This window comes from Achroia grisella, unplaced genomic scaffold (assembly GCF_030625045.1).
Source record: "Achroia grisella isolate CSIRO2021 unplaced genomic scaffold, CSIRO_AGI_Agris_v1 utg1179, whole genome shotgun sequence".
NCBI lineage: Eukaryota > Metazoa > Arthropoda > Insecta > Lepidoptera > Pyralidae > Achroia > Achroia grisella.
Genome location: NW_026712591.1, coordinates 360715 through 462090, shown reverse-complemented (window position 1 = coordinate 462090; position 101376 = coordinate 360715). Strand labels below are relative to the sequence as shown.

General features: G+C 31.4%; 8 protein-coding genes across 16 annotated transcripts; 3 read left to right on the top strand and 5 right to left on the bottom strand.

Moving 5' to 3' along the window:
• Nucleotides 1-13696: 13696 nt before the first annotated feature.
• LOC131852464 (PR domain zinc finger protein 1) lies at nucleotides 13697-36953 on the top strand. Its single transcript, XM_059203131.1, has 9 exons — nucleotides 13697-13968; nucleotides 30425-30498; nucleotides 31233-31487; nucleotides 31766-31882; nucleotides 32244-32285; nucleotides 33164-33312; nucleotides 33423-33523; nucleotides 33611-35797; nucleotides 36130-36953. The coding sequence occupies exons 2-9, from the start codon at nucleotides 30490-30492 to the stop codon at nucleotides 36453-36455; spliced, it is 3186 nt and encodes a 1061-aa protein (XP_059059114.1). The 5' UTR covers nucleotides 13697-13968; nucleotides 30425-30489; the 3' UTR covers nucleotides 36456-36953.
• A 2813-nt stretch (nucleotides 36954-39766) lies between these two features.
• Nucleotides 39767-53303, bottom strand: LOC131852551 (zinc finger protein 157-like). 3 transcript variants are annotated; one of them, XM_059203240.1, is made up of 9 exons: nucleotides 53283-53303; nucleotides 47582-47670; nucleotides 45099-45209; nucleotides 43836-44993; nucleotides 43630-43758; nucleotides 42910-43136; nucleotides 42072-42157; nucleotides 41338-41505; nucleotides 39767-40495 (listed from the first exon to the last, which is right to left on the bottom strand). In XM_059203240.1, the coding sequence occupies exons 3-9, from the start codon at nucleotides 45207-45209 to the stop codon at nucleotides 40296-40298; spliced, it is 2079 nt and encodes a 692-aa protein (XP_059059223.1). In that variant the 5' UTR covers nucleotides 47582-47670; nucleotides 53283-53303; the 3' UTR covers nucleotides 39767-40295. The 3 variants fall into 3 exon arrangements, with proteins under 3 accessions (XP_059059223.1, XP_059059224.1, XP_059059217.1); XM_059203241.1 differs by lacking the exon at nucleotides 53283-53303 and having other exon boundaries at nucleotides 47582-47754; XM_059203234.1 differs by lacking the exons at nucleotides 47582-47670; nucleotides 53283-53303 and adding an exon at nucleotides 45432-45540.
• Nucleotides 51241-51702, bottom strand: LOC131852659 (uncharacterized). Its single transcript, XM_059203366.1, has one exon. The coding sequence runs from the start codon at nucleotides 51700-51702 to the stop codon at nucleotides 51241-51243; it is 462 nt and encodes a 153-aa protein (XP_059059349.1).
• Nucleotides 53304-56654: 3351 nt separating the features above from the next.
• On the bottom strand, nucleotides 56655-58364 carry LOC131853002 (tRNA-dihydrouridine(20a/20b) synthase [NAD(P)+]-like). 3 transcript variants are annotated; one of them, XM_059203790.1, is made up of 2 exons: nucleotides 58162-58364; nucleotides 56655-57780 (listed from the first exon to the last, which is right to left on the bottom strand). In XM_059203790.1, exons 1-2 carry the CDS (start codon nucleotides 58281-58283, stop codon nucleotides 56730-56732), a joined length of 1173 nt encoding a protein of 390 aa, XP_059059773.1. In that variant the 5' UTR covers nucleotides 58284-58364; the 3' UTR covers nucleotides 56655-56729. The 3 variants fall into 3 exon arrangements, with proteins under 3 accessions (XP_059059773.1, XP_059059790.1, XP_059059781.1); XM_059203807.1 differs by having other exon boundaries at nucleotides 56656-57780; nucleotides 58271-58356; XM_059203798.1 differs by having other exon boundaries at nucleotides 56656-57780; nucleotides 58203-58294.
• Nucleotides 58365-58833: 469 nt separating this feature from the next.
• Nucleotides 58834-60954, top strand: LOC131852827 (programmed cell death protein 2). Its single transcript, XM_059203565.1, has 6 exons — nucleotides 58834-59034; nucleotides 59127-59306; nucleotides 59438-59593; nucleotides 59784-59873; nucleotides 60434-60727; nucleotides 60802-60954. The coding sequence occupies exons 1-6, from the start codon at nucleotides 58855-58857 to the stop codon at nucleotides 60952-60954; spliced, it is 1053 nt and encodes a 350-aa protein (XP_059059548.1). The 5' UTR covers nucleotides 58834-58854.
• A 43-nt stretch (nucleotides 60955-60997) lies between these two features.
• On the bottom strand, nucleotides 60998-62481 carry LOC131852837 (transmembrane protein 242). Its single transcript, XM_059203573.1, has 4 exons — nucleotides 62408-62481; nucleotides 62078-62179; nucleotides 61456-61592; nucleotides 60998-61150 (listed from the first exon to the last, which is right to left on the bottom strand). The coding sequence occupies exons 1-4, from the start codon at nucleotides 62439-62441 to the stop codon at nucleotides 60998-61000; spliced, it is 426 nt and encodes a 141-aa protein (XP_059059556.1). The 5' UTR covers nucleotides 62442-62481.
• A 1554-nt stretch (nucleotides 62482-64035) lies between these two features.
• Nucleotides 64036-88185, bottom strand: LOC131852888 (uncharacterized). Of its 4 annotated transcripts, none has more exons than XM_059203632.1 (29): nucleotides 88064-88185; nucleotides 86974-87130; nucleotides 86060-86290; nucleotides 84512-84622; nucleotides 81759-81869; nucleotides 81090-81287; nucleotides 79305-79487; nucleotides 78475-78759; nucleotides 77498-77605; nucleotides 76306-76931; nucleotides 75631-75725; nucleotides 75227-75375; nucleotides 74530-74652; nucleotides 73988-74090; nucleotides 73340-73460; nucleotides 72805-72906; nucleotides 72346-72412; nucleotides 72078-72203; nucleotides 71515-71602; nucleotides 68835-68941; nucleotides 68221-68422; nucleotides 67901-68138; nucleotides 67344-67813; nucleotides 66806-66924; nucleotides 66325-66437; nucleotides 66145-66241; nucleotides 65131-65253; nucleotides 64840-65011; nucleotides 64036-64759 (listed from the first exon to the last, which is right to left on the bottom strand). In XM_059203632.1, the coding sequence occupies exons 2-29, from the start codon at nucleotides 87109-87111 to the stop codon at nucleotides 64221-64223; spliced, it is 5145 nt and encodes a 1714-aa protein (XP_059059615.1). In that variant the 5' UTR covers nucleotides 87112-87130; nucleotides 88064-88185; the 3' UTR covers nucleotides 64036-64220. The 4 variants fall into 4 exon arrangements, with proteins under 4 accessions (XP_059059615.1, XP_059059623.1, XP_059059632.1 ...); XM_059203640.1 differs by having other exon boundaries at nucleotides 81090-81284; XM_059203649.1 differs by having other exon boundaries at nucleotides 86980-87130.
• Nucleotides 88186-89324: 1139 nt separating this feature from the next.
• LOC131852283 (coiled-coil domain-containing protein 6-like) lies at nucleotides 89325-96579 on the top strand. 2 transcript variants are annotated; one of them, XM_059202957.1, is made up of 10 exons: nucleotides 89325-89591; nucleotides 89663-89792; nucleotides 90370-90460; nucleotides 91542-91691; nucleotides 92149-92292; nucleotides 93167-93306; nucleotides 93840-93908; nucleotides 93989-94196; nucleotides 95597-95719; nucleotides 96017-96579. In XM_059202957.1, exons 1-10 carry the CDS (start codon nucleotides 89567-89569, stop codon nucleotides 96254-96256), a joined length of 1320 nt encoding a protein of 439 aa, XP_059058940.1. In that variant the 5' UTR covers nucleotides 89325-89566; the 3' UTR covers nucleotides 96257-96579. The 2 variants fall into 2 exon arrangements, with proteins under 2 accessions (XP_059058940.1, XP_059058932.1); XM_059202949.1 differs by having other exon boundaries at nucleotides 93831-93908.
• The last annotated feature ends 4797 nt before the right edge of the window (nucleotides 96580-101376 follow it).

Sequence of the window (101376 nt, the reverse complement as noted above, 5' to 3'; positions counted from 1 at the left end):
CTAACGGTCCTTTTATATTGTTAATTAGGATGCAAATACTATCAGAGTCCTCAATTTGCTATAAAATTATTTCTGGACAGCCCACCCTTATCACATATATAAAAAAAAGTCTACAAATAAACAAAGGTCTATCCGATTGAAAACTCCATACAAAAACGTCCAGTTTATGGAGAGTTAAAAAAGAGTAGATTCTCATCGGGATTGATTGCTTTCTTTTTCAATATTCAAACTTACGCTTACTTAATTTAATTTACTTATGAAACTATCCTTTATTTTTTATTATTTATTAATAATTAAACTTTTAGTTACAAACCATACAAATATTACTAAAACCTTTATGCATTTTGTTTCGATCTACGTGATTTTTTGCTATTAAATGATTAGAACTTAACCAAACTAATAATGCTGCGATGTAACCTTTACATATAAAATGAAAATTTGATTGTTCTATGAATTATATATTTATTGAGATATTTATTTTCTAGGTCTGTGCTACATAGGACCAATGAGGCTAGACGAGTTGAACTTGTCATGAGTGATTGCATAGAGAAGGGAAGAGGGGATTGGAGTGCATTGACACACTTACCTACTGCTCAATGCAGCGGCGAAATTGCATCGGCGGCGGTTTGTTGACGCTGGCTTCTGCGGATATACACCCGCCAACATCATCTGGACCACCGCACTCCCCTCAGGTACGTTCAATCTGTTAATAAATAGAGAATAGTCAGTGATTTGTGAAGGTCAAGTTATAGTGGTCACGTTACAAACCACTGACGCCTCGGAAAAGTGGAATGACGTCCGCGCGGCGATGTGGTTTTCACTCACCGACACGAACTTAGAGAGAAAAAGAAAAACTTGTTGATTTTATTTTTACATTTTAAAGGTTTATAATAGTAGGTATATATGTATGTAAATATAAACTAATAAAATCTATATCATCACTATATAGAATTTTATTATAATAATAATATTTAGTCTATCTGTTATCAAGTTCAGCAGAGTTTGTGTTATGGGTACTGATACAAATATCTACATAGATATTTTTTTCTAAAATACATACATAATATACACACATACAGCACCAAACACCCAGAATTGATATCAACAATTATACTCATGAGTGCGAGGAATTGAACCGACATAAGGCGGTGTGCTAAACCGCTAGATCGAGGCCGTCAATATTAAATCAATAATATGTATTAGTAATCATATTAGGTATATTTAGTATAATTTGCATTGTGGGCACTTTAAATATATTATATAAGTATGTTGCTCTAAACAAACTATACCATAACAATATTAATCATTTAAAAGAAAAATATATGTATACATGTAGCAGTTTTTATATATTACATAACTAAAAAAATGCACAATATTCTACTTTGCTAAGATATACTTCTTATAAATATAAAATATTAATAATTTACCATTAAAGTAATGAAATAAAGTTATAGTTTTCCATACAGATAATAATCAAATCTTTAAAGATATTTATGAGATTTATCATAATTCTTTAAATATCTACTAAAAGATGAATGACTTCTTGAAGAACTGAGAAACGGAAACAACGCTGTAACAACCGAGCCATGCAACAACTCACAACAATGACTAGGTACATAGAGTTCATTACCACGGTTATAATAGCTGTTGTTTTTAATGAATTTGTTCTAAACATGTCTAATAATTATTAATATGAATAGTGGAAATATAATAATCACTACTATACTACTACTATTTACTGAAAAATACCGATAAAAAAAGACACAAATTAAAATAATTAATGCAATACTAATTGACGGCTTCGGTGGTCTCGCGGTTTAGTACACCGCCTTCCGATACTCGCGGGTTCGATTCCTCGCAGGGCACAAATATTTGAATTCATGTGTTTGATTGTTACATCGATCTGGGTGTTTTCTATGTATAATATATATGTACTTACGAAAAAAGTATATAACTATATATTTGTATAAGCTATGTAGAACTCATAACACAAGCTTTAGCTACCTTAACTTGGGTCTAGATGGCGCTGTGTGAATAGTTATGAGAATTATTGTTATATTAAATAAAAAATTTCTATGTTATAAAAGTCTGAGATCGATTTACGATTATGAGAATATAACGGGAGTGTAGTATACATATTGTATAATTGATCAAGTGTGCAATGCAATGTGAATGCGAGTTGCACTTGACACGGTCGCGGGGTCAATGGCAGCAAGGCTCGCAATCGTAGCGCTCGCTGCTATGTCGTAGCAACACTTCTGCTATTGTTGCCAACACTTTTACAATCCTATACCGTATCTGACCTCTTCTATAAGGAAGATTTTTCCAATGATAAAACTTCAGTTTAAAATTCTGATCGTCTTGCAACTCTTGCGGCGTCATTGGCTTAAGACAATCATACACAAATTTATATTTGGTTGTCTACAACTGCTTCCAGAAGTGTAATAATAAAAATAAAGTTAGGAGAAAAATATATCTACTCTGTATTGTGTCTTATCTGCATCATTCAGTATCCTAACTTCACATAATATCTTGTTTCTACGATTTCCAAAGTAAAAACGGATTTTTAATGCCTCTGTTATATGTATATAGAATACAAATAGGTAGATTTATCTGAGAAATCAAATCAAGGAAAAACGTCAAGTTGTTAATCAATATCCACATAACCGAAAAGCTTATATTGCAATAGCTACTCAGATTTAGGATAATTGAAAAAGAATAGAATTGTAGCCTGCAAGATTTATTACGATTATTTTACTTAGCCCTAAAAATATTATTAAAAAAATATGTTTTTAGAAAATTTATTTCGCACATAAAACTAGCCCATTAACGTATTTTAATGATAATTGGTAAAGCAAGTAGATAATATATTGGAGTAGCACAAGATCAATAATATAGGTGTCCTCATGAAAGTAGATAGACCTACTCTGTAATAAGCTTAAATTAGTACTTTTCCATTTGGAAATTTTGAATGCATTCATTCATTTCGTTTCGGAACATATGATATATCTGTTCTATAGAAAAAGTAGCCATATTAAAGCTACTCTTTAAAGTTTAAGTATGTTTTTTGTCTCCTAATAGGATGTATTATTATTTGTTTTATTTATTTATACAATATTAATGCTCAAAATACAAATGCACACATAGACTTGCACACTTACACAAACTTCAATAATTTTAGCAGTTTTGATGTAGCAAGATAAACTATATGTAGCATTATGGATACCCATAGCATAGCATACAGTTGTTTATATACTAAACAGTTACTATGACTTAGCCCGGAAAGTATAGGCATTTGTCTCATTCATTCATTCATAATTTAAGAGCTATGCTCATGTCGGTGGAGCTCTTGCCACTTTCCGCGATCTTCCATCATGCTCTTTAATTCTTGATACGACGCGACTCCCATTTTGTCCTCAATTTATTTGATGTAGCCTTGGTCTTTCCCTCCCCCTCTTTCCATTTATTTTCCCCTCAATAATAATTTTCATGAAATCATCGTATCGTATCGAGTGTCATGATATTTTTCCTCGTCTATTTTCTATAGTTCTTACTTTATCCTTCCAGCTAATTCTTTCCATCCTTTACTAGGATGGAAAGAATTAAGCATTTGTCTACCTAATAGAATATGATTACAATATTTTACTCTCATAACCGTAGGACTTAGATATTACCGCGAGCCAATAGAATAATAATAATTTTCTCCTTTCGGTATCATTTATCAATAAATCTTTAATATTTTTTCTTTTCAAGCCCAAATTCATTTTTTTGCTGAATAGGTCATAGATCTATTAATAAATATTATTGACATCGATATGACTGCTGTTGCTGGCTTGAGCAAACATTTGAAATCTATTTATTTTATAACATTCACTAAATCTCGATTCACTAACCGTAAATGATGAAAGGAAAATTGTAGAATACTGAAATCAGAATCATCTTATTCAGCTACATTCCATCCATTAAAGTGCTGTGTTGCGGTGCGGTGAAGCAGGGGTGTGCGTATTGCGAGGTGACAATGAAAGTACGCGTCGCATTTCTCGCTTGCGATAGTTCGCCAGAATAAGGCCAGCCGCGTTCAACGGCCCCGATCGCGCCGTTACAGCGCGGACTCAGCGCCTGCGCACCTCGATTAACACCTTACATACATAGTATTATATAAATAAGAATTAATACAACCACAGAATTAAATACAGACAATTGTATGAAGGAGTTATTTAAAGTTTCTACGTCTATTTGATTCGTTGCAAAATTGGAGATTTGGTTTTCTTACAGTGTCGGATATAAACTCGCTAAAAGTATGGCCGAAACTGAAAAAATACTATACTAACTGTCGCCAGGCAATATAATGACTTAGAACTATATACTGTGACACCATAAATTGTATGTACTTGCAAATAATAATAGAGTTCCAAATAACATTCTGGTAAAACATAACATTGCCTAAATATTATACAAAATGTCTTAATATTAAGTATAGAATTGGTAAATAACTCTCATTGGTAGAAAATAGAGTATTTATTCACTTACAGATAAATTACATTAAAGATAGTTATCGTGTAAAATTAATAAGTATATCTAAGTAGTATAAGAAGGAAATAAGTTGATTTTCTCAACTGTCGTAGCACCGTAGACAAAGTTAGAAGAACTTTAATTTCTTCACAGACCGCAATGTATGTTAATGTTTTTTGTAAAACCATATCCTTAAACTATGAATACCTAAGTATGTAGTCAACTAATGTGACTATAATGAATGTAAAGAACTTAAACTTATCATATATTAACAATATTGGTAACATACAACCTAAACTGATTTAGGAAAATATCTAATTTAAAAGTACAGTTGTTTTAACAGTACATAAAATTCTGTTTAGTAGTAGTAGTAGTAATAACAATAGGATATTGTCACCATTATTTTTCATACCCGGGTATAAAAGCCTTCTAGGAAAATTAAGTAAAATTACATAAGACCAATAAAAAAACACAGAAAAGAAAGTCTAAACATCCCGTGCTACCTAACAAGTATAGGAATTTAGGGCCTGTGGCTGCTAAGAAACGTGTGTCATCATTGTGATGGATATCAGTTGCATAAAATTTTAAATCAGTAACACTGTTATGTCAATAGTGTATCTGCAACAATATAAAAAAAATAAAAGTAACATCAAAGTCGAGCAAATTCGGATAAGTTCATGCCCTAGTAGAAAGTAATAACGGTGTAGGTAAATACGTGTCGTATGCGCAAGCGGCCGACGCCGCGGCAAAGCCCAGAGCATGATTCACAAAACTCGTAGCGCTGGACGCTCTGTGACATAATAAACTGAATTAATATAATTCCATGCGTGTGCCGCTAAAAACCCCTTTCTTTTCCTTCACTCTTACTCACGATGTTTACCGAACGACTCATAGCATTAACATAGAACTAAATGAGTAAACTTGATTTTACTTAAACTTATGTGCTAATATGTCATCACCGGATGACGCATTTCATTTATGAAGAATATTATTATTATATTGTTTACGATTTCTAGTAAATTCAACACCTTTTTGAATAATCAGTTTTGAAGAAGTAGATAAATAATAATTTATTGTTTTAATTGAATATAAGTCATTTCACTAATTTCTAAAGTATTTTGTTTATAGTACAATAAGCTTATAAAAGAATTAGCTCTTGGACAAGAAATCTATTTAGCTACAGGGATATCGCATGTTGCTCGTCACAATACCGCGTAAGTAAAAAAAACATTAATCAGTCTCAATACTGATACATTAGTGGAAATTTTATAAATTTGTATTTTTGTATATTTTTTTAATTCATCTTCCACATTGAAAAATGCCAATATCGGCATCCTTATTCTGTAATATAATACATAATAGATTCATATCGTCTGAGAGAGAGGTGGCGTCCGACTATTGACTATGTGGGTGATTGCAGCTGCTTTCCGGTAATGTAACAGTCGTGTATGCCTGTAAGAATTCTGCTGGAGGTTCGTTGAACTTTCGCGAGTGCAGAACGCATAGTGGGGAGCCACAGTAGGTCACACCAGGCCGTTGACATACTTACCTTGACTCAGCGTACTCCACCGCCACTCTGCCGCCGCAGCCGCTGCCGTAGCCATCGCTTCTCTGTTGTTGCACACAAAAGTAGACTAGATAGGAAAGCAACTATCTATATAGCTCATTAGATACTTAATCAGGCATTAAATTCTTCATTTATTTTCTATATATCTACAAATTTTCATATACTTTTATAAACTCTACCGAAAATTCCTGATATAGCTATTAGATAATTGAAAAAAAGCGATTTCATTATATACCTTTTACTATGTAATATTATATTATCTGTGCTTTTACTAACATGATCAACTTTAAACATTACAATATTATCCTTCTGTTATGTGACACATTGAATATAAAGTATCTTTTACGAGCTTTTGAGCAATTGACTTTATTTTTTTAATGATCTCGATGTTTTTATATTCCAGTTATATCAATTTGTCATTTGAAAAACATTATTGATTCTACTATTTATTCAAAATTAGCACTCATTACCAAACAACACTATGTCGCCAGTGTACTTTGTGGGTATCTACACGAAACACCTTGAAATTAAGTATAATTCGAAGCCCAACAAAAGACTAATTATTCTGTGAATTTCACACCTTAAGCAATAAAGAAAAGGACAGACATCTCGACTTGCTCTTAAATAATAATATTTTTATTTATAAACAAACCTGCATATGCGTATCGACTTTTTAAACTACGACCCGCCTAGTGTCTAGGACGCAACACTACAGTCAGTCATAGTAACTTGCTCGCACTGTAGTCTACGTACGATAAAGACGTTAGACTAAATCCATACTAATCCTGTAACAATTGAAAACGACAACATACAATCTTTCTTCGCGCAAGTTCCTTACGTCGGCTCGATCTCTGGTCTCATTCATACGGTGGTTAAAATGACAGCATCCTGCCGAGTTCGGAAGGTCAGGTAGTAGCTTGTATTCAACCACTTCTTTACTTCAAATGTCTTCTGCACTCGCACACATTTATGTTTGATGAAGCTATAAAATCCAGCTGCGGCCCATAGCATTACAATAGTAAAAAATATTGTAATTCGTACAATGTATATACTAAATACACGAATAGATGACTCAAACGCTATGTAAAACTTTGTATACAGTACTCTTGAGGCATCTATATTCATAAATCAATAACATGATTTTGAAATAGTATACAGTAATTCGGTAGTCAAATCTTCGTTGCTCATTACTTTATACATCTCGCTTAATCTAATCGAAATAAATAATTATTTAGCTGTTTAGGGAATATAAAACAAGTGTCGATTACAAGGAGTAGTAGTAATGGTAGAATGCGGCTGTAGACTAGCTAAATCAGACCACCCGTCTAATCATTTAAAATTTTATTTAAAAATATTCTAATATTCTTACATGGCAATAATTTAAAATAAAATTTAATACAAAATAAAATCTACAAGAAATAGATGCTAGACATATTAATTTGAATAGGATATCCTTAGCTTATATCAAACATGGCTATAAAATCAAACCGCATACATTAGTTGGTTTGAAGATTATTTTTATGCTCAAAAACTATTCTTCTTAGAATCGCTCGAAACAAAATGCTAAAGCTAAGTAGGTACTATGATTTGATAGAATTGATAAAATGTTCTAAAATATCCAAACAAACCCGATGAAATTGGCCATAAGATAAGGCAAATAATAATAAAGTTTCAGATTACTCAGATTATTTTTTAAAGTTTGTTTAAGAATTTAAACTAAAACAACTACTATCTTTATCAATGTTATTCATTCATCAGTCATCAATGTACTATCTTTACTATCTTTACCGGTATCATTAACAATGCAAGACAGCATCAAAATTTTACAAAATATGCAATATGTTTTAAATGTAATGAATTTGAAAAAAAATATAATACTAAATATTTACGGAACAATTTCGGCTTAAAGTATTATAGCGCTTAGGGGAGAGAAGACGCAGTCTCTAAATAGAAATAGAACAGTACAGAAGAATACCTACATCATTATTTAATTGCGGGAACACACTTCTAATACTGACTAATAGTTGGTCAGTATAGTCACTGACATAATATACAATACACACGAATGGAAATATGATTATGATTGGTACGCTCTGACCATAGAATATTCTACTCATTGTTTGGTCAATAATAACCCTATTTTTTTTTATCTTACATGAGTTATTTATTTATAATACTTTATTTTACCAAATTTCAAAGTAAATAGTAATTCAAAGGGTGGTCTTATCGCTTAAGCAAAGTCTTCCAACGACAAAAGACAACTTTAGGAAAGAGAGTATTACTAAAATGAAGTAGGCGGTACAAGAGTAAAGCAAAAAAGAAAACACATAAATGAATCAATAAAAAAATATACACTCATATAAATTACTCTAGTTACTACATTCCATGAATGTGAATGTGTGTCCAATGAACTAGCTTCATATTATTTTTCATTCTTTAAATCATATGTAACAATTTATATATAAAACAAATTACAATAAATTAATTAAACATGGACGTATTCACTAAGTACTTTATTATCTAGAACACTTCAGACAGGAGAGTAAGTTTCCGATAGTTCCACTAAAGTACTAGTTGCTGCAACAGCTTAATACAAAGCTCTACTCTAGCAGAGTAAACCTTTGTCTAAAGTTTGACTCTCAATACATGAACTTACAGAAGGTAATGTAATTGCCAGTATGTTGTGGTTATATGCTATATAACTACAATATACACAACATATTACTCGTACCGTCGTATAGTCAAGTAGGTATATTTAAGTTTCCAATAAATGTTTAAGTATAATTACTAAACATGCCCGTCTTCAACTGTAGATATAAATAAGCAGATCACATCATGAATCTTTATATGGTATAAAATATATGTTCAATTTCTGTTATGGTAATACATAAGTTTATATAAAAAGCCAGTAGAACATCGTTAGCCCGTCGTATAAATTGGCTAACAGCAGACATTGACTCTGCCGGTTGCTCAAAAGAGTTCAACGCTCGTCGAGTGGACGAACTAGTCGCACGATCTATACAATAGCTTTTTTGTGCAATCTTGCTTTTGGTTATGACATCATCCTGACTAGCAACTCGACGCTACCTATGTTCATTATCGACCCAACACTAAACTATCTTTGAAAACAGCACTCTATGTATATTGTTTAGTAATTGCGTAGACATTTTCCTGTAAATTATATTATAGAATTGATGTTACATTTCAGCTAATATGCTGTATATTATAGGAACTTCTGTAACATTTATGTAATGTAAATATTGTCTAAATAAGCACAGTACTGGTTTAAAAAAAAGGAAATGTAACAATAAAAAATATTAATAACGTTTAAATCAAAATTGTATCAGCTATTGTTATCAAAAACAACCTCTTTAGAAATGTTTTTCATATATATATATTATATTGCCCTTGTATTAGATTTTTGATGTCTTTTATTTTAGCATAGATTTTAACTTTGTAATCCCGATGTATATACATTATTACAATTTTTTAACGTATAATTTAACTTCACGATTTTTATACTGTCCTACTTTATAGCAGCACTAGCTATCAGCATTGTACACAGTCCAGCACTTAGCGTAATAAAACTTTTAAAGCTACAAAACCTAATATGAGTTACATTCCGCCCTATTGTTAATTAAATTGCGTAACACAAATCAGTATTTAAAAAAATCTGATGTACTGAATCTTTCCAAACATATAAATCTCTCGCTTTTTGTCATTTTTATCCGCCAGTTGATACAATAAAATGTAGATAATGCAATATCTTCTATCTTCTTGAAAATCATTATGTCAGTACTTTTCTGATTTGCGACTGTGTTGTGTACTATATAATATATAATGGAGCTTTACTTCACAGTTCATTAGACTGTTACATCTTCAATCGATGTTACTTAGCAACATAATCCACTGTTTTTTTCATCTCTAATTAAAACATATTTTGACTCCAGAAATGAGCCGACCTTTTTTGCAGTATTATACCTACTTGAGCCTGTGGATATTAGTTTTTATGAGTAAGTAGGTACACATAATTGGATTGGGCGCGCAAAAACTCCAATAGGAATATTTCGGTGGAGGCTTCATGCCCTCAGGCGTCGGTTACGTAAGTTCATCTAGTTTCAAGGTCGAGGACGTTGCTCCCAAATCGCTGATCGCGTCCTGCCAGCGTGGAGCGCAGTGGAGGGGCGTCTCCAAGTGGCCAGTTTTGGGCGTTCACTTCTTTTTTGTATACATACCTAATAATTATAAATATCCTCTATATACATATGAATACTAGATGCTTTTAATTATTTTAGGTATAGTGTATATTATTCTCAAAATTACAGGCCATAATAGAAAATGAATAGTTAGATACTTACATTTTATGAATATTTAAAGTACTGATACGTACTATAATACCACTTTTCAAAATCAATCAATAGCTTACATCATGAAAGATGGCTACCGTCGCCCGTATACATGAACCAAACACCAAGGTCGTTATAAAATATGCCGTCATGCTCATAGGACGTGGAAGAAGTCTAAGTATAAAACTGACTAGCTTTGATTTGTATTACACTTATTAGTTGGTTAGAGATTATGAATAAAATGTACTAGTGATATAAATCTAATATCTTCTAAAATAACATAATTATAAAAAATTAATAAACTACCCAAATAAGATAAGAGGATAATACATTATTGATAACAAAACCTTTTCTGAATGAACAGCTACCGAAATCGTAACACAAAAAGAAAGTCGAGCAACAATTGATTATAAATTGTCCACTCTAAGGGTGGTCACGTTACACGCCAAAGAAAACAATAACCATCCATGAAATACCCCTATCTTTATAGTTTCGGCTACTGAGTAATAAAACTTTCTTGTTGTGTCGTACAAGTAGCCTAGGCACGTATAATAGAACCATGCGGGCCATAACAAGACAAATTAGCATAGCTATTGTATATTTGTTTTATAAATTATTATTGTTCGAAGCTGATTTTTCTTAGGAATTTCAACTAACATGAGGTATAAGGAAAATAGAAAAAAAAACTCAAGTTATTTAAAAAATTCTTTCGCCTATAATGTAATCCATATTATCTGTGAGTATGACTATAGTTTTTTTTAATATACTTTTGAATAATAATAATTTTATTACTTTTGAAAAACTTAAACGTAAATATTTTAATAATATAAAAAATGTTTTAAAAAGTTTTTAATAAAAATATTATTATGTATTTAATGTATCTTTTGGCAACATGTTTACAGTTATGTAAATATAGTACGAATCTAGAATTAAATCTAATTTTAATCACTATCCGATATCTAATTGCACTGAAATTTCTTAAATGTAGTATATAGTTTCGTTTCGTATCTCAAGAAATCAAACTGTTAGTGAATAGATAATACTTCAATTATCGGTTTATTCTGTTACTATCTGCTATATTTTTCATATATATATATATATTTATAAAGCACTATAACATGAACAGAATTTTAAAAATTGGATTGCAATTGAAAATGCAATTGAAAATTATCAGTTTCAAGCAATATTATCTCATCTGTAGTTTCGAGTAATTTGACCGTAATTAATTATGCATTAAGTATAAAAAGCATACACTTCATTTTTATTGTATTATCAAAATTAAAAAACAAAATTAGAGATCCAAATGTGTACAAATAGATTAAAATAAGATGGGTATTATTTTATTATATTCATTTGTAAAATAATAAAAAATAAGCACATGTTTTTTTCTTGTTCAAAATGAGGCACATATTTTTATCACAGGAAACATAATAGTTTCTACGTTATTGTGTTTTTGTCATTGCAATGTGTATTTGGGTGGATGAGAGACCGTTAGATTTTTTACGAACATAATGGCCACCCTTTGAAGAAAAAAAAAGCTAACCTTAGCAGGTAGAGCAAATCTTTTCGTCGAGAACGGCGATTGTGGCTTCGATTGGTCTTATATAATACTGTATTGTTATTATTCGAATGTTCCACATTACTGTAATATGTATTCTTAACTGTAAATTTCCCTTATGTTAGCTCGACATTTGTTGTTACAAAGATCTTACGATAATATTATGAATCAGAAACTATATTCGTTATTGTAGTTTTTATGAAGAGAAATGTTCGATTCTATGTAAGAGCTTGAAACATCTGTCAGTTGTTAGTGATGTTTTTTATAATATTTTTAACAGATTTATTTATTTACGTGATTGTGAATAAATAATGTTAAGTAATTACTAATTACTGACTAAATTACAATTTCAGATGGAATGCTATTCCTGAATAATTTTAGTCTAATCTCAGTAAATAGTACAATATTAGAAATAATATTATTTCTAAATTTTTACACGTAACTTCATAATTCATTACAATTAAAAATAATACATTGTTAATATCTTTCATAGAATTGTTTAGGTTTATTTTCAAAAATAATATGTTTCAGTTAGTAGTTTGCCAGGGTCAAAAGTTGCTTGCCTCAATAAGTTGTTTGCACACAAATAAACTGCATTTCAGAGCCTTCTTCTTATTAGTTAATAGTATATATATATATATATATATATATATATATATATATATATGTATATATATATATATATATGTATATATATAGTTGTTATCACTCCTACAATAAAAATGTAATTCATCTCTGTGTGTATACGAAAGATAGGTGAGAAAAACTATTACTGCAGAATTTTATCAACATAAAACAATAACTTAGAATTTTTGAGTGAGTCTGGGCGATTATGCGCGTTAATAATCGGCTCTACCGATTTTGGTGCGAATTTCTCTAGTGCACTACATAACACACACAGCACACATTTTTTCAAATATTTTATGTTTATTATATTTCAATCGTTTAACAAACTAAAAGAGATATGGGTACGAAGTCGAGGGCTAAACGAAGGTTACATAAAGTAAGAATAATTAATTTAATTCATTTACACATTTTTTTTTCAAACTAAGACAAATTAGCGTTCGTACTGAAATTTCTTATATTATATCTTTATACATTACATATCATTAAAAGTTCATACATATATTTCATATACATACATAAAATTTCCAATAAACCTATTATATCTACATAGAAAGAAGTTTATTGGATATTTTAATATATTCATACAGTATTTTTAAAAATACCTATAATCCAAAATCTAAATTATTCATAAACTTATCTATTATTTCGCCAAATATTTCTGCAATATGTATATAGTGTAACTAAGTACATTACTAATAAATAATTCTCATAGTAAATAACATTGAAATGTCATAGGCACCTACACAGTGTACATCTGATTATTCCTTCTTAAAATTTTGTAGGCGATTTCATAACCTACCTACTTATTACTAAATTTTTTTTTTTCTCTTTTTAGTAATGTTGACGTTAAAGCTAGAACCAGCTCCGAAGGACCTAGTCTAGATCATCAGATAGAAATAGTAAAGATTTGATTAGCTTCGACCATGGCATTGCTGTGTGAGGGTGACAGAATCAGTGGTTATCTCTTTTCCGCGAACAGTTCATTCACCCGACGAGTACGGAAGAGCTCGGGCTGCGCGGGCGCAGGTACATGTGCGGACGCTGTGCTCGGGAGCCGCGCAGGAAGGACGTCTCCGACCATGAACCGAACGCTTTATCAGTTATCCGGAGGTGTCGGTACGCCGCGCCGTGTTCTACGCTCCGACATGACCCTCTAGTGACAAACGCTAATACGCTAACTAGACTGACTGCAACATAGATCTCAATATAAGACTTATTTTTACACTTTTCTATTCTTAAGTGACCAGTGACGTGTGGATTAATTTTAAGTGATAGATCTAGTGACAAACAATTTCCCGAGGATTTTCCAATTTGGATTTCATATATTTGGCAATTCTGGATTTCTCTTCAGGCTGATGGTTTGTATCAATTTCAATACATGTAATACTAACAGTAATTGATATTACTTATAATTCATCCTGATCCTGTTCTGGCTTTGTTTTCTTACAATCAAAAGACATCAACGCGTTTCTTACAGACAACCTAACCTTATGCAATTGTTTTGATATTTTGCCGGTTATAATAATCTTATTAACACGCAGTCTTATAATCAAATATTTAATAAAGTATATATTATATATGTTTATAGCTATTGAATATACCAATTATTACTTGTGAATATAATGGTAAAAATTAATTATAACATATATGTATAATCATGAAGAAAATTATGTTACTAATAATTTATATTAATTATAATTTTTATAACTGTAATGCATATATAGATAAGAATACGTTAGGTATTAAAATTAATTCGTTACAGTTATAAAACACTTTGGTACTATTTCTATAAATTGCATGTTCTTAAATTCATCTGTTATGCATTTTTACTATTATTTCGTTTATGCAAAAATATTATTGTAATAATATTTTATAACAACAATATTAGGATATAAGTTGAATATATTTTTGTTTTTAGTAGGTACTTTTTTATGTGTATGTATAATGTAATAATCTGTTTTGTTTCCTTTCACATATTTTTATTTCATTTTGCTATTATTAATTTAGTTATTACCCTGCACTTATATGTAGGTACTAACTGTAATTTATTTAGAAAATTAATTATTTTAGAAACATATTTATAAAAAGGTTTTAGACTTTAAACATTTAAAAATATACATTACTTCCAATGTATTAACATATCAATATTATAGACAATTACGAAAATATCAGTATATTGATATGTATACTATATAAATAATTAGTATATGAGGAACAAATAAGTTCATTTCCTAATAAAAATCATAATTAATTATAAATACAGGTTAAATAAAAATAGTCGAAAATACAGCAACCAGACTATTGTTGATAGGACATCGTCGTCATTTTGTGCAAAAAACCAAACCTTGAACTTTCCGAGTTCAAATTCAAGGCGAGTATTTATCACACACACATGTGATCTACCTACACTCTTACGTAAGACATGCCCGCCCCCCTCGCCCCTACACCCTCATCCATACATCTATCTATAATATGTGGAAATGCAATGGAGAATAAATTAAATAATCCAAACGCAAGTATTCGCAATGTGCTTTGTGATTATTCGTATAATTTATTCTATGAAAAATCATATATGTATAATATGATTTTTCATAGAATAAATTATACGAATAATCACAATATGTATAATCATAATTATCATAGCCAATAATCCTGGACGTTTGACAAAATCATTTTTTTTTAATTTTATACTACGATGGTAGCATACGGCCCATGTGATGGTAAATGGTTACCGTAGCCTATAGACGCCTGAAACACCGAAAGAAAAAGGGCAACAATTAACTATATTTGTTACCCTTTTATGTCATCATCATCATCTTAATTCTTCTAGATGTGTGTTGATGAATATGAAATAATGCATCGGCCTACGCGAATGTTTACATGTTGGTGGGGCAGCAGTAGAGGATGATAGGGTGGCCATAAAATCAGCTCAATTATGCCATCATGACAATTTCACCAGGAATTGAGTACAATGATTTCCAGGGGGAACCTTAACCCATATTGTATAAGACTTTTTTTTAATTAAGACGGCACTTTTTGATAGTTTTCTGCATTGAAAACACATCAATGTTAAATATGTACTTATAATTCTTTTTCTATAATTATTTTAGATTAATGTACAGAAAATATTATTATGCGTCAGAAACAAAAAATACAAGGACATAAATTATTATTTGCTTATATACATAATTCATTAAGTACATAACCACACACTCCACAGTGCGCAAATATTATAGGTACCATATAAAAAAAACAATCTGAACTAAAATGTACAAAGGAATATCGGCCCAGTGCTGTAAAGCAGATGATGCAATTTAGTATGAACGCAGCAGTTCGCAGTTTCGGCAATGACACTGACAACGACCGATGATATAACAACAGGCTGTCAAACCCGTGAAAACTCGGTCATTGAACCGCGGTGAGCTCGCCACTCAGCCCCACTTCGCACCGCTTTCGCTTACGCGATTTTGAAATGTACAATGCACCATATAAAGTCGAAATTGAAATAAAGCAATGTAATTAAATAAATTTTATACAGTTAAGATTTGACTCAAAATTGTAATCTCTGTATGTAAACTTGTTCTAATTGATTGGACAATCTACGCATACGCTATACTTAAATTTCTGGAAATAGTTTTGTTAAACAACCGAAGCATTCTCAAAAATGTCTCAAAAAGTCTTACGTTCCCACGGAACCTGATGATAATACTACTCGCGAAGGGAAGGACTGTTAAACAGATAGGTATATACAATGTTATATCATTATTTTTATATGCGGATTTAAAAACAACTGCATATAGTTTTTACAACTCACAGCGGACTCTTAACTGAACTTTTAATATTAATTTTCTAGTCTTTCGAAATAAATTTATCCGTTTAAAATAGGTAATTAATAATTTATTTAAAATAATAATAATATCTCAGGACCATTCACACAGCGCCATCTAATAAGAGCTAATAAGAGCTTCTATTATGGGTAATAGGTACCTGATATAAATATTAGATACATATTTTTTGTTAATACATACATAATAGAAAACACCCAGACTGCTACAAACAATCGTACTTATGAATATAAAAGTTCATTCAGTGCGAGGAATCGAACCTGCGACCATTGGAAGTAAGGCGGTGTGCTAAAACGCTAGACCACCGTGGCACACATTAAATTTAATTATTTACAATTATGTTATAAAGTCTTTTTTATTACCTATTTCTACATAAAAAACTCTACATATACTTTACTATAGCTAGATAAAGAAGAAGGATAAGTAATTACAGTTGTTGTAATTTAATGCTCTAGTATCTTCTAGAATCTACCACATACAACCAAATATACACTGGGTTCTCGTGACTGAGCCAGGAAGGTCCTTGATGGGTAGAAAGTAAATGTTCAAACGGCGCGCACGCGCAGTCCCAAAGGGGAATGGGGGGAGGTCAATGCGTGGAACCTGTTCGAACAACGGTACCTCGATATCGTGCCCCGAGCGGCGCTTACGAACCCATTATGTAATGCCCTTTTTCTTGCTTCACTGCTTTGTCGCATACGTCATAACAATATGTGAATCACTATACTGCTAGCGTATATAAACTTTTATCCCTTAATACAATAACGTATAAAACGTGAAATAAATGGAGACCTAAAATACTAATTATACTAATCCTAACCAGATTATAATAGTAGGTTATATGCCCGAAAGCCCATTTAATAAATCTTATAATTGTTTTCCTGGAGAAAAACACCACTGTGAAAACTTCAATACTTAATATTTGTATAGATTTTGTAATACGTTAAATAAATTCTAAGGGTTCAATAAACGCAATAGTAAATATAGTGATTACACAAAAATTAAAACTAAACTAGTAAACATACATAATCTTGTAATAATAATTAAAATTGCTGATAACTAAAAAATTTCAATCTGATATTGTCGTCAATCTGCTGATAAGACACTGTTCATTGAACCTATTTCTATAAATAAAGTGTGATAACATTCGTTGGCAAATAATATTTTCTGATCGATGGGCAGGTGGTTACCGTAGCATATGGATCCTTGCAAAGTAAAATACACGAGTACATGAATAATTTCACTAATTTCTTACTTAAGTTTCCAGAAACATCTTTAGAAATGTAAGTCAGAAATATGTTTCTGTAGTAGAGTAGAGTGACCCTCATTGGTATCAATGTACTATGACAGGACCTACACATGGTCCCTCCTGGAAACCATCCGAGCCAGGTGAAGTCGCCACGATATGGTAAAGTTGTTATTAGGTCTGCCACTGGTGCCCTGCCACAATACATTGTTAGCCAGGCCAGTGCACATACAAAGAACACTTTTAAAACATCATCATTTCAAATTTTATAAAAACTTTTAAAACAAAATAATTAAATAATTGTGTCACAAATTCCTTTCTTCTTTCTTCTTCTATTACCGCTAAAAAGATTTAATTTATCGTCTCTCCTCAGTTTCAAGACACTCTCCTTGATGTGAAGCCAAATCTCGAGGTCCTTGGCGTTGATATATACAGTGACGTTCAGTTTTGCGGTCATTTGGAGAACAAGGCTAAAATAGCCTCAAAAAAGCTTGGTGTGCTCAGTAGAGTGGGACGGTATTTCACGGCGGCCCATCGCTTGTAATTATACAAGGCAGATCCGGCCGCATATGGAATACTGTTCTCATCTCTGGGCGGGAGCACCACAATACCAGCTACTTCTATTTGACCGCATTCAGAACCGAGCAGCCAGAATAATTGGTAATCAACGACTATCTGACAGACTCGACCCATTGGCTTTGCAGCGAGATATTGCATCTCTGTGCATTTTCTACCGCATATGTCACGGGGAGTGTTCTGAGGAATTGTTCCGATTAATACCAGCTGCTGAGTTTCACCACCGTACCACCCGCCAGAAACTGAAATACCATCCTGATCATCTGGATGAATGGCGGTCTTCCACAGTACGGTTGTCTAGAAACTTTTTGCCTCGCACAACCACATTGTGGAATCACCTTCCAGCAATGGTATTTCCGAACCGATACGATATTGAAACCTTCAATAAAAGAGCTTATTCCTTTTTAAAAGGCCGACAACGTACTTGCAATTCCCCTGGTGTTGCGGGTGCTCATGGGCGGCGGTAATCACTTACCATCAGCTGAGCCGCATGCTCGTTTGTCCCCTGTGTTATAAAAAAAAATATATTTCCCTTCTTAAAAGAGTTCCTATAATTTAGGCGTGATACTGAAAAATACACCCATAAAATCTTGTAAAAGTCTCAATTACTCTAAAACCTCAGATTTTATTTTGTACACAAATTAAATAAATGCAAGAAACTCTAATTTTTTAAATATCTATGACACGATCCTATGCATATCATAATAATATGAGAGTGTAACATGTATGTCGTCAGCCTTCCGGTGGTCACACTATTGAACAGTTATCGCACCATAAACATTATGCACGGCCAACAATATACCTACATCCAATACCGTTCATTCATTGTCCTCGCCCCAGTACATAGTAAATACGCTTCCACTAGATGAGGAAACAAGGTAGAGTCACGCTAGTGTACAAATATTAAGTAATTTGTGGATTACATCATCTCATCAATGAGCGTAAAAAAATTAGTACAGATATTCATGAGTATTACCATTATCATCTTATAATGGTAATTCTCATAAGATTAATTAAATCGGATAATGGAAATTCTCACCAATATTCGAACAATTTTTAGCAAAGGCATAATTATGATATTTTTTTATAATATTAGTATTTTGTATTGAAATGGATATTAAAAAGGCTCATGAAGGTCATCGAAAATGATACATGGTATAGGTGCCCATGCGTTGCGGTATATACGCACCGTGCCCCGCTGGGCTCTGATTTCACCCTCCTATTTTTATTTTTTACCGACACAACCTAACGGAAGTAGGACCTATAAATACCGTAAGACGATTTTTTATACGTAACGTTATATTTTATTCAGATACCTGTCCATGGGAATTTTAATTTAACAGGAAGAATATAACAACTTACTTATAATGTAGTAACGTAAACTATATATGAGATAACTATCAAAACTCGGCTTTAGGTACATTCATGTTTATAAGACCTGAAATGTTAGTAGCAGTTTTCTAACTAACTACTCGATCAGAAAGAGTATCAAAAGTAAAAGTGATTACAAAATATATAGTTAAATTTTAAGTTACAGGCACAAGAATGTCAAATAAATATAATTGGTTATTATATAAACCAGCGTCAATTAAAAATCAAATCGAGGTAATATTGATGGAAATATGGTTTTATGTGCACTTAAAATGTGTCAAATTGTCTACTCTATCTTTTTTAAATTGGTTTTGAAATAAATATAAATAATTAATTACTTCCATTAATTTATCATTAGAATTTCTACTATAATTTTTACAGGTGCATAAAACTATTATTCATAATGGAAGGCATAATAGTCTATCATATTTCTTCCGCTGATGGTTGTCTCGTCGAATCTAACGGTATGTTCTTTTCAAAAGCAAGTTGTCCCAAGTTATAATACATTATACTACCTGCCTGCGGTTAAACCAAACACTTACTTCTTCCTTTTCATATTTTTTTACCGGTACCTAATCAGACCCTTATTGTAGTTATGGTGGTTTTTAAATTTTGGTACATAATCATAACAATAATAAATGGTTTAAGATTTCGTAAAATAATAAGAAATATAATGTCATTAGTAAAACACGATTGCCTTGATAAGTAATCATAGCATTCGTAAAGTGCTGTAGATGTTAATGGCTACCTACGGTTTTAATAAATTATAATTATTAGCATTAGCACCGTTAGCGTTCTCTCACAGTTTGATCACAATAGTCAAATCAGGTATAACAGATAGTGAATACTTGAAGTATATTTGTAGTGCGATAGAAGCCAAAACTAACAAAGGAAAGTAAACCGTCGATGTGGTTTGTTCGATCGATGAAAGTAAAGGCCGATGCAGACGGGCGGCCGGTCCCGTTATACGGCCGAAGCGGAGCGCGCCGCGCCGCCCGGGCTCACGGAATACTAAACGCTGACATACTGCGCGGCTTTTGACCCTTGCTACATTCTAGATTATTACTTCACACCTCTATTGCATTCTATTTTATGAATCCTAACACAAAAAATATTACCCACTGTTAATGGATTGATGAAAAATATATCGTCAGTCTTCAATTATTCTTTGACTATATTTTTAGAATTATCTATCAATATCATCTTTATCCCAAGTTATTCACAATATAGTAAATCGTACAGTTGAAATCATACCCTATTACTCTGTTGTATTACACTTAAAAAAGTTTATATATAGTAATTATTCATTATTCCTATGTTGCATATAATAACCATAAAAAATTAATTTCTACTAATGCATACAGCATTTAAAAGATTTAAAAGTCTATTTTACTCATGACATAATAAATTCAGAAATACCATAAATATATATTATCAAAAATGTTCCGTTTGGTTTTTGTAAAAAATTACAATAACCAAAGATAAACAACAGTAATTTTAGAACCTACCGCTAACCCTAACTGCCATAATAAGAATAATATAAAAAACTTTTGCTTATAATTCTGAAAGTCACTGACAAAACATTTTTTCCAGTAAACACATTACTATTGTGAACATTAGCTGTCCTTTAAAGTAAATAGAGGTAACTGTCTGCACTTTTTTAATCTGTCTCATTGTTATTGCCATTTAAAGTTAACTTAAAAAGTCCTCGCCTTTGCAAAGTAACAAATGCAATTTGCGCAAATGGCATTTTTTAGCGCATCTTATTATTCATTACATTTTAGAAACGAACCATAAAATCCGAAGGTCTTTTGTTTAGCAACAACTTTTTTGTAGCTCGATATCCTCAGAAGGGTGCTCATTATTCTAGCAATAGAAAATGTTTGTCTTAATTGCACTGAGAACCGTAAAAATAATTTGCAAAAGGCAAAAGGCGACTGCTAATTGGGAACGGAGAATGGCTAGGAAGTTAGATATAGAGATTTTGTTGGATTTACCAAGGCGATTGCATCTATGATAAGTTGATACAGATGTAGGAGAGGATATTGACCCTACGCAAAATTCGCTGCATTGGGCTAGGTGTAGTTCATGCGCGTATATAGCGGCATCAACACGGAAGCAAAGAGACAGAGATCGAACTATACGCCGTCAGACAGCCAGAGCAGGAAAAAGGCATGAATGAGTATTGAAGCCTACCCCAAGAAGGGGGGAAATCGAGTTTGCACTGCGGGTACCAACACTTACAGATATAGACAGAACCAGTGCTTTATACTAATAGGATCAATATCGTCTATTTCACCAAAAATCGGACATGGATTTAACTATACACTGTTGGATACATACTCATTATAGTATTAAGACATAAACCAATCCCTTAAGTTCTGAAAATAAATTTCTGAACATTTATTCAATTCAATAAAAGTGTGCCTATAATAAGAAGTAGTAAATAAAACCTACTACTGTCTATACTGCATTTTAATATCTACTTTAATAGAAGCCGATAAACAGAAAAAAATATACACAAGAGAAGAGCCTTTTGTGTATGTTAAGTAGAGACTTAACATCAAAATAAAGAATCACTTAACGTGAACTCAAAATTAGAAATACGTTATATTTTTTTATACAATGTATCTACCATATATTACCGACTAATCCTACAAATAGGTGTTCTTAGTCTTTATCAATTCAAAATTAATGTACATCTATATCGTTTTATACGTTGAAAGTGTCTATAGTTACATAAAAAACATCGTTGACAAGCTCAACTTAAAATTGCCTAAAGAAAATTTGTGTGCATGTCAACGACCCTGTACCCAATACTAGTACAGTAAACGCATTTCGCGCGCACACGAGCGCGTACGAGAGTGCGGCGTGCGATTTATTCGCGCGATGAGCGGCAGCGCGAGCGAGACGCAGAGCGAGCGCCGCCGGGTGGCGGGGGCTAGCGCAGTGGAACGAGGCACTCACGGTCGTTCACCCCGGAAGATTCAGTGTTTTGATACCGCTCAAGCCTCCGACGCTGGAAAACTGCATTTTCTTTGATGCGCTTCGCTTTTCACGCTCTAATTGATTGTCAATCGGATAATTTCATTTTTCAATTGTACTTGTTTTTCATAAATGAGGCTTAATGTTTTAATGCATATCACAGTAGTATTAACAAGAAATGAAAGAAATAAAATAATTTATTTTAATGTAAAATCAATAAGGGTTATTTTTTTACAACTAGCAGTTTTATAATTCATGAATTTTTATTATTCATGAATTTTCATTTACGAAAATTTAAAAAAATCCTAGTGAATTTTAAGAATACGCAATTGAAATAAAGACAAAAAATATTATATTTTGTGAGTATTAAGAAAAACATAATTTGATGCGTAATATTAACATTTTTACATTTTTATTATTGAATCTACATTTTATATAAAATATAACTAACGAAATAAAATGTAGATTCAATAATAAAAATGTAAAAATGTTAATATTACTACTAGTGATATTTACAACAGTAGTAAAACATAATTGACACGTATAAGAAGTCGACTCTATTCGGCGAATCGGCTATTTACTTTTCAATTGTTTATTATCTACAAATAAAATAAACTATAACAAAAATGGAAACCATCATATACATGCGTACCTAACTGTATTTCCAAAATCAATGGAGGCTATACGAAACGTTAATGCTACAGTTAAACACGGCCAGACGTTAGGGTAGGTCACAGACGTAGACATAGGGCACGCGCGCCCTGCTCGTCGTAGGGCAGGCACGCTCACCCTAACCTGATAAACTAGAGGGTAATACTGACCTCTTTCTTCACCGAGTATAAAATAAAACGAATAAAAGAACAATTTTTTTAATAATCTTAAAAAAAACTCAAAGTGGTCGATTAAGATGATAACAACATCTTAATTCCACAAAAAAATTCTTTAGGGGTTACATAATTTTACCGAATCTTGAATAAATTTCAGTGATTCTATATTGAAACGAGGTTATTTATTTTGGTACTGCTCGTACAAAGTCAAATTAAAAATAAAATATTCTTAACGATTTTTAGTGTTTTTTATGGAAAGCACTCTTAAATTATTAAATTAATTGTTATTAATAAAAAATATTTGGTAAGTTTACTTCATTCTGATATTATCTAAGTGCGCGGTAGAATAATTATAAGTTGTGCATTGATAATGTTAATGTAAATAATTGATCTAGTGTTCAACATAAGTAAGTAATTTTAACGGAAATATTTTAATTTTAGAACGCTGTTACATAAGAGAGTTGTATATATGTAGTAGGATATTTTAATATAGTAATTATTATATCTAATACTAAATAAAGTACCTATGAGGTATTATAAAATACAATAATCTATTAGAATAAACAACATCGAGCCCCGGTGAAACCAGTGCTAGCTACTTAATTCACAGCCCAAGCAGTTTGCAGCTGTTAAAACAGATTACAGGCTGTAAATAGTGAAATCAATATTGGATAATGTTAGGTGGCAGGGTGCGGCCGACGGAAGAGAGTGGGTGCATCGCCCGTACCATTGCACCAAGTTACTTTAGAAATTGCATAGTCTCGGTATCGAATTATCCCGTAAAGCGGTTGCAAGGCGAAAGAGGTAGAAGCGAGAACGAAGAATGGAGGTTGATATCGACTAACATTGGTAAGGGTGCATGTAGCCTGTGTCGTCGACCCGCGAGAGTGAAAGCGTGTTCCGGGGAGGCGCGCAGGCGAACGCCGCCGCCCGCCCTAGCATGGCTTTCGCTGCCGTTCTCACGCCACTCGCGCGTTGTTTTCAACTTGTTTTAATTATCGCTTTTATGACGCGTCAGTAGAATGCATTGTCATTGTGAACGAACCTTATGTTATTAGTTGTATATGCGAAGGTGACAAATCAAAAGCTGAAACGTTTTTTTTTTCTTCGTATTGGTTAAACTCAAAATAAACTTAACCAATTTTTAAAATTCTTCATCTATACATAGCTACTTAATCTAGGAATGGAATTTTACTTAAAAATAATATCCTGCTTGAAATCTATGTATCTTGCAATGGGTATTGTAATTCATAATATAATTCGTATAAGCAATAAAGAGCTTAGAATAGAATCATGTAGTAATAAAGAATATAACTGAGGCTCTTTTATCACATTTTTATTTTTTATTGTAAATTATTATATTTTAAATTATTGCTTAAAGTTGTCTAAATGAGTTTGTAAAATGTCATTTCCCGCCGCTATTCATAATCATAGTCAATAAAGAGCGAGCGCGGATCGGGAGCACGGTCAGGGCGCGCGGAGCACTCGTTCGCCACACTACGGAAGTAATGAACTTGAATGCAGCCCGTGGCCGCACTGCGCTGCGCCATCCCGCTCTGTTCTAATATAATAGAGCTAGGCGCGAACGTGACGTACTCACTGCATTTGCTGTCAAATTCGTCCGCATTCTCCGTCACAGGTCGCTTTCGTCGCCTATGCGTTTATCGGAACGAGACGCGAATATATGTGTCGATTGCATTCTAGGCGTCGTAAAAGTGCATCTAGGTCGGTGGGCATAGCGTCGCGGCGTAGGGTTAGTGCGACGCGCTCGGTGCCTAGACGTCGGGCAGGTCGGCAACACGGCTCGCGGCGCGTCGGCCTCCGCGTTGCATAATGCACATCGTGCTCGACCGGCGAGCACGGCGAAGTGTCCCCGGTATACGGCGCACGCTCGTTCGCTGACTGTGTCCGCTAGCCCCATTGTCCGTGCTGCGCCCGCTCCTCGGCCGTGGTGCCGAGATGAGAGCGGCTCGTCGGCTACGGCCTCTCGTTCCGCTGCTGGCGCTCCGTATACTCCTCGAGTACCTCAAGTCGCTTGACGTCGCTCTTCCATCGTAGACAATTGCAGTTCTTTTAGTTATTCAACATATTATTAAAGACAATATGCTCAAAAATAAATTTTATTTGAGCATCAAAATATAATGCCGGAAGAATTACATGAAAATTGAATATTTCTTGTGAGTATACTAAGTTACTTTTTAAATTATATCTTATACACTTTATATGGATTTTTTTATTTAGATATTTGAAAAAAAAAATACAATTGTTATGTAAGACACAATTAATTTAGTACTTGCTGAAGAGGCAAATAAAATATTTATCTATCTATCTCTATCTGCCATTTTAAAATTACATTCAGGTATTAACAACAATCATTTGTGATATTTGTCCGTTGATCAAACAATTTGCTTATTACAATTTAATATGCTAAAAAATATTTCCAATTTACATATACCAACGCTATTTAAACACGCAGTTTTCATTAATAATAAACATCAAATACAAATGAGGCTGTCAATAAATATTACTTAATGAAAATAACAGAACAATGCAGAGCCTAAATCGATAACTTTAAACAATTAAATTATACAAAGAATTAGTTCCTGAAACGAGCACTAAGAATATATTGCTCTAAGGAATATCAAAATGGCCAATGTGGCTGTAGACGCTATACTAGTAAAAATAACTCTCTCATAACAATAAATATATATTAAGAACAAATGTGTAACCCTTATTTAGCCAATATCCACGTCTACTTCTAGTGGAAACATGTACCTACCTAATTATTATTAGACGTCAAGGTTTCCCCGTCGTATTTGAGCATGGGCTTTAATTTTATATGTAACGTGTGCATACCTATATCATATCTACCCGGTAATTCCATATATATTGTATACGACAGATTTTGATATTCGGCCTTGCATTTCTTGGCTCACAAAACATATTATTTAGCGCTTAAAATTTAGTACAAACCGGAAATACATGTATGAACAGGTAACAATATATTATACTTTTACTAATAAAAATAGTCCATTCTATCTATCGGCGGATTTTTTTATTATTAGTCAAATATGAAATGGGGCAACAACCTGCGTAACAGTATCTATATGTTAACAGAGTACTACTGGAAGATGAACATAGAATGAAGTCAGGTCAGCCATGATAGTAAATTTTGACACGAATTAACCAAGATGGTTTCCATTTAATCTGATAACGTACTAGCCATGGCCATGGCCACTAATCCTTAGTAACAATCGCCTAGTCCAGCGGTGAAAAGGTTATTCATTTTGTATAAAGATATTACTATTTCTATTTCCTCCAACTATATATACTATATACTGTTTGAGGTGAATCATACAATTTAAAACATTGCAACTAAAGAACTACAACTAAAAGCATTCTAAACTTTTGCCATAAGATGAGACGCATAGTTATAAACAACTACTATGACATAAAAATATATATATTGTAACAAATATATTGGCTGATTTTAAAGAATAATTAATTATTGGAAAGTTACAACTAACAGAATACATATCATATAGGGTGATACATAAGATTGTTCTTTATAATTATATTTGTTACATATACAATACAACTATTATACGTGATTGTAAATGTATTCATTTATTTTATTCGTTAGTAGCATTTGGTTGTACCTTAATTAGCTGACGAGGGCAGGTCGACCAATTTCTGTATTATATTGTTCCATAAATATCCGCTGGAGATTGCTTGATTTCTCAGTAATATTAGTATTTTATAAAATTCTAGCTGTGCTCGCGACTTCGTTCGCGCAGCGCACGCAACGTACATAATATATATATATACAATAACTCAACATATTGAAATAAGTTTTATTAATCATTATTCAGTAGAAACACCAATTAACGTGACTGACTGAATGCTCTACACACATACATCCTAAAACTAGAAACTTGCAATTTTTATTTTTTATTATGTAAATATTGCGTTTGTGGTATTTATTTAAACAAAGTGATTCCAATTATAATGTATTTGGTAACTAGTAATAAATACTCTTACTTTAATTGCTTTAATAAAACTTTGTGACTAATATATAAATAATATTGTTATCAGATGTACTAACATATAGATATGTACACATAAGAAAACGTCAATAGCGAGCGACTGTTTATGCAACAGGGCAAGTTCAAGCGCAAACGCCAAGGTTGCTTCCTGATGCGCGCGGGCGCCGTTGCGATGTGCAGTCATATTATAAAACGTATGCGACGTGCTGCGTTCAAATACAAAGATATTTTACTTTTCGATGATAAACTTTACAAAAAGTCGTCTGCATAAATAACTCTATCCCACTCATTTTCAGTTGCGCTAAACTTTCTCTTTAAAAAAATCAAAACTTCAATCAATGAAAGCATTATGAAAAGGGCAGTGTATGTACAATAAAAGAAAAATGGAGTTATATATGTAATTATGTATCGAACTGCATACCGATAAAATTGAATAAATAGGTACAAGATACAATAATTAATATTTAAATTTCGTCATTTCATTGAGATAATTATAGAAATAGTATTTCATATTGATATAATTATTTATTCGGAAATGTATACATTTTATTTTGCATATATATGTAGGTACTAGACCGCAGCATCTGCCAAAAACATTTTGGATTATTTATTGGTTATGGATAAATAGGAAACGTCTATGGGATTATCCAATTAAGGAAGACCTCTAATTTTTACATAACTTAATATAATTACAGTATCTATGTGATAAAAACATAATGAAATCGCACATATATATATATATTTATATATTTATTTTAAAGTTGTAATTTTTTTCTATATTATGTTAAAAATATAGATTGTAATTTAAAAAATGACTAACGCGCATTTTGTTGTGAATTATTTGGCCCCTAACTACTTCTCTAATATAAAAATATAATTTAAGTATAATTTCATATACTCTCTTAACTTATAATTAAGTGAGAGGACGTCATCAGCAGTCGGCATAATAATATAGACCAAGTCGCGTGTATCAAGTGACATGCGCAGACGCATTGCGCAACAGTCTCGATCACGTGCGGAGCCCCTCGCCTTTCCCCGCGCTACTTGTAAACATGCCCCTTTATGCAATTTAGATTTATTAAGGGTGTGTTCACACGTCTAACTTCGAATTGTTGCACTTAGTCCACAACTTATCAATATATTGAATATGTCTAGACAGTTTTCGAATTTTGTAATTGTATTATTTATAGAACTATGAATATCACTGAATTTATAGTTGTAGTTGCCATTAAAAAATTAATTAGATTTAGAAAAATTTAATGGCCACTATCGAACAAACCGGCGAAGCAGTATTAACTAGCTATGGTCCAATTTAAATTCGAATACTGAAATCCAAAAGTTCACTGTTTAGTCAACTGGCAGATCCCCCTAGTAAAATTCAGAATGCTTACTCTTGTGATGGAAATAAAATTGCTAGTTGACGAGAATAATAGATAAGATAGTAAGAGATATACAGATAAATTATACTATACTATGACTTATGTAAATTACTAGAATTTGTTATATTTTTGTAAACTAAGTCGCTGTACTGCCATACAATTACATACGTCAAATGACCTTAAGTGCACAATTAACTGCAATATTACATAGTAATAGTGACTACTATAAATACAACGAACTTTTGTTGTTTATTATGTAAAAGTAAAAGTTACATACTCGTAAATCGAAAATAATTCTATTTACATACAGGAGTACATAAGTTTTTGGTTACTTTTGTTTGGAATTATAATTTTTATTAATTATACTGTAATAAATATAATTAGAGTTAAATAATTAACACAGAATTATTATGTACTTTGGTCTACCAATACAATGCGATGTTTCCATATTAAATTAGATATTTTTAGTATATATTTTAACGTATTTGCCTAAGGTAAGGTGTATAAATACCAACTATATTATGTACTACTTAGTTAAATCATGATATATTGTTACCTCCTAATTGTACAATATAATATGCTGTCTGTTATTAGCTTATATGTTACCATGGATACAAAATTCAAAAGAAGTTGACACGATTACGAATGCAACGTATGGTGTTTACAATAAAACACGCGTCTAAGACTGCGCGCGCGGCGCTTGCGCAAGTATTTGAATGTCAAATATGGTGCCGGTTTGGAAAATATTTTTTTATTCCCATGAAGCGGAGTCGTCGGCCGCTACTCCATGACTTCCGCAATTATGCAATGAAATGTTTAACATAACTATTGCCTCATGTAGAAGTATTTCATTCTTTGTCAAACAAACAAAGATCTATTACTCCTCGTTTGTATTTTAATGCCTTTCGTTTTCAAAATGATTAGATAATTTATAATAATTTATAAATATGGTAGGTATAGTTCTAGTTTATACTATGATAGTCTTGATAAAATTATTCTACTAAATATATCAATCTTGACATATAAAATATAATTATTAATTAAGAATATATACTTATCACGTGTTGTGAACGCGAGAACACACAAAGTAGTCAGCATGTCATTCGAGGCGACTAGAAAACTTAAGTACGAATGCACGGCCGCGCCGCCACTAGAAAAATGCGCAATACAAAGCCAATACAAAGCCTAGCCAGCGAATAATATTTTTAGAGAAGAGATTACCCACCAAAACAAACCAATTAATCGATTGTTATCATGTAATGTAATAATTTTACAAATTGTATCCATTTTCTACCTCTTATACTAAAGGATTCCGTGTTCAATGTGTAAGTTGCCAAATTGGCAAATACTCAATGCATCATCGACAGCAAAATGAGCATTAATGTTTGATTTGCTCTTTTAGGTACGTTTATAATTAGACGTTGATATTTGTTATACTTACATATTTCTTTTTGATTTATATTTTTTCTTAGAACACGTACACATACGCACGATCTTTTTTAATTATATAACTACCATGTAAATATTATTTTGTTACAGGTACAAATACAACAATTAATAAATAGATGTATCTTTCCTTCTGAAACTTAAAACAATACTTCAAGATGAGACTAGTAAGTACATATTTACTATACTGCAAGCATTGTTATTATTAATAATAACTTGTTTCTTAGATTTTGGTGGTTTTCAGTATTTTATCATCATATAGTATAAACAAACAAAATCTAAACCATCTTCTATACCTACTTTAATATTTAAGGATATATGAAGTCTTGAGAAAATATAAATAGATAAAAGGGGAAGTGTCGTTGCGCAGTGGAAAGTGCGCACTCATCACAAAACTGGGTCAGTAGTAGCACCGCCCCTTTTATTGAACGCCACTTTTCGCCGTCTACATATCCAAAATAAACTCTTTTCGGCAGAACTTAGAACAGTATACCACTTGTTCATAGGTACATACCTACACAGGCACAATTGAAAAGAAGATTTTATGACAATTTCATTTGTATATTTTATGATATAAAAATATGATTTAGGGCAAATTGGGTGAAAACTGTTTCGGTCCAGAATTACCTAAAATGTGTATCATGTACACGAAAATACAGTTGAATAAACTCTTCCTTTTTGAACCTAGTTAAAATATATACCTTAAAAAATATTATACATTTGTACTTTTTTAAGTAACTGGAGTGGGAAACAAGCTAACGGCCCACCTGATGGTAAGTGGCAACCGTCGCCTATAAACTCACTCATGTATTAATAATCTGAAGGACTATGGTACCAAAAGTTGTTATCTATAATAAAAAAAAAACATCGCATTATATTAATATTTTTTATTTTCCAACAGTCGAACGAGGAAGTTCAAAGTACAACAGTGGGGGGGCGCACTAACAGCCCCAATGGCACGGGGACAATAAGCACTGTAGCCAATGCAGGCACGTATGATGTGACTCGCATGAGAGAAGAGGAATTCGAAAGACTAACAGTGTATATAGTGCCTGATGTCCCTTGTGAAAGAGGCACCCCGAACAGGGCAGAAAGAACACTCCCTCGCAGTCTAACTCTCAGACCATCTGCTGTGTTATCTACACCTAATACTCCGGTTTGTTGTACTCTTTTATATTCTTAATACATTCTTTTTAATGAATAATAATCAAATGGGGCACCTACCTACGCTGCTAACGGTATATGTGGGCGGAGCATCAGTGGAGGATAATAAGTATATATTACTGTATATAGATAATCTATTTACAAATACAAACACAGCAGTGTAACAAACTATTCTTAGACGTATTCCTGAATTGTGCATAAAATAAACAATTATATATTTATTACTTTCAAAAAAGATTTTTATTCATTTCAATATTTTTTTCTTTCTAGACGGAAGGAGTTTGGAGCATTGGAGTCATTCCACGCGGTACACGTTTTGGACCCTTTGAAGGCTCCCGTACACCCAATAAACCCAATGACAAAGTATCCTGGAGATATTACTGGAGGGTGAGTTTAGACGCTTTATTTAAATGTAGTTGATGTATTGTGATAATTTAGTCTATCTAGGTGAAACAGTTTCGCAATACACCTTGCTATGTAAGCTTGTTCCATTAGTTTTCAATCACAGTGAAAAAAAGCAAAATTTAAAAAGGATTCCCTTCTGATTACAAAACTTAAATTCTGCTTTCTTTGTGCTTTTGTAGACGCTTATAAATACTACCAGAAAAACACAACTTACACATACTTTCAAATTGAAAGAATACAATGTAAATAAAATTCCTAGAATATTGAATTAACATTATATGCTTTTGAAACTTAAGCACTATTCTTTTTTCTAACTAACCTATTCTTCTCTATTTTGGGCCAGGTACAGGAAACTGTCAGACACCATACTTTCGGAAATATAAAGGTGAGACTAGGCTTTCAATTCTTAATATGTAGGTGGTAGTCAAAATATCAGCAAAAAATAATTCAATGTTTTTTTTAACCTACTGACATCTATTAATTTATATCATTTTACTTGCTATGTATAATTTAACACTAGATACATATTATAACAAAAATACCAAAATAACATCTTTAAATTTGAATTCAAAATTGAATTTTGAATATTTGGCTATGAGTACTACCATACATTTTAACATTAACTACTAATATACTATTAACAAGACTCGCCAATCTTTCTAGAACTATGGCATTAATCAAAGAATGTTATCTTCATATACACATATGCTAACAGTGACATTGCATTTGTCCTTGACTCTCGCGCTGAAGCACTCGCCTATCAGTTGCACGCGCATTGTAAATATCCTGCACATGCCACGTGTTCCGTTCCTCCATACGTATAAATGTATTACAATACTAATATTTAATGTTATTGTAGTAGATATAATTAGTAAAATATTAGATAAATGTATTATTATTTTATGTAAAAAGCAACGGAAATATCTCTTCTTATATGTGATTAGATGCATTTGCATGATTTTGATGATCTTCTTTTTAAATGTTTCATTCAAAATTCTATAACTATTGTATTATATTATACGTTACGATGATAAGGTACTTTATAATAATACTAAATTTATTTGTGTTATTAAAGCATCATAAATTAACACAAAATATAAGTTATTAGGATACAATATCTATATTTTCAATTACTTGTATTTTGTATAAATATTAGTTATATATGAAAATGAAAATAAAATAAAATAATTGAAATTAAAAAAAAACTGAGCGTATCTAATATCTACAAATAGGTAAGTTCATATAATTTTTACTTAATTTCAGATATTTAAAGATAGCGACTACTATTACCTGGATGGATCCGATACAAGCATCGCAAATTGGATGCGCTACGTTGCGTCCGCCTACTCCTTGTCCGTGATGAATTTGGTTGCCTGCCAGCACCAGGAACATATTTACTTTTACACGATCAGGTAACACTTTACACTTTCTTTTTTCACTTTCAATAATTGACCTCAATTTTAAAGCTAAATGACGGTACACTCAAACATTTACTTATATTAAATCTAATCGTTTATTCCAGGGATATAATGCCTAATGAAGAGCTAATGGTCTGGTACTGTAAGGACTTCGCGACAAGGCTGGGATATGATATAGATCCTGAACGCGCTACATATTCAATATGTAAGCATACAATTTGTATTTGAAATTCATTTAACTGACTTTTTGTTTACCTTTTGGTGTTTATTTTATTTTCATATATTTTTACAGGCAAAGAAGAAACTATAAAGAAAGCATATGGCTTACCACCAGCACCAGTGCACCCCGAAATTGCATTTAACCATATGAAATACGTTCTAGGGCTTACAAACGCCAAGGAACTTTTAGAAGCTGAAATTCCAAGTCGTCGGAGAAAACGCGAATTGAACGATAATCCGCCTTTATTACTACGAGAAGACCCAAGAAACAAAAATGACAGACTTGTAGTTATTAAAAATGAGATGTCTCCCAGTATAATACATAACAAAACTGAAAATCACAGCATAAATGAACAAACAGCACTATCACCAATGGGTTTAATGCAACCACCATCCCCGCTAAAAAATCATCATAGAGATCAAACTTTAGTTCTTCATCAGCAAAAGGAGAGTACATCACATGTAGTAATACATCAACTAGAAAATACAAGAGTTCATGGTAATAGATCACCAAACCAAAATCAGCATCTAAGAGACAATCGTGGTCCGTCTCCCATGGGACAAAATCAACAAGATAAAATTGAACGCAAATCTCCAAGTCTCACTCATTGTGGTGCACCGCATTATGAACATCAACTAACACCTAATGACGAAGGGTATCATAGCAACGGATACCACGATGATTTTACTCCGCCTGAAGACTCTAGTGACTCCGATGTTGAGAATTATGTTTTGGATTGCTCAAATAAAACAAACGAGCCTAAAGAGACGGTAATAGTCCAAAAAATTGACCAAGAAATGCATCGTAACGAATACAGAAAGGTAAAAATTAAGATGCCAAGAGCCTATCAATATCAAAACCATAAAGATATGGACTGTGAAAACGAAAAAGAATTAATTATAGCTGATGAAGCTTGTAACATTACACCACAGAATTTATCGCCACCTCGGCGAGACCCAGCTACTTCTACCGTTATTGTTCTTGAATCATCTCAAAATACAATACTACCATTGAACAAACCGTATTACGAAGATGGTACTATTTCACCAAGTCCTCAGCCTGCATTCATGAGATATTCCCCTCCAGATACACGTATTCTTGAAACTATATTAACTGGAAATAGAATAGATACGAACAACAATGATCCAAACCGACGTCAACCCAATGCCACTCCACCACCATCGTCGCCTACTGAAATGGCATATTCTTACAAAAAGAGTCAAAGATACGGTAATGCCTGTAGTCCGGATTCTAGTTCAAATCTTGCACCTTTACCTTCCTTATTACCTCTTCCACAACAATTACCCACGCCAAATACTGGATCGATTTATTCATCCTCACCACCTCACACTATTCCCCATACTACTGAAATTAGAGAAATAAGAGAAATTCGAGAGATAAGGGAAACCAGATATGAAAGCCATTACCCAAATTATTCCTATAATATTTATTCACCACCGAATTCTACCATAATTACGCAGTTAGGGTCCCCTCCCAACACTTATTCACCTACAGTAACTTCATCGCATCAATATGAAAGATCTCAAAATGGTCAAAGTAATCATCACTATCCTTCTTCGACGAGCGTAATTACATTAAAAAATTGTTCACAATTAAGCTTGATACAAAATTCGAATGTAAATGGTCAACTGGTGCCACATCATGGTAGTATGAGCCCAGATGACTCTTGTGGTTTAATGGTTGCTCCAATGAGTCCGAATTCGCAAGCATCACGCGGTTACAGGAGTCTACCTTATCCTTTAAAGAAAAAGGATGGCAAAATGCATTACGAGTGTAACGTTTGCTGTAAAACTTTTGGACAATTATCGAATTTGAAAGTTCATCTAAGAACGCACTCGGGTGAACGACCATTCAAATGCAACGTGTGTAATAAATCATTTACACAACTAGCGCATCTACAGAAACACCATCTAGTACATACAGGAGAGAAACCCCATCAATGTGATATTTGCAAAAAACGATTTTCATCAACATCGAATTTAAAGACGCATTTACGCCTACATTCTGGACAAAAACCGTATGCATGCGATCTATGTATGCAAAAGTTCACTCAGTTCGTTCATTTAAAACTTCACAAAAGGTTACACACGAACGATAGACCTTACGTCTGTCAGGGCTGCGATAAAAAATATATAAGCGCTTCTGGACTTCGTACACACTGGAAAACTACTAGTTGCAAGCCCAACAATATTGAGGAAGTGCTAGCTATTACAAACGCTGCCAACACTGAATGTATTGGTAAGTTCAAACACTTTTTTTGCACATATTTAATAATCAGAAAATATTAATTAACTGCTGTTAAATTGACTGTTTTGTTACAAAATAATCACGAGAAATAAATTACAGATCACCATCATGCAGTCATTATTTAAATTTGCAGATATGAATCTATATTTTAATATCGTATTACTATATCAATTTATAATATTTATTTTTCGGAATATGGTTAAACACCATCAAAGCCGCGAGCGCAACTGCAACTCGTTGCACTTTCTCCTCGTAGGTGAACCGCAACTTTCACTTGCGCTCTCGCCTAACGCGCCGATTTCATTTTCGCGTGCACTTTACAGGTAATATCGACAAAGACTGCCACGAGAGAGAGGCGCACGAGGCATATGAGGTACACTCTCCTTCGCAAGGAGGGCTGGTTGGGGCCGGTGGGGCGCGTGTTGCGATGTCACACAGCGAAGTGATGCTGGGTGGACACGCGCACACGACGACGCCGCATTTGGTGACGGGGCACGGGCAACTGTCGCCAGTTCATGTGCCTCAGTACCGGTCGCTACCACCACCACCCGATCACGAACCACCATCACAGCATTACAGTCCGGCAACGGCTGAATCTCGTCCCAGCGTTATCGAATCCAGCCAGCCACTTATTATAGAGTGCACCTGAGGTCATGTGACACTGCTGCCGCCCAAGAGCCTCGTCGGACGTGTTTCCCCGCCGCAATATATGATTTCACTCTTTGAATCATGCGAAAGATTTTTGTGTATAAACAATCGTAAGACGAGTGTTGACTCGTCTCGTATTAAGTGGCTATGAGATTACGATATGAACGTTAAGTTGTAAATTGTAAAATATAAGTTTTAAGTGCGATAATATTAAGTACCATTTAAGTACTAAGTACTTGCGTAAATTAGATGAATTAAGAAGAATGTATTATATATTAATTATAAATTGCATATTATATCTAAGGTTTCCGCAGCCCTTGTTAATTAATTAATGCTCAATTTTTATACATAATCTTAGAATTCTATTGTAAATAGGATTTTTATGACATCGACTTTATTTAATTTGATAGTTATTGTTATATCTAATGTATAATAGTTACATCATGTAGGTGTGGTTGGCCACATGGAGACAAGATTACGTTGTGTAAATAAATACAACAAGTAGTGTGTGTGTGTGTGTGAACAATGCACTTACACAAAGTTATACAACACACAAATAATTGAAATAATATGAGAAAAGTGTCTTAAGGACAGTAGGATATGATGAATAAAATACTTTTAAACTGTCACCAAAGAAAGTCTACAGACAGACATTCATATAAACCTCATACTTACTGTACTTACAGAAGATGACACTTTTATTTTTACAGCAATTTAAGCAAAATCTAGTACCGGTCATATTTATTTGCCTACAGCAAAATCTGAATGCAGGTTATTCTGCTAAGAAAATTCGGAAACGTTAACTGTTTAGAGATAAGTGCCAAAAGCACGGTAATATATTTTAAGTTATCCTAAAGAGATGTTCGTATAGAAATTTAAATCGTTGTTCCTAATGAATAATTGGAGTGTAAGCACATATGTGCAACAACTTAATTCTAATGATATTTAGATTAAAATTGACAAATTGTGTACATTACCCCTACGCTAGAACAAATGGTGCTTCACATCGTAGAGTAGTAATCGTTCACGTCAGGCAATTATGCACTGACGGGCTATTACTTGTAATAATTAATACCTACACCGAGTCTACTAGTTAATATTTTATAATATTCTTCCAAATTTCATGTTATTGTAATTCTCCTAATCGAAAAGGCTGAGATAAATATAATGTGTAATATTCGGCGGATGAAGGTTGTTTGGAAAGCAATTGTTTGCATGAAATGTAAGTATCGAGCGTACAGTTGTAGATGGGATTTAGTAAATAATAGCTTATTCGTGATGTAAAACCAAACGATAGCTTTTTGTATATTTCTATTGCTCGTACGATTAAGATTTTTACATACGGTTTTTAATAAGATTTTATAATTGTAATATTTTGTACAATTTACCTACGATGATGACGTTTTATAATAAGTAGGTAAATATTTTTGGTAGCGTTTAATTATTCAGTTGCATGTATTATTTTTAATGAATCTAAGAATAACGCGAAATCATGTAGTAAAGAATTTCTAAGCAAATAATTTATTTATTTCTATCATTCATGGAGAAATTCCGGTATAAGTTATTCAATGATTCATTATATATATGTTATCTACTTTCCATGTCATTACACATAATTGTTATAAATTGATATTAAAATAGTAAAAATATATTTTACATACAACGTACAGGGTTAATACAAAAAGCATCAAACAATTATTATAAAAAAGGTCAATATTTAGTTAACTATTAATTTCATGAGTGTACCATTCTACTGATTACAATCAGTAACAATTATACTTAATCTATATTTATTTATAATAAAAGGGTCTATTCCGTACGTTGGAGCATGGAATAATGTGGTAGTGCCCAAATTTTATTACATATAACATACATATTTAAAGTTAATACCGAATATTGAGAATTGATATTTTTTCAGAATCAATTGTTTATTGAATATAAAGAACATTTTAATTGCCTTTGTTATGTCACACATGTATGAGTGTGTATGCTAGAACGTACGGAAAATGTATACATACATACTCGAACAACAGACTACGTGAAAACAGCATTACGTGAAATATTTTTATTAATAAAAACATTTATTAATAAAAACAAGATGGTCTTTCGTGAAATTATGTAATACTTGTTGCTAATTACCGGTGTTTGAGACACACTTCAAAATCATATCTTTAAAATCCATGCATAGATTATTCCCGTTATCTTGTAAAAATACTTCCAAAGTCTAATGCAATAATATTCTACTACAAAATAAGCTATTGCATATTTTCGAATTTTATTAAAATCTTTCGTAACTGCCAATTTCGAAAATATATATTATTATTCTCAGTCATATTCATAAGGAATACAATCAAACAGTCTTCTCGTCATTCCTTATAATTATTATATTAAGTTACTCTTTGTAAGAAATATCAAATTGGTATTTTTTTTGATGTGCTCCTTTTATTTTTAATTAAATAATAAACAACAGGGTATTCGTATATGAGTATGTGCAGTCAACTAAAATTTTGTATCTGCCTTTATAGCAATCTTCTTTAATTTACTGCTTTATTATCACATTTGATCTGCTCATTGTATGATACTACACTTAATTAAAACGCAGTCGTACTTAAATATTATTTATATGTCTGTAAATACTGCCGATGATAATTTATTTCATTCGGTATATTTCTAAATCTCTTATATCTATCGACTATCGGTTATTAATAATGTATCAATCTTGTATAAAGTCTAATACATAAGATAAATCAATCATGCATAGATATGTTACACCAAATTAATAATTATACATAATTATCACTATATATATTCTTCAGCTATTAATGTTTATGAATATAATGGACTCGCATACACCCTATATGGAGTATTATAATTAAAAAAGCGTCAGAACTTACCTATTGTAAAGGCATGTAATTTTGTACACATCGATCGATAAATTGTTTTACAACACCAAATCCATTAAACAGGAGTAAAAATATAATACCGTAGTTTTATTGATTTATTTTCACACCAAATGTGATTAACTTATTTACCTAACATCAATACATTATTTAATGCTATACATATATCAATGCTACAAAGCATCTCTTTCTGTTAAGCACCACAAGAACCACCTTTCAAATGACAAGAAACAATATAGGTTACTACCACGAAATTTGATCATTAATAAACAACATTAATCAGAGGCACTGAAGACTACAAAATAAAACTTGGTTTTGTATAAGAACAAAATAAATATTTTATATTAAAATATATGTATGTATATATATACCTATAAGAAGTTATTACAAACATTATAAGAACATTAATTACTAATAATTACGCGGTATATGTCGGTATTATATAACAGTCTAGGTATTATTATGGTATTAAAAATCATAAATTTTAAAATGATATAACTATAACAGATCGGGTCGTCTGATTATAAAACAAATTATCTATTAACTACAAACGGATAATTAGTGAAATTAACTAAAAAAAATATATCGGATCATACCTTTATCATGAGTTGCCATTAATACTAATCACATTATTTATTATATTTAAAAATTGAATTACAATCAATCATATACCTACGATATTATCATAAAACTTAGTAAAGACTAACAAAACACAATTACTCACTGTGTCAACTACAATTCTAAATTTTGAAATTTTCCAAAAGGTAAGAAAACAAAGAGAAAAAATCTATGTTATGAATTTTATAATTGATATATGTTCTAGTATAAATAATAATAGACTTCATTGTCAAATACATAAAATACAATATAAATCAGATTTAACAGATTTAACAAAACAAATATCTAATAAAATATTAAAGTAAGATAATGAAAAAGCTAAATCACATTGAAGCTTCTGGCATTTGATCATGCGCATTGCATTTCTTGAAATGAGTCCTCATGTTGGAAGACTGTGTAAACGCAAGTTTGCAACGCGGACAAGAATACGGCTTGGCCCCCGTATGGAAGTTCAGATGAGACTTAAGATGATGCTTCTTCGTGAAGGACTTCGGACAGAGCGTACATGAGAATGGTTTCACGCCTGGAAAAAATAAATAGCAAAGTGTACCATACAAGATTTAGGTCTTAATTTAACTTAACTATTGCGCACAGATAACAACTCTATCGTCCGGTGAAGCTGTAAAGGCTATCTGCGGCCAACAGCATTAGAGTAGTCCGAAAATAAAATATAACAAACATATACGATCTTACCGCTACCACAGCCGCTACAAACAATCTCTTATAGATAACCTGGTATAAAAGCGGTAGGTGTCTGTATATTTTTATGGGTGATAATATAATGGTCCGTCTTCACTAACGGTATTCGCGGGGCACCAGTGGCAGATAATGAAATGAGAATCAGTCAACCCATGCATCGTGATGAATTCTCCAGAAATTTATCATGTTATCTAGCGTAATGCAACCACTAGTCTTACCCTTATACCCTTTACTAACACTAATCTAATCCCTTCCCTCTCTGGATAAATAATATATTAGAGATATTTACTCTTTTTATTTATTGTTAAATAAAGTTCCTTTATACAAATTAATACGTACGGGGCCTTAATATGAAAAAATGTAATTTGTAATATTAAAAATATATAATGTTCCTATTTAAAGAGTATAAAGCGTATGAAGTGTCAAGGTCAGTCCTCAATGTAGATAAATATTTTGTGATTCTAGTAATGTCTAAAAGCAACAGTTTACTTTTTCTATGACTCGTCCCTTTAAGTTAGGTATTCTAGTTTCATAAAGAAATTAAGTATGCAGCTAACTATTTTTCTTACGATTTTTCTTTGGTAGTTAATAACGTTTTGTAGTCTAGACATGAGTGACTAGTCTAATCTAGTGACTAATCATGGTAAATAAATAAATTATACTGACCGGTATGCAGTCTCAAGTGGAGGGTCATATTGGACCTATCAGCGAAGCGCTTGTCACAATAAGAACAAGCATATGGCCGCTCGCCCGAGTGTGTACGCTGGTGCTGCTTCAGCAACATCTTGCGGGAAAAAGCCTTGCCACACTGATCGCATACGTGCGGCTTTACACCTTTTCATGAACATAATAAAGAAGTTTACTTATTATTATTATACGTAGAAAAGGTTGTCATGGACTACATACGTCACTAAACACGATATTCAGTATATTAAAATAAAAATAATAATAACTTAGGTCGATTCACACAGCTCCATATAGCCCCTTGCTAAGCAGAACTTGTCTTATGGGTACTAGACAACTGTTAAAAATACTTAACTACATTTTTTAAAATATTTTTATACATAGAAAACACACAGACCGACACAAACAATTATATTCATGAATACATGTGTGCACCTGAGCTTGGAATCAAACCGCGAAAATCGGAAGTAATACGGTGTCCTAAAACGAGACCACCGAGGCGCTTAAAAATTATACAATTTAAACTCAGTTCGTCTTTACATTGCTCCCCGAACTTGAAATCAAAATGTTATTTTTATATCTTCTCGAAACACTAAAAATAGCTTTTATATTAAACATGGCATGACGATTCCATTGCTTAAATTACCAAAAATTTAACAAACAAGAATTGTGAATTCTACACTACAGACAATAAATTCTGAGATATAAGTTTTCACCTGTATGTATCCTGACATGCATGTTGTATGCAACGCGTTGATTGAAAGACTTAGGACACATAGTGCATTTATACTCCTTACGATTCCTGTAATGTACACCAATAAAGGATTGTTTTAAGGACAGCTCACATAACCATAAGAAATTATTTTAAAATCTTATGGTTATGTGAGCTATACAAACACTTAATATTCGAGCAATTTATTTTGTTCTTTATGGCAAAACACAGCGTGCAGACAGAAAGTGATTATATAAAGATATAATTATGTAATTGTAATACTGTCTGTAAGATTTCTTACACACTATCTATGTATACACTATTTTTATCTGTTTGTTTCTTAAAAACATATATGTTTATAATTACTGTTTCTCGGGGTTGTTTACCATTGTACATATTATGTAACAGAGTTATTAACCGGGTAATAGCGTCTTAACCGGTAAATATCTCCTTTATATACCTAATGTGTACAATATTGACAATCGTAAAACCACATATAAGATGTGCCTAAAACTAAGATAGAAATATAAATCCACTGTTTCAAAGCATCGTCATTTATGGTTTTATACGAATGAGCTAATAGTTTTACTATATATAATAATAATATACCTATGCATATTTTTCTTCAATATTTGTTTTATACTGAATTTATAACAAAATTTTTAATTTATAGTAACTTCAGATTAATCAATTATTGAGTAAAATCACTCACACCACTGAGTAATTACACTGCTCGCTTAGAAGACAGACCTGCCCAGTATTCATACGTTTTATACACACACACACACGTATCATTTTATCATTATTATCTAGATTCAAATTAAAAACAATAGTTCTATTACCTATGTATTTTCATGTGACTACTGAGATATCCTCTGTCATTGAAGTACTTTCCGCAGACGGTACACGTGGCTGCAAATTCTCTAGTACCGCGGTGTACTGACATGTGGTATTTGAAATTACGCAATTGTGAAAAATTTTTACCACATTCCCCACATGTATACCGGGATGTTTGTCTGTCTGGATGTCGACATGCATGCATGATCAATCGCTCTTTGCTGACAAATCCCTGAAATTATAAAATACATTAAATTAGTGAAGGGGCTAAAGAATCTTGTATGTACCTATATATTTTCTTATACCCTATATTAATAACTAACAAAAAAATTTCCTATTATAACTAACAATTAAATAGGTATGAAATGTAGTACATTTCTTGTTACAAGGATGTTGTTAATTGTGAATACAACAGATCATTAATATATCTAATTAATTCGTGTTATTTATTAGCTCGTTAAACCCACTGCAATCAATTAATTAGTCACAACTAATTCAATATGGATGCATAATTTTACCATTTTATATTACGGAACCTCTTTTTACAGAATATCTTCTATCTAGTGCATTGCTATTACGGGAGCCACTTTCATTCATATAGGCAGGTATAGTTAGTTAGTCAATATTTTGTAGAACTATTTATAACATAGATAATTCTTATAATACATTAGCTTTAGATCTATAAAAGTATTATCATTATATATAAGCCATTAATAAATATCTACCTTACTGCATATTGTACATTTAAACTCTTCTGTGCCATCCAAAACAATTCGTGATACCGTTATTTCGTTCTCCACCTGATTTGTATTTTGAATATTGTTATTCCCATCGCTTAGTGTATCTTTCTTATCCTTAAATGTTGAAAATTAATATTTATTTGTAAATTACTATTAGAAACTACTTTAACAAAAGTACATTTTCTTCTTACCTGAATTTTCTTATTTTCCATATTCACAGGTGATTTTTTACGAAATGGCCTATAGTCCTTGGGTAATCGAGGACACCATGGGCTTTCCATAACTTGATTTAACACCAATAATCTGTTATTTATCAAACATACATTCTCATCTAAATCATTTTCATTGCTTTTCATCACAGAAGTAGTAGGGCTTAGTGAGTCATGTGCCTTTGAATGAGAATTTGATTTGACATCAGTGACGGCTCTATCTGTTCTAAGATCTAAAGAAAACACATTAACTCCTGGTAAAATTTGAGTTGCTGGTACGAGAGATGTTTGTGCATATGTACCATTCAGAGAATCTTTCTTATTATATTCAAATATTTTTGAAAAATAACTCTTATCATAACTTTTTGTTAAATCAGTCGAACTGGTTTTGAGATTATTGGTTTTTGAATGCATTTCGTAATAAAAATTATTATATTTTTTTGAACGTACGACCTCTGCACATGCCGCATAAGCGGCGTACTCGGTGGTTCTAATGGATATCTCTGAGACTGTGTCGCCAGTTCTGGGATATTTACTATTTGCATTCGTCAAGAGAACAGATGTCGGAGCACGATAGCGTTCATTTGATATTGCCAGCACGCTTGGAGTTAGACCGTTAACATTACCGTTTCGAGGATATGTCTCGATAAATAAATCACGTAGAAAAGTGTTCTTTTGTCGGTCTGCATATGACGCTGGTAAGTGTTCTAAAGAATGCTGAAGTCTCCTCCAATTTTTACATTCCGTTTGCTTATCGCGAGAATTTGAATCACGTAATGAACAATCCAAGTCTATATCCTGAATAGGTTCTCCTTTACTTAAATTAACATATTGTTGGTTGTTATTGTATACACTACTCAGTGAAAACACATCATTTGTTTTAATACATTTACTTTCATGGTAATGCGATAGATTTAAATTATTATTTCCTAGACATACACGTAACTGTTGTAAGCATTGATGGTCAATAAAAATTTCCATAGCTTTTACAATATCTATAAACATTTCTAGTTTCTGTTTCTTTATAATAACTTCGCCGTTATAAATGTAATGGATTACAGAGGACATGGCTTCAACGTCGAAATCTGGTAAGACGATAAAAGTCGGACTGTCTTCCATGGCACATGGTAGAAGAATTTCCTATAAACATATTATGTTATTAAGATATGGTTATTTATATTTAGGATATTTATCGCTTTCCCGACATAACATCCTTCTATTGCTATTGTAATTTCATTATCTTACCCTGAGGAATGAGCTAACACTAGCCAGCACCGCTCTGTGTGCGTAAAACGGGCGACCACCACAGATTAATTGCACGTCGCACCACTGCTGACATGAAAGCCATTCGCACATCTGTCACCAAATTTGATATAGATATAGTAATTATATTTTACATATTATATGTAGCATAATATTTTAGGTAGTATACCCAAGTTCGTTTAGTGGTCATGAAACAATGGTGACCATTAATAAACATATAAAAAGTTTGTGCAACAGGTAGGTATATAAGCAGACTATAGGGTAGTTAATGAATGATGATGAATATAATAAAATATTGAGGTCGGCAACACGCACCTTATATTTCAGGAGTCCATGGACTACGGTAACCATTTACCATCAGATGGGCCGTGTGCTTGTTTGCTACCTACGTAGTATAAAAAAAATTAAACCGTACGTTGGTACCTATAATATACAGAAAAACATATTTCTTATGTAATATTAAGTTAACATTTTCTGTATTCTTTATTATGAATTATCGTCGGAACTAAATAGTTTAGGTCTGGACATGAGACTGTTTCAATTCGATGTCAATTTGTGTACAAAAACAACAAAAATGGGATCAAAAATAATTGCTAATAGTCCGTGAATAAGTGCCGTTAGCAAAACAAATTAGATAAACTCATGGCATTTTTTCTGAACAATTTCATAGAAGTTTGTGAACTGGTATATATGGGAGCCTAACCTGAACGTGTGTAAACACAGTGTTTGCGGCATACTTTTGATAATTATTCGACAGCTTGTAAACATTCGCCGCGCTATCGCGAGTTACCGTATTCTCCTCAATATCCATCCTATAGCACTCGATGTGAGCGGTTGGTCACTTATTCGTAGCCAAAATTACCAAAACACATATACCTACTACCAGGTCAACGTTTTTAAAGTAGCACCACTCGTGAAAGTGTAGAACAAATAGATCTGATCAAACAAGAGAAAAATTAGAAGTCTCATCTCACCGTTCCTTCTACCTACTGTAGACACTTAGATAATAAATACGTGACACATTCTTCCATGTCAGCACTGCACAGGGCCGCGGTGAGAATGAGGACTTTTATGTTACACGGCCCAAACATATCTAATTGATTTAGTTGATATAGGTACAAAGTGTATCTATTTGCTTTCTAAACTAAAATTGATTTTCGATAGCATGCAACCAATTAACTTTAATCAGGCAAATATTTTTCTAATAGTTTTAACTATATGGGAAATATGAGCTGAAAAATAAATAATACCCAACTAAGCATATATCTATATATCGAAATTGAGTAAGGATGCGTTCCGATTTAAATTTTCGGTCTTTCGTAAACCGAAAATTTAAATCGGAACGGAAATTATATAGTTTATAGTTTAAAAATCTTGTGTGTCCCAAACAAGAACATAATACATAGACGCAAAATAATATATTAGTAGCACTATATACTTTAACTATAGGAAATTAGGATGTCCTTTTTAAATACATGAGGCTTTATTATTTACATAATCTTAACGGTACATGTTAGGTATAGGTTCAGTATTAATAGTATTATTAGTATTACTTCAGGTTTAATTTTTTTTCTAGAATCTTCATTACAAAATTATCTATACGTACCTACCTCTTAAAATTTGGGGGAACAGTGATTGGTAGTAATGTGGATTGATGTGACCCCATTGCTAGCAATGTACCATGTCAGTTTGACCTCCACGCGGTACCCCCTGGAAACCATCGTGATAAATTCCTGGTCAATTTGTCACGATGGGCTAACTGACCTGGCCTCATGCTCATCCTATCATCTTCCACTGGTGTCCCGCCAGCGTAAACCGTTAGCGCAGGCGGATGGTGCACCATTCCATTATCATCTACTAAAAAAATACCTCTTAAAAGTTATATTCATAGCAATCTTTAGTAATTTTTTCTTTATAGGTTTTACATTGCAAACCAATTGCTTTTTGACCATTAGGAACAAAATAAGAAATCTGTATCTTTATGAAAAGACGAGTTAAAACCTTTCTATACATATGTAGGATTTATTGGTGGTTTACATTAACTATGTATGTGTATTCCTTTTCCATGGTTCTTCATATCCATCATTATTCAATTACCGTATAGTTTTATTCAATCTTATGATTAAGATAGTCTGCATACACTTACAAACACAGTAATTTAAGTGACAACATACTACTATATATAATTATCTTTATAATTCTTCATTACCATTACATATGTAGTATAAACCAAAGTCGCTGTCGCTGTCTGTCCCTATATATGCTTAAATCTTTAAAACTACGCAACGGATTTCAAAGCCGTTTTTTTAATATATAGAGAGTTGCTCAAGAGGAAGGTTTATATGAATAATATATGTACACCCGTGCGAAACCGGGGTGGGTATTATATACTAATAATATATATCTATATAAATCTGTATAATACATATTCTTTATAAATTTGCATGGCAATATAATGAACTTACTGTTTTCGTCTTACGCGACAATTGTTTCGACTGAAACCGGAAGTCATATCCAGGGTGAGACCACGTTCGTTACAGCATCTCACCTCTCACTGCACAAATATTTTTTAATCAATGGGTAAATAAAAAGAGTCTAAAGAAATTAAAAAGAATACAATATATAATTACATAAATAACGAAGTCGGAACACGGCAATGGGAATTCAACCCCTTTTAGTTTGGACTTTTTCGAATGGTATTAGGTATAATAAAAATATACATCATTAAGGATCATGTTTAATCGTTCGTATGTTGATAGACTCGACACAATGTTCAGAATAGTTCTCACTGTAGTCAAAAAGTATGTAGGTATCTACTTTATTCTTATTAGATAAATACTTAATCAACATTTCCATAAACCTATGGTAACAAAATGGAACATATACTATAAAAGAAAAATGTGTATCGTTGCTGCAGCACAAATCCAAAAAGTCCTAAACAATATTTAAATTTTAAATAAGATATAAATGATATTGGTCACTTTAAGATAATGTTCATTAAATCATATATTAATCTCACAGCAAATAGATATCTATTATTATTGAAAAGTAAATAAATGAAAAATTTATAACGCTGTTTTGCGACTGTTAGTTAATGCAAATATAATGAAGCGTTTACTTACGGCTTAAAAATAAAGATGGATATAATACCCAATTAATTCATTTTTCTTGTACTAACACTACTGAAAAAGCGCGGGAACACATCTGTGTTAACTAGCCGAACGCGCGAGTAAACTATATGCACTGGCGTAAACTGCGACGTCTCCGTTTCGGACTGACGTGAACCCGCTTGCCTCCACACATTATAAGTGTCGGACACCAACTTCAACTTACGACTATCTACTAATAACCCCTGTAAATGCTATCCACTTTATGGAGATCCGTGTCAAAAAAATATACAATATATAAAATATTTTCTAGAGAAATTTATTGTGGTAGTATACCTACAAGATTAAAGTATTTTAATTTTCTTTACTCAGAGGACTGAATGAAAGATACTCTGCAGAATGTATGCGAAATTTGTAGACTTTGGGAAAACTTTATACCTTTTTTTTTAAAACATTATCATTGATCCTCCTTTGTTAACATTAGTTGTAATTAATATACTTACAAATGTATTTAAGTGCAATAAAGAATATTTATAGATAACAGACATCTGCAATAGATTATATTCCCGTTTATCTTATTTTTTATAATCGGTTAAATTTAAAAACAACCCTGACAAAGTTCAAAACATTGAAAGACAGTAAGATTTATATTATCTAAATACCTTACATTATTATTTTATATTATATATCTACATTTTATATATATGTATAGCACTGGTGCACCATTTCAATATTACCCAATGTTTAACGGATCCAATAAAATAATACCACTTATCAAAATAAAAAAAATAAAAAATGAATTATTAATACGCCATGTTGTAGTATCAAACTTTTGTTATAATAATTTTCAAATTTCGAATTTCGAATCATTACGTAAATAAAAAGTAAAATATACTTAGATGGCCAAGGAGGTTTTATATTCATACTTAATCATACCGCCCAACAAGGACAATATGCAAAATTATCCTTAATTCCGCCCACCATGAGTTTATATGAGACCATAACTACATAACAATAATATAATGTAACTTGGAATTATGTTAAATTATCATAAAATATGTTAACAATAGCTAAACAAATAACAATAAAAGTTACAAGTAGTTCAAATCAAAAAGTTTTAGTACACTTATTTAAGACAATTAAACTATATTACAATATTTATTTAGTCAATGGTAAGAAACAAAGTTTTGAGACAGTCCTTTTTATTATATTATTTTTACATCGTAAACTGACTACTCGAGTAATACCGTCCAATCCAGGATACTTTTGAACAACAATACCATAAAGCCATTTTGCAGGAGGAAGATCACTCTCCATTATTGATACAATATCACCGATTGACGTAAATACTTGAGAATCAACTAAGGGTCTCCGTGTGGAAATCTTTCATTTGTATCTCTAACAAATAATACATTGTATCTTACGTATTAGTACATTGTAACCGGCCGATTTCAGATTCCATATTTGATTCCAGCTTCATGAATTCATGTAGACGGTAAGTATAATTTATTTATAATTTTGTTCTTTTCTTTCAGGTTTTTCAATTTATCTTGAAGGTAAGTTTTCTTTAGTTCTATTAATACATGTTTATAAAGTATTTTCTTTTACAGTATATATAAATTGTGGTAACACATTTTGTTTACGACAACAACGATATCTCTGACACAGTGCAACAACACGCAACAATATTCATTGAAGAAAATCTCACGATCATTTCATCATCAGCTCTTTTTTCATCTTTATTTTATACAGGTATGTGTTAAATGTGTTTCAATCTTCTTTTCTTTTAATTTAGTTTCTCCTACAGATTTATTAAAATTTATAATTGCCTCTTTCAGCCAAGAACCATATTTCCATAGGTCTTGATTTTCTAAATTCATCACACCACGAGATACGCAATCAGCAGGATTATATTTTGAACCAACATGATCCCACTGACTTAGTTTCAATAAAGTGAATATCTCTGATACACAATTCGCTATAAATGTTTTCCACCTTGCAGGTCTCCTATAAAGCCACGACAAAAAGATGATTGAATTCGTAAGAGCGTGTGTGTTTCTTGTATCTGACGTCATAACCATTGCTACTTCTTTTTCTCTGGTGATTACTGGAGCTAACCATCTCAATAGATCAAAAATACGAGAAATATCAGATATAACATTTCTTTTAGTTTCAGGTATCTTCAGTTGAAAGATGCTTTTGAATATTTTGTAAAATATTCAAAAGCATCTTTACTTTGAATCCAAGTAAACCCAAGAAACATTAAGCTATCTACCTTTAATTGATTGTTTCTTTTTAAAGCTATATTTTCCTCACCAAAATCTTTCAGTAATACTTTACACCTCCAATTCTGTAATTCAAATACTCCTCGTTGAAATAATTTATTTATCTGTTTACAGATGTCATTACCTTTTTCAACAAATACACAACCAAAAAGCATATCATCCATATAAAACCGATTAATAACTCTTTCTGTAGTTATAGAATATCTATCATCATTATATGTTACTTTATGTAAATATCGAAAAGCAAGATAAAGTGCGTAGACTGAACGTTGAAAATTAGTATATTTCTCCTTTATTTGTCTATACATTTTTACTATGTCAGATACAAGACATATTGGATAATAACGCCAACGCATTAAGAGATGACGCAATTCTGGCTGAAGAGTTGGCCCAATTAATAAATCTTGATTTAATGAGATGCCATTGGTACCAGGACAACTCGCATCGAAGACAACTCTTACCTTTGTGGTAGTTCTATTTTCCCGCACTACTGCTTGGTGTGGTAAATAGACTGCTTCAGGATCGTTACATTGATCTATAGGTATTTCCTCCATATGTCCTAACTCTATATATTCTGATATAACATCAGCATATTTCATTTTTAAATCAGAATCTCTCAGTAATCTGTCTTCCAGATACAAAAACCTTTTTATTGCTATATCTTTAGAATTTCCATATTTACAATTAGGATCATTACTACGGAAAGGCAGATTTACTATGTATCTACCTGAATCATCGCGCTTCGTAGTGTTTGTAAATATCTTCGTCAGTTAAATGTTTGTTTGAATTTAAACAAGTATCAGCTTCTAATTCCCAAAATCTCTTTAATAACTCATCTTCATTTACATGAGAAATGTGCATACCTATTGGATTTTGTGTTATTGATGAACCAATATTTACAGAACCAGAAATTATCCAGCCAAGCGAAGTTCGCTGAGCCATAGGTACACCTGGAGGTCCTTTAATTACACCATCTAACAAAATCTGACTGTAAACATCAGCTCCAAGAAGAATGTCGATTTTGTTTAGTTTCCGAAATGATGGATCTGCTAGTTCTATGTTTGAGAACTCCGACCATAAATCTACAATAATTTGCTTTTCAGGAAGGAATGAAGTTACTTTACTCAAAACAAAAGCTTGTACTTTAAATGTAAAGTTGGAATCAAGAAGTGACTGTAGTGTAACCGAAACCATAGACTTAGAGGTCAACGAATGACCTTGATCACTCCCTAATCCTGTAATAATGCTTATATATATATAATGATACCATCACCTGATTTCGACTGTGCGCTTACTAATGCTGTTGCAAGTAATACTTGACAGTTTGAGGTCGAAAAACAGGCTGTGACACTAGTGGCTTCATCTTGAGACGATGATGATGGGACGCGTGTGCTACGACGTCTTCTTCAACCGATGGATTAGCAATACCAGTAGTGTCGGTTGAATTATGATTGGTAATATTTTTTGGATGTAGCAACGAATGATGCCTCCGCCTGCATAAACGACAACGAGAAATCTGACGATATGCAAATACTGAGTTCTCTAAACCTAAACAATTAAAACATAAACCCTGAGATTGAACGAAATTACGCCTAGTATCTGTTTCATCATTAAAGAACTTTTTACAATGGGACAAACGATGATTTTTAGAACAGTAAGGACAAATAAGTGTGGCTGTATGATATACTTTAGGATTACTATGAACAATATTACTCTTATGTACTACATTGGACTTAGACAATTTTGGATCTATAAACTCAAATGCTCTAAATCTAGTTTCTATGAAGGCTTGAAATTGCTTCAATATAGGCAACTCTTCAGAGAACTCGCTGATTTTTAGCTCCCATTGTTTTCGAGATTCTCCGTCCAGTTTTTGGCATAATATATAAATTACAAGCACATCCCATGTACTAGTGTCTATACCCAAATTGTTAAGACCATGAAGACATTCGTTAGTAGTGTCTAGCAACTTTTTTAATGCACTGGCTGACTCAGTACCAATGATTTACTGACTCATAAATCGTTTCATAATACAGTTCGATAAATATTTTTTGTTGTTATATCTTCTCTCCAACTGTTCCCAACAATTTTTATAATTATCATGTGTGTTCGATACATGTCGAAGTAGTTGCTCAACTTCCCCAATTAATAATCCCTTTAGGTAGTGTAGTTTTTGTACTTCATCTAAACGTTTATTGTTGTGTATTAACGATATAAAGAGGTCTTTGAAGCTAAACCATTCAGAATACTTGCCCGAAAATGGTAAAATAGAAATTTTGGGTAAATTAAAACTACAATCAATATCTTTACTGTCATTATTTTGTCCGAAACAACTTGCATTTTCAATACTATTCTGCTTTAATTTACTCAAACATTCTTTTAGTAGAAATTTATACTCTATATATAACTCTTCAGTGGACTCATAGATGCTATTACTGACATAAGAGCTAGAATTTAAAACTTTTGTGTCTGTTCTTTCAATAAGTTGTATATGCTTTGAAGTAAAAGTTTGCCATAATTCTTCTAAAGCTTCTAATCTAGTGTTAATATAATCCAAAGAACAAAGTCTCTCCTTTGGTGAATTTTTAAAATTATGTAGACTTTGCTTTGTTAATTCTCTCATTTAAATCAAGTTGTACTTTTATATATGAATCCATTGCAAATGTAAGAAAGTCACAAAATAATTTTATGTAGTATAAATTTCGTACTTGTATTAATTAATAATTATAATAAATCTGTATTCTTCTATAATTAAGTAGGTATAATGTACTCACAGTTCAGCAGCACTTATTACTCACAACAATAATTCCAATACTGTTCCGATATCTTTACGGCACAATTACAATGGCGTCGCTATTTACTCTTTACAAAAAAGGTTTACTTTTGTCGTCAGTCCTCGATACTCCGACTCGTAGGACCAATATGTTTAACGGATCCAATAAAATAATACCACTTCCTTTCATCCACTAGTGTTTAATATTAAGTAATTTACAAAATAAAAAATGAATTATCAATACGCCATGTTATGGTATCAATCTTTTGTTATAATAATTTTCAAATTTCGAATATCGAATCATTACGTAAATAAAAAGTAAAATATACTTATGGCCAAGGAGGTTTTATTTTCATACTTAATCACCCAATAAAAAATACAATAAGTCCATATAGCGATTCGATTCAGCGAATTTATTGTTGAAAATTTCTTCAGATAACTGCAAATTATCATCGAAAGTAGAGAAATCATTTCGTAAATCATATTTCTCGGTGTTCCACAAGGTGGCGTTTTATCTCCTTTACTTTTCACAGTTTCTATAAACTCAATTTCTAACTTAATAACTTCTTCCTACCATCTATATGCAGACGACTTACAAATTTATTATCAGGCTCCACTAGAAAACTTCAATGACGCTATTTCCGTAGTTAATAGTGATTTAACACACATTACAAACTGGAGTAAAGCTTTTGGATTAACAATTAATGCTACAAAAACTCAAGTAATTATAGTAGGCAGCTCGAGACTAATTAACGGGATCGACTGGTCGACAATCGCTGAAATTAAAGTGAATGACGAAGTAATTCCTTTCAGTAGTTCTGTCAAAATCCTGGGCATTCATATTGATAGCTTTTTTAATTGGAGACCGCAAATTCAAGTAGTTAGCAGGAAAGTATTTGCAGCGTTGGGGTCATTACGGAGGCTGCGCAATTTTCTGCCCATTGCTACCAAAATTACGCTATCTCAATCTCTTCTTCATCCCATACTTGATTACGCCGATATATGTTACTCTAATCTTACAGACGACCAACTTAATAAGCTTGAGCGACTTCAAAATACTCTTATAAGATTTATTTTCGGTCTTCGAAAATTTGATCATGTTTCCGGGTTTCGCACTAAACTCAAGTGGCTTCCTATTCGCTTTCGCCGGAATACTCACATTCTTTCCCTTCTCCATAATATCCTTTATAACCCTTCAACTCCTAACTATTTGAAGGAGCGGTTTGTTTTCCTTCATAACTCTAATAACGCCAACCTTAGGTCATCGGAGAATCTCCAGTTAAGGACACCAGTACATCATACTGCTTTTTACGACATGTCCTTCACGGTACTTGCTGTCCGACTATGGAACGAACTGCCACTTCCCATACGTAAATTGACATCACTGACTACTTTTAAATCGAGCGTTAAAAAATATTATTCACGAAATTTATCTTCACAGTAACGTCACTATTGTATAGATATTATTATTTTATTTATTTATATGCATATATATGTATGTATGTATATTTTATATATAGTGATTATTATGTAGTTATATGTAGGTATGTGTATATGATATGTAAATTGTAATAACTAATTGTTATACCTCGACCAGACACAGTCTAATGACTCCTCTCCATCATAAGGTTGCCTGGAAGAAATCGCTATTTAGCGATAAGGCTGCCCATTGTTACCTCTATATTATAATTATGTAGTTTTTTCTTTTTATATTTGATGTACATATTAATTTATGTAATTATTCTTTCTGTGAGAGGAATAATAAAATGTTTTCATTTCATTTCTCTACCTCACATGTTCACCAACAACGAATTAAATTATATTAAAGAGAGTTCCCACTATTAAGATGTAAACACGCGGTGTCATGATACAGTTAATGTGCAGGGACCATTTAAAGCGTTGTGTTAAGACTGTTAAGCATAACACGTATTATATGTAGTGTCACAGAAGTAAATTATTAATTTGTATGCGGCAATTAAACTTTAATGTTGATGCACAAAATACGTAGAACTGCTTAGCGGTATAGTTATTACCATGATTATAATCTGAATAATTAGAAATTTACTTCTACATTGCTGCTTTTTACCTATGTACATATGTTTTACCGACGTAGACTGTTGGTGAAAATGTTCTTCATCTCACTTACATCTGCAGTCACTGCATCATCTGCAGTTATAGATGCTATGAGGACCTATAATGAGTTATTGTCAACGCATAAGGAGTATCATCATATAACGCCTGCGATACAAGACATTTTTTTCGGACTAGTCTAATGTTGTTGGCCGCAGCTGGCCTTTACAGCTTCACCGGACGATAGCAGGCGAATGCAGAGGACTCTGAACCCGCGGAAGAACTATGGAGCGGCAGAAGGCCAACTCCCGCCTGACGGATAACATGATAAACATAGCCTTCCATTATATAGATGACGATTGCTACTTTCCTGATGGAACTTAAGGTTCAACAAATGAACCGTCAGTGTATCTGCCATTACTGCGGTCATTAATAGTATTTACAGCCTATGCAGAAAATACTATAAATGGTCTGTTCGTGTTACGAACACTGATTACAGTATTTGCTTTTGACAAAATTACAATTAGCCGGTGCTCACTCTATTCTCCCAAATTTGAATTTAAAAATGAACCTGTATTATTGGAAACAATATTTGAAAAGAATACGAGCTGAGTATCTTTCCGGTCGTTCTCATCTTGAAAGCATTTCGAACAGAGGTAGATTTGACACTGACATATCATAAAAATCTGTAATAGACCTACTGTGACCTACATGGATAAATATATTTTGACTTGATTGATTCGATTAAAGTTACACTAAAAATAAGCTGTAATACTATCTGTTTACCACGTCTATATTCGTGCTACGTTGTTGTTGGTAAGGAAGCAAATATCATTTCTATAAAAACACAAGATGTAACAGGTCACTAACAGAACAAATCAGACATGTATCGGTGCGGAAGAAAAATAGATAAAAATATATACCGAGAAGATCTGTAACTGTGATAACAATAGGCTAAATCCTCCTATTATGTGGCCAGCAGAGAGATAAATATAATTATTATTAATGGGTGATACTGTGTACTCCTGCCTGCAGTAACGGTGGATACTGGCGAGTGCCACTTTACACAGGATGATTATTTAATCAAGTCAGTTAACACATCATACGGAATTGAAATATACCTCAATGGGATGGAAATGGACCTCACATGACGCTTTGCCAACAATGGGATGACTAGTCCTCATTACAACCCTTATCAGCATTACAACAATCTATTTACAGATAATAGATTGTTGTAATGATGATAATGTAATATAGCTATTGAAATAGTAGGAGAAAGAAATATTTTAAAAAGCATATTTTAGATAAACTTTTATTATATCATTATATTACTTTTTTAAAGTAAAGTTAGTTGAGTTTGCAACATCAAACAATATTGTTAACCAGTTTCATCAAATATATCAAAACCAGTGTAATCACATAGTGCAATGTCATTAACATAGGAAGAAAAATATTTTCCTTCTGTATTATTACAATCATACTTCATACATAAACAATAATGAATACTTTTACCACATCGTCTACATTTACTAACATGCTTCAATGTTATTTCATCAGCATACTCACAAGATATAAATTCATCTAAATTATATTCAAATTCTATTGGACTTGTATAGCAATTTAAAATATTACTAATTAAATAATCATCAACTGCTTCAAAACTACTGAGGTGATTAAATATATTTTTTTGTTGCTTTGTTAATACTTTCTCAAGCATAAATACTAAGTGGTGATGGTAACATTGAAAGGAAATATTGGGGTCCTTATCTTTCATCAACATCCATAGTTTAATACAACTCAATGGTGTAACATTTGCACCACTAAACAAAGCTGGATTTGTAAGGAGTGCACTTGCTGCCATCACTCCATTACATTTTAATGTACCATATAAATTATCTGCATCCAGCAATGTTTTAACTCCACCATTAGCAACAATTGGTATTTTTATAGACTGACATACTTGATGCAGAGCATCTATATCAATGTCCTCACTACTCTTTTGTTGAGGAGTTCTACCATGGACTGTTATAAAACTAACTCCACATTTTTCTAATTGCTGACACATTTCAATTGACCTTTTTAATTCTTTCAATATCCTTATTTTTACTGATACAGTAAAATCATTCGGGAGACAGTTTCTTATACCTTTCATTAAGTCATAAATTGTCTGTGTATTAGATAATAATGCACATCCATAACCATCTTTCATAGCCCATTTTTGAGGACAGCCACAATTCAAATCAATGCCATCAGCATATGGATACACTAATTTTGATGCATCCAAAAAATCACCTGTAGTATTAGCGGCAAATTGAACAATTAGTGGGCTGTCATTGACTGTGGTGGAAAATTCACTGGCCCGAGCTTTAGCATTCTGACAGAATGAGTCAGCCATGATCATAGGACTGAAAGTAAGGTCAACACCATAACTGCAACAAAGAATATTATTTAAATTTAAAAATACTAAAGTTCCCACCATTACGACATAACTAAAATTAACATTTACTTAATATTCATATCAAAATAGTTATTAAATAACTATTAATTAATGAAAAGTCCACTTAGCTACTGTACATTTTTTATAACCAATACATTTCATACATAATATACTTAGGTATATTATGTATGAAGGATTTAGTGAAATGAAGATGTTGCTGATAACATTAAATTAACAGACCGGTCAGTCGGTCAGTATAATATTTCGCAATATGTACCGAACTTATCGTAAACGTATCAAATAATTTTATGTCTTTGTTTCTCAGTAATTTCATCAAATAGCGAGTATAAATAAGTACTACAGTTTAACTAACTTCTTCACAAGTGTTCTAAAATGAATTTTGCTGTATCTAACCATGGGTGCAGATACTTTTACGTATGTTCGATTTAACCGGGTATTTTCAAATAAGTCCAATATATTACTTTTATTCTTCATTATGATTGCTTTTAAACAAGAAACTACGAACAAGATGTTATTTATGTATAATTTGTAGGTTAGGTCAATGAAGAAGTAAGTTTTTTTAATAACTTTACGGCTTTGATTACTCCTATCTGAACGTCTTGTTTTTTACTTGAACTTAGGATTGGGATTGATATTTGAAAAACATTAATCTGTAATCGTATCTAAATACAACAACCTTACGTGGACACTAAAAAATACGAATAAATACGAATTTTGGCATATTATACAAAACATTTTCCATTCTATCACATTTTAACTTACAAAAATTGATTGAAATACTATGTTGTATGAGATTCGAGTGCCAAATAGCTAATATACGAGATGTTATCAGTTATTTTTTAATTCGTCGTACGATATTTGTTTTAAAGCAAGTACCTTTATGGGCTAAAAAAAGGACTTATATCCAGAGCCGTAAAACATTAATAAATAAAAAAAAAGTAGACAAGGCAAATACACAAATGTCATAAGCCATAAGAAAAGAAAGATTATGCTATGAAAATAATACACAAGTACCTATTATCATTTAAACCATTTGAACATAATAATGAGCTCGTCTAAAGTAGATATTGGTTTTTTGGAAGATAAAAATAGTTGGCTTCTTCACCCTCGATTTTTTCCTAGCAAAGTTGGAGGTAAACCGGCATGGTTAGATTTACAGAACTTACCATTGCCAACAAAACTAACCTGCAAAATATGTAATGATCCATTGATATTTCTATGTCAGGCATGTATTATTTTGTTTAATATTCGTTTTTATTAGATAAATTATTCTATGATTAGTTTCTGGTATGTTATAAAAGTTTGAAACTCTTTCAGATCTATGCACCTTATGAAGAATCAAAAGACTGCTTCCATCGCACTATATTCATTTTTATCTGTAAAAATGGTTCCTGTTGTAAAACGAATACTTCAGAAAATATTTTAGTCCTTCGTTGTCAACTGACTCGAGAAAATATATTTTATGAAACGGAACCCTACAAAGAGAATGAAAATGAAGTTTGTTTAATTCTTCCTTACAATAGTAATTAGCATGCCAAGTAGACATGTTTTGTATAAATTTTAGTGAACTTAGATGTATTCGAAAGTTTTTAAGATCTACTTTATGTAAATTATTTTTTTTATTACAGGAATTTTCAATGGATAACTGGTCAAAATTGTGCAATATTTGTGGCATTAAAGCACCATCACATTGTTCAAAATGTAAAAAAACATATTATTGTAGTCGAAAACATCAGATCCTTGATTGGCAAAAGGGTCATAAAGAAATATGCTCACAATTAAATGTAAGACTGCACCTTTATGGTTTTGGATTATTCAAATTTGCAAAAGCCCCATTTGAGACAATTTAAATCTTATTCTAATTAATTACCACAATTTTATCTAGTTACTAAATGGTTCAGTATCTAATGAATAAATAACATTGAATAAAAGGGAAAGTACTAGAATAATCAATATTATATTACACTGTTACAGAACCCTATACAAAACAATTTTTTGGTTACTGAAGCAGGAAAATCTATTTTATTCAAGGAATGGGAGCTGGTGGTAGATGAAGAAGACGATGTAGGTATATTTTTTCCCATATAACAAAATAAGTAAAATATTAATAAAATTAATATAATTAGGTCAACATATTTGTAAATGTACTTTTTTTTATGGGTGATTATGGAATGGTGCACCCGCCTGTGCTAATGGTTTACGCTAGTGGGGCACCAGTGGAGGATGATAGGATAAACATGAGGTCAGGTCAGTTAGCCCATCGTACAAATTCACCAGGATTTCATCACTATGATTTCCAGGGGGAACCACATGGAGGTCAACCTGACATGGTACATTGCTAGTAATGAGGTCATGAATACACATTACTACCAATCACCTTCCCCCCTGTAAAGGTACTATGAGTTATCCAGTTTGGTTATCAATAGTGATTAACAGTTAACCAAAGCTAAAATGTTCATGTAAATGTCTACTATACATATATAAAATGAAATATGCTCTTTTTATTGTATAGGCAAAAGTTCTCTCAATTCTATGTTACTACCATCATGACATGAAACCCATATAACCTATGTGCTTGCAGCTCTAAATCCATAATATATTTTTGTTATGATAATTACTTATAGGAAGACTCTCCTAACACTAATATTGATATTGAAATGGAGAAATTAAATAAATTAATGCAAGAAAAGAAGGCTGGAACCTTGAGTAATGTAAGCGAAAATGAGTTAGAACAATATGCAACACCTATTCCTGTAGACAAAGTATTTAAAAAATTCAGTAAAAGGGTGGCAAGACATCCAGATCAAGTGTTACGATATGAAAGAGGTGGAGTTCCTTTGTGGATAACAGGCAACTGTGATAATATAAATGTACCCAATTGTCCATACTGTAATGGAGAAAGACAATTTGAGCTTCAAGTAAGTCTATTTTCATGCCTATGGTATATAACTATGTATAATCTAGACCATAATCGTATTATTATACTTTTTAGGTGATGCCACAACTTCTAAACTTCATTAATGTTGGTATAGATTTAAACAGCATAGACTGGGGTGTGCTAGTTGTATATACTTGTAAAAAAAGTTGTAATGCTGGTCCAGCATATAAGGAAGAGTTTATTTTAAAACAAGATCTAACTAATTAAATAACAGATAAATAATTTTTATGTATTCACTAATTTAATTACATTATTTATTACCCTTAATTGATTTTTTTCCATATTCTTCTGATAAATATGTTAATAAATCATTTAATCCAGTAAATTCTGTTCTCGACTGTGGTGGGTCACTCTTTGGAAGAACTGGCAGTATATTACCCATTTTTATCCTAAAATCCTTTAACTGTAAAAAAAACAAGTTTGAATGTCAATGTTAAAATAAATGTTACTTGGTCTGCCTGATGTTTTATGTATATAATAAATTAACAAATAAAAAGTAATTATCAAATATCTATTAATATTATAAAAAAAGTTTATTTTCACTTTAAATTATAATAAAAATACTATTTTTTATAATTTAAAGTGAAAACAAACTTATTTTATATCTTCAATTCTATATATAGCCTTGTTTTTCCAAATATAAATTAAATATTTAGTTAGGTGTAACCTAACATAAGGTAAATAAGATTAAAAAATGTTATAAATTACATCTGTTGCACCAGAGAGTTTCCATATTCCATAACATAAACAAGAAGTTCCTGTTATAGCATACAATGTACCCCAACCAAGTGCCCGTAATGCCAATATTGCACCAGCATCAGCAAATTCTGCACTGCCATGTAACCCTGTAAACAAAAATTATATAAACAATTATTTTAATAAATAATTAAAATAAACTTAATGATTGTTCAATTTTTTAACTATGTGATTGTCACATAGCTGTGATGACCTTGTATATTGCATTGCTTGTAAACACACATTATAGGATTTCTGTGCCATGGGTTTGTACTTGTTTATGCCTAAAAATTTAGAGATTTTACAACGGTCAACAAATTTGTTTATAGTCTGAAAGACTAATTGCATGATGTTAAAAAAATGACAAGAAAATTGTTTATTTTGATGTCCCTTCCCTGCAAAAAACTGTATCTCTTGTATAAATAGTCCAATTATAATCATATAATCCCTGCAGAGGAATAGATTCATTTAGTTGTAAAAGAAAAAAACATGCAGGCTGGACATGGACACTTTCATATAATAATAGTATGAATATTATATTGAAAAAAAAATATTATTACATGAACACAAGATGAATACAAGATTATTTATTTACCTTTACTAAAATATTTTGGGTCAGTTTTCTTTGCAGCAGCTAAAGTAGCACCGAAACCAACAAAGGCTGATATTCCAGCAACAGCTGCTAGAAATGCTCCACCTAACAACAAGACTTAGTTACCTCCTTAAAAATATAATGTCTCTTCTATATTACATACTATAACAACGATGTAAATTCTAATGCACATAGAATTTACATCATTATTATATTAAAGAGTCGACCATAAAATCAACACTTAAGAGTTTTTATATGTAATAGATTTATTGAAGAAAAGTACGAATAATAAGAAATAAGTACATAAATAAAAATAGTAAACTACTAATATACCTTTGATTCTCTGAAGACGTTCTTCGTTTTCCATTGTATATAGAAAAAATATTTTAGCTTATATCGTCATTATATGGTTAATGGCATTTACATTAAAGAACAATTCCAGCCAGTGTAGTAAATCAGTAATAATTACTAATAATGTAAAATTATTAAATGGAATTTAAAAACGGTTTATATATATTTTGGTGTCTTCTAATCTCTGAGACTAAAATCACAGACTACTAAATTGACAGACTTAAATGTTAAATTTTCAAATAATGTTACCAGTTTTAGCGGGATAGTGTTGAGCCGCATTGATGCACCTATGAATTCATCTAAACTGTAATCGGCTTTCTTGCAAAATTTGTTTAAAAGATTTGAATTGCTCCTTTTCAAATTTTTAGCAGTTTATTTTGAGAAGGTTGTTAAGGTTGACGAAATATACATAGATTTTTTTATATCGATATATTTTTATATTATTTAAGTATCGATGTAAAATTTGTATATTAAAAATGATAATTATCAATACTATCACATTTATTATCAGCGACATTGACTAAGATTAGAATAGTTAAGTGTAACATTATGTGTGTCTGTGGATATATTAGTTAACAAAAAATATATACCTATAAAATACTAACAAAGCTTTATTAATTTTAATCTATTATCTCTTGAATTAAACTATTGATGTTGTTCATTACTATTTATATAGTAATACCACAAATACTAAGAATCATCTATTTTTTGTAATAACTATTTATAGTTTCATTAGAATATATTCTAAGGTGTTCATATTGATTTGTATAAATATAAAAATAATATATACGTAATCGAAAAATATAGCATTTATCGATTACTTTTTAGGAGCATGGAACATAAAATTGTGTGAGGATAACAGATAGAATTGTAGATGTTCCAAATAAACATTACAATTTATTTAATAACAAACAAATATTTACTATACAAATTCTCACAAATATGTTAATATAGTATTTTAATTTATATTAATGTTGTGTTAGAATCGTAGCTGAATTCATTAAAAAACGAATCTCAATGGTATATATTTATATAAATTAATATTTTTGGCCAGTTTCAATATCAGAGAATATGCATCACTAACTAGAGCTGCCAGATACTCGCAGTTTAAACGACAGGAAAAAGCAACTTTCATATGCTTTGTACAACAGTAGCAATCCTATTGCGTCGAGTTTGTTTCCATCATGATACAGTAGTGCTGTCTATAGGTTAACTATTTATGGAAGTCCTTCATTTCTGGATACTAATCGTTTAGTACAAAATAAATAGATTTATATCAGTTTCTACTAAAATATTTCATAATGTAATTCACTGACGTGACATCAATGAACACATCCATCGTAGAGTACATACCACAATGGTTTCAACAGGAAACCCAATGGAAGTCGATGTTATGGGGTACATTGTTAGCAATAGGGTCACTGGTAAGATTTCTAATAACCCTATCTTAGGTACTTGCAGTAGTTTAAACTGTAGAAGAATAGCGTAATATTAAAAAAAAATAGGAGTTCTACAAAGGAAAGGTTTGGTAATACATCATTATTTTGTTATTGAGCTATTGCTAAGACGATTAACGACGAATGTTTAATAAGTTTATTTTATTTCTTTGTCTAGCGACTTATCATAACTTTTAACTAAGAAGTAACAAAAGAACAAGCTATTCACAAATTAAATTTACATTTTAAAATAGTATAGTAAATACACATGTTTTATACCTAATATTTACAAGTCCATGAAACAACTATACATTTCATTAAATTAATAATTTAATAGACATGGTATATGGACAGGCAGTTCAACATTCATTCCTTTTAAATTTTTTACTCGATTCATTCATAACATCATCAAGTTTGTTCACTCTTCTCGTTTTGAGAAATGAATTACTATCACTTTCACTCACATTCTGTCGAATACAATTTAAATTGGATACATTTTGATTATGTACACCATGTTTTTTATCACCCAAACTTTTATTATTCTTATTAACTATTAAATTATTTTGAATGTCTTTAACAACGTCAGTAGAAATCTTAATGGGTATCAATATTTGATTTTCATTATCAACTTTCTTGATAAATTCCTGCTTTATTTGAAGCATAGATCTATTTTCCGCATCACTTGAAAGCCTAATTGCTTTCCTTAAATGTATAGTATCCGAAGAGTCAGGAAAATTTCTTTTCACTAATATATCACCAGTAGACATTTGCTTAACAAAAGTAAGTGTTGGTCCTTCATGTTCTTTGCCGTCTGTTTTATGTAACTTGCTTGAACTGGAAGTACTTTTATCACCATCTGAGCCATCCTCTTGTTGATCTTCAGTTTCTATTAATTTACCTAAAAGTTAAAGTAGTATGAAAATACAAAAACAAATAGTATGGATATTAATTTAAGTATAATCATTATATAAAATATACCATTTAATGTAGGGAATGTAATGTCTGGTAATGCCAAATGTGAGTCTGGGTTATATTTATTCATCAAAGTCTTTAATAAATTTGAAATTTCCTCTCTTTTCCGCGTAACGACAATCTCATCAAACCAGTTAGCCAACTGTTTTATAGGTAGTGAGTAATCTAATACAGGATCCTGAAAATATAACACATTATGGTAAATTATTATATGGTAATGGACATAAACATGTGATGATATCTATAACACAACAATAAAGAGCTTTCCTTTTATATAGCAATTAAATCATATATTACCTTAAAAAATTGTTCAACATATTGCAATAAATATAAGCCGCAATCAGTGAAATTATTTTGTTGTGGAATTTTTGGACAACTGCCTTTCATATTATCTTTGTTGAAGATTTTGTGTGGAGATATCTGAAAATTAAGTTAAGAATTAATTCACCAATGGAATGACAGACATATATATGCAGACATTCATAATTAAAACGGTTCCTATATGAAAATGTAAATTCTCTCATTCTCCTCCCAGGAGCGCAGAAGCCTCCTGGTTTTATCGTGAGACCTCACTAATCAGCCCGACAAAGAAGACTTTCTGTAGCACCTATTGTGTACAAGTGATTTTTTTAGGGGACTGGTCGGTCATTGTCCCTATCATTATTTTAAGGTTTTGCAAATAAGTTTAGTACGAGTTTTATTAATTGTTGTTTTACTACTGGAATTATTATTATCACTTTTGATTATTTAATATCCGTGGCTTGTTTCCATCTATGATTTAGTATTTTAGTGAATCTCTGACGAATATAAGTTCGTAAATGCGAGAATGGTAATGGTAAAACTGGGATGCTCATCCATGGCATCATTACCATGATTCACGGTGCCCTTTTATCCACTGGATAATTACTCGATTGTAAAATGATATCTTAATCATGGCATAGTTGTACTCGATTATTTATCAATTTGTTATTAGATTTCCTGTTTTCTAATTCTAAGCACGGCTGCACTGTCCGATATGAATTCAATGTTAAAATTGTTGACACCTAAGTTATAAATGGCTGTTGCCACCTCAGTCAGGGAATTCATATTGAAATATCGAAAACAGTTTCTATATTCATCATTAGTTTATATTTGAATCACACTTAGCAGTAAAGTGTACGACAGATAAGTAACTCGCAAGTAGATAATTTACAAAGATTCAGACTTTAACATTATTACTTACTATAATAATAAATTTATTATTATATAATTATATTATAAAATCTATGATTATATAACTATATACTAATTAACAAATTATAACAAACTTACTTTAGCTTGGTATTCGCAGGTAAGGTAGTCCCGTAATGTAGCAACTACCCGAGATCTGGATGCTCCAGCCAACGAATCAAATATTAATATACAGGGTCTGTGAAAAAAAAATCGTTATAATGTACCTATAAACTAAATATTTGTAGGGTAACTGTTTCTTGTATTAAAATAAAAACTCACTGCTTTATAGGTTCTGACTTCCCAACAGGTAGAGGAATCTCAGGTTTCTTTTCAACAGTACTTTTTTCTACTTCTTCCTCATCTGTATCACATTGCATATCTAAATCACTGTCCTGAAATTTTATATTAGAGGTTATAGATATTTATGAACAACTTATCCATTTCTATTTTGTTAGGACATTTATTCAATTAGATGTAAACCAACAAAACATTGAACTATCCCTATTAAAATAACATAATGAAATGACAACATAGAGAGCTGCAATCCATGGAATATATTTGACTTTTGGAAGATGTAGTGTTTGTTTAGGGTGACTTAAAAATGTTATTATGCGTAGTACTGTAACAACAATCTACAATAGTTTAAAATATATTGAATTTCCAAATATATAAAGCTTTTCATCCAATTCTTATATAGCTTTTTGGTGGTCACTGCTTTAAGAAAATTGTGGTACAATTAAGATAGATGATAAAACATTACCTCAGCCTCAGCTTCATCTCGTTCACTTAAATTATCAGAATCACAGTTTAATGTAAGCTGCTCCTGTTTTGTTAATGGGGTTATAGTTGTGTTCCCTATTTGCATAGACGATCTTCGTTCTGTAAAAAAAAGTAAAAATTATAGCTGTATAACTTTCATATAAATTGTATATAATTCAATGTTACAAACTAATTACATAAATTATTTCATCAAATTAGCTGTTATTTAGTGGAGGTACATTTCATTTCTTAATGGATCACTTTCTTTAATTCCACTACCATTATCATGTGGTCAGGTCACAAATATTCAGTGCCGAAACTGACCACTGCTACTGGAAGTGTTACTTCTTCTCTTCGGGTCATGTAATTCTGACCTCTATTGATTCCACACCCATATTGCGCTACCACGTTTCGCCTCTAAACAAGGCATCATCAGGCTTATATATAACTCAAAAGGATACAGTAGTCAACGCTAAGTCTATTCAGCAAGTAAACTGTGACTAATGCCTAAATACTAAAAATAAATAATTAGATATTACCTCTCCTTTTAATTTCCTGTGGGTTTACTGTACGATTGTCAATCATACTTCGACATCCTTCTAAACTTGGATAACATATTATTGCCACAAACCAGTGACAATTTTCATTAATAGGAACTACAATGTAGTCTTTGTCAAATATATTGACATTCTTCGTCCATGTTTTAACCCGAGCATGTCTCTTTTGTGCAGGAGTCAAACTGCTATCCCATTCATGGGGATTGGAACTTTTATTTACCTTACTGGGTTTTGTTGTTAGTCTTTTGTAAAAAAATGTACTAAAAATATGAGTGCTTTCTCTTTGACTGTGAGTTAACACATCATGAACTAAATATTTTAAATAAAAATCTATTATAACATCATTTAAAAACTGGTCTTGTGCTAAGCACATATAATCCTCGGTATTTATCGGTATACCACCTTTACCCGGTGGATAAATTAGTATTTGTCTTATTTCAGCTGGGTTGGAACTAGAAACAAAAATAATAACTACAATATAGGTTAGAGTAAAAAACAAATATATAATATTGAACTTTCATTGCATAACTATAGCATACCTTTTCGCTCCAGAGGCACTGGAAGCACTTAATGATCTAGTTGTCATTTTTGTGACATTGTTACTCTCTTTGGGACATGTCCTCACTAATATGTCATTAGCCTCCCTAGCATTCAGTTCATCCATCAATTTACCAAATAATGTTTTAAATGTAGCTTTAGCTTCTTCAGTTATTGATTCAGGTAATAATGTTATCCTTTTATAAGGATCAATTTTTGACATTGGGTTGTAATAAGGACCTGATAATAAGAATTATTATTACATACAGAATATATATGTAATTTATCTTTCTCCATTAATAGTGAAAAATAATATACAAACCAGAATCTTCAGTCATATCTAATGCTTTCCTTATGTAAGCACCACATTTGCTCATTGTGTATAAAAAAATTACTGGTAATCCTTTTCCAAAATGTACTAATATTCGGACAACTTCCTTTAATTGGATTTGAAGTGCAACATCTTTGGATTCATTTTTTAATGAAGGTGCAACAATTTTAACGCCTTTCTGTGATATGTACACCTGAAGAATAGTTATTGTCTATATATCTATCTTCTATTAAACAATTATTTGAGGTTATGCTAATATCATTTGAATATTTTGAAATAGTTTTTACAACACATATTATTGATAACAAATAAATGCGTAATAATCTATTTATTTTATACATTATGACAGTAATGGAAACACTAGTCTATGTAGTATAAAGCTTTAAAACTAATAATAATTCTAACATAAAAACATACAATTAAACTAGACTAATATGAAGACAATTTTTTAATATATAAGAAAAAAATATTTTTATTTTTTATTATTAATTACTAATAATAACATATAAAATTATCAGGTTATCAGCATCAGTTACACATTAAAATACCTTATATAGTATAGGGTACTGTACATGTTGAAAGTAAAAAGTAATTATATTACATACCTTTTCCTTTGGTGTATACCTATATGAACCTATTCGTATCGTCCGACAACTGAGTGATGTAACAATTCCTTGAGGAGTAGGTTGATTAATTTCTTCTCTACTGCCATCTAGAACAACAATATTAATTGTCTTAGATCTATAAAAATTGCCTGTAATAACTTTCCTAATAATTTCATCTTACGGTAGACTATCAAACTGTTATGACAATTAGTTTTCATTATGAATATTTCTGAAAAGAATAATTCTAATTGATGTAAGTATATTTGTTACATTGTACATAGCATTAGGGATGAAGGACATGAGTAATTGTACTGTGCGATAGTTACCATGGGATAAAGTCATAGGCTTAAAGGAGTTTTTTAAAATGTCATGAAGTGTGATGCTTGAATGAATGTAAATTATTCATCTAAGGACTATTGATGGCTTGTAAAAATATTGTATATATATCTACAACACTATCTAATCTAAATAAGTAATAATGATAAAAATATAAGTGACATTTTTGAATAAAATTTAGTATTCAGTTTCGCAACACTAATAGTTTTAAAAACAATACGGTATTTATGTTTTATTATAATTAAAATGCCAATGACTAAAGTACGTACGCAGTCAATTTATATATAAATATATTGATTACAGAGTAGAATAAACTAAAGGAATTCGCTATATACACGTATCTAAGGCCTTGGTGTCCTTTATTTATAATAATGAAACAAATTAACAATATAAAAACGGAAAAATATTAAATGAAAACGCCGAAATAATATGTAGAGAAAACAGGCGATTACTGTGCAGTATTATAAAAACGAAAACTTCAGGAGAAATTCGAATAAAATTAATAAATACCTTTGTTAGTACTGAATCCTTCCCTAAACATTTTGCAATGTTTAAGAAAACAATTTTAACACATTTATAGAAATTAAAACATGCTTGTATAAAGGATTGACGACATTTGTAAAACAGATTAGAAATAATGTTGCCAACATAGTGCCAAGCTTTTGGGTTAAGCGCACCAAGTCTAACAAACGTTTATTCATGCTTAAACGAAAAGCGTAAACATAAAAAGCGGGGTATGTTGCTTTTTTTTTTTAATAACAGTTGGTTTAAATATACTTTTTATTTAATTTTTATTCGTAATAAATATTAAAAAAATCAAATTGTACTTATTTTGCATTTATAGCATTCTTTCGTTACAGAAAGACTGCTTTATTGTGCTTATTTTGTTTTTTATTATATTTCATAATGATGATGAGCATTCCTATTACAAGAAAACACAAGCTATTTGGAAATACTGTAATTTACTTAACATTTGTACATTTAATATTTATGTACAAATGTTATTTGTATGGTAATAAATTTTATAAGATCTCTTAAACTTTTTTTCATTATTATGTGTATTTCAGTATCACTAGTATTTAGATCTACTATGTAATTGATGATAGGTTGAGTGAAAAATAATCCTATTTATTTACCTATTAAAAAATTGAAACAGGCGATTATTGTGCATATATTTTTTCATATAAAAATTATTGATTTTGAAAATTCTCTATAACATAATAACCTAGAACAATTCACACAGCATTATCTAAACCCAAACTCAGCAGAACTTGTACAATGGGTACACTACTAGAATAAAACAGAACATAAAAACTATTTTGGATTCAGACTAAGCATACGGCCCATTTGATGGCAAACGGTTATCTATGAACGCCTGAAACATCCCTTTTTGAATAATCATTTATTATATATAATAAGCGTAATTCATAGATATAAGTGATTACATTTCGTACGGTATATTTCAATCCAACGTGGCTGATGGCGAACTTAACGCCGTCTCACGGACATAGTTTGATATCGGTGTTACCAGTAAATATGAGTAAAAACCATTTATTATTAGAAAAAAAAACAGTTATTTCTAGAAAAAAAAACACGAAAAGCATTAATCCCTTAATTCATATTTTTACTGTAAATTTATAGTAATAATGGCAGTAAAAATATCTTTATATTAATGTTTAGTACCGATAACGTTAAATTATTCCAAAACTCAAAAACCTCAAGACAATATACTATATAATATAATTCCACTGATGAGTTCTCACGCATGAAGACGCGCGTAGATCTAGTACAATTGTTTAGTGTAATAATATTTAATATTTTAATTTTAAAATAATAACATTAATCACAGCTTGTGATTTATGTTATTATTTTATTAAAATATTATATCAAAAATAATTCTATGTATATGTTTGATTACGAATTCGTACTAAAAATAAATCCAAGGAATGGACTTAGCTTATAAAGAAAATAAATATCTAAGATAAAAGATATAAGTAAATCATATACAAAACATATCAAAGCAACACTAAACTTATTTCCCTTTGGTCAGGAATGTCCCGATGTGAAATTTATTACTAGATAGTCTAGAATGTAAGTTTCTTGCAACAATTATATGATCTTAGTGGCAAGTATTGCCAAACACCTAATATTTCATTAAGCAAGCCAATGAGTGACGAACGAATATTAGGAAATTATTTACATTTCAGAAAATATATATTAGTAATCTAAAACATTTACTTAGGTCACTGCCACTTTTGTAAATATCCAGACAAAAATTTTTGTTTGTACTATGTGAAAATGTATAAAATATTTAGTAGCAAATAATTATGTAAATATAACTTACCATCCATATGGTCCATACCAATCCCACTATCTGGCGTACCTTCAATTTCGCTCAGAGAAGGTTCCTTCGTGTTTATGGATTGCTCATGCTACAATAAAAATTAGTAATGAAGACATGTGTCTACATTAATATATACTTAATACATACATATACATAACAATGTTTGCTATGTATACTATAGTATTAAGTATAGTAAACAAATTGTGTAAATTGATGGGGAACCTGAACCTCAACCGACTGTTTTATTTTCGTAAAATATTCTTGTAAATAATTGTTTAATATTAATTGATATGACAATCATATTTAAATATAAAATGTTACATTGAGTGGATAATATTGCAAATACAGTCAGAATTATATATTAGGCCCTTGAAGAAACTGATTTTTATGATATTATAGATAATTTTACAAATTTCTATATTTTAAAAATAGAAACACACCCAAATCCCATTTAATCCCATTTAAATTTATACACTTGGCATTATAAATAATGATGTATAAGGAGGCAAATCATGTCACAAATTATAACGAGACTTACATGTTCTCGTTCATGTAAATCTCACCTGATTACTTAGTAAAGAACTATTGGAATCCTCTTCATCAGAACTTAGAGTTAATATAACAGGTTCTGGATCAGGTTGCTTCCCTCTAGGTTTCCTTACTCGCGGTGGTTTTTTGTCCTGTACAAGCTGCAAATAATAGCATTATAAGACAGAAATAAATAATTATCAGGTATTACCTCGTAGTCGAAAAATGAATAAATAACTTATAAAAGCGACATTTTAAATTAATTATCACAGTTACAAACAGGCAAATCAGTACAATACTTACGGTCTTGTTATTAATTGCTTTCATAGTCGTCTTTAAGAGGTTTAATTTTATTCCTTCAGCACAGGCACTAAAACAACATAACATGATTAATATATAACTCATTGGCAAAAATAATTATAATTCTTCTTATTTTTAATACCCGACCCGACAAATATCACGTTAAGAATTGTAATTGAATTTCTTGACTAAATTCAAACACATAATAAGTGTTTGAATATAATAAAAATCTAATTCACATGCAAATCACAAAAAATAATTAAAGAGATGCTTTAGAAATCTTTTTATGCATTACTATTACAAAGATTTTTCAACTATGTATGTTACCAATACAGATTTTTCTTAGTTCAGTATAAAGTACGTAATGATAACATTCCTTTTTATCCCCCGCATCCCCATCCGCAAGAAGAGGGCCGTTTTTGTGTGTCAGTTGGCATTTATTTGTAAGTCTATGAAAATTACCTTTGCTTTTCCATTTGTTTCTCTGGATCTTTCTTTTTTTGTTCTACTTTCTTGCTTGCTATTGGTACGCTCTTAGGTTCCTCAGTAAATACTCGTTTACATCTAGAATAAAAACGGAAGATTACTTAATTTATTCTACAGTTATATTTCATGTAGTTTATTTAGCGCTCTACTTATCAATGGTAAACAAGCTGACCGCCTACCTGATTGTAAGCGGTAATCGCCTATCTACATGAATAGCACTGCAGACATCCTGTTATCGTGTGACACCCATGATACCACACATGTGTTGCTATTGCAGACGAGTAATATGTCTGCCTCTCTTATCCAATAATTTTACTGTTTAATCGTATTCTATAGAGAACAGATTGCAAAGAAAGCTGTTTCGCGGCTGAAATAGGTCAGACTGATGTACCTTGATGATGACTGTATTACATTCAGACATGTCAGACATTTTACATTCTACCTCCTTTACTAAATTCATTATTACAACAGTCTTAATTGGATATATTTTTATATTTAAAGAACGACAAACCTTTGACACCGGCTGAAATCGTAACCTGTGTATCCACATGATTTGCAAACAGCTAACATCCCATCCACGAATCGAGGTGGAGGTGAGCGCTGTTCTGGAGATTCGGGACTGTTACTTCGTGCTGTAAGTAAAAATATAATTATACATTTTACGCATTTATAATTAAACATTATACATATTGTTCCGCATATTTTTATTTTGTGGTAGGTACGTAAAAATTACAAATAAAAATGTTCCCATACCAATGGAAAATCAATCAGCTCTATGGAAAATGATATTATTTTTTTTTATAATCTTCAATTGTATTCATTAATTTTCACATATACACAAGGCGTCGCCTCTAATAAATGTTGCAGCGTGTGCGATGTCATACGCCACGTTCGAATAGTTCATAGTATAATGACTTGTTTTCAATCATTCTTATAATACATTTTTTATCTTCAGTACATCTTGGAGAAACTAATTCATAAGAAAGACAAATAAATATTTGTCACATTATTGACGGTTACACTACGTCCACTTTCTAAGTGCCTCTAACGGGTGACGTATATGTTTGCATATACTGCCCGTTGCTGTTGCATAGACGTCTAGACATACTTAACTTTCAAAATAATAAAAAAAGAAATTATTATTTATATAGTCACGTACCTGCGTCGGGACACTGTGATTTCTCAGGTGTCGAGACTTCACTACTTTGAGGTTGAGATAAAACATTTGGAGAACTTCTACTATTTATATCTCCAACTAACATCTGTGAAATAAATTAAATTAAATTAAATTTGAAATTGTTAATGATGATTGACATGATTTTGTTAATTTGAAAGAGCGCTGTGGCCTTGTGGTTTACTGCCCGGAAGTAGATCTTGAGTTCGAATCTCTCTTACACCAAGGAAAACTTTATGACTGACTAACTTTATGGTGATGGAGACACCACACTATAAATCAAAATGGTATAACACATATAAGACACAACACCATGATAAAGAAAGTTAATATGAAAGACAATGGCAGGTTCAACCTCTGCCACATTGTATTCAAATATATCCAGCTAAATATGGATATGTCAGGTATTATGATCACTACATCTCGAATGTTGACAATCTTTTGATTACTATTTGGTATGGCTGGGTTAACAGTTGTAAATGTATATTATTATTATTTTGATAATAATAAATAAAAAAAAAACTTACAGGGTGATTCTCTAACATTTCTTCGATTCTCGTTGTTGAGCCAACTGACACAAAATAGTCTATTTCACTGCTTGTATTTTGCATGCACTGAATATTAGTATCTTCTGAAAACGGTACATTAACCTGAAAGGAAATATATTGTAATAATTATTATTCTTAAGGTTGTTTCTAATTAAACTGATTTTTTATAATATTTGCTTCAAAATTATTAGTATGGTTAAAATATACTATTGTATGAATGTTCAGAATATCATTAACAAAATATCTAAATTTCTACTTAGAATTTACAAATGGATAAAATCGAAAAATAACATTCTGTACACATAATATGAATTGGCATGGGATAATAACATACAGGTTACACATAATAAATACAATGAGACAACTCTAGAGAGCATCCTGTTCATAAATAAAAAGAGTGACATGGAGCACTATATAATGATCATGTTATATTTAAAAATATCTGTATAAGGTTTTTCAAAAAGTACTTGTGTCAGGTACTTTTATGTAAAAAAAATCATTCCAATACAATATAATCATGATAAAAGATTTGATTTTGTGAGGCACGCCTGAGTGTGATTTATCACTACACTTTTATCACAAGCTAAGTTGTCAATATAAAATTTTATGTGTGCCCATTTTTTATATTATATTACTAATATATTACTAATATATATTTTATACTTATTACTAATACCTGTTCAAGAACTTCTTGAAGAGTGCAGCTCTCTTTCGGCAGTGTAAATGTAATTAGTCTTTGCTCTCCATTTTGAAGAAATATTAACATTTTTGCAGACTGAGGTTCTGACGTTTGTTCTGAAGGTCCACTAGATGTATCAGGGTTTTCTGAAAATTAATTTAATGCTAATGCCATCATCGTCATTTTCATAGTATCCACAATTATGGATGCTGTTATTCTTGTTATAGAGATAACAATTTTTTAATCTACCGCTTATTCGGAAAGCTGTCTCATCACAAGGAGAATGAGCAAGAAACTTGTGTGTGTCTTTTAAATAATCCTTGTAAGTTGTTATCAATTATTATACTATGTATACAATATCATAGTATACAAATTGTAAATGATAACAAAACTATATATACCATGTTGAGGTGTCTGTTGTGTTTGCATAGGTGGTACACGCTGAACTGGCCTTTGTTGTTCTTTACTTCTAACTAATGTTTGTCTTCCTGTTTCCCTGTAATGATAATATGACTTATTAAAAAAAGTTATTCAGAGCGTCATGACGTAATGGTTTATTTTTATAGGTTTAAAGGTTGTGTAATCTATTTAATTTGGAAAACACAAAAAATATAGAGGTTTATATTTTTTTTATAACTTTCTAATTTCGACTCCATTCTAATTAAATCAAAACACAGCGGGTGTATTAAATCTTGCAATCATCATAATGTCGATATTTCAACATTCCTTTAATTGCACCAAAGTAGTATGATAGTCGTAAGCTAATTTAAAAATCATAAGATTTACGTGACTCTATTTAATAAAATAGAGAAGGGAATTGTTAGTAAGTAATGGGAACTAGTGCATTATTGCTAGCAATGTATGTCAATTCAAACTCTACACGGTTGTATTTGTGACGTTACGGTAACTGACCTGGCCTGCTCATGCCCAACTTTTCATCCTCCACTAGTGCTCCACCAGTGTATACTAGTGGAACGGATGGGTGCCCCATTCCATTAGAAGACCACAAAAGTTATAGAGGAAATCACTGTAAAAGACAGTAAGACTAAGTAAAGTAACTAAAAACTTGTTTTTACCTTGACTGTTGATGCTGCTGTGGACGCATTGGTTGCATTCTACTACGGTAATCTGCCAAGCTAATTCTCTGACCATTAGGTAAAGTAACTAATCTTTCTTCATCAATAGCTTCGTCCATTATTAATTGGCTAAGAGTCTGAGGATGCTGTTGTAAAAGAGATTGATCGTAAGTAACTTGCTGTTGATAGCCATGTTGAGGACTGAAGTTTAACTGTTGATGTTGTTGTGTGATAGACCCACTGGCATGATTCTGACGCAATGTTGATGGTGGTGTATGAAACTGTTGAGATGTATTCATATTGTCATTGACAAGATTTTTAGATACTATTGCAGCAGTTATACTTTCTTCTAGGTCATCCATGTGATTTGCATTATTTGGTTGTACTACAACTTTTTTCACTTGCTGTTGTACTTGTGCTACTTGTTGTGGATGAGGTGAGGATCTTTGTGATACAGTAGGCAATGAGTTTTGTGCAGATATTGGTCCATTATTTTGGCTTGCCTGTACAACTGTATGTTGTGCTAACTGAGCTTGTAAATTTTGAGTAACAATTGTGCCTTGCTGAGTGATGATACGAGCAGGTGATCCATGTGGTTGATTCTGCTGGTTTAGAAGTAACTGTTGCTGTAAAAATAAAAAATATTCACTATAATTGACATGCAATATAAAAGTCATTAACAATATCAAAAGAGTAAGTTCAAAAATAAGATCAAACTACTGAAAAAAGGCCATCTGAAATTGTTATTCTCTCTCAAGTCGGCTTACTCAACTCAAAATTAAGAACTAATAAGCTGTTCGAAATTTCTGAAAAATGAAATTCTGAAAACTGATTAAACTTGCGACCTTAAGATTATAAAACAGTAAGAAGTAAGTACATAGACATTCTAAGATGTCAGGATATTTTAAAATCATAAATAGGAGATATAAATTAAGTGAGCACACAGACTAATTTCTAAACAAAGTATATACTTTATACAGTTAATTAAATTATAAACCAAATACAGTTTCTAAGGAATGCTAATTGTTTAAAAATAATATGCGCTAATGAATTCAATTGATTCAAAATTTGATTATGAAAAATAATATGTTAATGCTGTTAATTTTTGATCCAGATATTTTTTTAAATATAATAAAATATCTTGATCAAATATGAACAGCAGCAACATATTATTATATATAATTATTAATACCTGATGGGTGGTGAGTTTAATTTGATTTAATTGCTGTTGATGAACTTGTTGACCAATGATATGTTGAGCTAGTTGGTGTTGTTGTTGCTGTTGTTGGAGTTGTTGGGGCTGAAATATGAACAGCAAATATATATACGCATATGGATATAAATTTAAAAAAAACGTTAAAAATGTATTGGTAACCAATATTAAGAAACCATTTACATATCAACATAGTTTGTTTCGTACCATGTACAAAGTGTGGGTGTCATACATACTGCACCTAATTCAACAGTTGAGATTGCGGTCAAACAAGTTATTTTTTCATAATAAAATCTTTTTTGGAAATGAACCTTAATTTCAGGAGCAGGACTTATCATTCTGATCCCCAATTTAGATGCTATATACAAATGTTTTCGTCACTTAATGGATAAATTAAAATAATATAAATCCATTAATAATAAATAACAAATAATTCGTTAAAATAAATATTATTTTCTGTTGTAATATCAGGCCAACGCTTACTTAAGTACCTAATGATAGACTTTGACGTACTTTCTTTGGTTAATTTGAATATGTAAATAAATTATACAAGGAGCTGAATTACATTTGCATTGAGAAGTCTGACAATTAAAATTTATAGCAATAACTGAATGAAGATAGATAATGTGTAATAATATATATATTTATATGCTTATTTTATAATAAAAAAGGGTATTTCACTTTATTTTTATATTTCTTTAAATGTGCAGAGTTTATATGATTATAGTTTAAATAATAATAGAATATTCGAAATATTTAAACTTAAAATTCTGATGATAATTATACGACAATTAACTACTTTCAAACCAATATTTTTTTAAATCGCAGTCGATAGCACGAATCCTAGGTTCACTGCCTATGCTCCATTAAATTTGTCATCAGCTAATGGATGATTAAGTTTAAATGATAAAATAATTCTAATTTAAAATATTAAACTTGAATCAACTTCAATTTACCTGATGAAGGGGAGTCCTGGGTCTGGGCGGGCGGTGTAATGCGTGGGCAGCATGAGGATTGAGAACACGGGGCGAGGCGGGCCTAGGTGGCCTCAGGGGTCTAGCACCGCGTCCTGTCACACCCACCACGCCAGCCACACCCGCGACGCCTGCCACACCCGCCACGCCCGCCACACCGCTACTCGCCACGGCCACTGTATGTGTACCCGCATTCGCTCCAACACTCACACCCAGCACGCCTGTAGCTCCGCGCCCGCTAACCATCGTTGCTGTACTCGCCTGCGCCTGCATTCGACGTATTAACACCGTTATTCACTTCAATTTTTCTTGACTTTCGTATAAAAGGCAGATACAGTAGAAACGAACGAACTGACTAAAGAATAAACAGAAGAAAAAAATGGATTGTATATGGATTCTCAAGAACCAAGGTACCTATTTGATTTTTTTCGAATCCTCAGATAATCAGTCATGTTTGTTAAAAATTGAAGTTATTTTTTATTTTGGTACCAAATATACCGTTCGATGGTTTCTCTAATCAACGCGATGTAACTGCGTTTCAATTTATATTACTCTTTGCATTTGTCTGTTTCTGAGCTTACTTTTTGTAAACCTCACAACGGATTTAAATATGTTTTTATGTTTTTACTATAATTTCCATTGTACGCTCGTAGGAAACCAAGCCACTAGCGATGACTTCATACGACCGCTAGTCTCGTGCAAGGTACTAATCACAGCTCTATGTGAAAAGGGGAGCTTTTACTTATTTAGTCACAGTCACATTAGTGTAAAAGAAGTACTTGTTTTTCATGTATTTGTTTCTACAAATATACCTGCTGATGCTGAGTATTGAGGAGTCTAGCTGGCCCTTGCATGGGAGAACTAGCAATAGGAGGTCTGGCAGCGGGTCGGCGAGGTCTAACAGTACGAACTGGCGTCCGCACAAGTGTAACACCGCCTGGACTACTTAGAGCTTGATTTAGAACCCTCGGCGGCGCTGGTCGAGTTGGTGTTCCCTGTAAAAGTATGATTACATAGGACTAAAACTACTTGCCAACTAAAATGTTGCAAACTTCATGAATTATTAATGACCAGAACAGTGGACCCGTGGTAGCCCGGCCCCCCTTGTAATCCGACATGATATAATATTTATTATTGAATATTTTTTTGGCAATCTTCGCTAATGCGTGATTGAACAAGTTTGAACTTGTACGCATCACCACTGTTGTACTCGACACGTAGGGTATTGTATATAGTATAATCAAAATTTATGATTGCTTAGTTTGAATTTGACTACTTATATGTGATGAAGATAGCGGTGCTGTATAACATGCGTTTATTGTTTACTGTTTGTTTTAACAAGGATTAGGCATACGACAATAGAAACCGCTACGGACTTATTCTCTGTTCAATCAGATAACATTGTCAGCGCTATCAATTTTAAGTTAGATATTTTCTACAAAAATTCTTTTGTACTTCAGATTGCATATATCATCATCATCTGCTTCTTCCTTATCCCATTTATTTGGGGTCGGCGTAATATGTTTTTCGCTTCCATTCATCCCTGTTCGCAGTCATCGCGTTATTTACTTCCTTTCTTACCATATCATCTTTCACACAGTCCATCCATCTCTGTTTCGGCCTTCCTCTGCCCTTATAACCATCCACATTCATTTGTAACATCTTTCTTAAAATATTATCCTCGTTCCTACGCATTACATGTCCATACCATGATAGACGATTACTCTTCAACCTCTCTGACACCGGTGCCACTTTCATACTTCTTCTAATGTATTCATTCTTTATCTTATCCATTCTTGTCACACCACACATCCACCTCAACATTCTCATTTCAGTTGCATGCAGTCGTCTTTCATCCGTCGCCTTTACGGGCCAGCACTCTGATCCATACAAGACAGCAGGCCGGTTCATGGTCTTGTAAATTTTCCCCTTAAGCTTAAGAGGAACACGCGAGTCACACGTCGTTGCCGTAACCTGCCGCCACTTCATCCATCCTGCGTTAATTCTATGCTTTATGGCCCTGTCTAATTCACCATTGCTTTGGAGGAGAGAACCTAGATACCGGAAATTTATATTTTACAAACCTTCTGAAAAAAATCTATGTCAATTTGACAAAGTAATTATAGACTAAAAGAAAAAAATGTATTTTAATAATATAATAGAATGTTCTATAAAATGGTCAAATATCACTGTTCATTCATTATATATTAATTTAGAACCCTGTTTATCTATTAGGAGCGCATCTGATTTGACAGAGAACAGTGCTCCTTCTTGTCCTATCTTCTTTTTTTAAAAGTATTTACTCAATTTATCATTTAACGTCTAACTATTATTTATATATATACAAAAACGCGCGAAAGCACGGCCCAGATTTAGGAGGCAATAATCGCCGCGCAGATTTCTCGTTCTGTTTATCGATCTTTACATGTATATTCTTTCCCAGCATGAAAGCGCGTAAATGCAGCTATTGGTTTATTAATTATTTAGTTTCGCTTAAACTATCAAAATTTATAAAGTTCCCTTAAAAAGTATTGAGTGTAATAATATTTTTACACCAATAAACATAGGCAGATTTGTTCAAAAAATAATCTACTTACTGCCTGGTTGATATACGCCGCATGCATAACAACTTGTTGATGTTGAATGGGTTGTGACTGCATATGTTGCTGGTGTTGCTGTTGTTGTTGTAGCTGGTGCTGTAATTGCTGTTGCTGTTGTATCTGATGTTGCATTTGTTGCTGCAAGTGAATCAGTTGTGTTGGCGTTGCCCGAGGTATTTGTTGCTGTTGCAACTGCTGAAATTAAGAACAAAAATATTAAATTAACTGTTACTTACTGAGACATGAAATTAATACAAAACATGTTTCTCCTAATTTTTAAGAAAATTATACCCGACTTTACTTTATCATAACTCATGTTGTGACGTTAAAATTCATACCTGACAATAAAAGGCTGTGGTGATTGAAAATTATGACTAATTAAAATAATATACTTTATATCACAAAAGTTACTTTAAAACCAACACATCCCTATCAACCGATTCTGAAATGCACGACATATAGACGCTACACTAAAACTACAGTACAGTACAATATGCACCATTAATTTTAAAATTTCGGACACACCCTATTAAATAACAACAAAATGAAAACGCGTTGTATCCTCATGGCAAGAAGTATCGTCATATAACAAATTCAAATTGTATATGACTCCAATATTATAGGCTAATTACATTGACACATTAAATGAAGAAGTTTTTAACTCACAGTCTGTTGTTGGGCATGCTGTGGTGGTGGGGGCGGAGGTTGCGGCGGAGGCTGTTGTGCGGGGTGTATTACCGTTGGTTGTGATAACACATGTGCTGGACTCACCAATTGCTACAAAATACAATTAAATTATTACCACTGATTTTCTGACACTACTTTTATTTTATAATTAAATGATGACATCCAAACAATCAATATTACAGAAAGGTAGTGCTTGTCTTAGTATGAGCAGTAGCAAACACGATGACCCCAATTATAGGCGTAATTATATTGTGTCTTCTATGGGTCATGTGTCGATGCAGCAGAGCAGTTTATCCTGACTATATAATAGGCTCTGCCTCTGACAGAGTCTATGTAGAAAAGTAATAAAGCAAGATGTAGCCATGACCCTGATAATTTATTGAAAAATAGTTATTCACAAATTCAGATAACTTTCTTCAGAACACTTTTTCTATTGAACAAATGATTTGAACAATGTTTGACATTGGGTCCAACAAACAGCTATAATAATAGTAAACAGATAACAAATAAAGACAAACTAAAATAATTAGATTAATGAACTTAAGAGCATGGGATCATTCAAAGAAACATTTCAAATAATGTAAAGACGGGCATAAAAATACTTATTAAAATAATGAGACAAAAACTTTACTAAACAAATAAATTGCCATACACAACATACAACGTGTATAACGTGTGTATTCAGTATTTAGTCGCAAATACAAATACGTTCAAATTCAAATACAAACACAGTTTATCGTTTATTCGATTTGAATGAAATTCGTCATTAAAATAAATAATCAGACTATTGATTATGACGTTGGGGACTCTTTTTTCTGATTAAACTGAGAATTAATATAATGTAGAGGATAATGGTTAACAATTGTATGGAGAACATTGTGTAGTCCTTCAATGAGGAATATGTTCTGCATGTGCGTAATCATATATTACTATTTAGGTCTAGAAAGAAATATAGAAACCATTAGATACAAACATTTAACTTTATAGAAATAAAATAATAGGAAGATAGATTTATTTCCAGGCAACACAACTACAAACCACATCCACAAAACAATAATGACAATTATTATTTATTATTTATGTACGACAATTATCCTAAATTCTTCTCTATACATTTTAATTTGACATCATGCAACATTTTAAAAGTAGGTATTGTTCATGAATGAAAACCCTTTATTTATATTTTATAAATACATATGATGTTAGTAGCTGGTGTTACCCAAAATATTTACACCACCTGTTACTTAGAAAGCTTTATAGTGCAATAATTAAAATTAAATGGAGAAGATTTCTGATATTCCATTATTAATAACCACAATAGTATTAAATATTTGATAATGATAGTATTATACATGAACATGTTTACTGCTGGTTGTGCTATAAAATATTAGTTCAAAATTGAACAGTGTTAACCAAACTAGGCACAGTAAAATTTGTTTATATGTATAGCCCATGGGGTAGCCCATGATCATAATCACATTATGATAAATACATGAAAACGATTTGATAATAATTCAGCCCAAATAAGAAAATAAAATTATTTTTTTAATTCCGCATATTTTTTTAAAAAATACTATTTTCCTTCAATTTTCCATTTATTTTCAGAGTTCCTGAAGACAGCTCATAGTAGTATATGAAAAATAGAATGTTTCAATTCAGCACATATTTTGTGAAAATATTAAAAACCCTCCATAACCACACATAATTATGCAGTAACATTATTTATAAATAAATAAAAACTTATAAGTGAAATAAACAATTAAAATAATTGTTAAGAAACTAAAATTAAATTAAAATTAAAATAATTGTTTGTGTGCAGTGTGATTAGCATTTTATTTCAGTCGCATGGTTGTAGACAAATACATGAATTCACTCTATATATTTATCACCAGTGAACATGTTAAGGAGAATACCCAAGGGACTATGTATAGTACTTAGTGATATAATAACTTTGATTCCGACACTAAACTGAGGTTAATGACGGCATCAAAGTTATTACGTCACACACTTATTATATTACATAGTTAAAAGCGTCATGAATTACACGAAAAGCATAATTTTCAGAATCCAGCGCTAATTATGTGGAATTTTTCGCTGGGGCTTTATTCAATTTGGGCAATAAAATTTATGTAATCATCGCAATGTATAAAATTGACATCCAAAGCAGCAAATTTTGATTACTTTCGTGTTCAAAGAATCAAAGTATAATCGATTTTATAATTATTAAGATTTACTCTTTCTGAATTGTCTGCAACATAAATATTAACCTTACTACTTAAGAGCATTCCCATTTTCACTATATATACATTGGACTCCATTAAACAATATTGATAGTTTTTAGTAAGTACCTATCGAAAAAAAACATAATTTGGCAATAATAAAATCCTGAATAAATAAAATAAAGATTCAATTCAATAGGATAAATGGTAATCATTATGTAGTATATAATAGAATGAGATAATTCATTAATGTTGAGATTATTTAAACTTTTTCACCAGTTAAATTTTTCTAGAAATCTTCATTATTAAATTTACACAATATTTCATACATTATATCTATTTTCTCATATATTATTGAAATAATATAAAACTAATAAAGATTCCATGCCAAGCATAAATAATAGGTAAGATTCTGCAATTCATAGTCTATCACATTATAGCTTGAGTGCATAAAATATTACTGTTCATATAAAGTACACTATGTAATACACAATGTTTAGTCAGCCGACATACATGTTGGGGGCGCTGTGGAGATGACTGTTGCATCAAAGATGCATCAATGATCTGCTGTGCTTGTTGCAAGACAACCTGAGCATCCACAGGTAAATCAGATGTGTAGTAAACCTATAAATAAATGTATGTATAGAAAAAAATCTTTTTCTTGTTAAAATGATTTTCTAAATCACTATAATGTCGATTACATTACTATTATAATTTTTTACAGAAGCCATAAATATTCACAACACCATCTAGAAGGATTAAGACGCAATCCAATTATGTAATCTGCAGTGCATTAACTGTTAGAGTTGTCATCATAAAATATATGATCAGATGTGGTCTCTGTGATATAACTGTGGACCCAACAAAAAATCAGCACAGGAATATATGCTGCAGCAATTGAGTTCTAGTCTCCATTGACACTTATTATCATATTTAGATTTTTTTGTGTCTGTTGTGTTTATGTCCTGCATTGTATGTTTGGTGCTTTTATTTCTGAAAGAGTCAATAAACACTTTTCTATTCCAAATAAATATCCTGGTGATTTGGATATAATTCTAACAAAATCTATTTTAAAAAAATATGTTACAAATATGACCAATTTATTTAAATTAAAAATATAAATTTTTATATTATATTTACCCATCTGCCAAAGAAAGTGTATTAAGTTTTTAGTATTCAATGTAGTTTTAGTAATGGGATGCAAAAATTTACAAAATTATAACAAAAATAAGATAGGACACATTATTTCTAACTTGGACACATATACACTGTCAGCTAGTGCACTGCAGATTAGGTGATTATAGTAAAATAGTTAAATATTTTAATTATAACTATATATAAATACATTGGGAATTCATATTTTTTTATTATTGCATATATTTAATCTTAGATGCCCAATCTATGATAAATAAATTTCAATAACATATTTCAATCAAATTTTATTGTCATTCAAATAAAATACTGTAGGGGATGGACTTATACATGAGAGTTTGCAAAAATAATGGTAAACTGATGTTCTTACATGTTTATGCAATTGCAACTGTGTCTGGACTAACAGCAGGTGTAACATAATAAAACAAATAAAAAAGAAGTTATATGCTTAAGAATCATGTTAATATTCAGTGTTTATTACACTGAATATTAACATGATTTGTATTTCCTTGTTAGTCCAAATATAGCTATAAAATAGGACAAAACTAATCTTGTATCACTACTAAAAATACATTAATTTGATCATATTTTACAGCCTTACAATAATTTCTTTACTTAACTTGCATTAGATTTATTCCATTAATTAATAAGATTTACAAAACTAATATAATTTATAATAATAGTAACATTTCACTACCAATGAATGAACCCCTCTTGACATATAGCTAAGATATTATTATGATTGGGCTTCTAGGATTAAAGGCAGAACACTTTGACCCATTATATTAAAAAATGTCTCTTTTATACGCCTAAAAAGGTTTTTTAAATTGAATAGTTTAATATTTTCTCTTTTTATCATTGTTTATGAATTTAAATAGAATGTATATATTTAAGCTAAACTATACTCACCTGATGTCTATGTAAGGCCTGTTGGTGTTGCTGTTGTTGCTGCTGTTGTTGTTGTTGCTGCTGCTGTTGTTGTTGCTGCTGAAAGTCAGCTCTTGGTGGTGGAGGTGGAGGAGGCTCATGTCGGATGATATACTGTTGTTGATATTGTAAGCCATCTCCTACAACTAGTTGTGGTTGAACTCCATCACTCACTATAATATCATTCGGTGGTTCTGTTTGCTGAACAACAACCTTAAAAATATATTCAATAATTAATAACATTGTAAAATTCCTAAGGAAAAGTATAATACTAAATGCTATAATGAATAAACAGTTACTGGTAAATATTTCTGAAAAAATATGGATGACTACCTCCTGTTTGCTTTCTGATAATTTATGTATATAGACTGAGGAATACATAACATTTGCCAATAACACCCCCTGTTATTAGCAAATCAAATATCTAATGTTGCAATATTTTTTTTAATTAAAGTCAATTTATTTCTTTTAGAACAACAAACTAATATAAGTATATTATTATTAACAAGTACAATGTATATTGTATATATATATCATAATATCAAGATACTTTAATTTTTCAGACAAAAATTGTTTTATTATCCTCCTATGAGGTAGCTTCATAATAATACCCAATGTATTATATTGGTACATAATTTATTAATTTTAGCGAAACACAATACACGGCATGTCCTGTAAGACAATTGAGACATCAAGATACTATTTTCACAATATCACAAAACAAAATCAGAAATATTTCACTAAGTTATAAAAATAACCACCATTGTTTTATCTTTACACATTTACATATATCATCCGAACATGCTGCATGGTACAGCATGTTTGTATGATGTCTGTGTGAAAACTATATCACTATTATTAACAATAAATGCATAAAAGAAAATGAATTAACTAACATTTACCGGCTGATGAGCATATTGTTGTTCCTCTTGATTTACTATAATTCCATCCAAGCATATATTTGGGCAATATCTTTGTAAATCTTCCAGTGTTAGTGATTGCCCTTGTCCAACTATTTGATAATACTGAGCCATTGCCTAAACTTAACTTAACCTGAAATAAAAAAGTATACAAATTAAGAATAATATGAATTTATGGGAATTGCACATTATGCTCATTACCATAACTACTACATTTACATTTTATCACATATATCAAAAGTCAGTTTGCTTATATAATTTAGTACTATTTCACCTCTTTACTTTGATAGAAAAGACTTGTTCTAGCCAAGAGCAGTTTGTTTATTTGAGAATTCATTCAGCAAATATCATTTAACAAAAAAAAATTAACTCTAGTATTCAATAAAAGCCATTTCACATTTCATTAATGTTAGTAACTAATTTTGTTAACAAAAAATACATAAAATATTTACTAATTGGGACAAACGAAAAAAGAGATCAAGTACAAGTATAAAGTAGGTAATATTTGAATAAATTATTTTATTCTAAGTAAATTTGACTGTGAACATTACTTGAAAATAAATTCGTCATTGTTATGTTCTACCAATACAAATCAGATGTTTCATGATTAAAATACGACAGACTTGTTGTGGTTTGTTTACAACATATCAACTTTACACATACGGCTTTAAAACATAATTAATCTATTTGAAACAATACACACTGGTTTTAGAATCGATATAATTTTATGAGAGTTGTTTTAAAACCACCAAGAAGGGTTGTTAAAATGACAGTTATTATGCCATATATCCTGATCACGGTGTAACTCCAGTATGATTTCGTGGATTACAAGGAATTTCAATGGCGACATTAAACCAAGCCCAGTGTATCACATAAATTTCTATTTACGTTATTATCAGTAAAACCTATAAAGTGTTAATTTAAGAGTAAAACAAGAAGAAAAATATCTATAATAACGTTTAGTTCCAAAGTAATGAAATGGCTTCGATTACTCGGATACAACCTAGTTCTTTTTAATGAGATGTATTTGTGAAATATAGTTTAAGAATATTGTTTCACGTCTTACCAATATTTAGTAAGGACATTTTAAATGCCTTTTAAATATAATAAAAACGAATTTTTTGCATCAAAATGTAAATTTTTAACTCAAACGCCAAATCTAGAAGCAATTTACATTATGGCGTGTGTGTCACTTTTTTACTATTTTTTTTTTTCGTAGTGTTGCCGATATGGCCAGTATTTTTAATTTTAGAATGTTGCCTATCTTATAAACAGAATTATTAATGACAATTAAACTTTAGTAAAGTAGTGTATTAAAAACAGAATAGAACTTATTTACTAAAGTTTCTTCTTGCTTATTTCAATAGCCAAGTTTAATATTTAAGTACTTAATTGTTCTTACTCTATTAGTCACAGTATTTTACACAGGATAAGTGGAAACACAATATAATAGTGCCAAATGACAGATTATCCTTTCTTGTAAAGTTCTGTAGTGCCAGAGGTGCTGACATGTTTTTCTATTTATTATCTGTTTTTATTTTTTTTATTTATTAACATTTTACGGCTCTATATACAAGTCCTTTTTATTCCAACTTTCAGTGAGAAGTAATATCTGAATTTACACCTTTTCCCCACAAATCAAAAGAAATATTGCAACTATTTTATAGACAAACTTGTACGAACAAAGGTTTGACGGGAATTGTGGCTTTTATGGTACATTCATGTAGACTCAAATTTAAAGCTAACAATAAAATTATCATCATCAATTGATCAATTCTACAAAAACACAGTGGAAGTAAAAAAAACTGTTGTGTAACAAACACCGCAAAAAAAAGTGAGTGATAATATAGTAGTTAAATTTCGATAATTATTTTCTCTAGTCTTAACGATTACGTAGAACCTAAATTTATGAAGATTAGCTGCAGTTCTGGGAGTCGATTGAGGAGCGGCAATATCAAAACATAAAAAAGATTTTTTATAAAATTACCTTATTAAAGTTTATTTCAGTCCGTGTATATAAAATTGTGATATTTTAATTAATAAATTTAGTAGTCCTCACTAGATAGCATTGTACAAAATGAAAGGAATTAAAAGAAAGAATAAATCGATAGCTCTATGAATATTTTCCACAATATCATCTAGTGAGCACTATACAAACAAAGTTAAGTGTTAATATAATTACCTAAATGAGAACTGAAATGTAATGTAAAGTCGTCATCCATTAGGTCTATTTTTGTCAAAAAATTTAGCAAGAATAAACCTAATATTTTTAGGAGAATTTCTAACAAAATTAAAAATAAAGCCAGGCAGTCATCTGGCAACACCGTTTGTCTGTTCTGTGTGCCAGGCTGCCACCGCTAACCAGTGTATTTGATTGAATTGAATTGAATTGAAAACAATATTTTTCGGATTTCAGTCTTAGCAATAATTATTTTTCAAGTAATATTCCCACCTAGTATTAATTTGGAACGCAGTAATAAATTTAATATTTTAACAAGTTACACGTATTTGATTTTTTTGTGTATTTTATTTCTATGACATTTTGTGGCTGTCCTCATTACTCGTGCAAATGGATGATACAGTGATTTCTCCAGGTATATTTTGGTTATAAAATTTGTAAATATCAATGTTCATAGAATCTTTCTTAGGAAATTATACATTTTAGGTAATAAGATGGCAGATTCCGCGTCTGAAAGCGATTCAAGCTCTCTTGATGGCGGAGCTATGTTACCTCCCAGTACGGTCTCTCGTGATCAGTTACAAAAAAGAATTGAATCTCTCCAACAACAAAATAGGTTGGTCCTAATTTATTTATGATTAGTTTTGCAATAGGTAGGTAAATATATAAATTACGATTTTAGTAAATTATGAGGCTATTGCCACACTATTTTTAATTTTACATTTGTTTGGATCTCTATAAGTTATTTTACTTGTATTTCTAATATAGCTTATTTTATTGAAAGAATGGTACAACATTGTTTATATATTATTAATTTTTGCAGTCCACATATGTTGACTAGTATATACTGGTCTAGAATTGTGTACATTCAGCAAAGCATGTTTAAATAATAGATTTAATTATAAATAAAGTTAATTAAGTAATGTATTTAGTAAAGTATTCACTTGACAACTTTTTTATGTTATATACATTGCTAATAAAAAAATATAATGTGTGTGAACTAAGAATTGTTTAATGTTAAATAATAAATAAATTACAATTTGAGAATAAATGTATCAAACTTCCATTTATTTATTTAGTAATCTATAATCCAATCAATACTATTTCTATATTATAATATTCAATTATTTACATTTGAAACTCATATCCAAAAGTAAGCTGATTGTAATTTTCTGTTTTAATAAATGTTTTAGAGTTCTGAAAGTAGAGTTGGATACATACAAATTGCGGGTGAAGTCATTACAAGAAGAAAACCGTGCCCTGAGACAGGCTTCAGTTTCAATTGTGAGTCATAATATTGTTTATGCAACATATACTACATTATTTATTACAAGCAACATTCTTTACCTTTTAGCACAAAACTTATATCATATCTGTCCTTTTGTAATAAATCCAGGACAATTCACACACTCCTATCTAGTCCCAAACTACTTATTTGATATTGGTTTTAATGTGCTGATATAAATACTTAAGTTTTTTTTTAAAATATGTTCATACTATATATACATACAAAATGTTCTTCAGATGGGTATGGTTTTGATTCCTAGCACAATACAAATGTTTGTATAATGCAAGGATTCGAACCCATAATCATTGAAAGCTAAGATGTGTCCTTTAGGCTGTCCATATTCCAAAGTTCTAATTTTAGATAGATTTCCTATGAGTACTTTTTTATATGAGGATATGTGAATAATTTTGGTGTGGTGATTAAAGCAAAAGTACAGATGTAAAATTGTCTGTATTTATATCCTCACTATATTTTAGAACCCTCCTGTGTAATTAATTAGTTGGGCTGGCATGTTTTTGTACACATTTCTTCTTATGGGAAAGATACAGTACTAATGAGATAGGAATGATTATTAAGGAATGTTTAATATTTTGCATCAATTTGATAACTTTAGATACTATTGATACTTTGTTTTGTATGACTTATTGATTACTCAGTTCCGTCATAATAATTTTGTGCAGTCAGACACACCTTGCATGAGTGGTATTCAACTGGCAGTTTTTCATTACCTTGCCTTTATCCCATTATTTGGGATACTGGCTACCGGATACTGGATCAGCGCAGTATGTCACTCTCTTCCACTGCTCTCTATCCGTCGTCATATCCGATCATACTCTTCTTTTATTCATATCATCATTCACACAATCCATCCATCTTTTTTTAAGACGTCCCCCCTATATATCCATCCAAATTCATATTATATAATTTCCATAAAACATGATCCTCATTCCTTCGCATAACATGCCCATACCAGCGCAATCTGTTTCCTCACAACTTTTCTATACCCGCGCCACTTTCAAACTTCCTCATATGTATTCTAACTGGCATTTTTAATTTATTATATTTACCTATTTACAGCAAGCAAAAGCAGAACAAGAAGAGGAGTATATTTCTAATACATTACTGAAGAAAATACAAGCATTAAAGAAAGAGAAAGAAACTTTAGCTCATCATTACGAACGAGAAGAGGAATGTCTTACAAATGACCTATCCAGAAAATTAAATCAAGTATGACTCCTTTTTCATTTGTATAACAGGTTTATTAACAAAATTGAATTCATTCTTCTATGTATGTGGAAATAAATATTTTCTCCTTTATTGATAAAAACTAAAAAGTATACACCAATACTTACTATTATAGTGTTTTATGTTTCTTATAACTTTTTAAAATGAAGAAAGTAGTAGTAGAGTAAACAAAACAGTTTAATAGTTAAAATTGGTTGTGGAATTATTTATAATCAGGGGAGTTTGTGTTTAATAATTCAATGTATTTATGTTATTGACATGCAATTTTTTAATTGATTATAATACTTACTTAACTTTTTGGTGGGGTTATCCTGGCAGATTAGAATAAAGTCAAATGAAGTTAAGTGAGCTTGCTAACTGCTGCAAGTTTACCAGGAATTAAAAATGTTTGTTTTAAAAATGATAAATAATTCATGAAAATAATTATTTGTTGATCTAGTTACGCCAAGAGAAATGTCGCTTGGAACAGACTTTAGAACAAGAACAAGAATGTCTAGTAAACAAATTAATGAGGAAAATTGAGAAACTTGAGGCTGAGACTCTTGCAAAACAAACGAATTTGGAAAGACTTCGAAGAGAAAAGGTTTGTTTTCTTATATTTATTAAATAGTTGTTGTATAGTATAGGAGTTTAAGGAGTTGTTTCTATAATTAAGCTTTTGGAGCCAATTTAGAGAAAAGACTATTTTATAACATCACATATCACTAAATATGACATTGATATTTAAAATCAAATAAAAAATGTTTATACCAATTTAGAGAAAAAATATATGACTTATTTTATAACATCACATATCACTAAATATGACATTGATATTTAAAATAAAATAAATTTATTAATAATAGTTATAAAAAAATTATTGAAGCAAATTATAGTCTTATATTGACTGACTGGAGAAATATTAAACTGAATTTTCCACTATTTTGTTTGATTTTAATAAAGAATCACCCTAGGACATGCTATTATTCCAATATTGCAACACTAGCTGTTCCCACAACTTCGTCTACGTGGAATTTAACTTTATTTTTCTAAAATAAAAGTAGGCTAAGTTACTCCTTATTACATCAGCTACCTGCCAAAAAATCTCGTCAAAAACGGTTTAGCCATTTCAGAGATTACCCGGAACAAACAGACGAACAGGCAAAAATTATAAAAAATGTTATTTTGGTGTATGTACCGTATTTGTATTAATATGCATGTAGTAAAAAACGGTTATATCAATATTACAAACAGACACTCCAATTTTATTTATATGTATAGATTTACCTTGTCTTCTTTTGTTACATTCAGAAATTATATCCAGAGTGAATAGCAGTTGTATTTTGTGATTTCTGTTTCTTAAGACTAGGCTAAGGCATAGAAAAAAAATTGCAGAGAATATCTATTTAATAATATTTTGTTACAGTATTAATATTTTATTATAAATATAATATTTTACTTATAAATTTTGTTTTTAGGTTGAACTAGAAAATACCTTAGAGCAAGAACAGGAAGCTTTAGTAAATAAGCTTTGGAAGCGTATGGATAAGCTAGAGGCGGAAAAACGTTCACTGCAGATAAGACTGGATCAACCTGTGTCTGACCCTGCTAGTCCTAGGTGAATTTTGCATTGAATAAGTTTTATGTACTTTCTTTATAGTGTATTAACAGTTAGCTACATCTAACATTAAGTAATTATCTATGGTATTCAATAACTACAATATATTTTAAATATTAATTCATAACACTTACTTTATTAATTCATAATTTAAGAGCTATGCTCTTGTCGGTGGAGCTCTTGCCACTTTCTGCGATCTTCCGTTACACTCTTTAATTTTATAAGACTTACTTGTTTAATATTTAAAAACTTTTAATGAAGATATAAATGTTAACCTTAATGTTATAGTCATACACACTATGTGTTATGAATCAAAAAGTCTTACAGTCTTACAAAAACTAGTCAACTAATTTAATTATACTTTTGATTTCTGATATTTTAATAAAATGTTGCATGCAGTATAATTAATACGGTCTAATATGGTCAAGTGTGTGCCCCTGTTAAAACCAATACTTGACCAGATAGTATTGTATTTTTAATTAATATGTTTGTCGGAATTAGTAATGGAGGCTTAATTTTGCCAGGGACATTAGTAATGGCGATACAGCATCCAATTTAAGCAGTCATATTCAGACATTGCGCTCGGAAGTTGTAAAATTAAGGTAATATAAATGCAATAACCATGAATTTTTACAATCAATTATTTATAAAATGGTATACTAATAGAGATCTTTAAATATAGGAATCAATTAGCACTTTCGCAAAATGAAAATAAGGAGAAAATGCACCGGTTGGCCTTAGAAGAGAAACATATCAGAGAGGAAAATGTTCGCTTACAACGAAAGCTGCAGCAGGAAGTAGAGCGTCGTGAGGCGCTTTGTCGACATCTATCTGAAAGCGAATCCTCTTTGGAAATGGAAGAAGAAAGGCAATTTAATGAAGCCCTAAGTGTAAGTGACAATATTTATGTAGTCTGTAGTGAATACTTATATAATAAACTGCCAGAATCTACGCTAAATCTGACAGAGTCAATTCAAATTTTATATTAAACAAATGTTAAAAAAGCCTAATATAGGATAGATGAATTTATAGATGATAGCAATAACTAGCAAGAATAAGTTTATTTGTGGACAACGTTATAATTAAATTTTCATACGGCTTTCTTGATATATGATAGCATAGCGGCTTTTGTATTGATTGCCGCATGCATCCTCATGTACAGTGTGAATACTGTAACTACCATATAGTAATTTTAAGTAGCTGTGACGTGTTCGAGTGGAATGAGTAGTCATGCTCACTAAAATGTCCAGACCGGGCCAAAGTGGGCCGGGTCATTGGGCTCCCTAAAATATGGTTGAGCGCAGTGATAGCTGGCTCATCCGTTATACTCGCGAGCGAGTGCTACTTGTAGGGACAGGTATGCTCTTATCACTACGACTGATTTAATATTATTGTATATTTATATTTGACACAAAAAAAAATTGTGCTGGTTGGTAGTTTGTATTCACACGTTTCAACTTGTAAATGTAAACTTACAAGGATTATTTAAAAGAGCAACACACAAGTCGTCTTGCTCGTTCTTCTTGTGATGAGACAGGTTTGACAGATGAGTGGTAGATAAAAAAAAATGTTATGACTATTCAAAAGTGCTTAAATTAAGTGTATTTGAATAAATGATTTTCTATTCTATTCTACTGTGTAAAATAATATTTTTTCAGTATCAAATGACTTAAAATATTTCAAATGAATTTCTAATTTTAAATTTGCTTGCATATATATCAAATTACTGTTGCTTATATATATCTATTACTACTATTTATAAGCAACAGTAATTTGATATTTATGCTTTTTCATAATATTTGTTTTAGGAATATTGTATAGGAAAATTACTTACAGTTATATATTACATAGTATAATTAATTGCAGTGATAAGGTTATTTTTGAAGAATAATATTTTAATTTACTGGGACAATTGAGCCCCAGTGAATTAAGTAGTTAAGTTTATTTTCCAATTTACTAGTTGATTGCATTATAAAATAAATAAATTGTTCAAATCAGTCACTTATTTTCTTTTTAATTGAGTCTAGTCAGTCTGAACATGCAAGATATTTGAGACAAACTATTATTAGCTTATTTAATGTAATAGAAACCAATACAATAATTTTCAGAATGTTTGCCTCTTTTTTCTATGTATAATATGACAAGTTACACTTAATTTTGGTGTTTGTTTTATAAAAAAATAAAAAGATCATGAGTATTAAAGCGTGGGCTCATATAGGTAGAAATTGGTGGCTATTGCACATTAGGAAATGGGTTGATTGAATTTAGCAAAATAATGTTATTGGTGCAGGCTCGTTCACGCAGCGTCTCTTCACCGGGTGGATCACGGCCGCTGTCCCCGTATGCGACGCCTTTGCTTCCGAATGCAGCTGGCCTGCCATTATCTCGACCTGCTTTGCATCTAAATTCACAGGTACATTATATCAGACAACTTTGTTATATTTGAGCTATAGAATGTTTGCGAAGTTGAAATCAATAATATAATACTATCTTACTCATATCTAAACTCAATTTTAAAACAAAAATCAGGTATCTTACAAACATTTACACTTAGTCCTCTACAATGACAACTACAACAACGCATATGAGACTGTGCCACTTAGCATCAGATGGGCCGATAGCTTGTTTCCATTTGGCTGCTTGAAAACTTAAAATAGAAAAGTGTTTAATTAATACTATGTGTAATTAAAATACTATGTGTTTATTACAGACGAGACGGCCGAGCGATCGGTTCGTGAAGCCGGCAGTGCCAACAGTGGCAGGCGTGGTGGGCGTAACAGGTGTGGCGGGCGTGGCGGGCATGGTGGGCATGACGGCGAGCGGAGCGGTGCAGGCGCAGGCGTCTCGAACGTTGCCTCCCGAGCCGCCAGCGGCTCCACTACGACTGGCCTCCACTGCGCCGGCCATCCTACAGCCCGCTAGCCCAATGGACACTTCCTCTAAGGATTAAAGCCCGAATCACATTACGAAACTAGTTTCATACATGATGTAATTTATTCCACCTAACTAATTCATACGCTCGGAACGTATGAAACTAGTGTCGTATTAACTTTACTAGAACTATCAATTATCAGAGATGATAAAAATTATGAGTTGCAGCTTATGGCAAAATGTTCATACTAGTTTCACACCCGTTTACATAATAAAATCAGTTGCATGATACAAATTTGAATAACAAATTCATGTGAAACACATTTTACATTAATAAAACTAATGCATGTATTTGGATTTTAATGTCACACTTTAAACTATGAAATTAATATCGTGGAATTATTTTTAATGTAAATATTTTTAATGTGCCACTAGTTTTGTAATGTCAATTAGGCTTAACTCTTATCAGATCCGCTTGGACGCCGCGACGAATGAGCACCGATACTCGTATTTCGACTTATCAGTGTAATACATTGAGGTCGGCCGAGTTGTACGATTGGATGTCGTAACGCAATGATCGGACTCCCTGTCTGAATCGTAATTGGAAAATATCTGAGTAGAGTGATATTCGGTGTTGCAAGTAAAAATATTTCTTGCTTGCAACCACTAGGCGATGGACATGAAAATGTTTTTAGAAGTGATTTTGGGCAGCAAATTATGTATGAGTTTATTCAGCAATATTATAAGTAATGAATGAATATTTAATATATCTGTTAAAACAGTTAGAAATACTAGTTATACAGTAATTGTGCTCCTACGTCGATATGTCCAGTAACAGGGATGCAATTCCTTATCGTTTTGTCAAAAATAGATACGAAAACAATACAATTGTCAAGATCTATTACTTATTAAGTAAAAAAAAATACTATAAGGTGGATGAGACTGGTATTATAGTAATTGTGTAGAAAGCTTGCTGCACTTATATTGTATCTTTAAAGTTTTATTTTAGAAATTGTACAAAAATTAGAAAAATAGGTTATTTAAAAAATGAGTTCTTGACAATGCGAATGAGAATTGCGTACCTGAGCAGGGAGATTAAAGCTGCTATAATAGGTTCTCGTTCTGATGAGTTTTATTCCATTTGATCTTGTGTCACATGGAAGAACGAATGAGTATATGGCAAGACATAGTGTCATCTTGTTTGTTATATTATTATGCACATTGCTCACTCCTCACTTGGTAAATTATAATGCCCTCCTGTTCTTTAAGCCGGGAAGGTGACAGCCTCGGTAAATTTACTAATAAAATTGGTAGTGGATATGAGGCTGTATAAAATTAAGTTAAATTTGCCTGTTCAATAGGTTAATACGGTGTCGACGCGAGTTAATTGTTCCGATATTATATTACTCGATTATAGGATAGTCATAGCTAGTTCCGATTATAAATCATAGATATTTGAGATGTAACCGAGCTTTGCTAAATTGTGGCAGTGGGTTTTTATCACTATAGGCTGTGTAAATTCACCGCAAGGTGATCGGATTAAAGTTTGTAATTTATTCAATATAATAATCTCACGATGGTCTCACACACCACTTCTATGAGTAGTATAGTTATGTATGATAACGGAAAGAATTAAGTTACCCTCATGGGCATTGTAATGTGTTCTTTAATTGCTACATAGAAGTAGTGTGTATTGACCTTCGTACTTCATTCAATTATGCAAATTGTCACTTAAACATATTTTTTTTTCAATGTTATAGATAAAACAAAAATATATGCATAAATATTATTGATTCTTTTAATTTGTTCCCTGTACCTTGTTATTTGTGAAACGCAAGCAAGACAATGTAACTTCACAATATACAGGTGGCCTGATTTCACACCGAGGTAGACTTTGTAATTAGTTGCAATTTCAGCCACAAAGCATCTTGGTTTGTAAGCTATATTACAGGGCGAGGCAGTTAAATTACAGGAATTAGTCCTCCGGGATGACAATGCAATACCTTATAATGTTACATCACACGTGTTTCACGACAATGGCAACGGTTACAGCAATAGGTTACCAAATTGAATTTGAACTATTTAGAAGGTTGTTGCAGAAAAAAAGTTTTATGCAGGAGTACTTGTTTTAATAAATATCGAGTATTTCAGTCAAAACAACATATATTGTATCAGTAATGAAATTAATATATTTCATTATGTTTTATGCCTAATTTTGTAGTATAAAAACAAAATACATGTTTTAATCTTCAATAAATATCGATATGTATTTCATTCAAAACAACATATATTGTATCAGATTCAATGAAATTAATATATTTTTTTTGACATTCATTCTGTTTTTGACTGTATTTCAGAAAATTAAGTATTGTACAACAAATACTGAACGATTAATTTTAAATACTAGTGTTTCAACTTTATATTTTGTAACCATTGTATAAAAACATATATATATAACATTTATACTACTGAAATCACACATTACACTAATCTTCAAAATGGCTCTAACATGGTATGTTTAGATATGTCAAATCTACCGTCAGTTCGGAATGATTTCGAGATGAGAAGAACTGACAAGAAACTCAAGCTCGTTTTTTTTTTTAATGTTGTACATATTTATAATAATACTATTTCATTTAAATTCAAATTTGGGAGAATAGAGTGACCACCAGCATATGCTATATAAAAAAGAAAAATAAAAAAAATAAAAAAATCTAATCAGTGTTCGCAACCTGAACAGACCAGTCCCCACAAGCAGCACCCGTACACGAGTATGACGGATGAGCCAGCCATCATTGCACTCAACCATATTAGAGGGAGCACATCGACCCGGCCCACCACGCCGCCACAAGTTTGAACTTTATAGCGAGCATGACTGTTTCAAGTTACTCCACTACGTCATTTATATTATTTACAGCATAAACTGTACCAATCACAGTTTTCACCCATTACAATATTTAAATTACAATATGTCATTAAAATTTAGGATAAGTTTCTTTAGTGTTTATTACATTATCTATGTCAATGAGAAAGTTATATACCTCATAACAAATGTTAAAATAATTAAGTTCAAAGTATATATAGTAAGTAATTAAGTCCACGCATTGTAGTCATTCAAGTAGTCGTTTATTTTATAATAAGCTTTAGCGCAAAGTGTATTTTTTACATGTATCTTAAATTTCCCTTCATTTAAATTCAAAACATTATCGAATTTATTATAAAAACGTATACAATGTCCCATGAAAGATGTACTTACTTTTTTGAGACGAAAACTAGGCATATTTAATTTATTTTTATTCCTTGCATTAAAACCGTGTAAGTGACTATGCTTTGTAAATAAATTTAAGTTTTTACGTAAATATAATGTACATTATATTTTCATATATATATTGAGAGGGAACAGTAAGGATACCTGTTTCTTTAACGTGTTCTCTAAGAGATTCACGACACGGTAAATTATATATTGAACGAACTGCTCTTTTTTGTAATATAAAAATTGATTCTACATCAGCCTCCCTGCCCCACAATATAATACCATACGACATTATACTATGGAAGTAACTAAAATACACTAGCTTCGCTGTTGCAGTATCAGTTAACTGTCTAATTTTTCTGATAGCAAAAGCAGCCGAGCTATGTCTTTTGGCCAGTGTGAATATATGTGGTCCCCACTGCAATTTATTATCTATTACAATACCAAGAAAAGAAGTCTCATCAACAAAGTCCAAAACATGATCATTCAAACTAACATTTGTCATTACTTGTTTTACATTTGGTAAAGAGAATTTAACACATTTTGTTTTCATTGAATTAAGCGCTAGATTATTTGATGTAAACCAGTTAAGAATATCTTCAAGAGCATTATTTATATTACTAAAATCCTTATTATTTCTTTTCACTTTGAAAATAAGTGATGTGTCATCAGCAAACAATACAATGTCAAGTATATTTTGAAACTGGTATGGTAAGTCGTTTATGTAAACAAGAAAAAGAAATGGGCCGAGGACAGAACCCTGGGGTACACCCATTTTTATATATGACCCCTTATTTGCTTCCTTTAATGTCTAATTGAATTCTATCGCACAGATATGATCCAATGAGTTCTAAGGACTTTTCTCTAATTCCGTAATGTTCTAGTTTAAGCAATAAGGTCCTATGGTCGACGCAATCAAACGCTTTTGAGAGATCACAGAAGACACCAATGGCATCCTGTGAATCTTCCCAGGCACCGAAAATACTTTGTACTAAGTTAATGCTTGCATCAGTGGTAGACCGTCCTCTCGTAAATCCAAATTGCTGTTTATGAAGTAAATTATGTGTATTAAAATGAGCTAACATTTGTGTAAGTAATATCTTTTCAAAAATCTTACTAAATACTGGCAAAATTGAAATAGGTCTAAAATTTGATATATTGTCTTTGTCACCAGATTTAAATAGCGGTATTATTTTACTCACTTTCATTAGATCTGGAAAGATACCTTGATCAATGCTCATATTAAATATTTCAGTTAAATGTGAAGCAACTTCGTTTATTACTGTTTTTATTACTCTAACTGACATACCCCAGATATCCTCAGTGCCCTTTAGATTGAGAGCGTTGAATGTTTTTATTATACAGGAGCAGCTGATATGGTGAAAATGAAAGTCATAAACGCATGGACTTACAGTATTTTTTAATAATGTTTCTGCTAGACTAGGTGAAAACTTAAAAGTAAACAAAATTTATGATATTAAAATAGTGCGGTTATAAAGAGAACCGAATCGCTATGTTTGCATTACACAAAGTAGGTATGGAGCCAAATACAATTTTTGAAATTCCATTCGTTTGTAGTCGAATGTTTGTGTACCGGGCTATTGATAAGAACAATGAAACCTCTCTGTCTCTGTGACAGAAAGATCTGGCTGTCCATGCAATGTTTGTACGAAAATGGCACTTTGATTGCCAGTAGGGGAAATAATTTGTAGAAATCCTGTCAGAAAGCAATAGATTCTATCTCGCGAGATAAAGATATCTAGAACAATATCGCATATTTTAAAAGATGACTTAGGACTTTCTGCTGGTGGACCTTTTATAGAGATGCATCGGTAATTACTGAATAATAAGACTGGTCAATAAGAATGATCCTTTCAGCAAGACTCAGCTCCAGGTTATAAAGCTCGATCCACCTAGGCTTGGTTGGAAAAGGACGTACCGGATTT

Coding starts and splice junctions, on each gene's coding strand:
- LOC131852464 (XM_059203131.1), top strand. Junction 31,883..32,243: donor CCTGGAGATATTACTGGAGG/GTGAGTTTAGAC, acceptor ATTTTGGGCCAG/GTACAGGAAACTGTCAGACA. Junction 33,524..33,610: donor ACGCGCTACATATTCAATAT/GTAAGCATACAA, acceptor ATATTTTTACAG/GCAAAGAAGAAACTATAAAG.
- LOC131852551 (XM_059203234.1), bottom strand. CDS start 45,467: ATGGTTACCGTAGTCCATGGACTCCTGAAATATAAG. Junction 42,158..42,909: donor AGTCACATGAAAATACATAG/GTAATAGAACTA, acceptor TGTACATTACAG/GAATCGTAAGGAGTATAAAT. Junction 41,506..42,071: donor GCATGTCAGGATACATACAG/GTGAAAACTTAT, acceptor GTTCATGAAAAG/GTGTAAAGCCGCACGTATGC.
- LOC131852659 (XM_059203366.1), bottom strand. CDS start 51,702: ATGGTTTCGGTTACACTACAGTCACTTCTTGATTCCAACTTTACATTT.
- LOC131853002 (XM_059203790.1), bottom strand. CDS start 58,283: ATGAAGAATAAAAGTAATATATTGGACTTATTTGAAAATACCCGGTTA. Junction 57,781..58,161: donor TTTAGAACACTTGTGAAGAA/GTTAGTTAAACT, acceptor TCTTTGTTGCAG/TTATGGTGTTGACCTTACTT.
- LOC131852827 (XM_059203565.1), top strand. CDS start 58,855: ATGAGCTCGTCTAAAGTAGATATTGGTTTTTTGGAAGATAAAAATAGT. Junction 59,594..59,783: donor AAATATGCTCACAATTAAAT/GTAAGACTGCAC, acceptor ACACTGTTACAG/AACCCTATACAAAACAATTT. Junction 59,874..60,433: donor TGGTAGATGAAGAAGACGAT/GTAGGTATATTT, acceptor AATTACTTATAG/GAAGACTCTCCTAACACTAA.
- LOC131852837 (XM_059203573.1), bottom strand. CDS start 62,441: ATGGAAAACGAAGAACGTCTTCAGAGAATCAAAG. Junction 61,593..62,077: donor CCCAAAATATTTTAGTAAAG/GTAAATAAATAA, acceptor TTTTGTTTACAG/GGTTACATGGCAGTGCAGAA. Junction 61,151..61,455: donor AACTCTCTGGTGCAACAGAT/GTAATTTATAAC, acceptor TTTTTTTTACAG/TTAAAGGATTTTAGGATAAA.
- LOC131852888 (XM_059203632.1), bottom strand. CDS start 87,111: ATGGCTCAGTATTATCAAATAGTTGGACAAGGGCAATCACTAACACTG. Junction 66,438..66,805: donor GAGATGAAGCTGAGGCTGAG/GTAATGTTTTAT, acceptor ATAAAATTTCAG/GACAGTGATTTAGATATGCA. Junction 66,242..66,324: donor AAGTCAGAACCTATAAAGCA/GTGAGTTTTTAT, acceptor TTTTTTTCACAG/ACCCTGTATATTAATATTTG.
- LOC131852283 (XM_059202949.1), top strand. CDS start 89,567: ATGGATGATACAGTGATTTCTCCAG. Junction 91,692..92,148: donor TATCCAGAAAATTAAATCAA/GTATGACTCCTT, acceptor TTGTTGATCTAG/TTACGCCAAGAGAAATGTCG. Junction 92,293..93,166: donor AAAGACTTCGAAGAGAAAAG/GTTTGTTTTCTT, acceptor TTTTGTTTTTAG/GTTGAACTAGAAAATACCTT.